A 111,335-nucleotide genomic window follows, 5' to 3' on the forward strand; every position below is an offset into this window, starting at 1 on the left:
AAGCATTGATAAGATCCCCCCTCAGTCTTCTCTTCTCCAGGCTGAACAAACCCAGGTCTCTCAGCCTTTCCTCATAAGAGGGATGCTCCAGCCCCCTGGTCATCTTCGTAGCTCTCCACTGGACTCTTTCCAGTAGTTCCCTGTCCTTCTTGAAGTGGGGAGCCCAGAACTGGATGTAGTACTCCAGATGTGGCCTCAGTAGGGTGGAGTAGAGGGGGAAGATAACCTCCCTTGGTCTGCTGGCCACATTCCTTTTAATGCAGCCCAGGACACCGTTGGCCTTCTTGGCCACAAGGACACAGGGCTGGCTCATGGTCAACCTGCTGTCTAGAAGTCTTCCTTTCTCCAGATTGTCTCTCTCTCCTCTGGGGTCTGGGATGCCTGAAGGCCAGCCTTAGCAGTAAAGACTGAAGCAAAGAAGGCATTCAGTAACTCTGCCTTCTCTGCATCCTGTGTCACCAGGGCATCCACCTCGTTCAGCAGCAGGCCCACAATTTCCCCAGTCTTTCTTTTACTATTGATGCATTTGAAGAATCCCCTCTTGTTACCCTTGACATCCCTTGCCAGAATTAGTTGCAAGTGGGCCTTGGCCTTACTCGTTGCATCTCTGCATGCCCTGACAGTGTTCCTGTATTCCTGCCAAGCGGCCAGTCCCTTTTCCACATACTGTAAACCTCCTTCTTCCATTTGATTTTTTCTAGAAGCTCTTTGCTCATCTCTGCAGGTGTCCTGGCTCCTTTGCTTGACTTCTTCCTCACAGGGATGCACCCATCTTCAGCTTGGAGGAAGTGTTACTTGAATATTGACCGGCTCTCTTGGACCGCCCCACCTTCTAGAGCCCAAACCAATGGGATTCCTCCAAGCAGGTGTTTGAAGAGGCCAAAGTTAGCTCTCCTGAAGTCCAGGGTTGTAATCCTACTCGTTGCCTTGCTTCTACCATGCAGGATCCTGAACTCCACCATCCCACGGTCACTGCAGCCAAGGCTACCCCCAGCCCTCACATGCTCATAAACACCTTCCTCATCTAATGAACTGGATGTTTCTACTACAAGAAACCTAGCTACAGCAGACACCTGAGTCCCTGGTAATGGCCTCCATCTCCCCTGCTCCCATTCCCATGAGAGCTATAGGCACTGACTTTGGTGCTAAGAACCAATCTTCTTGTAGCAGGGAGGATTCAATGGTGTGCAGAGCAGATGAGATGTGGACCATCTAGACTGGAAGTTGTCTGGATTTGCTGGCCCCAGGCATCCTTCTAGTCCTGCATGTACCTGAGTGACAAAGACAGCATATTCTGTGTGTTTGCATACGGCTTTGCAGATGTGAAGGTCAGAGGGGACTGCAAGCAGTAACCCTTCAGCGTGCTGTGCCACTGCTCTAGAAACACATCCCAGCTGTGCTTTTCCTCAGTTCAGGGGTTTTGTTGGCTTACCATCAGTTAGTCTTAAAAATACAAGGGGCATGCTAAGCTACATGGAGCTGATGTAATGGGAATCTTGGAGCCGTGTCTAGTAAAGAAAAGACCCAGTACCTTGGGGATAGTGAGTTGTAGGAGCAGGATTGTTAAAGCAGAAGAGTTTTCCCCATGGTAAGAAAGCACAGGGACCAAGGATAAACCCATCTGGAGCATTGCAGTCCTGCCATCCCCTTTTCTTCTTCCAGGCTCCTCATCCTTCTTTCCCCCCTGGCTTGCTCTGGGTAGTTTTGAATGCCACATGAATCGATACTTTTAATTAGCTGCCATTCCTCATTTCTGCTTTATTGCTTGGGTAAGCAAATTAAAAGTGAGCATGTTGTGGTGAACTGTTACGCTGGGTGGACTGTAAGCACAGGCTGTTTCTTGCCCTTGGAAGGACTGAGAGGCTGCCAGGCACTGGGACAGGGGCTGAGAGAAGGGGTGCTGGGGGTATGCAAAGGAGCTGGAGAAATGCCTGGCTTGTTTGGGGTGCTGGGGGGAGCTGGGCGAAGTGCCCCTGCTTGAGATGAGGGACCTGGGGCCAGCCAGCTCTCTGCCAGGTGACCAAGCTCCTCTGTAGCCCTCCACCTGGTTTTCATGGTGGGGAAAGCCTCCAGACTGAGAAAGTGCAGCTGGTGTAGGCATACAGAGGGGTTTTGCCAGGGTTAAGCAATCCCACACAATGCCAAGTTTTGGGATTGCCCAGTGGGGCAGAATCTGGGGTGCTGTTAGGCTCATGCCAGCCTTCGGGACGGTACCTGTCACACCTGTCCCCATCCTGGGGGAGGCTGCAGGAGATGGAGCAAACAGGGATATGGACCCTGATTTGGGTTGGTATGGGGCCGAGCTCTTGCTTGCTGGTAGATACCTTGAACTCAGCCCTTTCTCAGCCCTGCAGCATCCTTCTATCCTTGCTCAGAGCCAGGTTAATGCTATGGTCAGACTCATGGTGTCTGCAGGCAGGAAGCCCCAGCAGCCACAGGGGCATGTCCTCTGTCCTGAAAAGGGATGCTGCTGATTCCACATGTAGGAGCAAAGGGCTCCGTGCTGCTGCTACAGGCACTCAGCATGGTGTAATACTCTCAGGAGCTTATACGAACCAGTAACATGCTGCCATCTGCACGGGTATACAGATACTTTTCCATGGGCAGACTTGTCCTTTGCAGAGGTTTAAGGCCTCCCTTTGCTGCTTCTGACCTGGGCTGCTTCTGGGGATATGGCTCAGCTACCTGGAGCATGGCTGATGTAAGCCAGTCGCTGCTATCCCTTAACCTGCCTTTGCAGCAGTATCAGCAACAGATTGAGGTTAGAGCTCTGTGCTTTTCCGCGGTGCCTTCATGTGCCAAGGCCTTTGATGCAAGGTGGGGACTGGTTCCTGAAGGGGCTTTCAGAAGTCACAACAGCTGTGGTCTGCAGCCGTGCAAGGTGGAGGTGGTGAGTTAGTCTGTGCCCTGACCCACAAACATCACTTTGCAGGGGGGAGACCTGCAAGGCATTAGGTCTGATTTTGCCCCAAGAAGGGTCTCTGTGAAGGGGTGGTGTTGAGCCATCGGGAGGATGGCAGCTCCCTGCATCCCATCCACCCTGGGAGGCAGGGCAGGACACAGATGTGTTCGTTAGATGGGGGATGTTATTCACCAAAGGCCAAACACACCTTCTTATGCCAAACCATCAATTTATTGTTAGTGTAATTAAAACTTTTAAAAATATAACAAAAAATGCAACGAACAGTTGCTATTATTAGTACAGTTAAAATGATACTAACACTGACAGCCTATTGATTCTGCAGTCAAGACTTAACAAATGCCATCAGCAGCACTGCAGTTATAAGCTGCTGTGCAAGTAAAAGCTGATATTTCCCCTGTGCCCCTGGTGCTGGGCTCCCCCTGGGTGTCGTGGGTGCAGGCAGTGGGGGCAATGAGCCATCACCTTCTTCAGCTCTTTTCTAGGAGCAATGTGCCATTCACTGTGGGGGTTTATTCCTCCTCTCACTTGAGTCCACTTGAGATTGGTTTTATGTGTTTTCCAACAGACCTTATGCTCCGCTCTTTCTTCACTGGTCTGCAAGTTCACGTTGCATCTGACTTGACTAAATCTGGTGCCTTGAACGTACACAGGACATCTGATCTCTGATGTTTCTGTTATCCAGGGACGGATTTTGCTCAGCTCCCAAGGTTGCATTGTTGTCCATGAGATGTGGGTAGCCCTGGCGTCTTTTACATCATGTACACCCACATCTTCAAGGCTCAGGCTCATAATGCTGCCACTGCAGTTTATTCTGGGGCCTTACTTAGGTAGTTCATCCTACCTCAACTAAGGACTTTTTAAATGTTTATCTATATCACAGTTATGAACAACAGGTGCTATACTCCACAGTGAGCCTTCTCTGCTCCCCTCCTGTCCTGGTGGTTCCTTCTCGCTCCTACCTGGTCTCCTGTCCCTGGCTGATGGTTGTCTTGAGCAGGTGTCCCTGGGCCACCCCTCACACCCTCAGTGGACTCAGGAGGGTGTTAGTTGTGGAGCCCAGGCATGGTTCATGCCTGCCTCCCAGCCCCCTCAATAAAATAGAAGTGTAAATGATTATTCTTAATGTGTGCTGATACAAACTCTTCTTGGACCTAGCCCCCCATGATGCTGGCTTACGCACAGTTTGGTCTGGGTCGTGTCAGCTGTGGTCCCTACTTGGGTACCACAGCCAGCAGGACTGCGAGGAGAGGAACAAGTTCCTTGTGGAGTTTCTTTGCCATGCTCGGGGCTGGAGGAGGAGCCTGTACCCAGTGACCAGACTCTCCTGTCTGCTCTGCAGTCTGCGGGTGACACGGAGACAAGGCTTCCAGAGCCTTGCTGTTTCCTGATGCTCTCCCTTGCCTGCTCACCTGGGACACAGTGAGTCTTACTCAGATTCAACCCCCTGTGATCCCTGAAAATCTCACCATTATCTGGATGCTCCTAAGTTTGGGACTGTTCTATATCCTGCTGCCTGGATAATGTCCACTTTGATATCTTGTACTGTGGCCACCTACTGCGACATTTCCCAGGCAGTAAATTGAATTGTAAGACTTCTCCTGTGTGAAGTCCTGCCTTGTGCTGGTGCTGTCTGGTTTCTAATAGTGCACTGGCCTTGAAGGAAAAAATCCATTAGGAAAATAAAAACATTGAATGCAAAACCTTGAATGTAGCCAGGAGGCAAAATATGGCCTGACAGTTCGTTTGGCTTGTCAGAGCCTCTGAGTGATGGGCACCAGTGGGCTGCTGTCTTTAAAAATGACCTTTTGTGAAAGACAAATTGAAGGGAAATGTCTCATGAAAAAAAACCCACAAAAACCTAGCAGTTTATGGAAACCTTTCTACTGCAAAGCAAGGGCAAAGGTTCCCTGTAAGTTGGCCTTGGCTTGATTGCTTTCTGTCAGTCACGAAGGGCATAGCTTGTGCTTTCTGTGAGAACTCAGACTTATGGACCTGTTTGCATGGAGTAGTTGCTGTTATTCCTTTTCCCTTCTCCAACCTTGGTCTCAGACGAGGAGGATGGAGAGATTCTGCTGTAGATAGACCTCACTGGAGATGTTTCCTAGCTGCTCATCAGCACAGGTCATGTTATCTCAGGAGCCAACCAACAGCCCAGAAAATTTCTCAGCTGCCACCTCAAGACCCAGGTCTGGCCGGGACCAGCGAGTGCTCCAGTGACCTACCCAAGCTGACTAATGTGCTGCTGTGAATCGATCAACCAAACTGCCTTGCTCCAGCACAGGATATTCTGCATTGGTTTCTGGTATGGCAGCTCGTGACTTTGCCATGCAGCATTACACTGGGTGCCACCATGCTCCTGAGATGCTGGCTGGTCCTGCGCCCTCATGGCTCCATGTCCCTGTGTGCCAGCCTCAGCTGGGATGCAGGGAAGGGGGATCCTGCCGGCTGGAGGGCCTCAGAGTAAGCTCAGCATCTCCAGAGGCCCTGCCAAAGAAAATCCCAGTGCCTGGGGCCTCCCATCCCCATGGCACTTCACTGCCTGCTTAAATGCATTTCCTTCCTTCTCAGTCGCTTCTCTTTTTGGAGTGGGTTGGCTTTACACTGCGGGATCTTCAAAGAGTCAATGAATCGTATTGATGTTGTTAATGTTCCCTGTAAATTCAGAGAAATTACCAGATGAATATTTGATGAGGCTAATTAAGGCTGAATTACTGCCACAGTCCTCCTTCCCTTTCCTCTGTTCTCTCTGGAGTGTGGGTCAGCATTCGGTTCCCTAATGTGTCCTGTCCCCAAAGCCTGCGTCTTCTGGTGGTCACAAACCAGCCATGGCCCAATTTGGAGCACAGCAGCTTTTCAACCAAACAAGTCAGCTTGAGAAGTCCCTGGAACCACAACTTGCTGGAGGCTGGGAGCATAGGGCAAGTGTCCATGCCTTCTTGCTCTGTTCCTAGTCTCATCCTGTTTTTCTCCTGGGGCCTGTTATGAAGCTGCAGCTTTTTGGGTGTGGTGGGTTGACCCTGGCTGGATGCCAGGTGCCCACCAAAGCCACTCTATCACTCCCCTCCTCAACTGGAAAGGGGAGAGGAAATGTAACAAGAGGCTCCTGGTCCAGGTAAGGGCGGGGAGTGATCATTCACCAATTACTGTCACAGGCAAAACAGACTCGAATTGGGGAAATCAGTTTATTTCCAATCAAATCAGAGTCAGGTAATGAGAAATAAAACCAAGTCTTAAAATACCTTCCCACCACCTCTCCCTTCTTCCTGGGCTTAGCTTCACTCCTAATTTCTCTACCTCCTCCCCCCTGAGCAGCACAGGGGGACGAATGGCAGTTGTGGTCAGTTCATCACACGTTGCCTCTGCTGCTCCTTCCTCCTTAGGGGGGGACTCCTCAGGCTCTTCCTCTCCTCCAGCATGGGGTCCCTCCCACGGGAGACAGTCCTCCACAAACTTTCCAGTGTGGGTCCTTCCCATTGGCTGCAGTCCTTCACAAACTGCTCCACCATGGGTTCTTTCAGAGGGGTATAGTCCTTCAGGAACAGACTGCTCCAGCGTGGGTCCCCCATGGGGTCACAAGCCCTGCCAGCAAACCTGCTCCAGTGTGGGCTTCCCTCTCCATGGGTCCACAGGTCCTGCCAGCAGCCTGCTCCAGTGCAGGCTTCCCATGGGGTCACAGCCTCATTCGGGCATCCACCTGCTCCAGTGTGGGATCCTCCACAGGTGGAGGATGGATATAACAGGTGGATATCTGCTCCCCTGTTAACTGCCATGGGCTGCAGGAGACAGCCTGCCTCACCATGGTCTTCCCCACAGGCTGCAGGGGAATCTCTGCTCTGCTGCCTGGAGCACCTGCTCCCCTCCTTCTTCACTGACCTTGGTGTCTGCAGGGCTGTTCCTCTCACATATTCTCACTCTTCTCTCCAGCTGCAATTGTACAGGTTTGTTTTTGGGCTTTTTTGGGTTTTTTGTTTGTTTTTGTTCCCCCTTCTTAACTCTGTTATCCCAGAGGCACTACCACTGTTGCTGATGGGCTCGGCCTTGGCCAGTGGTGGGTCTGTCTTGGAGCCAGGTGGCATTGGCTGTATTGGACATGGGGGGGAGGCTTCAAGCAGCTTTTCACAGAAGCCACCCCTGTAGCCCCACCGCCAACAAAACCTTGCCATGCAAACCCAAAACATCGGGGTCCTGGTTCTGCACTGGTCAGACTTATGGTTGTTTTGGCCTTCAGCTGCTGCAGTGGTTAGTTCAGACAAGAGCTGGCACATCTGGGGAATCCTGGAAGTATTTTCCTACTGCAGTAAAGCTGGAGGTTACTTAGGACAACTGTGGCATTTAACAAGGTGTGAACGTGGTAGGCAGGAGAGGGGAGAGCTACTGGGACCATTTCACTGAAGGTGAGATATGTCTGAGAAAGTGAAATGCATGCCCTGAGGCTGTACAGTGTTTTCACTCCAGCACACAGCAGCGTTGGAGGTGCCAACAAGCTTACAGTGGAAAAGTGCGATAATGAGCTGCCTGACACCAGATAAGGGAGGAGGAGAGCCTGCACCTGTGTGTGGCAGGATCTGTCTCCTCTCGCCACTCTCTGCCACTGGAGCTGGGGGAAGGACATATGAGAAGAGGGATCTGGTGAATGCCTGGCTCCTGCTGGAGGTAATGCAAGTACCCATTGCTGTGTAGCCTGCTGCAGCCTTGATGGAGCATCCCTCTGGGGCAGCGATTGAGTCCAGTCACTATTAACCACCCAGGCCTCAGGTTCTCTGCCTGGGAGCATGTCAGAGAGCACCAGTCAGGGCTGTGGTGAGATTCTTGCATGGGAAGAACAAATCTCAACTTTCAAAGCCCACCAGCTTGCAAAGAACATGGGAGGAATTTGAACCACTGATTTTGAAGCCCTAGACTGCAATCTTACACTAGAATAACCAAAGCCAGAATATAAACCTGCTTTTCATCCTATCCCTTTTTCCTGACTTCACCAAGAATCCAGCAGGACTTTTTAAATAATGACGTACCCTCACAGCCCTGCTGTTATTGATTTTTTTCTTTTCCTGTGAAAACAATTTCCAGTTGAAGTGCTGGGACAACAACACTGGGACAGTTTCTGTTGGAGGCATGAATCTTTTCCAATCTCTGCCTGCCACTGGTGGTTGTTTCCCCATCTCTCATTTGTGGCTGTGGCAGGAGGGCAAAAACCGGTCTTTGCATCAGTGTTTTGGTTGTTCCTGGCCCAAGTAGGGGCAATCTGCTGGTTCAGACAGCAAAATGGAGATTACATCTTTTCTGTCCCTAGGCTGCTATGGGCCGTGAAGTAAACCAAGGTTTAGCCCCAGGATTTCTACTGCACAAGGCCATTGTGACTCAGGACATATCCGCAGTGCTTTGTCCTCCTGGATGCCATCTTGCAGGAAAACCCTCAGTGAAAAACCCATAAGTTTTTCTCTTGGCCATATTTCATGGAGCTGCATGTTTCTACTTTTCTTCAGCCTTTATCAGTGCTCCTGGGAACGATTATGTCACAGTGCTTGATAGTGTCAGGATTTGGGAATTTTCTGAGGCCTCAGTCTCACTCAGTAAGGGCATTAGTCTTTCTGCTGGCTTTCCAGGTGAGTCCACACTCTACATGCATAAGCATTAGATTTGCCTGGAGAACAACAGGATGCTTTACAGTTAGGAGCCATCCTTGGGAAAGCTGCAATAGACACTGAGGACACAGTTGCTGAGGATCCGGATGTACTTTCTGGCCAGTGACTGGGTTTCAAACCCCACCTCATCTACCACAATTAGTTGTGGTGGCTTTTGACAAGTTTGACCCTCTGTTAGTGCTCCAAGCCCAGTTCCTCAGTAGGGGGTAAGCCAATCCCTGATTGCCTTCATGACAGATGGATGTCCCAGTGGTTTTGGTGTCACTCTTGATACCTACATGCACACTAAATATGTGCTTTGGTAGTGTCTAGATATGGGGCCTCCATGGTGCTCAGTCCCATAGAAAAACACGAAAATATGGACCAAACTCTTTGTGAGGTTTTCAGCCCCACTAAGCTCTGGGGAGGGATGGCCGGGCAATCTAGGCATCCATCAGCTCAAGCCCTCTGAAAAGTGGCTGCCTGCTGAGTAAGGAGGGACTTTATTCACGGGCTTTAAGACAGAAAATCCTTCTCCTTCCCCTTGTTCTGCTTGCCACAGCATGGCCCACATTAACGATAATGAGTTAATGAGCCAGGGTAAGTGCTAGGGCTTTGTTCTTGGCCTCTCTCTTTCCCAGTTCACCTTTAAAGACATGAAAGGCAAAAATAAAACAAGAGCAGCTCTGTGGGCACACCTCCATCCTCCCCCTTTTCTCAGTCTTTCTTTTCTCCTTTCATCTGCCTTTCCCTGCTCCCTGCTTTGCCCTGCTATGCCCTGACCCAGCCAGTGTGGAGAGCTGATGCTGCTGTCAAAGATGCCCTTATCTTCAAGGGTATGGCTGGTGTTTCGGATTCACAGGCAGCATTAGGATCCTTGCTTTGTGTCCCCCCTCACCAGGGAAGGGGAAATGTGAAAAAGGAGGCTGACATGAGCTACACATTGTAAAACAGGACAGGTGTGCTGCATAAATTGAGTGACAGGCAGAAGTAAGCACAAAAGAATCAGATGGATAGATAGGAATGAGGGATCAATAAACTGAGACTAAAGATAGCAAGAGAGATGCAGTGAGGGCTGTTGACAGAGAAATAGATGTTGCAGCCAGAAAGATCCTCAAATCAGAGAAGAATCGAAGGAGAGAGATGAAGCTTAGAGAAGGGTCATTTTAAGTGCACTTCACTGCTGGGCCAGGATTAGCCCAGACAATACATGTCTAATATTTCCTTCTTCTCTTCTTGTTTTAACCCCGCTGAGTGGCAGGATGGGAGCAGCTCCACTGGCCCCACTTTTGCCTACTGGATTCAGACCTCTGTGTTGGAGTCAGCCCATTGCATGTTTTGAAATAATCCTGTCTCATGCACCAGCTTAGCCTGGCTTTACCCCATCTTCCCGGCTCAAACCAGGGATGCTGGTTTGGTTCTACATGCTGGTGAAAGGCTGCTTGGAGTGACCTCATGGAGCCAAGCTGCATAACTGCTGTGCTTATGGTCTCTTGATTAAATCTATGTGCTGTATAGCTAGATTCCAGATTTAAATCAAACTTAGCAATAACTGAAACCTGTCTTTCTCTAAAGCCTGCCACTGCTGACTAGAAGGAGTGGCAGTTCTGGAAAATGAAAAAAAGTGCATAACAAGCAGCACTGGGGTGCTCATGTACAGGATGTCCTGGAGGGCACACTTTGATGGGGTGGGGAGTAAGGGTTTTCCAGGCGTTGAACCCTGGCACATTGATTTGTTGCACTAAGCCTGGATTTTGCAAACTTTGGTTGTTTTTCACCAATCAATGAAAGACCAGTGAGCTTGTTAGGGAATTCCTGAGGCACCCTATAATACCTGCCCTTAGGGGATCCTGTTCCCTGGGTGTTCCCAGCGTGGCGCTCTGCCTAAAAGCCAACTGAGTTTGAGAAAGCCTCATACTCTGGAATTGCTTTATTTCTTAAGGGCTGGTCTGAGAAAGGAGCAAAAGTGTTCAGCAGCTTCAAAGCAGCTGTTAGTTTGCTCTTGTTTTTGTTAATTAGGTGAGCTACTCCGAATCCACCTCCTTCTCCCTGGGCGTTTGCTTAAACCGTGTGAAACCACAGAAGGCAACTGAAGTCCATCCTTCTCTTCATGCATCCTGGGAGGCCCAGCCAGAGCAGACATCCCCCTCTGGGTGATGTGATGAAGGCATCTTCTCTGGATCTGCAGGCTACTTTTTCAATCATGTCCTCCTCAGCAGAAGACCCAGTGCCTCCAGCTCTGCTGGCCTGCAATGTGCCTGCTAGACAGAATTGAATGGCCATGGATGGGGACAAATGACAGTGCACCACAGACTGCAGAGATGGGCTTGTCTACACCGCCTTGTGGCTGGCTGAGAGGGTGAGAAGCAATGAAGTGACTGGCAAAAGTGCTGGTCCAGGAGCACCCAAGTCCACTGTGACATGGGATGGGGACCAAAATCCTCTCTCATGCTAAAGAAGTGTTTGCAGAGGTGCCTGGGAGAGATGATAGAGGTAGCTTCATGTCCTTCTCTGCCAAGGTTTAGGAAGTTTGGGAAGCCCCAGCTTCACCCGTCTGTTGGAGGCTTGGGCAGCCTCCCAGAACGTGTCGGTGCCTCACGGTCACTGGTCCGGTCACAGTCACGCTATGCCCCGGCTGGTGTTTCTGCAAACCTAGCAGGGCTGAAAAACAAGGTGGAGTTGGAGGGGTTCATCTGCTCCAAACCTGACTTGAAAAGGGAGAGGCATGACATGAAGCAAGAGCCCAAGGGTACTGATTTATCTGAGCATGGCTGAGATAGCACCTTTGGGAAGGTGTCTCCGTTCGGTGGTAAAAGCAGGGGATGGGGTGAGCTGTGCTATGGGAGCAAGCCTGTCCTGTCTGGGAGATGCCTCCCTCCCTGGATGCCTCAGGTTTACCCCAGCATGGCCCTTCCCAAGGGAGGTATCCATGCTCAGAGTGCTTTGTTGAACAGGCTCACGGTGATCAGTGCGCTGGAGACATTTATCAGTCCTGATGCATATTTAATGCTGAAATGGTGAGCAGAAGTGGAGCAGTGTTTGCAGATGGGTGAGCTGGGGAGCTTTGCCACGGTCGTTAATGGTCCTGCATTAATTATGATAGAATAAATAATTCACAGGGCTAATAACAAAGACTTGTTTTTAACGGGTATGGAAATCCCAGCTTGCTTCTGGAAGGGGGAGTGAGAAATTAATATCTGGCTCTGTTTCTGAACCAAGTGGACAGCAGAGCACATGGGATCTGCTGGGGATGCTGCACTGACTGCTGACATTTTGGGGGACCTCCACCCCTTGCTGGCCCACGCATAACCCAAGGGCATTGTGGCTGTCCCCAGCACCTTCCAGTGCATGCAGGAAGTTTGGGGGGATGAGGGCAGGAGGCATCAGGTTGTCCTGTGGTTCAGGCACTTGTTTTCCTGCTGCTCATGTTGGGGAGCAGGGCAGCAGCCAGCTGGTTCCCCAGTGTGCCCTGTGCACCCTGCTCAGGTCCTCTGCCACGATGCCTCTGTAACCCTCCCCCCTGCTCCTTTCTCCCACCTGGTGCCAAAGATTAGCTAGTTGCGCCTCTCCGTTTAACCTCATCACATGGGAACTGTGTGGACCACATGATCTGCAAGGGCATCAATCCCACAGGAATCCCTCCCCTGGGAGAGGCAGCTCCCGCTCTGCCCCTGCCTGGCAGCTCTGTAGTTTGTCCCACCTGTATCTCCTCTGTCTTTCCTTCAAGCCATTCATTCCTCCCTTCCTTCTCCCTATAACCAACTCTTTTACTTCCTCAAACATTAATATGGATGTTTTCTTGTGCCACTATTGTCCTTCAGATTAAATAGGTTTTTCCCCCTCCCTGGTGTTTACTCTCCAGATGTATTTATAGAGAAAAAAAAATCACATCACTGCCAGTTTGCTTTACCAAGGCTGAGCAAGCTAGGTTCTTCTATACTGCTTTTATAGCATGTGCCTTGTGTTCACCAGCTCACTCAGGAGCCCTTCTCTGCTCCTTTTTTAACCTTCTTTAATGTGGATAGCCTTCTAGCTTAGCCACAATGTGGTGAGTGGTCCTGGGCAAATAATTTCACTTTTCCTGCCTCAGCTTCCCCCTATATAGAGAGAAGACAGTGACCCCATCCTACGGCATGGGGCAGGTGAGATGCTAGAAGGTATGGGAGCTTTCTCCTTCCCAGCCCTGGTCCTTTATGGTGGCTCATTTCAATACTCTGTGAATTTACATCTCAACAGAAACATAAACTGAAGTTCTAGGGGACATGAGTCCTGTCCCAGACCATTGCAGGGAGCCTCAGAACAGCTGAGTAGTCCAAACAAGCATCCAGAGTAGGCTGAATGCTGGTGACACCCACACATCACCAAACACATCCTAGGTCCTGCCATGAACCTAAAACTGTGTGGAAAAATCATGGTAAGAGTTTTCTAGGGAAAACAACAACAGCAGCTGGGAATTTGTGTGATGCCACCTCTCTGATCTATTGATGTTGACGGGTTTTCCTAAGGGTCTAACCAGTGCCCCATAGACTGCTGTGAGTGGGCTTGTAACACCTCCCCTAGACTTGCTTTTCTGTCTTTTGTGGTCCCATCACACTCATAGTTTATCAAGGCTTTCCGGCACTCATAGACTTAGAGAATTTCTTCCTTCACCCTTCCCAACTGATGAGTCCTTGATGGGTGATGGAAACAGCTGTTCCTAGCCCCATGCTCATGAGCCTGAGCCCTGCATGCTGCACTCATTCCTCCTCCTGATGGGCTCCAAGCTGTCTTCTGCTGGGTGATGGGCTGTGCACCCTCCATCTGCTTCTGCAGCCTCCTGGCTTTGTACCAGTGTCAAATGTCATCAGCATGATGTCACGAATGAAGAAATTGCATGGGTCACAAACCTGCTCTGCTGGTACCTTCCCTCCAGCATCATTCTTCCCCTTCCAGGACTCACTTTTGGCTCTTTTGGGGTTGTCCCACTCTCCGCATGTTCCTGCTTTGGTCACTATCTCCCATGGAGCACTAAGACCACAGAGGTGAGACTGCTCTGTTCCCTTTGCCTTATCTCTTTCAAGACAGTTATCACATTATCCTGGGAGGATAAAGCCACTATTTGCTTTAACCTCTTTTTCTTTTGTGTCTCTGCTGTTCATCATCATTTTCCTCCTACTCCTGCTTTGCAACCCCATCTGCTGAAGTGGCACAAGAAACAGAGCGCACCTAAAAACTGCCCGTACAGGGACTGCATTTGTATGGGTAAATAGTCACCCTTGGACTGTTGCCATCCAAGATGAGATGTTTCAGAGGAGACGAGGACAGCCCCAAGCACCAACTCTGTTGACACAGGAGAATGCAGCAGATTTCACCTAGAAAGTGGCTGTTTGAACAGGGGAGTGCAGCACAGCTCAGAAGTGCTTATGTCTGGAGAGTGGATGTTTACACAGGGGAATAGTGCGTTCGCCTTGCTATTAGAACACAAAACAAATGTTTGCCCAGGTAAGTGCAGATCCCAAGCTCAGGTTTTGCATTGGGTGTGTGGCTTTGGAGGGTACACACAGGAAGGCACTGCCTGAGTGAGCTTTGCAGGTTAAGTGTTCTGCTCCAGATGTCTGAAGGAAAAGCAGCGGCTTGAAGAGCTGCTCCTGGTCTCTCCCTGGGTACCTGCTGTGCAGATGGAGCAGGGTGAAGGGCTGGGCCTGGTTGGCTGCATTCACAGCCAAAGCAGGGCTGGGGGAGGCAGGACCCAATCTCTTTTCTCAAGAATTAAAAGCCATAAAGTATAAGCTGGTGAAAATTTTCTTTTAATATTATTTTTATTAGACAAATTATCTCTCCCTCTCTTTTTCTTGTTTGAAGCGGACTTGGTGACGAAAGCCCGTTATGGATTTCCTGTCCTCTTCATTTTAATGAAATTAATACATTTTCACCCTACCAAATTCCTATCATACTTGCCTGAGTCTTTGGAGAAAGTTTGGGGCTGGCACCTGGGATTAATTGCAGTGCTCCTCATGCACCTGTGGGAGGTGGCAGCTCATGCCTCTTTGCATTCAGTGGTGGTAAGATGTGTCCACAGATGCTCTGAAAGTTAAAGAAGATACACCCCTGTTCTCCCCACACTGCTCACACATTGCGCCTGTCGTGGCAGAGAGCGGCTCTGGTGGCTGAGTGCTTCTCCCATGGCACGGGAAGGAGGCAAAGAGGAAGAGTCTGGAAAGTAGGGTGGCTTGTGGCTCACGGTGGGCTGGCAGACGTGTTGTGTGGGGTAAGGGCAGGACCCGCAGCAATGGGGAATGCATCCTGGGGAGATGCTCTGCAGCTGATGGGAAGGGCTCACGTTGGGATCGCTGCAAGGTGGTGCGGCTGCTGAGGCGGACAGATTCCCCATTGCATTGCTGCCATCACTGTAATTTCAGAGCGAGCATTAATTTTTAGGCTGTTAACAGGAAAGGGAGTGGACTTGGCTTTTTTCTGTCACAGGGGCCAACGTGAACAAAATGTACCAAACAGCTCCATGAGAGCCAGGTGGTGTTGCAAGGCAGCCTGCCATCTCCTTGGCCTTAAATGTGGTAATTGCTGTGGCCTTTAGGGGGAGCAGCACCTCACAGGAGCCAAAAGCCCCCCTCCACTCTGCCAAAAGTCCCTCCACGGCAGTGCCTGAGCGGTGAGTGGGCCTTTACAGGCAGTAGAGGGGGTCACATGCAGGGTTGGGGGTTTCTGCCCCAGCCAGCCAGGTGAGTTTGTGTGGGCTTTTGTTGCAGAAAACATTGTTTATTGTGGGGATCAGAGGGAGCCAATTGCCAAAACGGCTGTGATGAGGGCTGCTGTTGTGGTTTCCATGCTGGAGCTTGTGGGCTGGAGAGGAGGAGGCAAACCAAAATATTTATACCATAAAATGTGCACTTTTTTTGAGCTGAAGCTTGGGCAGCATCCCAGCCCCTCCATATGGGCTTGTAGAGATTGCTTACCTGATTTCTTCCTCTCTCAGGGAAAGCATGTTGTGGCTGCTTGGTTGCAGAAGGGCAGGCAGGAAGTTCCCAGGGCTGGACTCTGGGGACGTGGGGGCTGCAGTGGCTGTGGCTGCTCTTCCCCTGTTCCCTTGTGGCCCCGTGTCCCTGGCTGGAGCCCAGGTCTTCCTTCCTTGCTGACGGTGCTGGCCTGCAGGAGGTGGCAGTGATCCATCTCATGTGGACCCCAGGCTTGGGTGTGGGGGGGTGGCTCCTGAGTTTGTCCTGTTGCTGCTGAGTTCATGCTCCCCGAGTCCTTGCCATGAAAGCTCTACCCACCCGGCACATCTGCCTGGCCCGTGGGCTTGCCAAGCTGCACAAGGACCTGAGGGCTGGGATGGAGGGAAGGGCACTAGTGGGGTGCAGACAGAGCGGTGTGTGTGTACCCCAGCACGGGCTCTGCTCAGCAGCACCCATGCGATGCAAAGAGAGAGAGGAGTGGGTTGGGGTGGGAGCAGAGGTTTTGTACACCTTGTGCTGGTGAGGAAAGGACCTTCTCAGGCTCTGGCCCCCTCCAGCCCTGGGAAGCCGCTGCAGGGCTGTGTCCTCTTCCCTGTGGCTGGGATGAGGGGCACTGCAGTGACTGGCTGGAAGTGCAGCATTGTTAATAAAGGCCGTGGGAGCAGAGATGTGTGGGGCTGCTGGTGCGTGCCACTGGATGAGACTGGAGTGATGTCCTCAGCAGCTGAGTCTTTTGAGCCTTGTGGTGCATCCTGCATTCAGGCTGCAGCAGCCTGGTGACCTTCTTGGTCTTTGGGAGAGATGCTGAGCCTCTCCACAGTGACTCCTGTGTTACTTAACCTCCCTCCCTTTGTAGCTGGCCAAGAGCTGGCCTATCTGACTGTGGTGGCCAGCACTCAGCCCTAACCAGCTCTGAAAGCACAAGCAGGAGCGTGAGCCCCTTCCCATGGAGAGGCAGCCCGTGCAGGGTGGGCTTATTTTGCGATTACACTGCAGAATGGTGGCATTAAATCTTCCAACCTGTCCACTGGAGATGTCCCCTCTCATCCTCCCTCTGACAAGATTTAAGATGGTCATGGATAACTGGCTTTCATTATCGCTGTGCTCGTAAATCCTTCCATTACCCTCTTTCAGGCAGGCTCCTGCAGTCACCCACACAGTGGCTGCTCTCTGTCTCCAGCAGCAGGTAACCTCCCCCTGCTCCCCTTGTCCTGTGGTCTCTGCCCACCCCTGCAACCCCCACTTCCTTGTGCTATTATTGCGTGTTGTGCACTTGGTATCTTGTCTTTCCCACCCATTTCTCCTGTGACAGGGCCAAACTCTCTGCAGGTGCAAGAGCGCTGGCTGGGCAGTTTTCCCTGTTGTTGCTTGTATGGTTCCCATTGCTCCTCCACCCTTGCATCTAATGTCTGATGTCAATGAATTCCCCTCTCCCAGGCACCGACCTCACGGCTCCCATCCTGCCAGGGCTGTTCAGCCAGCCAGGGCATGATTCGGCCCTTTAACATGCCTTGAGAATTTGAATGACATCGGTTACTTTCTTCCAATTTTAACTCATTTTAGACATGTTTTTGGCTCTGGCTGCCCAGTAGTATTGATTAGATGTTTTATGGAGTGAGTGCTCTTCCTGTATTTTGTTATGATGCAAAACGCATTTCTGTGCTACAAGAGCTATATGATTAAAACAAAGGGAAAAAGAAAGAAAGAGAAAAAGCCTCTACATAAAACCAGACCTTATGTCCTACTCTTCTAATTGCCTATGAGTGCAGATGGCAAATAAAAATTCTTCAAGGCTTCTTATTTCATTTTTAAGGGCACTGCTTTTTGCAGACCTCTGTTCCTAAACACAAGGTTTCTTTGGGTGCATAGAGAAGACAATAATGGTTTCCTCATCCCTTGAGAGCATGGTAACCCTGTTCCTTTCTTTTCCCTAGGAAGGGGAGCAGTATGGACTAGTGATGGGAGTTTTACTGCCACAGGGACTGGCTGTATGCAAAGCATATTACAGGTTTCTGTAGGGAAGACTCTGATTTCGCTTTCTGGACATTGGGATTTAAAGGTGGCAGCAGAACTCCTGCAGCCCCTCCAAAAGCCAGCTTTGGACAAGCAGTGCTGATTATAGGGCTGATGCATCTCAGCTGCCGCTTGACCTTGAAGCAGGATGGGACGGTGTGCTTGTTCCCCAGGAGAGCACCTGGGTCACTACTTTGCAGTCAGTTTTAATGGTTAGCTCTGGTGATGGGATGGGAATGTGCAGGACTGCCTGGCCATGGGCTTGCAGCTGACCCTGCGGGTGCTTGTCCATCCAAGGAGCTGCCAGATTTAAAAGAGGAGGTGCGGGAGGCACTGAAGGGGTAAAAAGAAAGACAGCACAGCAGAAAAAGCCAGAAAATATCCACAGCTTTATGAACGGCAGCCAGGAGTCAATTAGCACTGACTGCTAGCTACAGACCATAGTGGGAACCCAGTGCTCAGGGGTCACGGGGGGAGGAGATGAGGTGAAACAGCCATGAATCTGGGAGAATAGTTTCAAAGAGGGACTGGTGGGGGAAATGCAGAGAGCCACAGCACTGCTTTGGGATGCTGCCCTGGGAGCAGGGCCAGCCCTGGCAGGAAGTGTGGGGCCACTGATGCCCAAAATGCAACTGAGGATGGGAGCCAATGGAAGGAAAAGCTACTGAGCATCAGATTTGGTGCATCCAGGTGAGGAAATCCCAGGAGCTGTGGTGGGTCAGGCCCCCCTCCCTGGCTTTGATCGGAATGTAGAGTCTCATCCACTCGGCTCACAGACCTCCTGCCAAAGTATTTGCATGTGGGGTACGGACACCTGCCAGCCAAATCTGGGTTGGCCTGAACAGATCTCCGTAGTGGCCAAACAGCCACAGGAGCTGGAGCTGGGCTTGCTCACCATTTGTCTGAAACAGTGGCAGGGCTGTGACGCTGGCTTCAAGGGGGACTGAGCCTCATGCGTGTGCTGGGGCAGCTGGGGCAGAGCCCCTAGTTGTGGGTGTCCCCCCGGTCAGCCTTGCCAGACCACGAGGCAGCAGGGAGACCCTGTCCTACCACCGGCGGCACAGGTAGAGGCAACCGCGTCTGGCACTGCTGCTCTCCCCGGCCATCGCCAGCTGAGCAGGGGGCTGGTTGGGATGCCAGGCTGAAAATGGAGAGGAGTCTTGCATTCTGTGGGTGCCAGTTTGGAAGGAAAGCACTGATTGTGGGCCAGTTTTCCAGTCCATTTGGTTTCTCTGTGGCTTGATGGGGACATTAAATGGCAGGCATTATGTGCCAAGCTTGGGCATCATATCCCTGTGTAGAGAGGCCAATGATAAGCAGTTCTCGGCATGGACACAGCAATAATCGTTAGCAGAACTGACTGTAGTTGTAGTGAGGAGTCTGTCTGCAGTGAGAAACAGAGCCAGTGTTCACCGCAGAACCTAGTGGTCCAGTCCTTCCCCAGCCCTGGCCTGGGTTGTCTGGGCTCAAGACAGAAGATTTGATTTGGGGACTGCAGCAGTCAGGGGAGAAAATGCTTCTGCAAATGGACTCTGCCTTGCTGAGCTCCAGGTGGGCTGTTGCCTTCAGCTGCACATCCCTGGGATGATGGTGAGCAACCCAGGGACACAAAAGCAAAGACTGCACATCTCTGGTCTACATCAATCTAGCCCAGGATCTCTCTGCTCCTAACAAATGAACTTTAAACAAAGTATGTTTTTCTCCTGTACTTGCCTGCTCTTTGACTAGATTTCCAATAAGATCACTGCAGGTCCTAAGAAAAGTTTCCTAAGTTAATCCCCTGAAACATAATGATCAGAGAAAGCCTTGTTTTTGAAAGGCTGTGCCCTACACTTGTTAGGAGGTGAACAGCAGCAGCTGTCACTGAATAATCATTCTCATCAGCTCGTCATTGTACCTTTCTTTTGCCTGATGGAATCCTCGCTCTAAAACACAACCTTGAGGGCTGCTCGAAACCAAAGCAGACAAAATGAGCTAACAAAGCAGACAAGGAGAGACAGGACCAGGGAGGCTAGAAACTCTTCCACCTCCTTGTCCCATACAGAAAATTTAGAGGGAGAACATGCCCCAATTCCAGGTCCCTGCTGGGCCTGAGAGGACAGGTGGAGGCAGCTGCACAAGCTCGGGCATTGCCAAGGTCACCATCTCTCCCATCCCTTCATCCCTCTGCCTGCTGCCAGTGACTCCAGCAGAGACCTTGTTACCACTGCCTCTACACTGGCCTGCTTCCAGCCCCTGATGAAAAACTGCCTGCATCACCTGGAGCAGGTTTTTTAAGAAACTCTTGTAAATCGAATGTGAGCTTAATTTTCAGGATATGCTGTTTTGTGATACTTTTTGCAATCCCAGAACCCAAAGCCACTGGAATGGCACTCAGACTCTGGTCCCAGCTGTGGGTCAGCAGGTTGGGTTGTAGTCCTGGCTCTGCTGCTGGTTTCAGTGGCATAAATGATGTGGGATCCCAAGTCCCACTGACTCCTGCAAACTACAGAGACCAGTTGCTTGGCCATACTTAGAGATGCCACCATTAAAAAATAACTTTAGGTCAAGGTTTTCAAGATCAGACCTCAAAGTTAGTTCCTGAATCCAGGTTTTAGTATATTCTGTGTGGCACTGGGGTCTGTCAGGCATCTGGAGCTCCCACAAACCTGCTGGGACCTCTCTACCTCCGTGTCTCCACTTCCTAACAGCCCTTCTTTGCTTCCTGCTGTCCCCAAGACCCAGCCTCCTCCCAGCCTGCCCTGGGTTCCTCCAGCTCCAACATTCAAAGGAAGGAGTTGCATGTGGTCTGCTGCCATCTCTGCTTGCAAATACTGAAATACTTAAAAAAGCAGGTGCAGAGGGAGACTTGGGGCAGGAAGGGGTAGTCCTTCCTCTGAGGACGGCTTCAGGGCCAGGAGCAGAGAAGATAACAGAGAGGCTCCAGGGCTCTAGGCAGGACAGGGAAGGTGGGGTGGTGGGCAGTATTTCTGACTGTGAGCCAGTGAAGCAGTGCTCCAGGTTGAAGGAGATGCGGTCACATGAGAGTGATGGAGAGAGCAAAGGGGATTGGGTGCTAGAGGTATCCCCATGAGATCTGTGGGAACAGCACAGTGACAGAAGTTGTGAGGTGTCAGGATTGTTTTGTAGCACAGCCAGAAGGACCATCTCCTGTCCCCATACTGCAAACTGGTCCTAGGTGTTATGGGGGCTTTCCCCATAACCAGTCCTCAGCCTTTCAGAGAAGCAGGGTCCCTGGGAGCCCATCATGAGATGAAGAGCTATCTGCCTCCTTCTGCTCTTCTCACTGCATATCTCTGGGACACTGAACAGTTCTGACTTTTATTTGACCAATGGTCTCCTGCTGACAAGGAGCATACGGCTGGGGAGGGTGAAGAGGGAGAAGTGATAGATTATTCTTAATTGACTAGAACAGACAAAGCTGACCTTCAGAGAACAAAGCCATGAATCTTTAGACAAAGGAGTAAGTGCCATGTGGATTTACTGTCCTCTGGCTTTAAAGGCCTGACCTCCATCACCCCTCTCCTGCTCTTGCAAGAGAAGAGGACTAGGAGGACCTGTTGGGCAAAACCCTGATTTACAGGTGTCTCTCAGCTACAAGTCATGAGCATACGTGAGCTTTCAGGCACGTTTTCCCTGCAAGCTGCTCACAGCTAATGGACAATAGGGAGAGCAGACAGACAGACAGACATGGAAATAGCACAGCAATAGATGGAGGGACACAGTCTTCACCAAGGTTTTCTCTAGCCTTCTCTGGAGAAATAAAATCTAAGACCAGGAACCTCATTAAAGAGCTCTAGAGGAACCTGTAATTTTTCTGTTGGTGATGGTGCCTTGATAGTTCAACTTGGGGGAAGGCAACACAGCTTCCAAAAAGGAGTGAGAAGTTGAACAGGAAGATTTGTTAAGCCTTGGGTTGTTGAGGGGAAACCACCCTACAGACCTTGCAGTGCTCTGTCACTGAGGCAGCAGGGACCAGCTGAGCTGCGGGTAAGTGCCATGTCCAGAGTGAACTGAAGGATCTCTTGCTGTATTTGAAACAAGGTACTGTGCTCCTGACAGGCCAGAGGAAAGATGCTACAGCATCTGCCTTCCCCTCTGCTCAATCAAACCTCATCCTCAACGTGGCTGGGAGTGGTGGGCATAGCTGCCTGTCACTGCAGCTCCAGGGCTCAAGCTGTATGGAAAGGGATAAGAAGCTGAATGTGATGGTACGGTCTTTCTGTGTGTTTTCCACTTCTGCAGTGCCAGTAGTCACCAAGTGTATGTTGTTGATGTGGGAGGATTCCTATCAGATGCTTGGTCACTTTGAATCAGCAAGGCTGTGTTGACATGTACCAGCTGCAGCCTGGCCCCTCCTGCAGACTCTTGGTTGTGCTTAGTACTGGCTAAGAACCAAGAGAAGATGATACAAGTAGAAAAGAAGAAAAAAACCCTTTGCTGCCTGGGAGAATCTATGTGAATAACAGACATTTTCTTTGTGGGCAGAGCCAGAAACATAGTCAGGGATTGTTTGACTACCTCAGCTTTCCCAGGGAAGAGCCAGGGTGTTTGTATCTCTTAGGACCTGGGAAACATATGTCCAGAATCCGAGCATCTCACAGGGGCTGCCAGGGCCAGGAAAGCAAGTGGCAAGAGAGGACAGTGTGTCAACAAGGGGCAAACAGTATCTTAGCTGCAGTCTGAGCATGATAGTCTCTCTGGGAGCTCTGTGTGTGTGGTTTCCTCACTCCTGTACTGCTGTGTCTTGGCATTAATCGCTCCTCTCTGGTCTTCCTTGGGGCAGGAACGGATCCCATGGAATAAGGGAGAGAAACTCTTGCCATGCTGCTTGGTGTCAGTGCTCTGACAAAATACATTTGCAGAAGGAAGGCAAGGTTTCCAGGGGGAGGCACTGCTGGCTTTGCTAGTAGGTAAGACAAGCTTCTGTCTGGCAGCTCCATTATTTGCCATCTGTAGAGTGTTAGGGGGGAAGAGGAGATGGGGAGTGACAGATCAGCCCTCTGGGTGGTGAGTATCTCTGCACAGAGAAGGCACCAGGAGAGACCCAAGGAAACCCTGGGTGATCTGCAGTGCTGGAGGGTCATCTTATGGCAGGAGGTCCCCTCCCAACTCTCTCTTGCCTTGGGCTGCTCCATGAGATGCCTCAAGACACATGTGGAAATGTTAGGGGGTGATTTTAATGGCCACTGAAGCTGTGCTTCAACTGATGTGCCCAGATGTCCCCTGTGGACTGCCTGCTCAATCCCGTATTTCCAGTGAGCCCATGACACCTGCAGCTCAGCGGTGCTCAAAGCAACTCCCATTTGCAAACTGCACAGCCCCTTTTGCATCATCTTTGCAACAGCAGGCTTGTTGCTAGGCTGCCCTCCTGCCCTTACAACTCACTTCCTCAGCAGGTCCTCCTCCCTCACTCAGCATCCATCATGGCCCTTCCCATCCTGAGCCGTGATGATGTGATTCTGCACATGCGGGACTGGCTTCAGCTGCCAGTACTCACCCTTGGGGAGCAGCACCTCTCTTACCGAGCAAAGGGGTTCATCTGAATGATGGTTCTTCTGTAGCATTTGATCATGTGAACACAGGGATGTCTCTGAGTGTCATTTTGCTCAGTGGAGCGAGGTGGGCTTTGATCATAACTAATTTGGCTATGCGATCATACCAAGTGTGTACAGGCTCAGACTGTGCATCAAAGAGGCTAATTAAAAGCCAGAGCTTTTGATGGAGGGTGGTGGGACACAGCATGGTGGGACAGAGCATGACTCCTGCTGGCACTGGGGATCAGCATGCTCTGAGGGGCTGCTCCCTGCCTGCAGTCCTGGCTGGGTCGGAGTTGTGCCGGAGGGGTGCTTAGCAGAAGCAACACTGGCAAGGGCTGGGCCCGGAAAAGCAAAGCAGCACAGTGCCTTGGAGTAGCACATAATCTGTGCACTTCCTAGCTGATGTGATGCAAAGGTGCTTCTGGGTACTGTCATGCTGATTCCTTTCTGCTCTTCATCCTCTCCAGAAAAAAAACCCAAAACTGCTGTGGACCTGGAGCATCTGGGCTGAATGGATCCATCTAAAAGCAGCTTCTGTCTTGTGGCTTCTTCACAGAGATCAGGTTGATGCTATCAAGGGATGAGGGCAGGAAACATCCTCTCCTAAAGTAGGAGGATCTACACACAGTGGATCTGGAAGATTATTCCCCTGCAATGACTGTTGTATGGCAGTCAGTATGGATCACCTTTAGCTGCAAAGGGAGCCATGGCTTGTCTAGAGTCACCTGTGTGTAGGCACCTGATGTTAGGGGAGATGAGTGCCACCTCCTGCGTTTGCTCTGCAGTGGAAAAGCAGCCTCTGGGGCAGATGTGGGTGCAGAGGCCATATCCACAGCTGCCACTTCTGTGGTTGTGTGCTGTAAAAACCAGTTCTGTGGTCACAGACATTCTGACCAGACCTCAGGGTGCAAAACAGGTGAGAGAGGTCTTGAGGAGACAACGAGACACCCTGAACTGGTAAAGCAGACAGAATAACAGGAGCTTTGGAGTAAGACATGAGCCCTTCACTGCTGCAGCCTTAGCTGGGTCACCAGTGTGGTAGGCTGGGTCTGGGGTTTCTGGGGAAGCTGCCCTGGGACAGGGCTCTCCCTCTCTAGCCGTGTTTTGATGTAAGTAGCTCCTGCTGCTGGGACACTGCATGTTCATTCCCAAGAAAGAGCACTAAGGACTTTTTCTTTGGTCCTAGATAGAAATAGAGGCAAAACCTACAGGGTTCAAACTCTTGTACTACTTTACAGTGGCATAAAAGGGAAGGAGAGAAGTGTAGCTGTTATAGTATGACACAGCCTTTCCCTGGCTGGATGACACACTCCCAGTGTTATCAAACATCTGGTGTCACAACTGGCAGAGGACAGTGTCCATAGAAGGCATGTTGTCTGGCAGTGCAGAGATCAGGGAAAGCAATTTTGCAGAAAGGTGAGTGAAGGGATCAGCCCTTCCAGTTCCATCCAGATACATGCAACAGAGTTGCTGGGACTGGCTGTATGGGTACCTTTCTATCACACTTTTGTAATCTTTATATTCTGATCTTGCGACACCTAGTGCTCAGAGGGACTGCTCTCCCCAGGCAGGCAGAGCTGCAGGTCAGCAGGGTGCTGCAGAGGCTTCTGGCATCTGGACACAAGGTCCAGGCTCAGGCACTAACTGGCTCTTTTCTCCTGCTGTCACATCGCAGATCCTGCTTATGCTGCCAGGCACACCTCTGCCTTTGCAAATGGATTTAATGGTGCTGTACCTGGTGCTCATGCAAAGCATGGCTCTGTGGGGAAAAAGCATCTGTAAATCACCTCAGTGGTGTTGGATTCCCAGGGTGGGCAGCTCCAAGGACTGAGGTGGTGGTGGGCAGGCTCGGACCCAGCGGATGGAGCTGCCCTGCAGCAGACAGGTAGACAGCAGCTCTGCGCTCTTTGCTCTGTATGTGTGTCTTGGGGATCTGACACAGCCACCTATATAAGCTCAGCTACAATCTGCAAGTGGGACTAGCAACGGTTGTCTTCTACAAAGGTAGTGGAGCATCATGAGGAGAGCACTGTGAGGGTGGTAGGGAACCAAGAGTGGCAGGCGCTGAGAGCTCTCCCCAGGAATGGAGTGATGAGACCCATCTGAGAAACTTGAACCCTGTTGCTCTGTTTGGAGATCATTCCAGATCTTGCTGATCTCAAATGCCAGGCTGCATCTTCCTTGGCAGCATGCTTTTGAAATGCAACTTTGTGACACAGGGACCCCTTTCCCACCATCCCCACTGTGTTGCACATTGAATTATGCACAGAGGATGATCACAAGGGCAAGCCCCTTTGTAAGAAGGAAAAGTGTCATCTTCAAAATGGGTGTCCAAGAGAAACAAGTCTTGGATCCTTCTGCAAGTAGTTCCAGCAGTGGCTGCTGCTCATGTATTTTTCCCAGGCTTTCCACAGGTTTATACAAACTTCATATTATAAATACGAATTAAACCGGGGACTTCTGGGTTAAATCCTCCAGGTGTTATTTTACTTCTTCCACTTGGGATTTCTGGAAGAATGCAGTCCCTAGCACACATTTAAATGACTGAAGGACTGGCAGCCTCATAAGAGAGCAGATTTTCACAGTACAGGTTACTGTTGTCGTGCCTGCCAGGAAGTCCCACCAGAATTCAGAGACCGACTGCTTCTACTTTTCAAGTCCTAAACCTTTTTTTTTTTTAATATTGGTGGGCTTGGCCACCTTTTCCTTAATTTCTTCCACTTTCAATTGATGCTTCCCATTGAAGAAATATCCACAAGAGTATATGTCTCCCTCTCAGTTTCTCACCCCCCAACAGAGCCTGTAGCACATCCACTAACCTCTGAAGAGTCCCTTGGAGTTTTTGCTCAGTGGTTTCCTTCACCTAGTCAGTAGTGGACATATTTCTGCCTTATTTGTATCCCATTCTTCCTTGCACAGCCCAATCAGTGTTGCCACACCTGAGGTTTACTCTCATTGTTAGCGCTATTATGGTTATGGTTATACCTGTTCATGTTGTGATGGTGTTGGGTGTTTTTTCCTCCCAGATCTTCCTAAGGAGTAGGTCTCACATGATCTCATGTAAGTGCAATCATCTTGCAAGCAAATAAGGTGGTGTTATTCTCATTCCTGCTATGCTTTTTGCCTGTTATCTTGGTGCTGTACAAACCTGTAAGTCAGGCTTCTCTGAAGAGTTTCCCTACTAAGCAAGCACAGCAAAGGAAGGTTAGGAAGGAGGGTGCAGCATGCCTAAGTGAGGATTTTATATTTTGGTGGGGGTGGAAGTTCACTCAAGTTGATGAATGATTGGGAGTAACACTGCATTTTCAATTATCTGCCATCTTCTTCAAAACATACACATAAAATAAACTCACAGCAGTCTTGGCTGAAGTGATTGGTCTCAGAAGCAGTTATTAATTCTTAATCACCTGCATGATGTAATATGTCTCACAACTGCTTGCATTATTCGAGGTGGGTGAGATAGCAGGTAGCGAGACAGCATGAGAACATGCCCCCAACAACAGATACTGAGAGCTGCTGCGCTCTGCTGAATTTGGGAGGATGAAGCCTCACAGTAGAGTTAAAAGGGAAATACTGATATAGAAACACTGATAAACCAAGGTATTCTGGGAGCAGCAGAATGTGTGCAGGCCGGTGACTCCAGGGCTCCTTGTGCCATAGGGCTTCTCCAGGGTCTGCAAGGGGGGTTATGCCCAGGATCTGAAATTTCTCTGGGGTGGGAAAGTGCAAAGCTGTGTCTCTTCTCCCTCTGCCCAGCTGCTCTTTGTCATCACACATCTGGGATGGGTCTCTGCTGTTGCCTCTCGAAGGGGTTGACCCCCACACCACTTGGCACATGCTTCCTGAGACGGAGGAGAGGATGGAGGAGCAGAGAGAGGTAACAGGAGGGAAGTTGGAGAATTTTTCCAGTTTGGAAAATTGTTTTAAAGCTGAAAAATAGAAAACTAAAATCCCCCACTGGGAAACCCCTTAGAGGATATCAGAAAATGAGGCCAAGTAGTTTCTTTGGATGCTGTGGATGACAAACACAGATTTGTCATCTAGCTGTCAAACCTACTAGAAATGTCTCACTCTCTATTAATAGTTTCACAGATCTTAGAGATTTTCCAGCTCAAAAGACCATTCTGTTCATCTCTTCTTGCATAAAATGGGCTATTCCTGTATCAAGCCCATCCACCCTGGCCAGACAGAAGCTTATCTTTCCAAAGGATCTCTGCTGAAATTTAAACACTTCCAGGCACAGAGAATCCATCATGTACTTGGTGAATTCTTGCAGGGGCTAATTGCTCTCACAATTAACCATGTCTTTCTGAACATAGCAAACCTTCCAGCTGCCGCCTTTGATCCTGCAGGCAGGGATTCAGTTAGGTTAAAGAGCTCTTAAACATGAGGTTCCCCGTCTAGGGACTTGTTCACTTAAACAGCTTTTAGTCTGTGGTCTGCTGATGTGTGGGACCTTTCTCAAAGGGTCATGACAAGGAACCTGGGAGCAGCTGACATGTCAGGAGGCTTCAATTAATTGTACACTGGTCACCACCAGAAAAATATCAGAGGCCTGTTAAAGAGAAAGAGCTGAAAGTGTTGGTTTGCGGTATATCTCTTTGGAGAAATACAAACAGGATGCAGTTGCTGCAGTGTCTGCACCCATGTGTGGGAGCAGTGGGGATCTGCTGCTGGAGCTGGTGGAGGAGGCACAGTGCTGGAGGAGGCACAGTGCTGGAGTGCTCCTCCTTGCTGTTTTCTGGAGAGTCAGCTGCAGAGAGTTGTGCCAAACCTCATAATTAAGAGCCAGTAAAGCCCTGCCCTTGCTGCCGTGGCTTCTCCATGTGGCTTGTTATGACTGCAAGCTGAGAACCTGATTTAGGTGTTATTGGGACTGGGACATTTTTATGAGGTACTGCTTTCACACCCCACTGCTTGGGAAGCCCAAGCTGCCATAATTGAAGACCTAGAGGGACACAGCTACAGCAGTGGTGTTAACAAGGCATGCCTCTGCAGTGTCTGCGACCTGGATCCCAAAGTGGAATGAATGCTGGTCTAGGACCCCTGAGTGCCCAGCTCTGCCCTGAGGGGTCCAAGGGCAGGGCTGGTGCCTGCAGAGCAGAAGGACACATTTGTAGTGCAGGATTATTTTTCAGGGCTTGTCCTCTCAAAGCCCCTGGAGTGTCGCACTGGTTCTGCCTGGGGATAATCCGTCATGAGAAAAGTCTCTTCTGCACTGGGCTGTATTGTACAGTGATTGTCCTTGGAACTGAGGTAGTTTGGATGTATGACTCCAGGAAAAGTGAGACCCAACAGTAAATGAATGCAGCTATGGGCTGGAAAAGCAAAAGGCTGCTCAGCCTTTTGGTTTGATGTAGCAGCTATATTTTCTCCAAATTAAAACATATTCCACTATCTGCCATACCTCTATCTGTTCTGCCCATTGAATGCTCTGATTCATAAAAATCTGCACATGGCCTGGACTTAATAAATGATTACAAAATCATGTGTTAATTTAGTTAAATTTCTTGAGACAAGCAGCCCAGATAGACGTGTTCAATGCACAGATGATGACAGAAATTTGTATTTTTCAAAAAGAGCAGCAAATCTAATCCGTCCTTTCTGATGGAGAACTTCATGAATTGCACAATCTCCAAATGGTCTTTCGTCACTAACCCTAATTACTGGAGCTAGTTACACACAAATTTACATTTGCAACTGAGAAAGCAGGAAATCTAGGTGTTTAAATATGTATGCAGATCTGTCAATTTTATTAACTCTTCTTCTCCCCACAGAAAGCGGTGTGATCTGAAAGGAAAAAAGTCCAAGAGTCCTCGCATGTGTGATGTACCCTGGTTTCTAACTGCCAAGAAGGTGTGAGCTGTGAAGCTTGGTTTCAGTAATGAAGCATCTTCTTTTAGTTTATTAAGAGTGGGTTAAAGGTGATGTGATAATGGTTTGGAAATGTCTCCACCCAGGGGGAGCTTCTGGGAGGCTCTTTAATCTCTTAGACAAGAGCATCATGAGGCTGGAGAGTTAGCTAGAAGAAAGGTTAAAGGTATGACATGGAATGTGAGTTTAATTATCCAGAGAAACAGCTCCCCAAGGTTGATGTGTGCTGCTTTCAACCAGACTTACTTTGGAAAAGTGATGCAGAACTGATGGCGGGATCCTGTGGGGAGCCCCAGGAAGCAGCTCCCACCGCCTGCCCCCAGTGGGCCATCCAGGCAGAGCGAGCGTATTTATCTGGGAGCTTGTCTCAATTCCCAGGCTTCCAGGTGGGACTGGCATGTTTTCTTTTTAGAACGAGAGGAAACAGCTTCAAGCTGCGTCAGGGGAGGTTTAGATTGGATATTAGGAAAGATTTCTTCACTGACAGAGTGGTCAGGCATTGGAGCAGGCTGCCCAGAGAGGTAGTGGAGTCACCATCCCTGGAGGTGTTAAAAAAATATGCAGACATGGCACTTGGGGACATAGTTTAGGAGGCACAGGGGTGTTGGGTTGATGGTTGGACTTGATGATCCTAGAGGTCTTTTCCAGCCTTCATGATTCTATGATTCTATATTTGTCTCAGGGTTTTGGGCAATTGCTTTCTTTTCAGCTTACTGGTTGATGCGTGGTTCACAACAGTTTCTGGGAATTTATGATAGCCTGGGAAGAGCTGGTGAGTCAGGAGGTAGGCAGTCATTAATTCCCAGTAATGCCTGGGACTGAGTTCATTACTGTTATCAGAAGATGAAACGATGTGAAAAGTAGATTTATTTCTTTTTCTGAGGCTGGTGCAGTTTGCTTTTGGAAGACACTGTGCTCTGGGGAAAGGCAATGCCAGTGCATTGGCAAGCAAGCAGCCTGAATCCTCTTGCAGCAGTTTGTTCAACGTAAAACTGTTTGCTGTGTGTTTGAAGCAAAAGGTTGTATCAAGGTCACTCCACTGAGATTCAGCTTTGCAGTCTCTGTGAAAGGACAGCTCTCACTGTGCTCGTAGATCTTTTTTTACTCCCCTCCACACGTAAAAGGCAGGTCTCTCAAGCTCTTGCAGAAAGGATAAAAGGTTTGCAGAATGGGACTCTTGCAGTGTCCTGCTATAAAGGACTGCTCTGAATCAGAAACCGCATCTGTTCCAGAAATCGCCTCTGTCTTTCTCCCACCCTCCCTCTGGGTTCAATCCTTGCCTCTGCTTCATTGCCAGGAGGACAGTTTGGTCGTTGCAGAGATGACTCAGGGATGTTCTTCCCATACCAGATCCTGCAGGGTACCAAGGAGGAAATGGAGAGGTCCCCATTTGACAAGTGTTTAACAGATTACAATAAAATTAATCTGGCAGTTGCCATAAAACCTTCAGGAGTCATCCTCACAGTGTTTCCCTTCTCTTTTTTAATGTTGCATGGAGGATGTACAGACGGTGAGACCAGCAGTGTTTCCCACTGCCCTCCCAACCCACGCAGGAGCAGCAACATCATTTAATTCCTCTGCTCCGTGTGCTGGGCTCGGGAAGTCAGTCTGGGTTTGAATGTCATTCCTTTCCAGCAACGTAATGTAGGCGGAGTCATGGTCACCCTTCTGTTCCCGGTTAGTGCTCTGTTGATGCCACAGGGAGGGAAGCAGCCCTGGACTGACTGAGCCCAGGAGTGCAGCCCTCCTTGCGCCAGGGAGGGCAGTGGGGTCAGTCTTATGCTGGTGGGGGGATGTGGATTAATTCAATCACTGCCAGAACTGAAGGCGAGACAAAAGCACCCATTCAGGCTGGAGGCTAAGCAAATAGAGACACTGATCACTGGAAAGTTTTACGAGGATAATAAAAAACATAATAATAAATGGCCATGAATATTTCATGGCGGGTGTAGCACTGACATGATGTATCATAGCGGAGTGATGGGGTTTTTCAACATTTGGATGCAAATGGAGAATGTGTTCTATATTTTGCACATTTTTCCCCAGACACGCTATGTTTTCTAAAAATCAAATTGACTGGGAGCTTTTGATATGAGAAACAACTTCAGGGCTCTGGTTGGAGTTAAAAAAAAAAAAAAAAGCACTGGCACTATCAGAGGACTGTCGGTGCTAAAAATGAAAAAATCCTATGCAGATCAGGTAGCCCATCTCCCTAAATGTCAGGGGAAGCTAGGTAGGAGTTACCAAAGGGAAATCATGTGCTGTGCTGTCCTTGGAGCTGGAAGTCAAGTTCTCTACCTGATAATAGCAGCCCCTCTGTGCTGGGGACTCTGAAATGTGGGGTGGCTGTGGCACAACACACAACACAGCCACTCCTACCCGAGAGAGGAGATGAAAGCAGGGGGCCAAGTCCTCTCCTCCTTCGTCACTCACTGCTCAGTGGCAGATGTTTGAGCTTGCTTGGGATGAGCCTGGGGCAGACAGCAAAAGAATACCCATTCTGGAGGGGACCAGAGTTTTTGGGTTTTTTGAGTTTCACCCAAACTTGTATACTAGGTTTGCTTTGGTGGAGCCCTTTGTTCAAAGGCATCAGCTGGCAAGATGCCTGGCCTGATGCCTTCATCTGAACAGGTTCCTCTGCAGGGACACTCGGTCCCCTGCCACTCCTTGCTGTGCCAAGGCCACTGGGCAGCTGCACAGCACAGACCCGCCCTGCCCCAGGAGCAGCACCCTGTCGTGGTTTAGCCCCAGTCAGCAACCACGCCCCACGCAGCCGCTCGCTCACTCCCCCCCCGGTGGGACGGGGGAGAGAATCGGAAGAGTAAAAGTGAGGTAACTCATGGTTTGAGATAAAGACAGTTTAATAGGGAAAGCAGAAACTGCGCGCGGAAGCAAATCAAAACAAGGAATTCATTCACTCCTTCCCCTGGGCAGGCAGGTGTTCAGCTGCCTCCAGAAAAGCAGGGCTCCATCACAAGTAACAGTGACTTGGGAAGACAACCACCATCACTCCCAATGTCCCCCCTTCCTCCTTCTTCCCCCAGCTCTATATCCTGAGCATGATGGCACATGGCATGGAATATCCCGTTGGTCAGTTGGGGTCAGCTGTCCCGGCTGTGTCCCCTCCCAGCTCCTTGTGCACCCGGCAGAGCATGGGGAGCTGAAAAAGTCCTTGACCAGTGTAAGTGCTACTTAGCAACAACTAAAACATCTCCACGTTATCACCGCTGTTTCCAGCAAAAATCCAAAACACAGCCCCGTACTAGCTACTACGAAGAAATTTAACTCTATCCCAGCTGAAACCAGGACACACCCTTACCTACCATGGCCCCCACAGGAGTCGGCCCTGTGCTTCGTCACACATCCAGAGGAAACCGGATTTCTTGGGTGTTTGTTTCCTGCTCTCTACTGACATACGCTTCTGCATGAGCACGAGCATGTTTCAGGGCACAAACTTGCTAATATGTAGTCCCTTGATAGCCTAATGTCTATATGCCATCACACACAGGAACACATGTGCAGATGAGCACAGGCAAGTGCTTACAGCTGTCAAGGCCAAGCACCAGCCTGTGCCTGGATAAAACAGCAATGGGAGGACTGCTAGCCCCCCCGTTTCCTTCCCACAGCTCTCTCTAGCCTTTGCAGATACATACTGCTCCAACACTGGCCCACTCCTCTTCACAAGCACCTTTAACATACTTATTCTGTCTCCCTCCCTTTTAATTAATTCTATCAGGTCTCCAGACATCTATCAAAATGTAATGCACATTGTGTATTCACAAGCTTGGGTGTTGCAGGAACAGTATCTAACAAGCCACCTGCCTGCTATCCCTCCCCTCCCTACACAGTCTTGTTTGGCACAGGTGGCAAAGCCAGGGTTTGAAATGAGGGATGGGGCAAGAGAAAAGCCGCCTTTGCAGGTGCCTGACTGTGCAGAAGAACTGATATGAAGTGGAATAAGCTGAAGGAGGCACCCTGCAGGAGTGTGCTCTGCTTCATCAGCTGCAGGATAAACTTGGCTGTTTTCACCCATTGCTTCTCTCTCTCCTTCTGTTTTCCCATTTCTAAGGCAGGGTGAGGAGCACTCTGATCCCCGAGTGAAGCACTGGTGAGCAGGACCTGCATATATGCACCTCATAACAGCAAGATCCAACAAATTACCAGGTACTGCCACTTCCAAAGCCTGCTTTGCCACTCAGCGTGGGCTGGGGAGCATCCCTCCTGCCTCCTCTGTCTGTGGGGAGCCCCTCCATCCTTCTGGGGCCATCAGCACAGGTACCCCACCAGAGGCCATTTCTCCTCTCTGTTTTGCAAGTTGCCAGTGAACTCACAGTGATTCCTTTGGATTCTGACTTAGTTCCTCCTTGTGGTGCTGCTGAACTGGTGGCACCAGTGATGTTTACCCTTGGTGATTTTTCCTAAAATAGTCAGTTCTATGTGTTTGCCCTCTGTGCTGTATCGGTGGGCTTGGGTGGCCCAGGGCCTTGCTACTTATTGCCTTTTCATGGGCTTCTTCCAGCTTCCCAACCACTGTGACCAAGGTCTCCTCCTCCCCACTTTAATTTCATTCCTGACTACCCTGGTCAGCACGCAGCACCCACACACAGGTGTGGATGCTGCTCACAGGAGCACTTCTGCAGAGCACAGTTTTCACCAACATGTCAATGCATAAATGGGTCACAGCCATTTGCAGAGCAAACCTTTGCTGATGTGTTCAGCCAGTTGGCATCTCAGTGGAGCTGGGCTCATCAAACTGCAAGTACCTTTCTAGAAAGGGAAAAAAAAAAAAAAGGAAAAAAGGGGAGGAAAAAATAGAAAAAATGCACTTGTTTTTTAAAGTCTGTGCCTGAAAGGTGCTGTAAGCTAATTTTTCCCAAACTGGGTGTTGTCAGCTGATGAAAACTCTTCCACAAAGGTGTTAAGCTCACTTGCTGGATCATAAGTATTTCTTCTTGGAGAGTGCTGATGAGATCATGCCTTGATCAGCCAAGATGGGGCTGATTTGAATGTGCTTTACTACAAGGCAGTCATTACATTTCTCTTTAGGATTCAAACAAGCATTTTCTCCATATTTCAGCTGTGCTGAACTGGCTTTGCGAAGACCCCTCCAGGCATTTGCTTAGGAACTGGTGAAATTAGCCTGCTTAATGGCCCCCAGAAGTTAAGTTACCCAAGCAGAAACTGTGCCACGGAGGTCCCAGGAGCTGCGTGAAGCACACAGCATGTTGGTTTCTATGCCAGTCTCAAGGTAGAAGCTGAAGCATAAACTGGGGATGGAAAAGGACTTAATACGCTCACACTTTGTTGTGTTGTTTTGGGCTCTTTTTGTCCATTAATTTGTCACTGCTTCTCCTGAAAAATGTGTGGATGGGAGAAGCAGCATTTGTTCATTTGTCCCATCTGCTCTGCTAACACCTTGGGTCAGGAGGGCTGGGGCTGTCATCAGCAAGTCCCATGCTGAGTGACCAAGGGCAGTGCTGGGGACTGGGTTAGCTGTGCAAGCGTGGGAGACCTTCCTGCCGCCTCTCTGACTGCAGGACCCTGTAGCAGAAGAGCCTCAGGCTTCTTGGTTGCTACAGAGAGGAGCTACTCGGCAGTGCAGCCAGGTAGGATGAATACCATTTCGCTATTCTCTGCAGTGTTTCCTTCATGTGGAAACTGGTGGGATTAAATCCACAGATATTGATGTCTGTCACATACAAGTGCCTGTCAGCTGGACTGACAGTTTTTGGTTGTGGCTGTCCTCCCAGCCCGCTGCAGGAGGACGAGCTCTCTCTGGGGTCAGCATGTTCTCAGGTTTCCTTTATCCAGGATGCGTTTAACTGCCATAAAGTGTAACAATGAAGACAGCCTGTATCAGCTTCAAAATAGCTAGCAGGGCTCCAGATAGCATTTTCTACAAAATTTTAATCAAATCAGGCAAAAGATTTCTCAATTAAATTCCCCAAAGTGCAGAGTTACAGTCTCAAGGGAGTACTTACATGTTCTGGTTTGCCACTTGGAAAGATATTGGGGAAGAGAAACACTGGTAAACAACATTTTGTAACCAGCTGCAAAGCAGCTACAGAGATACCACCACTGTACATACCAGGGTCCAGCATCAGTGTCACCCCCTTCACCTTCGTGGGGCTTCTCCTCTTTCCTCCAAAGCAGAAGCCCAGCTCTGCACCCAGGCTAGGGCCTCTTGGCTCTGCAGAGGCTTTTTGGAGATGTTGAGAGCTCCAGGAGGTTAACTGTGAATTAAGGATATTATGAATATACGTAGCTTCAAATCTGGGGGCTTCTTGGTTTAAAGTGCCTGCCCTGGAAGGTCTGAGGTCCTGTGTTGTTTAATGGAGTGCTCCAACTGGGGCGCAGAGGGGAGTGTCTGGGAGCTTGCAGTGATTTACTCCCTCCCCGCGGTGACGTAGCTGTGGGCTCAGAGGGTGACATCTCTCCCACACAGGTTAGGGAGGAGGTGCAGAACAGGCAGATTATGGGTGGAGGAAGAGGGGCAGTTTGCAGGGAGTGCTTTGCCTCTCCCCAGGGCGATGTGTGTGCCACCATTTTCCTTGGCTGGGGGCTCTGCAGCCCCTTGTCTGGCAGGGGGAGGTTGATGGTGGGCAATGCCAGTGCCCCTGGGAAGGTGTGTAGCCTCACTGCTGAGGGTTTTTTATTTTTCAAGCCATCAGTTACGTGGGTAGATTTGGCAAGTGCTGTCACACATGTGAAAGGAGAGAGCATGACAAAGCATCATTAGAACAAGGTCTGGCTGATTGGGAACTCTATCAGCAAACATATGTACCTTCTCCCTGCATTGGTGTACTCCAGTTATTGCAGACCTCTGAGATTTGTTCTTATGTTTAAAGTGACTAGTTGTAAAAGGAGGCATCTTTCTTACTTGTCCTGTGTTAAGCACAAATGAAGCACTTCCTTCCTAAAAGCATTTTAAGATGAAATAATCAACAAGCAGGAAAACAACAACCAGTTTGAAGCCTTGTGAAGCTGTTTACACTTCCCCCAGGACCTTTCCTCTCTCTCATTCCATTTCTCCTTGTTCCCTTGCAGTTTATGGCCCTGAGCTGGTAAATCACATTCAGGCCTATGCCTCGCTCCGCACGTAAGTAGTGGTGCGATCCTATGGAATAAATGTGTGTGATGAGAGTGCCTTTAGCGAAGCGCACTCCCACTCCCCCCGCCAGTGCATCGCCTCCAGGCTTGTGAGCACTCGGCTTGCAGGTTTATTCTTTATCTTGGTGAGCTGTGTTCAAACCCAGGAACCTGACTTCATGTCCCTGAATTACTGCACCAAATCCGTGCGTAAGGACCTGAGTTTCAGCAGTGACTGATATGAATAGGTCTGCCTGCAGCTAAAAATAGAAAGCACAGGGCAGGCTTCCTGGCAGAGCTGTAGTAACTTCTAATATAAGGTGGCTCGGCAGCAGTTCCCATGGTGAAGCTTCCTCCGATGCAGTGGGGAAAGCTGTAGCGTGTGCTCAAGCCAGTATTAGACAACTGAGACTCCTTGTGGGACCTGACTTGTGAAGCGCAAAGGCCAGTATTGAGTTTTGAAGTTTCCTTCTCCCTGATACGGGGGTGCCCTGCCCTGGAAAAATGAATCCTTGGTTTTGTATTTCTCTGTGCCTTGTTTTCACCTCTGCAAGGGGGTCTGGGTGCTGCGGGGAGTGCGTTTTAGCTGCACTATTTTTTTTGCTCTCTCTGCAACAGGGGAGGCTGCAGCACCTGGGCAGATCTGCAGACCCCAACCCACTCCCCAGAAAGCCTGTTCTGCTCCACAGCACCACCCCATGCTTTTATTCCTCCTTCTCCACATAAGGGTTTGCTCATTCCCCCACTCCCAAACAGCAGGAAGATGCACTTTCTCAGCACCCCTGGCTATTCTGCCCCAGGTATTGCTTTGTGGCCTTGCTTGCAATGAAGTGTTTCCTTCCTCGCAAGGCCAGAAGTGTCTGTTGTTGATCTGCAAATCTCCCGCATCCCGGGAAGGGAAGTTATTTCTCTGTTCATTAATCTGCTGTGAAAATCTGCTTCCCCACTCCATCCCAAACCCACCCCACCCCACCAACTCCCCCAGAGTACTTGTGCCATCAGTCAGGACAATGGTTCATCACAGTGATCCTACTTGCAGCGAGTGGCTCATTGTCCCCCGTGCTGCAGTGTATGGTCTCCTGCCTTGACACTACTACCCCTTGCAAAGGCTTCTGCATGAGAAGCAGCTGTGAAAAGGCTTATTGGATCTTCCCAAGGTCAGCCAAGTGTAATATCGATAAGGAAGAGTACTAGACAACTGTGTGGCAAGGTGATGCAGCAGGAGAGTAGGGACAGCTCTCGGGAGCATCGCTGTGGCTGCAGTGCAGCTCCCCTCCTTGCCCAGGAGCAATGGTGCTGAAATGCAGCTGCCTCTGGGGTGGAGGGTAGCAGCAGGTCAGCATGAGGACAGGGCTGAGGGAAGCAGGGTGAGGAGGAGGAGGTCTTGGCCACCACTGCTGGACCTAGCTTCGTGTTTGTACAAAATAAATGTGCTGTGATCTTTTCTTCCTAGGCAGAACACTCTGTTCCTACATCAATATGAGCAACCCCTTGGTGTAGGACTTGGCTCCTCTGGAGCTGAAGAGAGCTGTCGAGTGGAGGATTTCTTGGGGCCATTGCACAGACCACAGAATAACCCATGCGGCCGAGACCTTCACCTGCTAAGGTGCTTAGTCCCTGTATCAGTGTGAGAATAAGTGTAAATGAGGGCTGTGGATGAAGAAGAGAGCAGATCCTGCTCCCCGGGTTTGTGACTTGGGAGGGGAGGGAGAGCAGGCAAGCACATGCCCCTGGCTGGTTCATACTGACTCTTCCCCAGCTAGGGAGCGGGCCGCTGGAGCAGCTGGCACACTGACCACAGTGATCACAGCAGCGTGCACACTGACCATGATGATCACAGATCACTGATGTCTCCCTGGGCACCCTCCTGGCATGCTGTTGGGGTCCCCTCAGCTTGCTGGTGCTGCAAGAGGGTAGCACAAGTCTGAGGCTGCCCTGGTCTCTCTGAGCCTCCTCTTGCCACCTCCCTAGGGAGAAGGCAGGAAAATGGGGAGGGGAGGTAATCTTTATTTCAGGGCAGAGCCCAGCAGGGACAAACAACTCAGCTTTTGGGCACATCAGTTGCATAGGACAGGCTGCCATCACGTTCTTGTTCTGCCCTCTCCCCTGCCAAGTAATGTTTGGCTGGCTGTAGCAAGGAAGTTGTCCCTGGGACTTTTTAGGTGGTGATATTGCTGGATCAGGTCTTGCATTGTAGGTCTTGCTTCAGCATGTCTGTGGTGTGGAAGTGAGCAGCCCCAGAGCGTTGTGGGTACCAGGGGCATGCAGGGGGAGGAAAGGGCTGCCATGGAGGGGGTACAGCGATTAGAAATTAGGGGTGTGCTGTGGGTAAACACAGCCCTTTGGTTTTTGTCATGCCCCCAAAAGAGCTTCTGGGGAGCCCCAGGACTGTTGCTTTCCCAACGCAAAGAGAGGCCTTACTGGATAAGCACAAAATCCTCCTGTAGAAAGGCTGTCACTTGGTGCTGTGTTCATGGTCCATCATTTGATGCTGTCTCTGCTATGTACAGATGAAAGGCAGGATGGAGATATGTTTGTGGCTGCCCATGAGCCCTGGTCACTCACAGATCCATCCCCAGGGCAGCTGCGCTCCCCAGAGCCCCTGCCGTGGGGGGTGGCTGCTGGGTAAGAGCAGAGCCCAGCCCTGGCAGAGTGGGCCTCCCCTGATCACTGCCTAGAAGGTCTGTCAGTGTCCATAGAGCATGGTTTGATGCTGCCAGGGATCAGGCATGTTACTGAATGAGTCTTCCTCGATTTGCTGTGATAATGTCTTTAGGCGTGGCGTGATGGATGCACTCTTTCTGTTTGAACTAACTGAACGTTGGTTGTGGCAGATGCTCAGCAAGTAGGCCTAACCAATGTTAATCCTACTGCGTAAGGCTATCAGTAAGAAGTCAACACCAACACCCCCCCCAAAAAAAAAACGGTTTAACTGGAGCTGATATCAGCTTTGGCTGATAAGCAGCCAAAACTGCATTAACACAGCAGAAAATCTGACTACAAATCAACCATTTTGTGCTATAAATATCTGCGGCCATCCGGGTCCATTGAACTCTCCCTGCATAGCAGCTGGCTGCACAGCCGTAGTTTCCCCTTGAGCAGGGATGCCTCTTGAGGTTACCTCTCGAGGCTGAGAGATCCCTTACCTGACATCAGACATTGACGGATTGGTAAATGACTTTTATTTAAATGCATGTAACATTTAAGATATGTATAGTAAGCTTAAGTGATGATCTTTGTATCCCATACTAACTTTAGGTGTAGTAAATAGTAGAGTATTGACCACCAATCCATCTGTACTTATTAAATATTTTACATACCTGAATTTAATGAACTCAGTAAACCAACTACTAGCCAGATCTGTCCAAGTGATCTCTGACTCTTCTTCTCCAACAAAATTGGCATAGTTGGCAGGATAGCAGATTCAGTTAGTGACTATGGAGGCACAGAATAGCCCTCTGCAAGATTTTCCAAGGATTGGGTGTGTGAAAATTGGGATAATTGAAGTAAGATAGTGGAATAGTTAAACCTTGCAAGAGGGGACCTGAAAAATGGTAAAGAAAAAGGAATAATATGCAAGATGTGGGGAACATGACTGGAAGCATCATGTCAGTATAAGAAATACAAAGAAAATGAAATGAGAATGTTACAAGATGAGGTTGAACAAAGAAAGCAACAAGAAATGCTATTATCCCTGTGAACAGAACAAGTGCAGAAACAACTGGGGCAGGAAAAGGGAAAGCAGAAAAGAATAGAGGACGAACTAGAACCCATGATAACTTGGGCCCCCAAACCCTCAGATGCTGTAAAGATCCATAAGTTAACTGTGTCCCCAGAAGATTGGGATGGAGATATATGGGGGGATCCTGACCAGGAATTTAGCAATGAGAGTAGTGAGTAGAGTGAATTAGATTACTTGGAGTTTAAGGTGGCCCCTATTATTAAAACAAAAGTGTCTGTAGGGCCCCAGGGAAGTAATCAAAGAAATACCACAAGAACCGTTCCATGGGACCCTCTTCAACTGGCTAATTTGCAAGAAAAACATGGGCAGAAGCTGGTAAGAACGAAACTGAATATTTGTGGTGTCTCCTTAACTGGAAGAGATCATATTATGTTAAACCAGGATGACATGGATGGCTTTTGGGGACCAGGGTTATTTTTAAGAGGGGGACAGACCCTAACAATGAACTGCATTCTATCATGCGCCGAATAGATTATTGGGCAGGGGACATAGACCCTCGGGAACAAGGAGAACCCACTGCTATCCCTATATGATCACTAAGCGAAATTCCTACTGCTGTTACAAAGGCAGCCTGCATTCAAGCTATGAACAATAGGGGTGAGTATGGCAACTACCCTGTCTCAGCTCCCATAGACCCCCAGGTCATGAAGCCACTAATATGGGGAGTCCCTGCTGTTTTAAAACCGTACCTCATTACAAAAAGAGACAAAACAAAGATAACAGTGGAGCTAAACAGTGTATTAATGCTAGGTGGATATGCCCTAGACACTCACTCACTAGAAGGGGCAACCAGTCTGGAGTATCTCTGATGAGACTTTTGCTATTTCTCTTTTGAGGAACAGTTCTGGGGACAATGCCAAAACACACACACACACACACACACACCCCTGGAGACTAAGTCAACCACTGGAAGAATGCCTATCCTTCTTGCAGGAGTAATCATCTCCAATGTGAAACAGAGCTGGTTTATACATCAACAAGCCCGATGCATGGGGTGGACACCCTCACTTCTTTTATTTGTACAAATCAGTATGGTAATGGTCGTAATCACGCTTAAGCCTGAGTGCGTTACAATGACAATTGCTAACAAAGCGAGCTATAACTGTACAAATTCAGGAATCCCACCCACTAACATGAATTTGGCAGAGGGAAATATAAGCATAATATGTGAAACACAACCTCCAAACACTGAAGGGGAAATTTACTTACTCAGTTTTCAATATAGTTCCTTTAAAAAGTGGAATAGATGTAACAAGGCTAGTAGCTGTTCAGTGAGTGTTACATTAGAAGAAAATGTGGAAAGAGAATCAGTATGCACATGGAGATATAATTTATCCACAGCTGGAATGGGGATGATTTATATTGGCACAGCAAAAATTACCTTAATCCCCACAATGCATCCTACTACCTCCAAGACCCCAGTAAGACTGTTGAAACCTTATCCTCATAGATTTCTGAAATTGGACTCTATGCTGTAAATACATGGGCCAGCAACAAGTGCTATTTAATCCATTGTGGTCCCTCAAGAGAGTGGAACCATCAATGCAGGTTAATATCTCTGCAATTAAACCTACCTTCTCACCATTCCTAAATGCATCCTACACAGGGTGGTTAGTATGGTTGCAGGGGTGAACCTCACCTCTCCATAATGAGCAAGGAGAGATGTGACTGAAGGAGTCCTGGAAATAGGATTAGGAGTATTAAACAGCATAGGTGCTGAAGTTTTGGCAAACAAATTAAACTCAGCAACAAGTGATTTGTATAAACTAGAACACCCACTATGATCTTCTTTGCTGGTGCTAGGAGCTAGTCAATGGCTCTTAGCTGATATATTGCCTAAATAGGAATGAATGAATAAAAAGGACCACCGACTAATTGTAGATGCACTTCGCATCGTCCAGAATAATGTTTCTCTAGGTCTTAGCTGTATCCAGGCTCAGTTATGGGTGCAATCCACTACAGCAGCAATTATAGGGAAGGCAATGAGGGCACCTTACCCACTGAGATTTAAAAGATAATTTGGGAAAATGCAACTTAATTTGAAAAGGATTTCCAGTCTTGGTGGTATCTAGTCAACTTCACTTATGACCCCACCAGCAGTAAAGCCACAGCTTTTGTTTTAACCATATGAAATATACCATATACCAAATCATTGTACTGGCATTAAATCACCATGGAACTGTACTCTATCCCATGCTAACTTTAAGTGTAGTAAATAGTAGAATATTGACCGCCAATCTATCTGTATTTATTAAATATCTTACATACCTAAATTTACTGATTAGAACTCAATAATCTAATTACTATCTCAGATCTGTTCAAGTGATCTCTGACTCTTCTCCTGTGACACTGTGGTTGGCATTCATTGAGTTGAAGGTGCACTGTGGGATTTTAAGTCATCTTTTCTCCTGTTCTCTGTTTTTTTCCCTTGCTGAGATCCTGCATCCTCTGTTGGTTGAGCTCACAGGGAGCTTTTCAGCTTGCCGTGAGTGGGATGGGGTGGATTTGTGTTCTGGGGTCAGTGTTAACTCCCCAGTACCATCCCAGCTGAGAGGGAACACTAAAAGGTTTCCAACACTAAGCTAGTGCAGAAGCTGGCATAACACTGACTCTACCTGGTGACTTCAAGGGCTGGAATAATAATAGGAGGGATGGGCGGTGAGATGAAGAGCCACTTACAGACGCAAGGTGATGGAGGTAGAGATGCTGCAGTTACCGTGGCTTGCAGCTGATTTAGGATACGTGCTGGCAGTGCAGAGCACAAAAAAGAGCCCAGATCCACCTGGCTAACCCATCCCTACCCAGAGATAGCCCAGGCAGACTGGGCCTGCTGTTAGCAGTGCTTTAGTACTGCTGGCTGCATCTATAATGTGCCTGTAACCAAACTTCTAGGAACCCTTCACAGAACAGCAAACCTGATTCCATTAAAATGAATAGACTTTGAGTCCCTCAGTTCTTTTGGTGGCTTTGAAGACTTCTGTCTGTATGGTCAGTTCACAGAATCACAGAATCACAGGTTGGAAGGGACCTCAGGGACCATCTAGTCCAACCTTTCTAGGCAAAGCACAGTCTAGACAAGATGGCCCAGGACCCTGTCCAGATGACTCTTGGAGGTGTCCAACATGGCCGAGTCAACCCCTTCCCTGGGGAGATTATTCCAGTGGTGACTGTCCTCAACGTGAAAAATTTCCCTCTCGTGTCCAATCTGAATCTCCCCAAGAGCAACTTGTGTCCATTCGCCCTTGCCCTCTCCATGGGACTCCTTGTAAAAAGGGAGTCTCCATCTTCTTTGTAGATACCCCTTAAGTACTGGTACATGGTGATGAGTTCTCCTCTGAGCCTCCTTTTCTGAAGGCTGAACAAACCCAGCTCTCCCAGCCTATCCTCGTACGGCAGCTTCCCAGTCCTCTGATCATCTTGGTGGCCCTTCTCTGGACCCCTTCCAGCCTGTCCACATCCTTTTTGTATAGCGGGGACCAGAACCGTACACAGTACTCCAGGTGTGGCCTGACAAGCGCTGAGTAGAGCGGGATAGCAACTTCTTTATCTCTATGTTTTCCTTCTGTTTCTGCTTGTGGTTGACATACCTGAAGAAACCTTTCTTGTTTTTGATGTCTTCAGCCAGTTTCAATTTGAGCTGGGCTTTTGCTTTTCTAACTGCATCTCTGCACCCTCTGGCAATGCCCTTGTAGCTCTCAAAGGATAATCTTCCACTTCTCCATCTCTGGCATGCTTCTCTCTTGGATTTGACTAGACCCAGGAGGTTATGGTTGAACCAAGGGGGCCTCTTGCTCCACTTACTTCCCTTTACTTTATAGGGGATAAACTGGTCTTGTGCTTCCAAGAGATAATTCTTGAAGAACTCCCAGCACTCACTAGCTCCTTTATCTTCCATGGAAGCTTCCCATGGAATCCCTCCCAGCTGAGCCCTGAGTGAACTGAAGTTTGCTCTTCTAAAATCTGGAACCCTTGCCTTAGAGCTGACCTTCAGCATGCTCAGCAGGATCCCAAGCTCCACAATATTGTGATCACTGCAGCCAAGGCTATCACTAACCGAGATATTACAAAGCAGGTTTTCTCGGTTTGTGAATAGCGAGTCCAGCAGTGCTGCATTCCTGGTTGGCACGTCTAACATTTGTATGAGGAAAGTCCTCTATGCATTCCAGGAACTTAGTGGATGACATGCGAGCTGCCCTATTGTTCTTCCAACTTTCAGAGAAGTGTTGCTATTATGGGACTTAAAAGTGGCATCTAAGTGATGGTCATGAAGTGTCTAGGGAGGAAATCAGACTTCAGATAGCTGCAAAGATAACAAAGGTCTGGGGGCTAAGCCTTGTTTCCTGCAAGCGCAGATCAGCATTGCATTATACAGAGGCCTGGCTATTTGCAGAGAGCTGATCATACTAGCTCAATACTTGGCCCTCTGCATCATCTCTTCCAGAGCGGAGAAAAACAGCTGAACAAATGGAGATGTTCAGGTGATCTGCAGTTCAGGGGCTTGCTTTCTGTCTTGTGGTTTTGGCATTTTGTTGTTTTATTTTTTACTGCTGAGCTCTGAAGGGATTTGGACGGTTGACTCTTCCCAGCCTGCTGGCCTTGGCAAGAAGGCTTTAGCTTCTCAGCGCTGAATAAGATAACTGTGCAAGCATGAGTGTTTCAGCCAGCTTGGACGTAGAGCTGATTTATTACTCAATAGAGCCATTGAGGAGCTGGAAATTGGATGTGATTTGTACTCAGGGCCAGCGCTGGCTTGCTGGGATGAATTCTGTTCAAGGTGGCACCTATGACTGCAGCCTTCCCTCCCCTTTGCTTCCAGAGCAATAATACTGAAGGGTTTTACAGTGACCTCCTCCTCCCCACAGCGGGCGCAGCTGACATTGGGATCTCCACTGCTACCCCCCCATTTTCTTCTCCCTGCCCACACAGGATTAGCCAGCTCAGATATAATCTCTTCATTCCTACTGAACTGTTGAGAGATCCTGCGCTGGCTGCTTTTGGGCAAAAAAAGCTCTTTGATAATTCACAAAACTGGTGGTGGTAGGGTTGAGGGGTGGGAAAGAGAAAGAAGCTAGGGAGAATAATTGGCTGATTCCCGGCATTGTTGATGGCTGCTCTTAAGCAATTACAGGGACTCAGCAACACCTGTATCACAGCACGTTCTTGGAGATTAACCGTCTGCTCAGCTGGCAATTAGAGCTGGTTAAATGGGAAGGTGCCACTTAGCTGTGACTTTGTAGCAGCTGTTTTCACTTCTCCAAGTCAGGGTCCAGGCACTGAAGGGAGGGGTGTGAATATCTGCGGGGAGGATTAAGTGTAGACTGCCTTTCATATGCTGGGAGAGAGGCTCATGGACAGGGTGGCTGGAAGGGAATTAAAGCTATGCTCTGTTTTCTCTGTTAGTTCACACACCCAACCTCCACCTCCCCTGGCTTTTTCTGTCAACCTGGAAAACACAGGCTGCTCTCTGGTCCCATGTTTCCTTCTGCTCTAACTTTCCCTTCATCTTTGCAACCTTGGAAAACAACCTAGCTTGCTGATGCCATCTGTGAAAACACCAGTGCTGTGTGTTTATGTGCCGGCCTCATTTGCACAGGAAAAATGCTGAGCTGAGAGACACAGGTTCATCTCTCTGCCCGGGCCACAGACCTGCGAGAATCTGCTCAGGTCTGTAGGGTGCACTTCATGGTTTCTTTGCTACTGAAGAGGCGTATGACATTCCTGCCTCATGTGCTGTGGTGCATCAGAGGACCTGAATGATAAAAAAAGTCCTTTCGCCTCAGTTGCTTCTGTGACTGCTGGTGTACTGCTTCAGTGCTTCATGTAGACCTGCTGGCCCAGCTGGGAGAGTGGCAAGCCCTCACCTCTGGCCTCTCCAGAGCTCCATGGGGCTTAGTACTGCACTAAGGCAGTAGTAAGACTCTTGCCTAGCTCCTTTGGTGGAGTTAGGGTCTCAGATAATGACAATGTAAAAAAAGGACTGGAGAACAGAGGTCAAGACAAATCTCTGTTGGTCCACTTCAGCCCTCTTCAACATCCTCCAGGCATCCAGAAGGTTGGGATGGCCCAGGTTGGTGCATCTGTGCTGCAAGCATGGTACATTGCAGATTGAACAGCCACCCCCATCCTGCAGAGCAGGTCCCCCTTTTTCATGGGAAAAGCCATGCAGCCACCTGCTTTTCCTTGGTGATAAATCACACTAACAAGGAGGGCTCTGGCAGCTGCCAACTGTGGTTGGGTACTGGCCTCTGGTACTCTTGGTAGCAAGAAGTCACAGCAAGAGCTGGTGCTATGCGGTGCCTCTCTCCTGTGCACTTAGCAGGAACCTCACACTTTGGAATTAGCTTCAGGTTTTTTTCTTGCCAATTTATCTTTTGAGTTTTCTAGGCCAGCTGTCCTCCTTTATTATCCTCACACTACCTATTTATCTTGTCTGCCCCCTCTTCTTCCTGCTCTCCTCCCTCTGGTTGCCTGTCCATTGCTGAGCTCTTGCCCGCCAGCAAAAACAAGCTACAGCCGCGGAGCGTGACAGACCCCACTAAAGACACATCGAGCGTGACAGTTGACACTGAGTCAGCAAAGTTGCTTCCTGCTCCCTGTCCCCTGGCATCCAGCCCACACGTGGGAGGAAACTCCCAAGGCGCCCTGCCACTGAGCACCTCAAATGCAGCTGCCAACCTGCCTGCGTTCTTTCTGCTCTGTGAGGACAACCAAGGTGCCTGAAAGCTGCAGGTAGGAAGGTGGGTGCCATCTCCTCTACCTATGTGGCATGCTCAGGCCAGCTCCTTCTCTACCCCCTCATCTCACCCATGCTCCCCTGACAACCCCAACTGAGGGGCAGGTCCAGGGTGGTGCTATTTTGCTGCAGATCATCCTTCCTGGAAGTCCTTGATTATGGTCTCTGAGCCTTTAGACATGGGCTTAAAGGTGACAGTACAACCTGTTTGCACACAAAAAACAACAATAATAATAATATTCTGCAGTTTTATTTTCTGTTCTGGGCATCATGTTTTCAGAGAGACCAGCTGGAGGCATGAGATGGGAGAGTCCGGAGCCATGTTCAGATGCAGTAATCTCAGTTGTCTGACCCAGAGCTGCTGTGCATACAAGGCAGAGTCCAGGGGCCCATCATCTGGCCAACTAAAAAAAAGGAAAAAAGTTACCTGTAGGTGCTATAAATACAACCTTTGCAGCACTGTGCTTTAATTTACCCCTTGCTTCTACTTCTATTGAGCTCCAGCTGCCATGCACAGCCATGAACTAAACTGCAGGGACCCTTCAGTCAAAGAAGGACCATGGAAATATATGGAGCAAACCCTGACCTGAAATATCCTGCGTTTAATTTTGTTCCCTCTTATCCCACAAGCCAGCTCTATCCCACAGCAGAGCTCTCATCTGAAATCAGAGACGCTGATCAGTAGTCTGGTGCTTCAGAGATGTGCTTTCAGAGCCTGCACAGATGTGCTGACGCCTAGCCCTTTCCAGAGACGTGTTGTGCCTGTGCTAGAGCCATGCTTTTGGGAAGTTTCGGGATTGCATGTGTACTGACTGCCAAGAGAAACCTCAGCACATGCAGGATCCCAGGGGAGGGCCAGAGGGCTGACTCAAGTGAGGTCTTGTAGTACAGCTGACTTACAGGCTCCAATCCTCTGGGACAAGGCTGTGCAAACCCGTAACTATGCCTCCAGATGTGCAGAGCATCATCAACCCCTCTGACAAGGGGAACAGAAATGAAATTGAGATTGAATTGAACTTTCCCGGTCACAGTCCCTCCTTCTTCATCTTTCTGGCACTGTCAAATTTTGTCAGGAACCTCCTGACAAGATTTTGGGGTAAAGGCAAGAAAAAGCAACTTGTCAGATTCCTTTTAAATTCTGGAAGAAACAGGAAGGTGGCAGAGCCTTCAATGTCTTGTTCAGCTCAGCAGCCAGAGCTGTTCCACATGGCTCTGTCTCAGCACAGCTGGAGCAGCATATGAGCCACATCTGTGGCGCTCAGTGTGCCCCTTGATGGAGAGCACAAACAGCTGTGTGCACTGTCCCACCTGCCTGGAGTTTTGGAGTTGTAGATGAGGCTTAATCAGCCTGACTCCCATTGCAAAAAAAAAAAAAAAACCAAAACCCCAATCCAAAAAAAAACACCCCACAACAAAACCCCAACAAAAGCTGTGTGGAAAAGACCCTGCCTTATTTGTGAAAATGTGGGTGCCTGCCTTGGATGAGCTGGGAGGGTGGGGAGAACTCTTGAAGCATTTGGAGATATTAACTGCACATCACAAAAAGGACAGACCAAGCCAAAAACATCTGGAGGAGGAGCAGACCTCATTCTGGTGCACTTAAATTTGCAGGGCTGCTAGATGTACAGGACATGGTAACTGTCTTCCTACCCCTCAAACTAGAATTAAATTTGGGGTCTGGAGATTCCCCTGGGGAAGGTTAGGGCTTGGGAAGGAGGATTTCCTGGCCCATGTAGACTGAGATCTGCACCCCAAATCCAGGAGCCCTTGCTATCCCTCTTATCAGGGGTTTAGACTTCTTAACATAAGGCTGGAGACTGCTTTGGATGCTAGTCCCCCAGAACTTGCCTTGGCCTGAGGCCCACAAAGCCTCCCCAGACCTGACAAGGCATGGCGGTCCAGGTAGGGTGGATGTAGGTGGGTTGCCACCTGCTGCATAGCTGTTCCCGCCAGGCTGCACTACTCTCTTCTACCTTCTTCACAGAATGCACAGAAAATTAACACACCCGAACCGCAGATGAGGCTACAGGTATAGCAGGGAATGTCTTTGCAGTGACAGTGGTCAAACATAGTTTTGTGGAAGTCGTTCTCAGCATGTCCTTAAGTAAAACTGCAACTGCAGTGTACCGTTCCACTGGGCAAACTGTCCGGCGCTCCCGTGGGATATGCTCTTACCTAGGACGCTACACAGGAAAGGCAAAAGCTCAGAGGAAGAAAGTCAATAAAAGCTGTCTCATGCAATACAGAAGGCAGGAGCTGGATCTTTTTATTGATGGAGGTAGTGCCTCTACCTCTGTCGTCAGTGCCTGGTCCCTTCAGCAGAAAGTAGGCTGAGTGTGCCAATGCAGACATAATTTTGCAGGCCCCTTGGACATGATGGGCTGGGGTATTTCAGTGTTATTTTTGACAGCCAAACTTTTGCAGAGAGAGGGCAGATTTTATTTTAGCAAGGGTCTGCAGAGGCTGTGGGTAACTGCAATGGTTGATGCTATTCTGCTGGGCTCGGGGTTAAAAGGCACTAGTAACCTCTAGCAGGGTTAAGGAGAACATAGGAAGAAGAACCCTGAGTTTGGATTAAAGGTATTTAAAAGTCTTTTGTAACAGCAATCTCTTTTCTCTGGGAGAGATGAGGAGTGCAGCTTCTCTCAGCCACTCTGTTAATCTGGTCTCCATGGAAACAGGATGATGTTAGTGGTGATGCACGCCCCTAAATGGCTGCTCAGCAGCCATGTACAGGGGGAGACTGGCTTTAGTTTGTTACCCAAATCCAGTTAGCTTGTCCCCTGTCGGTCTGTGACAGCTGCTGCTCGGGGAATTTTTGTTACTTGTTTTGTGCTGGTGGAACCTGCACCAGTGCCCCCATGCTGCGGATATTTTGCTGAAGAGGTCACAGACTCAGGTCTTCACACCTCACTCAGCCAACCCCAAAAGAGCCACAGATGTTTACACAATCACAATTTTACTGGTGCTCCTGAATGGGGCAGGCTATGGCTTTCTTGCAAATGAGGCAGAGCTGTATGTCTCCCATCCTCCTACACTGCCCAGCGTGACTGAGGTACCTTCTTATCATGGGAGCATATTCAGGAGGTCTCCTGGGCCTGCTGCAGTGACCACTCTTGGACAGATATTGTCATGCAGCCTATGGACAAGGCATCAGTCAAGAAGTCAGGAAACTCGCCTTGTCTTAAAGCAAATCCAGCCAACAGTAATCACTAAGGCAGACTTTGTACAGCTTTGCTCTGTGCCTGTCTGTGCTGGGGACAGAAGAAATGCCTGTCCCAGAGATTCATCCCAAGTGCTGGTCAGACTGGCCTCTAAATGCAAACTGGAGGTGCTAATGTGGCCATACAGGCTGAGGGTGAAATGGTGGGTGGCTTGTAAACGTTCTCTGCATCTTTCTAAATCCCTTTTCATCCTGAGTCACACGCGGAAGGAGTGTGGGTGAGTGCGAGTAGGCAGAGAGAGAGGGATGGTAGGGCTGCATGAATTTGGATATGCACATCAGCTATCAAATATAGTGCAAAATTGCTGTGAAAGCAGGGAAAAAAAAGATCAATTTCATGTCACAATCTTCAGATGATGAGCTACTGCTCTTACTGTTTTCTGTGTTAGCGGAGTTAAAGAGGGACTTGTTTGTTGAGATGAGGAAGGGGTCTTCTGAACCTCATGTCTCCTCTTCCCTCTTTGTTTCTCCCCACTGCTCCACAGTTGCCTTCCCCAGCAGATCTCAGCCAGGTGCATGGGACTGCTGCGACCTCTAGTCCTTTCAGATCAGCCTTGTGTTTAGCTAAAGAAATTTGAAATCAAGCAAATAAAATGTAGATGACCTTTCTGCCTATCTGACTCCAGCTGCTGCTTCAATGACATTTTATGCCATTAGCTAATTCCACCTAAATCTGGAACTGTATACTTATAAACATCATGAAACTGAAGAGTCGGGGGAGAGACTTTATCAGCAGTCTTTCTGGCCTCACTGTGAGCTCAACCCTAAATCAGACGTCAAAGATGTTCGTCCTGGAGACAACTCTACAGGGATCCAAGCTTCCTTCACAGAGCAGCACCCTGGCTTCCTGGGTCCATCTGGAATTGCCTGGAACAAGTCCATGGGTGTTCCCTGTAAAACCCACTGCCTTTTCAGCCCATGTGAAAGTTCTCACAGAAAACATGTCTAGTCCAAACAGCCACTTCAGATTTAATATATGAGTGATGACTTGAATAAAAAAGCAGCACAGTGTCAGCCAACACCAGGAAGCCTATTAAAGAGATGCTCAGTCCTGGTCTGGCTGCGAGTGAGACATGGGGTTCTGCACACCCTGCACGGGTGGCCCGTTCCCAGCTAGTGAGGCCTGTGGAGGGGTCCTGCAGCCTCATGTATCATTTAAAGAGTCATTCTGCTCCACAAAGCAAGCAGCAGCTCCCATGTAGACTATACCTCAGCAATTGTAATTTGTCCCAGTTTATAAATAAGATGTTTTTCCTTTTCTGCCAGGTCCCAGTGACATCTACAAGGCAAGCTGTGATATCTATGGCCTGTGAATCATCGCTGATAATGGCAATCCTGCCGGCTGACTCCTACTTTTGCCAGCTGTACAGCACCAGAGTTTGTGGATGCAACCAGAGAGAGCTCCCAGGCACTATGGCGAGGGAAATGACCTCTTCCTTCAGGATCACAGCCCAGACGGAGATCACCCCTGAGGGATGATGCTTTTATGGACAGAAGGGTGGGACAACTCACCTTCGCTGTCCCTGGAAGGTATTCACAAAATCACAGGATGGCAGGGGTTGAAAGGGACCTCTGGAGATCATCTTGTCCAACCCCCTGCTTGAGCAGGCACACCCAGAGCAGGGGGCACAGGACCGTGTCCAGGTGGGCTTTGAATGTCTCCAGGGAAGGGGCTCCACAGCCTCTCTGGGCAGCCTGTGCCCCTGCTCTGGCAACCTCACAGGAAAGGAGTCTTTTCTCATCTTTAAGTGGAACTTCCTGGGTTCCAACTTGTGCCCATTGCCCCTTGTCGTCTTGTTGGGCACCACTGAAAGAAGTCTAGCCCCATCCTCTTGACACCCATCCTTCAGATATTTATAAGCATTGGTAAGATCGCCCCCTCAGTCTTCTCTTCTCCAGGCTGAACAAACCCAGGTCTCTCAGCCTTTCCTCATAAGAGGGATGCTCCAGCCCCTTGATCATCTTCGTAGCTCTCCACTGGACTCTTTCCAGTAGTTCGCTGTCCTTCTTGAAGTGGGGAGTCCAGAACTGGATGTAGTACTCCAGATGTGGCCTCAGTAGGGTAGAGTAGAGGGGGAGGATAACCTCCCTTGGTCTGCTGGCCACATTCCTTTTAATGCAGCCCAGGACACCGTTGGCCTTCTTGGCCACAAGGACACAGGGCTGGCTCATGGCCAACCCGCTCTCCACCAGCACTGCAAGATCCTTCTCAGCAGAGCAGCTTTCCAGCAGGTCAGCTCCCAACCTGTACTGGTAGATTCCTACCTCCGTGACCTAGCCTGGGGAAGCCTCTCCCTTCCCCTCCCTTCATGTTCATGCTTTCTCCGATTACAAAGGCCAGATTAATTCTGAATTTTCTCCTCTCTTGCCCTCAGAACTGTTCACTGCCTGGCTCTGTCAGGTTGACCCTGGCTGGATGCCATGTACCCACCAAAGCCACTCTATCACTTCCCCTCCTCACCTGAACAGGGGAGACAAAGTATAACACGAGGCTCCTGGTCAAGGCAAGGGCGGAAGAGATCATTCACCAATTACTGTCACAGGCAAAACAGACTCGACTTGGGAAATCAGTTTATTTCCAATCAAATCAGAGTAAGGTAATGAGAAAATAAAAACTAAATCTTAAAATACCTTCCCACCACCTCTCCCTTCTTCCTGGGCTTAGCTTCACTCCTGATTTCTCTACCTCCTCCCCCTGAGCAGCACAGGGGGACGAATGGCAGTTGTGGTCAGTTCATCACATGTTGCCTCTGCTGCTCCTTCCTCCTTAGGGGGGGCTCCTCAGGCTCTTCCCCTCCTCTAGCATGGGGTCCCTCCCACGGGAGACAGTCCTCCAGGAACTTCTCCGACGTGGTTCCTTCTCACTGGCTGCAGTTCTTCATGAACTGCTCCAGCATGGGTCCTTCATGGGGGTCACAATCCTTGCCAGCAAACCTGCTCTTCTCTCCACTGATCCACAGGTCCTGCCAAGAGTCTGCTCCAGTGCAGGCTTCCCATGGGGTCACAGCCTCCTTTGGGCATCCACATGCTCCAGCGTGGGATCCTTCATGGGCTGCAGGTGGATATCTGCTCAACTGTTAATCTCCATGGGCTGCAGGGGGACAGGGGGAAAGGCAGGATCATTCCCTGCTCAGTTCAGAACTCAAGTAAGTCTTCTGTTCACTTTGTGGGTCAGTGTCCCCTTTTCTGTGGTCATAGGAGCACTGCCCTTTGTCAGAGTGACAACAGCATCAAAAACTGTGGGGTTTAGTAATGGACACCAGCTACATCTTGTAGAGTGAGAGACTGGAACCCATGCGGTTGCTGGGAACAAAGCTTAGATGATGCTGGAAGCACTGGTTGGTCAGTGAAGTGTCTTGGGTCTTCTGCCTGCCTCTGCTACATCCATCTGGTGCAGCTGATGGTGTGTAGCAACACCTTGTAGGAGTGAGAGTAGATGTTCATTGTTATTTGCTATTCGCTCAGCTGCAAGCACCCTGGGGAGGCCTACAAATAAGTGAGGGGCTGTGATTCAGTAGCCACTGGAGGAGCAGTAGCTGCCACTGTGTCCATTTCATAATTGCTTCAAAAGCCTAAACTCTCTTTTTTATTTCGGTTTTTGCATTGAATTTGCAAAAGGCCCCCTCCACAAGTAGGGCAGGGGAAGGTGATCTGCTGTGCCTCCTGGGAGGGCGCTGTGGAAGTAACCATTGCGGTAACGATGCAGCCCCTGAGCCTGATTGCAGGATCCACCACAGCACCCTCATTCCTTATCGATGTGCACCTGCGTTCATGTTTCTTTTTTCTTCTGTTTGCTCGGGTGGGTTTTCCTGATGTCTGTTATTGCTGGGCAGAGAGAGGCACTAAAACAAATTGTTTAGGTCAGGCTCGTGGAGAAGCAACCAGGTATCTGGATGTGTTATCAAGGTAGCAGCGCAGCATCTGCAAAGTCAGTGATGGGACTAATATGAGACTGAATAATCTGAGCAAAAAGCACAACTGTGTACACCTCGAGGCTCTGAGCAGCAAAATTGCAGCTTGGATTTAGGTTCAGATCGCTGAGTTCAGCTTTGCTCATCTAATTCACTCAATGCTTTGGGACATTATTGATAGTCATGCTTTTGTAAGAATGTGTGGGCCTGTGTCTGCTGGGACATGCTGAAGTAAAGGTCCTTTTCTGCGTGCATGTTGTGGGGAAAAAGTATCTTTGTGTGTATGAACTTCTGTCAGCATTGAAACAGCTCTGCTTTCTGTGCCATTTTTATGGTCTGTCCTCTGCTAAAATAATCTTAACTAAGGCTTTGGCTTTGTTTCTGCTTGGGAGAGAGTATGTATGTCTGTCCCTTGTGTCAGGGTGTAAACACTCCCATGGTTTGATGGAGTAAAGGTTGCTGAGCAGAGTTACCCATTTCCCTCCTGAGGAAAGCAGGAAGATGTTTTGTGGGCAGTGGGAAGGGGAATCAGCTGGCCAGAGGGAGGTGAACTGTAACCATGAGAGCATGTGTGAGATCTGTGATGCCCTAGGAGATCCTAGTGACTCCATGTGGACCCAACAGCAGCAGCACTGAGCTCCACTGCTGGCTCAAAAGCACCTGGACGTCAGTCCCATGATGTGTTTGCAGCTTGGTGAATGAAGACATGCTTTATGCCCTAGATGAGAACATATGGAAACATCCACAGTGGCATTGCACAGGCTTCTTGCTGAACCACAGCCAGTGGAGAGGGAAGATCTCTTGGCCAGGCCATCCTGTGGCTCTCACCCTTTCTAATGAAACCAGTTTCTGGTGGCTACTCAGCCCTTCTGCTTTCAAGTCAACAAATTAAAAAATGGTAAAAAGGAAAGAGGAGGAGAAAAAAGACAGAATGATATATTTTTGTGCACAGTCTCCCTCTCTCTATTCATTCCTTTGAGCCATTTTTAACCCAAGCTAATTCAGCTGGAAATATTAATAACCCTATAAGAACGCCACCTCCTTGTAATGAAGTGTAAAGGTCACTTCTGCTCAAATCACACAACTCTTTCATTTTGTTCTCTGCGAGGAGCAGCTCCTCTCTTTAATTATTCAGTTTGCTTTTATATTGCAGTCGCTGCTGTCTTGTCTCTAATCTCTGACACTTCCCCATTACGCAAGCCCCCCGGAGGCTGGGCGATGCGGCCTGCTGGGTTGCATCGAGGACCGCAGATGCTGTGAGCAGCAGTCGGGACTAGCCTGGGGGGGGAGGAGAGGCTGGAAGTGGAGAAGGAGAGCTGATTCTTGGTTTTCAGAGTTATTTCTTTGATAATGTGGGTCTGCTGGTATTTCTTCAGGGTGTGGGCATTGTAAAATATGTTAATTTTTGGTTGAGTTAAATCTTTGTGCATGAGGTGCCACTTAATGTGATGGGAAGGAGAGGCCCTGGAGGGAATCTGGGGCATTTCCATCTTCTGGGCTCACCTGATGGGTGGATGGAGGTGGGAGGCTGTGGGATGGGAAGTGAACTCTGGCTGTTGGCTTCTCACTGAGGAACATAGCTGTTTACAAGGCCCTGAGATGAAGCAAAACCTCTGGCATCTGTGCAGTGTTCTCAGGTGTCTCTTGGCCCATGATGCCCACGGCCAGGGTTAGCAGAGGGAGAAATCACAGTAGCATGCTGCAAACGTGAGCACTCCTATGACAAGCCATGGGAGTCAGCAGCACAAAAATGGGTGATGGATTTGGGGAAAGCCGTTCTTTGAAGATGAATCTGGCTCATGTGTAAGTTGTTCTTGGACAGGTGCCCAAGAGAGGGCTGCAGAAAAGGGCCAGTAGGACCATGCCATAGATCCTCATTGCCCCAGAGAGGCTTTGGTTTAGCAGGCCCGCAGGGTCCTTCCCCACTCCATGCTGGCACCCAGTGAGTCTTCCCGGGAAAGCCGCAGCAGCCAAACCATGTGCTCCCTGTTACCTTCCCAAGTAGGAGTAGCTCCCGTCACCCTCCACCCCAGGCTCTTGTTTATGTATCCAGAGAGTGGTGGGGCCCTGGCTGGGGTGGTCCTTTCTCCCTGCTGGCACCACCAGCCTTTGCTTTTCCAAGGGTAGAGTAGGGACTCTAAGACCACAGGCAGCAAGGCAAGAGACTGCATGGGAATCCATGAGGTCCTGTAAGATCTTCAGGGGATGGAAGGGGCTATTTCAGTGGATGAGATTATTATTGCACTAATTATTACCATAGCATCCTAAATAATTGATACCCATAATTAATTGTATGGACCCGAGAGAGGCAGAAGCAAGTTTTGTGGTGTCTGTAACGCCTCCCTCCCCCGAGCAATGCTCCCTCCAGAACTTCTCTGCAGTAATTTATCTCCCTGAATGTTTAAATTACTTGAGCAATGTGGGGTTTCCTCCTATTCCCCATGGAACTCCTCATTCTCTGCTCTAATTATAACACCACAGCAGCTATTAATGCCCACAAACAAACACAGGTCCTCAATAGCTGGGATGAGTTAAGGTTTATATAATAATGTGAAGATTTGAGAGCTGAAAAGCCGTTCACTGTGCACTGCATTATTCATTTAAAAGGAGCCTGACTGATGGTTTTTGCATGTGTGTGTGGTTGTTTTCTTTTTTCCCCACTCCCCATGGAGTCCAGTTGTTGTTGGCTATACTTGGTGTGCTCAGCACCAGAAAAGCCATTGCTAAAGCCAAATGATTTCTGAAGACTCACATTCACCTTAATCTGGTGATGCACTCATGCAAGTCATGCATTCTGCTGGTAGTAAAGAAGCATACAAGGACATCTGATGAGAATGTGTAAAAGTTTTGCTTGTTAATGGTAAGACATATTTCACAGTATAAGAAGTCTCACACTGAAAGGGTAGAACTGACATGGTCATTTCCAAATTATAGCTGGCAGCTGAGGCACAGAGACTTGGGAAGTCTAATGAAGAGTGTAGTACTGACCAGCTCTTTGAGGATGGAGATGTCCTCTTCCAAGCTATGCTAGTGCCAGGGGTTTGCCCTCTGAATTGCCCCTTTAGACATGCTGTGGGATCAGTAGCATCATGGTTAAGTCAATCGGCCATTTTAAGCCTTGAAGCTATTTTCTCTGATGTCACCCGAACACTAAGCTTCAACAGCAGCCATTCCTGACACAACTAGCTGCAGAAGATAACTGTTGTCCGTAGCATAAGTTGTGTACCAGCATCACCCCTCACTCCCTTCCCTTCTGTGATTGCTCCAGCAGACTATTAACAGCAGTGCAATATGCAGTAGCACAGACCAGATTGAGGCACAGTGTGCTCTGTGTGGAGTTACAAATGTAGCTTGGTTCCAGCTGACAGGCTTATATGACCCAATCTTAAACATGCACTGCTCATTCATTCTAAACCTCACAGGGACATAAAATCCAGAGTTCAAAAGCTTTGACTTGCCAGAGACAGGGAGGGAAAAAATAGCTGTGAGTTTTTAGGTGAAAATCCAGAAACATTGGACTGTGGTTTTGCAGATGCAATTTCTATGCTGCATCCAGGATGAGCTTTGGAGTGTACAAGTGTGAGGATTGACACCTCTGCTGCCACCAACCTCCTTCCAAACCCCTAAGCATGGCTCATGGTAATGAGACTTAAAGATATCAAAGAGTCCTAGAAGAGCTAAAGAAAGATAATCAGGGTTAGTGTCCTGACAATGGGGGAAGAGGCAGAAAGAGTGGGAGGGGCTATGGCCATGGTGGCCAAAATGCCAATTTCCAGAGTTGTCATTAAGGCAAATCCAGTCTTCTGGCTGAAGATGTGGACTGTTTTAGTAATGAATACTTTGGGATTAGAAACAGAAGCTGAGAAAACAAGGGGACTTGCTCAGGCCTATATGTAGTAATGCTCTGGGTAAATCATGTCCTAAACCTGTTTGTTTGACAGCATCTCTGCTGAAATTGGCAGGGCAGGTATTCCTATGGTAACCGTATGTTAAGATGCCTTCTGGCCCCAGCCAGACATTGCAATTAAGGAAACAAATGTCAGCTTTTCCTCCTGGTCTTGTTTAATACCCCAGACGTCTGGTGTGGTACTATCTTGCTCTTTGGTGGATGGTCTGTGCTGCACAGCGACAGCCCTCACCTGGGTGGAAACGCGCTCTGGCATGCAGGGGCTGGTGTAGCTGTCTGTAACCTGGGGGAACAGATGGCACCGCCTGACAAATGCAGACTGTCCCCCCTTCCCTGCTCCTTTTTGCTGCAAATTGAGTCCTTAAAAAGGATTGATGGGGCTAAAAACAACCTCATCTGGATGACTCTTTGGGGGATTAATGACTAGTCACTGGGAAAGGTTTAATGGTCCAAAGAGATCAGCAGTCTTAAGCCAGTTTATTGATCAGCTGGGGCTAAGGCCATTATAGCTTAACGGCTCAGCTTGCATGGGGGCAGAAGAGGCAAGGGGCAGCAGTGATCCATCTTGGTGCAAAAAAAACCCAGACAAAGCAAGGAGATCCCTGGAATCCAGTATAGAAACTCACTGATTGTCAGGGACTAAGATTTAGCAAGGAAATGCAAAAAGAAAAGGGAGTGATGGGCTTGTTTCATTGACACCTGATATACTGTAACACACCTTACTCCCTCCCTGTTGCAGCAGCTCCTGAACAAGCCCATGGGCTTCCAGTCAGTTTTGTCTCTAGCGATGGCCACTAGATAAACCCTATGCTGTGGCCTGGACAGTTGGGGACTACTATTGGGAGGGGAAATTTCCTTCTAACACCTTGTTCAGAGATCAGGTTTCTGCCCTGGAGCGTGAAAAGTGAAGTTCTTATTATTTTTATCACAGCAAGTCAAAGCGCAGAAGTTATTCTTATTCATATGAATGTCTAATCCTACTCTGATTCCTCCTGAGCTGTTGCATTTGCTTTGATTACTTTTTCTAGTTATAGCTAAAATGAATTTTGCAGTATAATAATCTGCCTTTACAATGCAGCAGACCCTGAGATGGGGAGAGGAGGCACTGAGCAGATCCTGCTACAGACCCTGCCCATCTCGGGGCTCAGGGAAGGCCTGGCTATGTCCTGGCTGCCCCAGAGAAGTTAGATGCCTTTTGTATGGAGGAGGGGGCTGGTGCTATTCCTGGGCTACCTAATGTGGGGTCTTAATGCCTGAGAGCATTTATTTGCTCTCCAATTTAGACCCTTCGGGGGTAGTCTGTAGCAGGTTGTCTGAATAGAGCAGAGGGACAAAGTTATTTCCCCTGGGGTACGGTGTGGGTGAGCAGTAGGATCACTGGGGAAGGAGACCTATTCCCAGGTACCGGAGGTCTCTGGAGCAATTTTCAACTGCCTCCATGCAGTGGGACTGGGTAGAAGCCACTGACTTATTCTGGCCAGGCTGTGGTCTGGGAAATAGTACAGCAAGCTGGTATGGGCAGCTTGGGGTCAGTAGGCTCTTTACTTGCTTGAAAGTGAGGTCCCTGTGCTTCATCCTCACAGAGTCTGTTTTAAGCAAGCTACAAAGAGCCTGATATTCTCAGGAGAGATCTGGCTTTGCTCTAAAATCTGATGACAGTGAGAAACTGTTTCTGTTCTGATACATTTTTTAGTGACCAAAAATTTTTTTCTGTCTTTTTTTTTTTTCTTGCTGGGCTTTCTCCGTCCAAAGTCATGAACCACACGTGAATGCCTTATCTGCATTCACCAGCTTCCTTTTTGGGTAAAACTTCTTCTAAAATCATATTCTGCTCTTCCTTTTTCTTCCTCTAAGTGAATGTATCAGCCATATGCATTTCTGCTCCCTTGAGGCCCTTCCTGGTTCACTCTTGCTTCCCTCTGTAGAACTCCTGGAGAGCCTGGACCTCTGGCTGGCCTAAGTGAAAACTCCCGTGCCCCAGCCTGAACAAACATCATGTACAGCACTACAGGTCTCTCCTAACTTGGTGTTTTCAAGAGTCACCAGACAAACTCTTTCCTGGAGAGGAGCCTGTACAATCAGCAGGTGAAACCTGTTTCTGCAAGAGATAGTTGGTGGCAAAAAGTGTGTGTTTTCGTGTGTGTGCATTTGGCTTATGGAACAAACATGGCAAGCAACCTCCTGTGCCTTTGGATCGTTTCTGCACATCACTTAATAAAGACTTCCAGTTTGCAAGTGCAGCAGCCTAAATTTAATGAATCACAGAGCAGAAAGAAGATGGCAGGCACCAGGGACAAGACGAATTAATGGAGTTCCCTTTCTGGAGTGCTATGCCTGGGCCTCGCTGCTTTTTATCCACCTTTTCACCAGTGGGAAGGCATACGTGGACTCAGTTTTCTGTACTTTTGTTTCCCAAGAGTTCCAAACTAGATGATTCTATTGCTTTAGCTAATGAAAGATGGGGTTTAATGTGTAGCATGCTGTGAACTATGATTCTGTAAGCACAGTCAAAACTTGGTTATGAGACTTTGTATCATGCGGCAGAACTTTATGTCACTAGTTCAGCTTCAGAGGTGACAGTTCTTGGTGGGCTTGCTTTTTATGGCTATAGAGACTCATGCTATTGAGTCTGATAATGATGTTGGCAAGCCAACACATGGACCTATCACTGAAATTAATCCACTATAAAATCTGCTGGATTCCGATTCTTGAAGACCAAGGGCTATAAAAACTGGGGGAGCTGTAGGAGCCAACAAGTAACTCCTTTACATGAGCCTGAAGTCTCTGTGCACCAAGCGGAAGAGCCAAGCTTCCTCAGATGAGGTATGCTGGCCCTGCTTGGACCTCCCCTTAGACCAAGTTTGGAGGTTCCCTGGGAGATGAAGAATGCATTGAAGAAACCACATTAGAAATATGCTGAACTATGTTTCAACCTGCCAAGTTTTCCAGTAATATAAACATATGTACTGGTGCTGAACTTAAATTCAGGTCCTAAACACTGCAGAAATGTTGGCTACCTATAGTCCACATGGAATGGTGACCCTATAACCCCTAAACCCAGCAACATGTATTAATGGCTTATCTGAAGTCTCTGTAGCAAACATTTCAGTCTTTTCAGCCAGGGAGAAGCGGGTTACTTTGTGAATATCAATGCAGATCAAATAAAACTTATCTCAAGGACAAATGTATTTGTTCTGAAAATTTGTCCAAAGAAATCAGAAATGGTTCTTTAAATTGTATCAGCCTAGAGCAAGTTTTTATCTTCCTTTCTGAGCAGTGAAAGTTGGTGATCAAGACTTAATTTTAAATATGTGGTAGGATACAGCAAAATCAGTGCCATTGAAAATGCCTTGCAGTTTGGATATATGGATCTGAAGATTTGACAAAAACATGTTCTCTGTTTTACAGACATTAGGCTGTTTTCCTTTTAGTTGACTTCATATGTATAGATATCTCCACCCTGACTTGTTTTGCACTGGTCACAACTACTCTTGTGTTCAATTTGATGCATCCACTTGTTTGGTTTATTTTGCTTGGTTGCTTTGGGTTTAGGTTTTGGTTTTTGTTGGTGGTGGTTTTGTTTTTGTTTTTTTTTTTCTTGGGGGGGGTTCATATTGGGCATGATGGCGAGTGTTTTGACATAACTGGGCCATCAATCTTTAAAAGAGCATGTACAAGGTGCTTAAGTAGAGAGGTACGAAGATGCAATTGCTGTTTTCTTCCTTTACTTGTGTGAAATGAAAGTAAAAGTCTTGCCATGTTTAAAAATCCTCTTTTCTCCTCCGGAGTGAAGAGGTTTATGCCTGCAGCAGGAATAGGTACCTTCTGGTTCCAGGCTGCGTGGAACAGACCGGGGGCTATCAGCAATGTTGGAAAGGAAGAGGGAAAGGAGGGAAGATGATGACTCACATGAAGTTTCCCTGTCTGATTTTGCTTTGTTGCTTTGTGTTCTCTGGATGGCTTAGGGGAGAGATGCTTTTCCTTCATCTATAATTTGCTGCCAGATGAATATATTGAGAAGCAGGATATTGAGAAATCTTGGGGAAAAAAAAGAGAAATACCTGAATGAGCTCAGCATGTTTCTCCACCTGGCTGTTAGGCTTTCATATTCCAGTGGTGTTGAGCAGAGGGGACATGCAGGGACTTTGAGACGGTTCCACAAAAGCTGTGCAGTTTTTGGTTTAGTATCAAAATGGGACAATGGTTTCAGACTAAAAAAGGGTAGATTCAGATTAGATGTAAGGAAGAAATTTGTTATAATGAGGGTGGTGAAACACTAGAACAGGTTGCCCAGAGAGGCTGTAGATGCCCCATCCCTGGAAACATTCAAGGCCAGTCTGGACAGGACTCTGAGCAACCTGATCTCATTCAATGTGTCCCTGCTTATCGCAGGGGGGTTGGTTTAGATTACCTTTAAAGGTTCTTTCCAACCCGAACTATTCCATGATTCTATGATTTTTATGGCTAAAATGGGAGAAGAGTGTAGGCCCAGTTCTGCCTTAAAAGTGATTTCAGATCTGCCTGAACATGGTCCAGCTCTCAATATGGCAAAAGACTTTGTCTTTATGATGGACACAGCTGAAAGCATGGCTGCCAGCTGCCCTGAACTGTGTGATGTTGAAAAACAGATTGCAGTGTGAATGCCTGAATTGCTGCCCCAGGTATTCTTTGACCAGACCTAATGTACTTCTCCAGGAAGAGTGCCGTATGCAAGGAAGATAGTACTCTACTCCCAGCTGGGAAGTTTTGCCTTCAGCTCAGCTCTGATTCAGGTAATGTTTTACCCTGAGGAAAAGAAAACACTAAAAGAAGCAGAATAATGTGAGGGAGACATCTGTGTTTCACCTTGTGTTTGGAAAGGGGAGGTGTCAGAAAAGATTGCCTTAGGAGCTTTGTCAGGGTCAGTAACACGAGAGAGGTGAATAAGCGCAACGGCAGCCTGGCAATGGCTCAACCTTTCCCTACAGCCTGTTTTGCTCATGTGTGTGACAGACGTTATTGCAAAGCTGGCTTTCTGTGTTACTGCTACAGATGAGGGACTTATCACCTTCCTTGGGCCTTCCATGTTGCAGACTGATGAAGGGCAGGAAGCTTATGGCGATAGAATAAAAGTCATATCCTGGCAGCTATGAAATGTAAGTCACTACCTTGTTTTTCCATGGAGTATGTGACTAGTCTTGAAAGAGCATGCTGACATCCCTGGATGCCATCTCTTGTCTACAGTGGTTGCTTTCTCTTGGAGACCTATAGACATGTTATAGCCAGAGACCTCACCCAGGGGCACCTACCATATACCCTGTGGATTTCACACCACATGCAACTTGCATTAATAAGCTGGATCCGTACCTTCTCCCCTGCTCCTGTACAGCTGGCTGGTGCACCTTGGACCTGCCAACCTTTTGAGTGCAGCAAAGGGTGATCTGATGGCAGTAGGGGTGCTGCAGTGTGATTCAGCAGCCAGGGCAGGAAACTTCACTCATAGATGACTGGGTGGCTCTGTCATTTGATTTCAAAGTTGTCTGCCTTGACATGTGGTATCCTGTGCCTCTGTTCAGAAGGCAGTCAAGAGGCCTTAGTTCTCTCTGATAAATGGCTTCAGCTTGGGGCACTGTGGCTTCATGTTCCTGAAGATGCTAATCCTAATTAACAGCTTTTTTGAGTCCATTTTATACCACTCTAGCAGCCCAAGTGGGCTTTAAAGTGAATGGAAATGACCCCATGGAGAGCTCTCTCTGGAGATGTTGCTATGCCGACCTGCTTACAGCAACCATTAAGGCTTCAGTTGCTCTCTTCCATCCTGCAGTGTTGTTATTGTCATATGGGCTCAGATGGTGCCAGAAGTGTGGCTGGGATGGATGAGACCTGGAATCTATTATTTACTTTTCTGGAAGATGTGGGGAGAAGGGGAAAAAACAAGGAGAGAGGGGTAAAATCATGCAGGCAGCAATATAAAGCATAAGCAACAGCAACAACAAAAAAAACCAGCCTGAAAGACCTGAGATTCCTCTGACAGAAATTTGACTCAATTTTCTCTCATACCATCCTTAAAAAAAAAACCCCAAACCCAGTATTTTTTCCCAAACACTCTTTATTGCAGGTCTGGAGGCAATAGGGCATATCCTCTGGATGCCTGGGTTTCCTCACCCAGTCTGATGGGAACACTGGGAGCCTAGCCATATTATACCCCAACACTTCTCAGTGAGTTCCTCCTGCCCGTAATGGGCTGCCAGAAGATGTGCTGTGCTGTCAGGCGATTGATGCCATTTCTCCAAAAGGAGACACAGATAACAAATCAGTGCAGTGTAGCGGTCACCCTGGCATGGGCCTGGGGTCGCAGCTCCCATCCCAACCACGCTGGGGCTGCGCAGGCAGAGGCATTAATGTCCCCGCTCTTGTCCTGCGGCACACAGCTTGAACCATTTCTGACCATGATCATTCTCCTTCAATTCAATCTTCCCAAAGCCTATAAATCTGAGGTATTAAAAGGAAGACAAATTATAATGAATGTATTTTAGGAATATAAAAAGTAATGTCTTAATATAACTTTCTCTTCTCTCCCCACCCTCCCCCTTTACCACCTCATGTTTTTAACATTTTGGGAACCGTCAAAGCTTGAAGGAATATAATGTGTGCCAGAGAGAGAAGGGAGGCTTTTTCTTTCTGGGCTGGTGTGAAGGGTGCCTGCGTGGAGCTGCTCCCCTGTGCCCCCCAGCCCTCTGCCCCAGGGCCTCCTTCAGAAACCTGTGTCCTCCCTCACTGCACTTCAAATAAAAATAACCACGTCTCCTGTTGGCACTCAAAAGAGGGGAAAGAAAGGGGGGGAATCACCTTAGAAATTCTACAATTGTAATAGTTTAAGCACTGGCAGCTGCACTGCGGCCTCATGGTTTCCACAGCCAGGGCGGGGGGGAGCTGCCATGGCCCAGCTCTGAGTGTGTGGGAGAAGCTGCCCTTGGGTGGGTGCTGGCCAGCGAGGTGAGCTTTGATGTGCTGGGAAACCTGGGGTGGCCCAGGATGGAACCCAGAAAACAAGCCCCCAAAGGAAGATTAAGGAGAGGAAATAACATAAGGGGGAGGGAGGCTCAGCCCGCCTCCATGTAGTGGGTGAGGTGAGGCGATGGCGGGGCCATGGTCCCCTGCAAGTTCATGAAGCACATATGGGTTGTGGAGGAGTCTTTTGGGGCAGCAGGCCATTCTTAAGAAGGCCTCATGCAATGCTTTGCGTGTTAGAATGTTCTTGTTGTGTTTTTAAGGTGTGTGTGTGGCTTTTTCATTAGCATCAATGCTCCCTTCTCCGCTCGGTAAGTTGGGTGTTTAGGGGAGATTATGGGGAGCTTCAGGGCCAAGGGAGTGGCAGCTGCATGGCTGGCCTGAGCAGGATGCAAGGTGGGAGGCAGTGGGGGTGGGGCGCAATACCGAGAGGCCAGTTAACTTCTCCAGCACATCAGGCATGACTAATGAATGCGTCTTCAGAGGAGCAAATGGTAAGGTTTCACGTACGTGGCTGGATTTGACAGCTGCTCAGGCACTGCTGGCTTTTGCTCCACCATGAGGTTCTAGGACAGGAGGCTGGGTAGCTCTTGGGGGAGATGTTCTTCAGAGCCTGCAGATCACCCCAAAAGTAATCAGCATTACTATGGGGAGCAGAAAGGCCAAAATAAAGTGCACCAGATATTAATGTCAAAACCCTTCTCAAAACACTTGGGGAAATATGGCAGCAGACTGAGGGGACCAAGCAAAGGTTTTCCTTGCTTTAGAAGTAATGATTTTAAATGGTAGAGACTGCTTCTGAACAGTGTTGATTTGAAGCAACTTTGTTCTTAAAAAAAATAATCAGAAAAATACACCCCAAAATATCAGACCAACATTTCCCCAGTTTCCAGCAAGATATTTTTCTCTGGAGAAACAAAAATATTAACCAGCTTCAGTAACCCCATCAGGATGGGGGACAATTTTTAGCCTTCTTTCAAGGTGTGGATAGACAGTGGTGTTGAAGACAGGTAGTCCATACTGTTGTTTATTATCTATAATAAGTAGCATCCAGAAATCTCAGTTAAGGATCAAGCCCTAGTGTGCTAGTCTTTGTACAAACACAAATTAAGATAGTCCCTGCCCTGAAGAGCGTACAGTCTAAAAATGGTCCCTTACACAGCATAATTTAGAGAGGAAGGATAGGAATTTGAGACAGGGAAATGAGGAATCAACCTTTTTCCTGACTTCCTTTGATCTTCCAAACAAAAGCCATAAAACATAAATGCTGAGATCATTGTTTCCAGTCCCCGTCATTAGCCAGCTGTTAGAATCATAGACCCATTCATGTTGGAAAAGACCCGTATGATCATAGACTCCAACCGTAAAGGTAACACTGCTAAGTCCACCACCAAACCATGTCCCTAGGCTTCACATCTACATATCTTTTAAATACCTCCAGGGATGGTGACACAACCACTTTCCTGGGTAGCCTGTTCCAATGCTTGATAACCCTTTTGGTGAAGAAATTTTTTCTAATATCCAATCTGAACATCCCCTGGTGTAGCTCGAGGCCATTCCTTCTTGTCCTATCACTCATTACTTGGGAGAAGAGACCAACCCCCACCTCACTACAACCTCCTTTCAGGTAGTTGTAGAGAGTGATAAGGTCTCCCTTCAGCCTCTTCTTCTCCAGACTAAACAACCCCAGTTTCCCAGCCACTCCTCATAAGACCCGCTCTCCAGACCCTTCACCAGCTTTGTTGCCCTTCTCTGGACACGCTCAAGCAAATCAATGTCTTTCTTCTCCTGAGGGGCCCAAAACTGAACACAGTATTCAAGGTGGGGCCTCACCAGTGCCGAGCACAGTGGTACCATCACTGCCCTGCTCCCGCTGGCCACACTATTCCTGATACAAGCCAGGATGCTGTTGGCCTCCTTGGCCACCTGGGCACGCTGCTGCCTCATGTTCAGCTGGCTGTCAGCCAGCACCCCCAGGTCCTTCTCCTCCGGGCAGCTTTCCAGCCACTCCTCCCCAAACCTGTAGCGTTGCCTGGGGTTGTTGTGACCCAAGTGCAGGACCTGATGCTTAGCCTTGTTGAACCACATACAGTTGACCTTGGCCCATCGATTCAGCCTGTCCAGACCCCTCTGCAGAGCCTTCCTACCCTCAAACAGATCAACACTCCCTCCCACCTTGGTGTCATCTGCAAACTTATTGAGGGTGCACTCAATCCCCTCATCCAGATCATTGATAAAGATACTAAACAGAACTGTCCCCAGTACGGAGCCCGGGGTAGCACAGGAGAGACAGCTTGGCAGTGAGTCACACTGATGATCTTGACACCATTCGTCTCAAGAATATGGTCCCCAGGTGCTATATTTCCATCTGTAGCAAAGACAGAATCCCACAAAACTTCCTGCACAACGGTGTTTCCTAGTGGGGTGTCTTTACCCCAAGCTATCCTTAGCCTCAACCCTTCCTCTGGGTCTTCTTGGTGACTTTCAATTGTGTTCATTTCAGCCATAAGACTAACTCTCTGAGGAAGGTCCTCTTCAGTGTCCTCAAAAGCTAGATTAACCAGCCCAGGCTTTGCAGTCCCTAGCAATACCACAGCAGCTGCAGGGTTTTCTGCCATAAGTGATGCTCCTTCACTTGGTACCTCTTGGGTGTGTTTATCTTCATCTTGGTAGGGGACTCTTCCTTCCCTTTGGAATTGGGATTCTTTTTCTACTGTAGTTCAGATTTGTATATCTTGAAACCAGGATGCCTGTTCTGCAGATGATCTTCTGGTTCATACCACTGCATTGTCTGCTGGCACTGTGCCTTGCAAGGACAGAAGACAGTCAGCTTGTTCAACCGGTTTCAAACTAAAAGGCTGGTCTTCTGGCAGTGCTGGAAAGAGAGCTTTTTCTGCTCCACTGGGCGAGTTTATACTGCATGAAGTTCTCAGGGCATCTGAAACAGTAAATATGTCCACAGGGGCTGTCCATAGGCTGGAGCAGAGCCTAAAGGCAGATATGGCAGATGAATTCATCACCCATTTCCTCCTGGAAGTTGTAGAGCTGATTGTCCAGCGAGTGGTGGAACTGACCATGTTCACTAACATGGAATGTGTGCTCTTCTGCTATGGGATCAGCCATGATAGCCAGCATCGGGCACTCTTGGGCCACCAGCAAGGAAACTTGTTATGTAGTAGCTGTCTGACAGAGGTCCTCTGTAGGCACTGCGGGGTGGGCGGATGACTCACTTGTCCCTGGGAGGGGGAGGGAGGAGGTGAGGGAAGCCCAGTGCCAATTTGGCTGTGACAGTGGCAATATGCAGCTCCTCCAGGGTGGGGAAGACAGTTAAAACCTACGTGAGAGGAGCAGGCAGTGCAGCCACCCAGGTGTCTCCATCCCTTCTGCCTGCTGCGGCATGGCTGCTCAGCCCCATGTTCTCGGGCTGTGTCCTCTGGACTGAGCTAGGGAGACACTGGTGAAAAGGCAACAGCTGTCCTGGGCTGAAAGATGCTGCGGTACCATAACCCACTCCAGCATGATGGCAGAAACCACAGCACGCAGGGAAGGGCAGGCTGTTTCTGCCAGTCTAGGAGGGGACCAGTAGGCTTAGCTCCTACTAACTTGCTGAGCAGGGCCACACATGGCTACTGGATATCTCTGTGCCCTGGCTTCCCTGCTGATAGCAGGGAAACCTTTTTTTCAGGAAACTGGAACTTTGAAAAGTAACTAAAAGAAATGGCATATTTTTCTTTCTGCCTTTTCTTAGCTTTCCTTTTTTGAGATACTGTAGAAACTTAAAAACATGATTGAATTTGTGCATGCCTTTATTTATTGAGCTATTTATGATGGGGACAGATTTCCCTAAGCCAAAAAGCCCCCTCCCTCCTCCTTCCCCAGCCTTAGTAATCAGCTTCCTTGTGCTCCAGCCCACGCTAGGCTATTTTCCTCTGTCAAATCCTCCATCATTGGTTAAATAACCTAGGTGTGTGTTGGCTTTATCTTTTTTTGGTGAAATCTTATAATCTTTCAAGTCTGCTTTGCCCAAGTCCCTGTCATCCTCTTAGGTCTCTTGTACACCCTGCTTGTCTCTGGGCTGATTCTGTAAAAAGTCTAATTTCAACAAGCTGCTACTCTCAGGGCTGAAGTCTGTACTCTGGTGCCCATGATGATCATCTGAGTCCATCAAGGCTCCCACGTGCTTTGAAGCTACAGTCAGTTGCAGATGTTTGGCCTCCTTTGCACATGGATGTTAAATTTTCCCTTCCACCATGGCTTTCTCAGCTGCTCCCCTTCCACATTTTGCTGCCTGTGTTCACCACAGCCTACAATGCCTGCACACCTTTTATGGCACCATACTGTTAATGAGCGTATTTGGCACGGGCCCTGGTTTGCCACCAGGGTGCCCCCTCCCACGCACAGGCTAGCAGCTGCCTTCTGATATGTAAAGACATGCTTCACTCGGAGTCTGTCGCATGAGCCAGTTTTAATATAGGATGCTCTTTCCTTTTGGCTCCCCACAGAGATCACAGGACCCTGTTTAATCCAGCTCCCTGTCAGTGTATGGTTGAGTCATAGGAGGTTTTTCTGTTGCTACATTGAATAGCGCTTTGCTATCAGGAGCAGAACATCAACCCGCTTGGCTGGGAGTCGGTGCTGTCACCCAGCAGCTCTCCTTGTCTGGAAGTTGTTTTGATTCTTTTCTTAGACTTCTCCCTCTCTGTGACTTTCTCTCTAAAACATTAATTTCCTCTAATTAGAGCCTCCTTAACAATTCTTTTTTCCCGTCTCCTCAGTTAATTTCCTCTAATTAGAACCTCCTTAATAATTCTTTTGCCAAATCAATTTCCTCAGTTAGAACCACCCGCCATAATTTCTTTCCATCCTTTCAAAAGCTGTTGGAGTAGCTAAGCAAAATATGCTTCTAGGTAACCTTTATCTCTTACTTGATGTTTTAAAAGAAGAACTGTAACAGGTTAGACAGGCACAATTTCCCCTTCCAGAGCTATGCTGGTCTGACCCCATTAGGTTATACTTAGCTGAGTGGTGTACTATTGTATACTTAATTAGGCGCTCTAACTGTTCCTCTGGAACCAAGGTAAGGCTGTATTTATGAATGAATTAAACATGACACTTCATTATTCAGATCAGATTTAACAGTCTTGAACTCCATCTTTAAACCAGATCAAATTGCTCTCTAAGAATATGTAAAACCTCCTGCCGCTGAAGCTGTCCTGTGAGCCAGCTGTTCCTAACTTTTTCTCTGCAGCCATGCCAGATTTAGTCTTGTGACAAGCCTTTTAAGTACTGATTATTTCTAAAACATGCTGTTTCTAAAATTTTTTTTTTTCTTGCAATTTACACAGTAAGTAACTATTAATGGCACCTTGCTTTTCACAATCATGCTGTGGACCACATCAACAGTTGATATAAATGGGGAGGCAGCTGATTTACACATTATGGACCTTGGGCCTGAGTTTCCTCTTCTACATTATGCAGTTTCTTTCCAGCTGAAACCATATTATGCACTTCTCTAGCCCTTTAAGATGGACCATTAGGAACCATCTCACTATGTCTGACCTTCCTGAAATCTACCAAGGATGACTCACTCCACTTCCTGATTTTGGGAAGAAAGCGGGCAAGTATTGGTGGCAACTGGGAGGAGTCATACAGTTTTAGGAAGTCTGCTTTTTTATGTAATTCCTACAAAAGATAATTAAGGAAATGCATCTGAGCTGCAGGAATGCTCTGTCCCCGCCACTCCTAGGTGCAGTACTGGTAGATGATTGTGTTCCCTTTTCTAGCACCCCTTTCTCAGGTTAGCACCTACTACCAAGCACAGATCTGATGGTTCCAGCAAGTGTCATTGTGAAGGAGAGCAGTGCCCTGCTGAGATGCATGGTACAATAGGGCCCAGCTCACATGAGACAGGCCAAAGAAAACTGCCTCACAACTGGCTCATGAGACTGCTTCTAGTCTTGTAGCATAAGGACTTTCTCCCTGTTTTGGCTGTGCCCAACATAAGCTGCACAGCCTGCTCAAAGTCCTGATCACAAAGCAGAATGTCATCGTGGGCCCTGAAGAGTCTGCTCAGTAAGGGAGATGGGCCCTTCAAATTTGTGAAGTGCTTTTTACTACCGTCTGATGAAAATCAGCAACGCCTCAGTGGGTGTATGCCTTGGGTGCCACTTGGTACAACACGTGGAGTGCTCCATGAGGAATGCTCCACAGATATTCTGTGGGGAGCTGGTGGAGGCTTGCAGCTACTCCCTCCTTGTCAGTGCCACTGTCAGCTTTCTGGCCAGGTTAAAAACATTTTAGCCAAGCCCAGCTGCTGTGGGAAAGCTATACTGCTATCATCTTTCACACTTCTTTCCTTCTGACCTTTCCAAGCCTCTAGCACTCCACAAAGTCTTTTCTGGTGGAAGTGGTGCAGAAGTTGTAAGATCTACTTTATTTCCTTTTCAGTCTGAATAACTATGCAGAAAACTCCATTTGCCATCAATTCCGATGGAATTTTGGAGTAGGATTGGATAGAAAAATGAAATGCATTAAGGTTTTTGTTTTTGACAAAATCCCTAATGTTCGAGATGGGAAAAGGATGTTTTTGGAAAAATCTTACAAGGAGTAAAATGCTGGTGGTGCTGGAGAGGTGGTTGTTTGGGAAGGGTAGATTCTCTAAAAAGGTATGTTAGAAGGATAAAAAAAGCTGTCTGGTTCTTCTCAGAAGAGATGAGAGAGCAGGAAAAGGGAATCGCCAGGTTGGAGTGCTCAGACCGACAATCGACTACAATGGAAGAGATGCTGTTCTCTATGCTCCTTGAGAAGCCCATCTTGCTGATTTCCAGTCCATTCCAGCTGAGGACAAAGAATGGCTAGAGATAGAGATAGGCAATCCAGTAGACAATGTTGAAGAGCAGGAAGGCAGTGGGGAAGAAGACACGAGAGTAAGAGTCCAGGCGGGAGATGTGAATGCGGACCCGCCCCTCCCGCCACATTCCTGTCTGACAGTCCTCAAAGCAGCAGAAGAACCTCTCGCATTCCTTTCCTTCCAGGCATGGGGATCCAGGGTCTTCATCCTCATCCTCCTCTATCTCTGGGGGCCAGTGCATGATGTTGTTGATATTGATGGTGGTAAAGGATGGCATCACCTGTGCACCGGCAGGCGGCTGTAATGAGGAGGGGCAGGTGAATTAAAGGGAAGGAAAAGGCAAGAAAACATGTTCTAGACATCAGAACTCATCCAACTGGGAATAGATCAGTTCATAGCATAGGTGCAGTTCAGTGGGCAGGGATGACTGACCATCCCTTGGTTGTAAATCACCACCTTGACATACTGTGGGGACTGGCAGCCCCCTGCATGACTATGAGTTTCCTCCGTGGCACTCTAGGGCATAGCTTGAGTCAGCAAAGATTTAATTGCTCTGTTTCCCCATTTCTGCCAGTAATGGTTGGTACAGAAACAGGACCTGTTTGATTTCAGCTGTGCTAGCCTCTTTCCTCATTCCCCTGAGCTCAGCTGTCTCTGAAGACACAGCACAGTCCAGATGCATCTTCTGGTTGCTACCAGTTGCTGGAGAAAAGCTGAGGAAAAGCTGTGTGTGACTCTCAACCTCTTGGCCCAGGAGAAGAGGCATATAATCAGGCTCATGGAAGAGCTCCCTCCACCCATGCTAGGAAATGAGGCTGGCACAGCAGAGATCTGTCTGGTTTGGTTTCAGTTCTGTCCCAGTTCAGAGGCCTGTTTCAGCTGATGTGTCAGAATTACCTGCCATGATCTTGGACAGATCTCAAGAGGATGGTGACCACCCTGGGTTCACTGTCCCCACACTCAGGAGGTCTTCTGATGGACACACCACAAAAGAAAGTAGGTTTCTGCATCTCTGTGACCTAAGATACCTCTGTAATCCACAGACATCAAACAGGTACAGGTGGAAGAACCGGTGTGTGGATCGCCCTGTCTTAAAGTGGACATTTACATTTGGTCATGTGAGTCATCCTAAACTGTACTGATAAGCTCTCCAGCAATTTTTAAGAAAGCACAGGTTGCCTGGCTCTGACAAGGACCTCCTTGTTTTAGGGGAGCCTCAGCTGCTTTTTCTGGTTGTGTCTCACCTTTCAGGTGCTCATTCCCAGCACATAGAGTGGTCTGAGGACTTTGTGAACACAGTATAGATCAGGCACTAAACCACACCAGCAGGTTCCAGTACAGGTTCAGGAGGGATATTTCTAAATATCGTGGGGTTCTAACAGCATCCACTTCTGCTGGCCCCTTTGACCTACCAGCCTGGCTTTCCTATTGTTGTGCTCAAGTGGTTTCTTGTTCCCCACCAGGTAGTTGAGTGTAGCATACTCCATGAGAGCTGCAAAGACGAAGATGAAGCACACAGAGACAAAGAGGTCCATGGCTGTGATATAGGAAACACGAGGAAGGTGCTTGCGGGAAATGGTACTCAGGGTGGTCATCGTTAACACAGTTGTGATACCTAAGAGAGAAAAGAGCTTGTTTAAGTAATGGAGAGAACACTTTCTGTTTTCTGCATGCATTTGGCTCCTAAACCAACCCCATTTCCCTCTCTTGTGGAAGAGAAATGCCTCTGGTTGTCTGGTCCCATTTTCGCTCTGCTCAGCAAGGCTCTGCAGTTGAAGATCCCTCTCACAATGCTGTATGGAAAAAGTGCTGTTCAAAACCCAGGTGTCACGCAGGCCATGGATGTAGGCTGGTAAAGGAGTGGGGATCTCAGACTCTGCTTAAGGCTGTACACAGGAACAACTGCTTGGATGATGGTAGGACAGTCCAAAGGAAGGACACGCTAAGAGGCAATAACACTGGATGGGTAGTTTCGTGCAGGCAATGGGTGAGTTGGGATTCAGTCAGTGACGTCTGGCTGAGTCAGTAATAAGCATGGCAATGTCTCAGATAACACGGGCTTGCTATTTCTGACTGATGTGAACCAGAGCTGGAATGCAAAGGCCTCTATTCTTGTTCTTCCTTTGCCTTTGAGTATTCGCTCCCAGGATTAATTCAGCCCAATGCAAAGCTCATCATAGTGTATAGAATCATAGAACAGTTTGGGCTGGAAGGGACCTTTAGAGGTCATCTAATCCAACTCCCCTGCAATAAGCAGGGACACATTGAATGAGATCAGGTTGCTCAGAGCCCTGTCCAACCTGACCTTGAACGTTCCCAGGGGTGGGGCATCTACAGCCTCTCTGGGCAACCTGTTCTAGTGTTTCACCACCCTCATTATAACAAATTTCTTCCTTACATCTAATCTGAATCTACCTTCTTTTAGTTTAAAAACCATTATTCCTTGTAATATCACAACAGGCCCTACTAAAAATTTGTCCCCATCTTTCTAAGTCCTCTTTAAGTACTAAAAGGCCTCAATAAGGTCTCCCCACCGCCTTCTCTTTTCCAAGCCAAAAACCCCAACTCTCTCAGCCTTTCCTCACAGGAAGGTGAGGAGAGGTGATCCAGCCCTTGGATCATTGTTGTGGTCCTCCTCTGGACCTACTCCAAGAGGTACATGTCTCTCCTGTACTGAGGACTCCAAAGCTGGACACAGTACTCTAGGTGGGTTCTCACCAGAGCAGAGTAGAGAGGCAGAATCACCTCCCTTGACCTGCTGGCTGCTCTTCTTTTGATGCAGCCCAGGATACTGTTGGCTTTCTGGGCTGCAAGCACACATTGCTGGCTCATGTCCAGCTTTTCTTCCACCAGTCCCTCTCCGCAGGGCTGCTCTCAATCCCTTCATCCCCCAGCCTGTATTGATACTGGGGTTGCCCCGACCCAGGTGCAGGACTTTACACTTGGCCTTGTTGAACCTCATGAGGTTCACAAGGGCCCACCTCTCTAGTTTGCCCAGGTCCCTCTGGATGGCATCCCATCCCTCAGGCATGTCAACTGCATGACTCAGCTGGGTGTCATCTGCAAACTAGCTGAGGGTGCACTCGATCCCACTATGTCATTGATGAAGATATTAAACAGTACTGGTCCCAGTACGGACCCCTGAGGGACACCACTCATCACTGATCTCCATCTGGACATTGAGCCATTGACCACTACCATCTGGATGCAACCATCCAGCCAATTCCTTATCCACCAAACAGTCCACCCATCAAATCCACATCTCTCCAATTTAGAGAGAAGGATGTTGTGGGGGGCTGTGTTAAAGGCCTTACAGAAGTTCAGATAGATGACATCCATAGCTCTTCCCTTGTCCACTGATGTAGTCACTCCATCACAGAAGGGCACTAGGTTGGTCAGGCAGGACTTGCCCTTGGTGAAGCCATGCTGGCTGTCTTGAATCTTGTCCCTGTCCTCCATGTGCCTTAACATAGCTTCCAGGAGGATCTGTTCCATGGTCTTCCCAGGCACAGATGTGAGACTGAGAGGTCAGTAGTTCCCAGGATCCTCCTTTCTACTGTTTTTAAAAATGTTTCCTATTTTCCAGTCACCAGGACTTCACCTGACTGCCATGACTTTTCCAATATCATGGAGAGTGGCTTGGCAACTATATCAGCCAATTCCCTCAGGACTCTGGGATGCATCTCATCAGGTCCCATAGACCTGTGTATATCTAGGTTCCTCATGTGGTCACAAACCTGATCTTCTCTTACAGTGAGAGGGACTTTGCTCCTCTAGTCCCTGTCTTGCAGCCCATCCACTCAAGAGGTGTGGGAAGAGAGGTTGCCAGTGAAAACTGAGGCAAAAAAGTTGTTAAGTACCTCAGCCTTCTCCTCGTCCGTTGTTACCAGGTTGCCAGTTGTGTTCATCAGGGGAAGTACACTTTCTGTGACCTTCCTTTTCCGGCTGACATACCTATGTCAGCCTCTTATTATTATTACCTATACCTATTATTACCTATGAACCTCTTATTATTCTTGGCATCCCTTGCCAAGTTCAGTTCCATCTCTGCCTTGGCCTTCCTACATCAGTGGACAAGGAAAGAGCTATGGATATCATCTGTCTGGACTTCTGTAAGGCCTTTGACACAGTCCCCTGCTTCCACTGCCTGTGCATTTCCTTCTTGCCCTTTAGTTTGACCAGCAGGTCTTGACAAAACCATGCTGGTCTCTTGCCTTCCTTTCCTGATTTCTTACACCTGGGGATCTAGAGCTCTTGCACTCTATGGAAACCATCCTTAAAGATCTGCCAGCTCTGTTCTACTGGCTTGTCCCTGAGGGCAGCTTCCCACTGAATCCTATTGACTAACTCCTTGAACAGTTTGCTTTCCTAAAATTCGGGGTCCTAACCTTCTTCACTTCTTTGCCTGACCCATATCACCCAGGACTGCGAACTCCACCAGTAGTGCATCATCACTGCATCCCAGGCTGCCTCCAATCTTGACATCACCAATGAGCTCACTTGCATTGGTGACTATCAGGTCTAGTATTACATCCCCTCAGGTAGGACTGTCTATTACCTGGCTTAAGAAGTTATCCTCAATGCATTCCAGGAGTCTCCTGAACTGCCTACAGCTCACTGTGCTACCTTTCCAGCAGTTGTTGGGGTCATTGAAGTCCCCCAGCAGGGTGAGAGCCTGCGAGTACCGTGCCCCCTGTAGCTGGATTAAGAAGGCCTTGTCAACATGCTGCCCTTGATTGGGCAGCCAAACACCAACCACAGGGTTCCCTTTGTTGCCTCAGTCTTACCCATAAGCTTTTAACCTGCTCATGGCTATCCTTCAGAGACAGCTCTTCACAATCTATCCATTTCTTGATGTAGAAGGCAAGTGGGTAGAAGATGATAAGGAATCTCTTTTACCTTGAATGAGGCTTGGAATTGTTTTTGCAGCAGCAGTAATTCTCACAGACCTGTTTCTGGACATAAAGTATCAGGAGCCAACAAAGGATCAGATGCAAGATTTGGTATTGTGATCTCATCCACTGCATTTTAGGATGTGGAGAAGAAGCAGGAACTCCACCTGTTCCTCCGGTTCTAGCATTCATCTAAATCCACCTGCCACCCTTTCCTGGGGTCACCCCAATGGCTCTGTGTGGGAGCATGGCAAGAGATATTAATTTTTTTCCTGCTGTATTTGCATTAGCAGATGTGATGTGACTTCCATATATTTGAAATGCCAATGGAACTGGTCTGGTTTACATCTCCCTAATGTAGGCTGATGGGCTTGAAATGTACCAGGGATCATTTGTATTAAGTACAACAGGGGCCGTGGAGAGAATATATTACTCTTGATGTGCTGAGGTCCCTTCCCACAGAGAGGGCCCCCCCTCCTGGGGAAACTTGCCTTTGTTTTTTGAGGCAACCACCATAGCGTTGTCAGCCATGCAGAACATTTTGCCTCTTGCTGTTCATTCCTTTCCCAGCCACAGACTATATACCTCCATTGGAAATGACACCCCAGTTCTCCTCCTGCTCTCTCCATGGGCACCAAAGAAATTGATTTTGATAAGGAGGTGGGGAGAGTTGGTCAGAATGGATGGGCTCTGAATAGCCCTGTCTGATGCTGACGGCCCCTCACCCCTCCTCTCCCTCCCTGCAGAGGACTGCAGGCAGGGCTGGGAATGCTACCTCCAATTAAAGGGAAGGTCAGTGGAGCTGATGGGAAGGACAGCCCTGGGAAGCAGAGCTTGCTGCAAAATGCAGATACATCCAAAGTGCATTAAAGATTCGTAAAGACCTCTATAGTGCCTATCAGAGCAGGATTCAATCAACATAAGCATTTTCCTGCCTCAAAGAGCCACTGCAGGTTGCTGAGGAAATCTAAACAACAGGCATAGCTGTTGTCACATCCTGGACTCCAACTGCAGTGTGGCTGACAGAGAAAGGCTGTACCTACAGGGCTTCCTCATCCTGCCAGATCCTGGGACTCTATGGATACAGCCAAGCAACTTTTCTCATTTCCCTACAACCTTCATGTCACTGGTCCGACACTGAGCCCTTGAAAGTCATAAGGAAGTGCAGAATACAGGCATGTGACAGGACCCCTTTGGCCAGAATTGCAATGCCACAGCTCACCCTTCCCTCTCCCTTTCGGCACGTGAGAATACCACACTGTCAACTTGGAAGACTGTGTTCAGGACTCAGATCAAGATATGAGAGTGTTGTGCTATCCTGAAATAATCCAGTAATCCAAGCCAGCATAGCTGGAGATTCAGCTGAGCTTGAGGATAGTGTTACAAACAGAAGGATAGCTGAACAGTGCCAGAAAACAGAAAAATGCTTTAGAAGATTTTGTGCTCCAACACTGGCAGTTTGCTAGCCTTGCAGAGTTCAACAAGCACCAGACATGCAACAACCTGTCTCTTACCCAGAGATGTCCTGGCTGGCGTAGAATCTCTCTTGATCCAGAAGGAAACCCAGGAAAGAACAACAGTCAGGATGCAGGGAATGTAGGTCTGAATGGCAAAATAACCCATACGTCTACTCAGATCAAAAGAAACTGTCATCACCATGTACTCCCCTAGGAAAAAGCAACAGAGACATTGGAATCATAACGTGTGGCTTCCTAAAACATAAAAATCAGCAAAATTTCAGAATCTTCAGTGTTTCTGATGAAGTTTTCTTATTATTTTAAGTGCCTGGCTGGCTGGTTTTGTGTCTGGCTTTGTGGCTGCCCAGTTTGTTAGCTTCATGGACAGCTGTGTGGCTGGCTGAGTAGGTTTGGTGACTCGCTGGCATTGTGGCTGGCTTGCTGGTTTTGTGGCTAGTGGACTCTCTGGCTACATGGCTGGCTCTGTAGGTGTCCGACTTAATGTCTTTGTGACTAATTTAAGAGCTGGCTTTGTGGTTGCCCAACTGGCTATCTGCCTGGCTGGCAATGTGGTCACCAGGCTGCATTTGTAGTCACCTGGTTATGTGTCCAAGCACACTGAAAATCACATTGTCTGGGAAAGTTTCAGGTAAGAAACTATAGAGAGTATTCATCTTCAGCTGATTGCTGCAAGGGTTTCTTTGCTATAGAAGCTATTTAGCTGTAACAGGCTACACGGCCTGGCTTGCCGACTAACTACCTGAACCGTGACAAAGGAGGTGTCCTTCAGTCACTTTCATCAAGACTCTCGTTCTGTCCCTGGAAATGACATGTGGTGCTGCAACTCCTAATTGCTCATTTAGCAACTTAGAGCTCAGGTTCTTCCTCTTTTTCAGAGGCTCCTAGTGAGTATTGGAAGAAAGCCACCCAACAGCTCTAGGTTAAGAAGGAGCTTGCAAGCAATTACTAAAAAAAAGAATTAAAAATGTCCGACAGCCACTGGCACATTCAAGATGCTTGCACTGCACCACTTACTGTCCCTGTTTGTGCTGCCTTTCTGCCCTCGTTAGAGGCCTGACTGCCGGCGTTGGCAACAGCAGCTTTCTGCAGAGTTAGGAGAAACAATACCTGAACTTGCTGCTTCAGGGGGCTTAAAAATATGAGCTCACCCCATCTGCAGGAATCCAAGGGGGCTTTCCTCAGTTGTCTGTGGGAAGGAAAGGGGATGTGCGCTATTATGAGGAGGAGGAGCTGAAGGGCTTCCATTCCCTGGTTTCTTCACACATGCAGCATTGTTCCTGTCTCTTAAAGGTGTTCACTGGCCCCACACAACTTTACAGAAGGAAGGATTGAAACTTGCAAGTTCTGACTTCCCCGACCCTGTTCCAATTATAAGCATCACCCAGGGATCACATAGTATGCACATAATACAGCAAGAGGGGATCTGAGCTCCATTTCCTCCAGCAACTGACCCTTCAATTAGGGACAGCTTCATTCACATCAGCATTTCACCCCACAGTTCACAAATGTCATTGGTTCTAGCCTGCCCCTGCTTCATCTTCCCCTCACCCTTCATCTCCATCACTTCTGGTCCCGTTAGCAAAGGTCCACCCCTTCATTCTTATGTTTCTCTAACTGTGCTGTTGTGACTTTCCTTCCCCACCATTGTGGAGCAGTCTGATGACTCCTTTGCCTCACACAAGGTCTCCAACGCACTGGCATTTCTGTGGGCTGTCTCCCTTTTCCTCACCTGCCCCTGTCCTGAGAACTTCTGAGGTGTTCCTGAGCCCTGTGAAGTCAAACTGGTAGAGCCTCCAGGTGCGCTGGTCGGAGACCTCAATGGAGTAGCGCCTCCAGCGATAGACAATCTCCTCACGTGGGTAACCATCTGGGAAAAGAGGCAAGGACATCAATAAAAGAGTACCTCATGTGCCTCTTCCTCATTCACCATCCTGACTACAAAAGCACTGGCATCTCACTCTAGCTGTTCTGTATACATGAAGCTTTCAGGCAGGTATTTCTGATGCCTTCTGTTCAGATTTCCTTAGGCATCCCCACATGCAATGGGATTAGGGACAGCATCTCCCCTTGTGGGCTGCTTCAAATGGGAAAAGCAATGCTAGAAACGGAGCCTTTCTAAGGATTGCACTGGTGGGAATGAGACTTGGGTTGTTGCAAGGGAACTCACCCAGCTGGAAATCTTTAAGGATTTTAGCTCCCTGGGCCAGCATGGGGCCGTCACCACTTGTCATGACTTCCTTCCCATCTAAGGCATGAGTACACCAGGAATACAAAGCTGCTAACATGGAAGGTATCATGTCTGTGGCTGCTCTGACTATCTTTGTACTTCTCACCCTGGGAGGTGATTTATGTATGGAAAAGAAGTGGTGCATTCTCCATGGAGAGAGAGACTTGGCTCCTGCAGGCTGGAGCACGGCTTCTCCTGGCTCTGGCTTTATTGCCAAACAAGCCTACTGTGAAGCAGGGACCTCAACACCTACAAGAGGGTTCCTCAGAAGAGGGAAGGAACAAGAGCTTGGCAGCTAACTAAAAGTGTGTTTCTAATTATCAAGCATGCAGGGCACGTACTGTTAATTAGCAAAGAATGAGGGATGGTAGCAGATGAGGGGATGGTATCTCCTCAGCATGCTACCTCCTTCTGAAGCACCTCAGAGCCATGTGAGCTGCATCTTTTCAGTGGCAGGGAAGCAGAAGAGGCAAACCCGAGCTAAGATGACTAAATCAGATTTCCAACCAACGCATGAGGACAGGAAGCTCTTGATGCAGAAAGCCTCGCTGCAAAATTTTCAGTGGAGGTATGCCAACATCAGCAGCCCTGTCTGCTGATGAGAATGGACAAGTGGGGACTGAGAGGTGAGGTCTGAATACTCCTCCTTCTCAATGGCCTTGGTTGCAGAAAGTGGGCCTCTCTCTGGGCTAAGGTCTGGAAAGCCAAGCTGTCCCCTCAAGAAGTTGGAGAAGGGGGAAAATGCAAGGCAGGACAGGTGCCATTTGCCTGCCAGCTGAAGAGATATATTCTGTCTAGCAGGTCAGAGTGACCAAAAGGTCAGTGAAATAATCACCTCCAACCATCCATCCAAATAAAGGAGAAACTCAAAGGTGAGGTCCCTGAAGAATCTGTCCCTGAAGACCTCTGCTAGCCCAGGAGTGGGAGGATGCTTCAGAGCATGACAGGCAATGGCCCAGGAAGAGTCATAGACATTAGGTAAAAAATGTAGCTAAAAGGGAGGATGGTCTACCCCAGAAGAGTTTTATTCTACTGTGATTTCTGTACTGGCCTTCTAAAAATATTCAAAAAATACATATACTCACAACTGGAAAAAACCAAAGGGCAGGAGTGAGTATCCATTGGGAAATTCTGCAGCTGGAGCAGACATTCAGCCTCAATTGTCAGCCTGGAAGAAGGAGAGAGAGAGGGAGGCTGAGATTTTGTGTTGATGAAGGTGGTTAGATTCCAACACCGCAATGTGACAGAGGGATTCTTGCGAAACACTTGCGAGAGAAACACTAATTTGTTGAAGATCAGTCTGTTTGCAGGAACATTTCAAAACAGCAGCAAAACAAAACATATGTTTGCATATTTTCAAAGTGAGAAAAAAAAAATCTAATTTTTACATTCAAAAAGCCTTTTTTTTAAATTGAGCTTTTTAGATTCATCTATGGGAGTGAAAATTTATGGTAACAAAAGCCAAATGTTTATTAAAGGAATGACTGACCAACATACACTTTTAAAGGATTTTGGTTTAGAAGGCCGCTTGTAGTTTTGACTTTTTTCTACATATGATATGGAAAAACAGTTTGATTTTTTTGGAAGCTTTTATCCTGGGAAGAGGAAGCCATTTCTGCAACAAATACTGCATGTGTACTCCCATCAATGCTGGGAGACATCTCCATTGCTCTGTCCCAGGGCACCTGGAAACCTCCTCTACTTTGACCAGCTCCTTGTTCCCTCACCTCAGCAGCTAGCTACAGCACCTGCTGGATGTACCTGAGTGTGTAGAGCACTTTTCCGTCATTCCAAATGCGGAGGAGCTGATTAGGAGTGGTTATCCAGTGGGAATCGGCCCGCTTGGAGTTCCTAAAAAAGGTATCTGGGATCCAGATGCGGCTCACCATGTTGGTGTTCAGTGTGAGGGCCTTCAAGGTGCTGTTGAAACGAAGACGCCGGTCATACCACGTCTGAGCAAAGAAGATATCAATGGTGTATTCCTGTGAAAGAGAAGGAAGAATATGTCTTTCTGAGAGGGATTCAGGCAAAGCAGAGCCTATGCTCAGGTCTGCAGGCCACTGTTTTGGAGTCACAGCCATAACATGTTTTTTAAGTCTGGGAGCAGGTGTTGGTGACCACTGATACCTTTCCAGGCTCATCTTTAGCTCAGGGTCAAGGCATCCATGGCACACTTAGGAAGAGCCAAAGACTGTGTGTTGACTGGTGGTCTGAGCTGTAGCATGTCTGGCCTGACCCATGCCTGGAAAGCCAAGACCATATGAACAAGGGCTTGAGCTTCCTCTTGATGGACAACTCAAGCCAAACATTCCTTTTAAGCACAGGTGTGAAGGGGCAATGTGGACATTGGCTGAATCCAGTCCTAAGCTCAGCTACCCCTTTCAAACACAGGCAAGGAAAGCTGCTCACCAGCTTACCAGAGAAAGTAAGCAGACAGCTCTTTCTGTTATTTCTTAGATACAGCCCAGCAGTGTTCCATATGCCTAATTTGTACATATAGCAATAGTAGTGTTTTGTGTAAGCTTATTGAGAAGCCATCTCTTGCTGCAGGTTATACTGTAAATGGTTTATATAAAAAACAGGGCACTAGGGTTACTGGACAGATACCCCTTGCTGACCATTAGAAAAGGAAGCTGGGGCAGGGGCTGCTATGGACCCAGCTCTTGGTGCAGCCAAATCAAAATCTTGAGTCCTTTGCAGACAGAAAACAGAGTTTCCACCTTTGGTTTTGGTGAGAGACAAGTTGTCCTAGCTCACCCATAATTAACATTTCTGGGAGGCAGCACCTGTCTGGATTGGACTGGCAGTAGTCCACATCATTAGCCCACTGTTCTGCTGCTTGTTGCTGCAAGCCAATTTGTTCCTTAACCTCTTTTTTAGCCTGCCTGAGAAGGTGCTAATTAGCACCATGCAGGAGCATGTCTGACACTCAGTGGCTGTCTGAACCAGACCACCAAATCCAGTTCCACTAGCCCACACTAAAAGCTCCTGACATCTCCTCTCTGACTTGGACTTCACTCCCTTTCACTCCTGTTAAAACCCCATGACCACAGAGGCATCATCTCCCTCTCCTGTGGGCCGAGGTGAACAATGTCTGACTTTGCCATAAATCCCTCCCATTCTCCTCCTCCATCTATTGATTTATCTCAGTGGAATTTTTATGACTGCAGCACATCCTCCCTCCGCTGCCCTCACTGCTGGATCAGAGCTGACTTCCTCAAACCATGCCATTAAAATAGATGCAGCAGTCTTAGCGCACTCCCTTGGACAGCATGTCCTGCCTGGGGAGGCAAAGCAGGGCAGCGCACAACTCGCCGCTTCATTTTCCTCGCCCTTGCTCCACTGTCAGCCAACCGGTGATGAGTGATTGGTATTGAAAACGTCCCTTGCATAGGAATGAGATGATGAGAAAAGAGCATTTGCCATCAGGCGGTCGAGTCACTCTCTGGAATGATCCTTCACCCTGGTTAGACACAGGGATAAGCAAAGGTGTTGGGGATGAGGTCCTAACATACCTCTAAATGACAACTGATGCAGCATGTTCTAAGTGATGACGTTGCCTCTACAGTTCATTCAAAACCGACATGAGGAGACACAGAGCTAGGATAGCAACAGGCCTCAAATCCAAGTGCACAAGCATGGCCACTGCCTGAAACCAGGAGGTGGGGAGGGCCCACTGCAGCATCTGAATGCTCTAGTTTGCACTGGGTGCTGCTTGGACATAGGGTATGTGGTAATGAAGGCATGGATCAGGTTGTGAAGCAGTGAAATAGAGCCCAAAGGTGGGCAAAGAAACATTAGCACAGCAGGGACAAGATGGGTTAATGGCAGACCAAGAAAATTACATGTACGGGGAGGGCTGACTTTATTCTGCTTGGGGTCATTTTCTTTTCCTTGCCAGCTGTTGGGCCCAAAATAACATATTTGACATATTCTCCCCACCCCTGCAAACCCTGCTAGAGCCATTATGAGCTTACATTGTTCCTCCTCAGCAATATCTGTGGTGCAGGAGAAAGCAACCAAAAATGCAACGATAAATCCATGTTAGATGCCATGATCAGTTTCTAACTCCTATCTGGAGTCATTTGTGAGATCTCACTTCTGGGCTGGCAGCTCAGGCCAGATGTCCTGCTGTAAAGTTCAGCATTTAGGTCTGGGATAACCAATGCTAACGTTTCAGGAGAGTGGAGGGTCAACTACCCCAGGGGTTTAGTATTTGTTGTCAATCCCAGATTTCCAGAAGGGATCAGCATTAAAGAGCTGCCCTTGTGCCATTCATAGCCAGCCTTTGCAAAAGGTGTAGTGGCACAAGTCATTCAGCTCTTCTGAAAATTCTAAGCTGTTATTGTCACTGTCCTGCGGTTTGATCTAATTTCAGTGGCTATTATAAGCACAGCTATTCATGAGGAAGAACTACTAGCTGAGCTGGCTCCCTTGCCTCTAGGTTGGGAACCCATTGGGAAATGTTGGCATTTACAAATGTATTTTCATTCAGAATTATCTGAGGCAAGACTTATACAAAAATGATCCGGCCTTTGGGAGCACTTTTACCCTTCTGATTTTCTCCCCCATCCCATTGCGGGGGAGTGAGCAAGTGGCCGTGTGGTGCTTAGTTGCTGACTAGGGTTAAACCACAACAATTCCTGAAGACTTTAGCACCTGTTCCCATCAGGTACGGTTTGAATTGATGCTGAGGAACCCTGCACGACTGCAGCGCTGCACTGATCAGCTGTGGGATAGTGCTCAGACCTTTCTCTGAGCATTAGTCAGGTCCCACTTAGCTGCAGGCATCTGACCAAGGTAATTAAAATAGGAGGTGTTTGACCATGGATTCCCTGCAGTCATTGGAGAGTGGTAGGCACTTCTGGAGGGAGATCCCAATATGAAGCAGTCCAAGTTGTCTTCTGGAAATGCCTCACGCTCTTACTGACCGTAGAAGGGTCCAGGGTGATCAAGCCTGAATAGCTGAAGTTTCGGAGGATGAGCTCAGCTCCTAAAACTTAGGGCAGTGCTGTTTCTTGAACTCCTGCACCCCTGTAGTTTCTCTCTGCCCCTGATTCATTCTCAAGCATCAGAAAAAGACTTCTCAACACCTCATTTTCCCCATGTGGAAAAAGGTTATTGTAAAATACGCCTCCAACATTACTGTACCATCTGCTATGCAACACATGGAGGTTGTTAACTTCTCTGTAAAAGCATGGGCTTTTTTAGTGTTTTCAACAGAAGGAGCTAGTGGAATATGAAGAATGGCTCTAAGAGTTAGGTCGCGCCATTTGGATCACCTGTCGGGTAGCACACACATGTTGGCATGCATGCAGTATTACATCAAATACTTCAGTTGTAAAATAATAAATCAAACCAGCCGTAAGGCGAACGCTGAAGACTGCCTACCCTAAATACTATCACGTGAGTTTATCTGATGCTGAGGAGTGCCCTGCAGCACTGCTGCTGCTAGATGTGTGGGCTGGTATTCAACTCAGCCTTTCGGCCTGTCCCTGCTGGCCCTTGGTTACTGCGGTCACCTGGCACTGCTGCACATTGCTGATCAGTCCTCATTTTTCTCATGAGGGCAGCGGAGATGCTGGTGCAAACCCAGTTCCAGAAAATGGTAACGTCTGAAAAGGTTTAATGGAAAAAAACCTGTCCTGTAAAAGAGATTCTGTAGGAAATAAGGGGATGTGGAGTTGACAAGAATATTTCATCTTGGAAGAAAAAATAAAACAGCAACAAAAAGATTTTGCTGCACTCTCAAACCCTTTAATTTTTAAAAACACAGTTTAAGTGAAAAGCTATGGAATTTCCAATCCCAAATTTTTCAATCCAAAAGAAAATAAACAGGTTCAGAATCCAGCCTGTCCCTATGACAAGAGAGTTGGGAGCTGGCTGCTCTCTGTGTTACCCTAAGCCTTGTTCCTTGGGTCATCCCATCCCCAGCCAGTCTGCCCTAGTTTTCATGGCCCTGGAGCACCTCCCTGCTCCCCATCCTGATCTCCTGATACAGCAAGGACATCCACCCTGGCCCAGGTTAGCTCCTCCCTGTGCCTCCTCCCTCACCTCTGTGCACATGTGCACACACATGGGGAATCAGTCCATATTTCCAGTTGGATTTGGCCCCAGAAACTCTACTCTAGACTAAGCTCCACCCTGGGTTCAGGGCAAATATGAATTAGGGCCACCCAATTTCAGTCTAACAGCTTAAACGCACAGGGTTAGCATGACACAACTTGAAACGAGAGTGTGTATTTTCAGGTTAGCTTATACACCAAATAAACACAGCTGTGCACTGCCAGATGATCCTTTTCAAATGGCTCAAAGCGAGTTTGTGTGTGCAGTTCAGCTGACCCCTCTCAAGGGTGCAGTTAGTGGGATACAGAGGAGTTGGTACCCATGGTTCCTCTAGATCCATCTACGAGCTTCTTTCTTTCTCAATGTTCTTTAAAAGCTTAGCTTTCTGACAAATGCCAAAGAGAGCATCAAACCCATGAGATGAAGATGTCTTAGATGTCTTCCTAAATTAGGATAAAATTAAGGATTTAAGGGTGGTTTTTGCAACTTCACTTGTATTCAACAGCAACAAGAAAACCTCCAAATAGAGGAGACAGAGACCTCAAAACAGGATCCTCCATTTTTCTCTGCTGGAGAGAGAGCTTGGAAAAATCTTAAATAAGAGATTAATATCCTAGCCTGTCTCATTCTAGCTTTTATTGTTCTGATATTTGCCTTTACTCATAGAGACCCCTTCCCTCTGCACCTCCAAGCAAATCCCTTGCTGTGGTACAATAAAGCAGGCTGCTTTCCTGGGAAACGTGGCCAGCATTTCAGGTGGGCTGATGTGAACCCGGTGGGTCCATGCCATCCATCACAGAGCTAAGCAAAGCAAATATTACAGGCAAACTCTCTGGGGTGCTGCAATTCAGGAAAGTCTCAGGAGTTATTGGAGGAGACCCAGGAATAGGGTGTATTTCTTTCAAGGGCTGGTAGGTCACTCTGTGAGCTCAAGGTGAGCCAGGAAGCCTGTCCTCCAGTCTCCCTCTTCTGCAAAACAGGGGTCAGCCCAAGCATCCCCCCTTCAGACAGAACTGCGTTCAGCAACTCCACACCCCCACAGCCCTGCACAGGCGAACATTTTCCTCTCCACGACAGCCTACGCATCCCTCCCAGTCTGCAAATATCTCTGACAAACCCTGGGCTGCTCCCAGCATCCAACTGCAAGTCCCAGGGAACACACTCAGTAACAGCAAGAAGTCTGCAGACACTCTCCACACTTGGATAATTAAATAAAATAACCTTACTTTAGAATAATGTTCAAATCTGATGCACAACTTCTTGTCCCCACAGCCTGTGGGCAGGAATGTGCTTCTAGCATGACATGTGCAAGCACTCTCCAAAGGCTGCGAGCAGAGAGGACATGCACTAACAGCATGTGTTAATGCCTGACACTGACCACTTCAGTGAGCGGTTGAGCAGTATCAGGCTTCTCTCAGTTCTCCCATTAGTAGTGTGACTCCTCGCTTGTGGATGCCTCTGTGTCTCTGCTCTGGGTGAGTTTTGTCTCCCCAGCACAAAGAACAGAAGAATGAGAATATAATTTTCATTATATTTCCAAGGTCCTCCTCTCTCCAAATCAGACCCCAGAGAGCTTTCTGGACATGATGCTGGAGTGACTAGAGGAGGTCACAAGGACAAAAGGAGCAGAGCTCTGATGATCTGCATTTTCAAGGTGACACACTGAACTTCCCATCTGTTTCACTGCCGCAGCAACACCAGCAGCACTGTCCTTGTCTGAATGTCTTTCACCTCTGCCCAGAGAATCTCAGTTGAGACAGCATTCTTTTTAGAATACAAACTCACTGTTATAAACCACCACCATGTGCTGTGCTCATGCCAGGAGCCTTCAAACAAGACATGCTGCTCTGTCGATTACAAACTCCCCAGTCATGGCTTGCTCACCCTTGGAATCTCTGCAGATGGGAACTGGACAGGGCTTTCAAAACCAAATGCTGGCTTCTGAGATCTCTACCTGCTTGTTCCCACACACCTCTGCTCATCCCTGCTTCCATGCACGTGCAAGCAAGGACACCTAAAATATATACTCACGACAGCCAACCACACCAGGCTGTTTCCTCTTCCCCTCAAACCATTTCTTCTGAGCTGTTCCCTTGTACACCACTTCCTATGCTTCAGTCATGTTATCTGCTCATATGCAACCCCAAGATGGCTGCTGATTGCAGTGGTCCCTGTTATCTTTTCATGGGGATGTAGCCTGGCACATGGAGTCTCTCACTGTGAGCCCCAGGGTCATGTGACCTAGACGTGTCTTTTAGCATCTGATTAAAACTCATTACCCAAAGGATCAAGGAAAATCCTTTAGTTAAGACATGATATCAGCCAGACTCTGGTTTATAGAAGCACAGTCTGTCTGCACTGTCCCTAACATTACTGAAAAGGCAGAGGCACGGACACAGGATGCTAAATGCAGATGAAGCAGAATTAATTAAAGGGGAAGATACTGAAGATTTCAATGAAGTGTTATGCAAAGCACCACAGGGAAGGAGCTGTCTCCTTTTAGTTTGTTTTTTTCACCACTCTTGGGACAGGATGTGGCCTGGGTGGAAAGTCATACGCAAGCACCTTCTGATGCAAACAAGGATGCAGCCCAGTTACCATGATCTCTGGAAAATGCCTGGGCTACTTACAGAGCAAAGCTAAAATCTTGTTTGCATGTCAGACCTTACTACTTAATGCTTAAATGCTCCCCACCATGTTGGGCTTGAAGCAACTTTGTGCCGGAAGAAGAAAGCAGGTGGGGGAAGGGAAAAGGTGAGGACAGAAGCACATAGGGTAACTGGAAGACAATACTTAGCACTTCAGGCAGGTGCTCTTGTTTATTTGTCCTTTAAGCTCATGGGGTGTCTGATGAGACAAAAAGAAATTTCCTTTGAAAGGGCTAGAAGACAAACCTTCTCACTGCATACAGTTAACTCCTCAAGACTGCTCCTCCAAGACAGCTTGGCAAGATTCAGATGAGAAGCTGGAATTTCTTTAATTGCACTTCCCATTCCCATGCCGCCCACTGCAATTAAAATGAAACACTGGGATGGGCAGTCTAATACTGCCCAGGGCTGGGAGAGCAGCTGCTGCAGCCTCCCTGTACCAGGCAAAGGAAGGTAGGAGGTCCCACAAATCCTCCAAGATGTACAGTCCTAAACACTCCTGGGGAGGGCTGTCTGGGATGGTCAGCTTGTCCCCACAGAGACATCTGCAAGTCTATCATTGCCTGGGAACATGATCTGTTCCTCCAGTTCCTTGCCCCATCTCTCTGTCCTTACAAAACACACTGTCCTGTGCTGCTGCCTGCAGGCTCCTGCTCAGTTCAGGAGCTCGACACTGTGGCCTCACTGCCTCCTCCCTAGGATGGAGAGGCAGAAACAAGAGCTGTATCCTGTTGTGGCAGCAGGGAAATGGCCCTCAAGTGGAGTGAAGGAAGGTAGGAAAGTCCTCCAAGCATTAAATGACATGAGTGTCTTCAACTGTCAGAGGCATGTGGCTGTGTGGTTTTGAAGTGTTAGAACAAGCATCCTCCTAGGCTTAGGGGTCCCCAGCTGGGCCTGTCTCCCTGCCTCCAGTCCGGTAGCTCATACAGAAATGACCACCACTGGCATCACTGCTGGCTTTGCCAGACCCCAGTACAGCCTAGTGCTGCTGCTGACTCACCAGATGGACTAGGGGGTGGCAAAGTCAATGCTGCCTCTGAGATTTAGGATCTGATGCTCATTTACATCCAGTTCCTCTTTGATGGGACTGAGGGTTTTGGAGAGGTAGTCCCCAGTAGTCTGTAGACCTTTATAAAGGTCTCAGCATCTTTCCCCATCTGATCAGGGACTGAGCAGTCCACATGTGCTGCCAAATTCCCTTTGCTGTTTTTTCATCTTTCCAGGCTTTCTTGGGTTTTCCCTTTTCCTTTGCTCCCTGCTCTAGTCTTCTTTCCTCCTCCTCCTCTCCACACTCTCTTTGGTCTGTAGTTCACCACTCTACCACAGCAAGAAAGGCATTACCACCCTGCCCGTACCCTTCTTCAAACAGAAACAGCTTCAATTGTAATGGCCCTATTCAAGCATCACGTAAGTTCCCATCCCCTTCCCACCTTCTCATGGGACTTTGCATTGTCTTGCAAGGCCCTACGCTCTCCAGGGCAGGAACTGCCTCTCTATGGACTGAAAGATGTTTAGTGATCGCAGCTGGATGCCAATTGTCTTGTAAAAAGTACAGACAAAGTCTCTCCCACTACAGTCTTAGTGATGAAGAAATTGCTACAGAAGCTGTGCTTTGGGGTCAAGACAGGAAGGAAAAGGTGGCAGAGGCAGGGAGCCACAGGAGCTCTGTTTCCTGTGTGGATCAGAGCCAGAAGCATCCTTGCAGTGCAGGAATTGCACGGCACAGCAGCATGCAAAACCAGAGGGGATAAGAATGGCCCAACAATCCCAGGCAGTGTCCCTCTGTCCTAACAGCCTCCTACACTGGCCAGTCACAGGAGCTTAGGGACAGAGTATAAAGAGCAGGAAAATCACTACAGCCTTCTAAATATGCCCTCCTCCATGAGAACCACTCACTTCCAATAAGCACTGAGCTCTATCAAACCATCTTCATGGGCAGCACATTGACAGGGTGGAGAAGCCAGCAGACCCCAGAACTGGTGCTGAAGAAGTGGTGCTCATACCAGCCATGGGAGCTGCGCTGTGTCTGGGAGATGAGTCCCAGGCTGCAGTGGGCTAATGGGCTGCCTCACATGAGGAGTCATGACACAGCACAAAGCATCACGAGGAAGGTGGTCCTGGGTGGGCAGTACGGTTCAGCTCTCCAAGAACTGGGGTGGCACCTAAGAGAGGCCTACCTCCCAAACTCTAATGCTACTCTGTCCTCCTCCCACCAAAATGGGTCTGAGAAAGCACAGGGCACCCGTAGCCCTGCGATACCAGCCACTGTATGGAAAGGCCTGTGCTGGCCAGGAGGAAAGTCACTGTTTGCCTGTATAAATCCCTTTCTAGTCCTCATCCTCAAGGAAAAAAGCACAGTCAAAAAATCTGTGAAAGCAGAACTTTCTCAAAAGCAGGGGGTTTTGTGCCCTCTGCAGAAATCCTCGCTCCTGATGCTGTTCTCTCCTGGCCCCAGATGAAGGAGGAGGTGGGGACAGCGTACTCTGCTCCAGTGACTCTTTCAAGGAAACCTGTTTCATGTTGTCTCTCATGCCCCCTTGTTGCGCTTACCAGCTTTCTCTTCCTGCCCTGCCAGTTCCTTGATTTAACACTTTCTCCCTGCTTCATTTTGTTTTTCCTTTCACAGTTCTTCTTTTCAAGCCACCACAAAATCACAGCCCAGCCCTATTGAGATTTCAAGGGAGCACCAGGCTGAGGAAAACAGCTGGAAGAAATGAATCAGACTACACAGGAAGAACAAAATCTTTCTGTCTCCGCTGTTGGGTATTCGAAGGGTAAGCAAGTTGGACTGCAGTTACAAGAAGGGACACCAAGTCAACTGATTCTCCTTTCCAGGCATATATCCGCACTTCAGGTCAACTGTGGCAGTCATTTGGAAGCCAGGACACCAGCCACCAGGCAAGCAGGACCTGCAGAGCTCTGCTGCTCTCTTCTCATGGCAGCTGGCAGCTGCAAAAGACTCTCCTCAAACTGTGGGCCAGTATTCCCAGTCCTTTTTCCAGCTGTCATCTGTTTTGTAGAGACCCAGATTACTGCATATGCCTCCTTTAAACCTCAACCCCTCTACCTTCCCCAGCTCCCCTAGATGGCTTTAGGACATCTTTGGGGAGTAGTGAAAAAGATGAAGGCTCAGGTTTTCTACACAAATCTGTAAGGAATGCACTGGCAGAGCTTGTATATCCCAGAGTCATACACACAAAGAAACCAAACAATTTTGGCTCTTGAGCTTAGTCTAAAGTTCCTGGGAGGTGAACAGCCTATTCTCTGCTGCTCCTTACCAAATCCCAGCATTTGGGTCTTTGGCTTTTTGTGATAGCAACAACACTGCTGTTTTCATCTCCCTTCGTGCTGATCCAGTGAGAGAGGACCAGCATCCACTTAAATACGAGAAAAAACTCCTTTCCTGTGAGGGTGCCAGAGCAGTGGCACAGGCTGCCCAGAGGGGTTGTGGAGTCTCCTTCCCTGGAGACATTCAAAACCTGCTTCAGTGTGGTCCTGTGCTCCCTGCTGTAGGTGTACCTGCTCAAGCAGGCAGGTTGGACGAGATGATCTCCAGAGGTCCCTTCCAGCCCCTACCACTCTGTGATTCCGTGATCTGAGCAGCCCCTGACCTCCCTGCTGCAGAACTGGACTGAAGCTTGCCGCCAGCCCCCCAGGAAGCTACATGCAGAGCTCACATTCAAACAGCAGCCATGATCGGCAGGAACAGAGCTTGGCTTTACACAATGGATCACTCCTCCCTTGCAGTGCCTTCCATCTCCTACTTTCTTTGCAGGGACCCTTCCTCCCCAAGCCTCCTGGAGAGATTTACTCTGCAAATCTGCCTGGCACACTGCTCCAAGCCATGTCACCACTGTGGCTGCTTGTTGTGTCAGGGGAAACTAGGGTCCATCGTGCCTTTTCACAAGGTGCAGATTCATGTGACAAGCTAAGGCTGCAAGCTCTGGGCAGGTCTGTCAGTCCACCACTGCTAGGTCATGAAAGGAATGGTTTTCTTCAATTTTACAGTTCTCTCTGCCTTCAACTTTTCTTTTAAAGGAGCAAATGAAGAGACAATCAGCCAGTTATCATCTTAACTTCACCCTCCTATCTCCCTGTGGCTGTAGGAACAACCAACCCAACTCCCACAGATTTCTCCCACTTCTCTACCCCACTGCTCTGCTTCCCCTCCTTATCTTCAGTACAGTACTAAGGTGGCATTCGGTGTCTGTGGAGAATGACAGACCAAGGAGGACAGGTCTGGTGGGGAGGTGTAACAGGTACACTGGAAAAGCTGGGGGGAAAGAAAAGTAGACTGGGGGGAAGTGTCAGAAACAAGGCTTACAACATTTGTAAAGTTCCTGCTTTGACCTTCCCTGTTTCCCATGGAGACAAGGTGTTCCCCCACCCACACTCCGAAGTGTTTTGGTTCACACATCCCTCGTGCATCTGCCTGTGGGTGAGCCATTATCACCACCTGCAATTCTCCTGTTAAGCAAAGCTGATCAGATGGTTAGAGGCAACCCCAGCTAACTGGAGGTCAGAGAACAACCACAGAAATCCTCACAGCAAATACCTCTGGACACAAAGATGGACAAAGCAAGGCTTATACCAGGGTCCCCAGCTACCAGCACACACTAAGCCCAGCACACAGCAAGCCCAAGACCCCATACCAGACTAATTCCCCACCCACAGTGCCCCATGCAGCCATTATGATTTCCCTGAGGCTTTGAGAAGTTGTTGCATTGGGAATTGGTGGGTCCAGTCTCAGCAGCGCTGGTGTGAAACACCTGCAGAGTCAGCAAACCCTCAGCAGGGAACCATGGACTGCTGCCAGCCAGTGTGAGGCATAGTGGCTCTGTCTATGCCTGTGAAGACCTACCTGCCCACCCACTTGCTGACCCTAACACATATCTCCTACCAGCACAAAAGACACCAAGCTGAAGACACAGAGGCACTAAGGAAGCACCTGGAGGCACAGAGGAGATGCAAGGGGTTGCAGGGAGGAGAAGCACTGCCTCAGCCTGGCCAGCCCCTGTGCCATGGGGAGGCTCAGGCTGGCAGTATCACCATTCCACTGTTGCTTGCTTGCAGTTTGTATCATGGGCAATTAAACCCTTCCTGTGCACAGAGATAGGAGGTAATAGTCTGAATATTCAGCCTTTAACATTGAGGCACAAAGAGGTCCTTGAAGTATATTGCCTCTGGTCACCCACAGCCACTGAATTCTGAGAAATGGTCTCCATTTCGTAACACATTTATAGAAAGCAGATTTCACATCAGCCTTTATGGGGAGATGGTAGGTCTGCTTCATCTGGGGATGCAGGAAATAAATAGAACTGACTTCTACTGAAAAAATTGAAGTTTTGTTGAAAATAAATTAAGATTGTCAAATTCTAAAATGAGCTACCTAAACCTCATCATTTCATTCAGAAACTTGTTTGCTTACTGAAGAAAAAAAATATTTTGCTTTACCCATATCTATTTGATTAATTTCATTCTGACTTTTATTTTCAAATACTCATTTTCATGCTTTACTTATAGGACAGAACTTATCACCATCTAAAAAGCAAATCAAAACAGTCTGATGATACTAAACATAAATATTTTGAACGTCCCTAAACCCGTTTTCCCTCAGAAATGCTTAAGAGTTTTGGCTGTTTGTCCCAAGTGGGAGGGGAGAGTGAGACCCCCTCCCCTATGATGCTGGTGGTTCGCCCTAGACCAGAAACCCTGGCCTCTGACCAGCTCTTCAACTTGACTCTCACACACCTGAAATTTCAAGACCCCTCCTGTGGAGAGAACTAAAGCTTTCAGTTCAGATAAATCAACTCTGCCTTAAAAATAATTCAGCCCATCAAGTGACAGCTATTGGTACAGCTCAGAGCCTATTTCTTTCAAATTGACCCAATAGTGCTTTCCCTTTGACTTGGAAGAATCAATTTAATGAGGACCAGAGCACAGATCAGCACCCAAATCAAAGGCACGTTTCCTGGCCTGTCCATGCACACACATCTCATGTGGAGAAGTAGGGCCGTTGGGGAACCGCAGAGCAAATCCATTAGCTAAAGCACTTGTGATGGAGGCAGCCGCATCCACGCTTTTCTTCACAAGATGCAGCTGCACGCAGCAGCTCTGAGCCTGAGCCCACACCTCCCAGGCGCATCCCTACCAGTGTGTGATGGGCGAGGTTGCATTCCTACGGCCCAGCGGCTGCAGCCATGTCCTTGCCCGCGCATCATGGCAAAGCCTCTTTTAATGCCCTGCCAGAGGGGAAAGCTCCTACCAAACCGAGAGAGCGCTGCTAGTTGCCAGGGCAAGGGACATCCCTCCAGCCTGGTCCAGGCCCCAGTAAGGAGAGTCTCCTGGTCACTGGAAAACTGTCGTCATGGTTTATTAACAAGCAGAAATCCAGTTGCTAGCAGAAAACTTTCGAAAGGGAGACCAGGAGCAGCTGCTGTCGTCACGAGCTGGATTAGAAAGGTTTTCTCTGAGTAAGAGTGAGGAATTACAAGTTACAATGCTCTTAGATTGGGCATGGCGAGCACACCAGCTACTCAAAAAGCTCCTAAAGTAAGCATCCTCCTGACTGCCTGCAAGGGTTCAGGGCAAAAAACCCCTTTGCATTCAGCCTGGCTGAGGAAACGTAAGTTTCCTCCAAAGGCTGGCATGAGATGAATGTGGGATTGAGCCACTCCTGCCAGCAGAAGGACGGAAATTGGATTCGTGAAGGAATTTACAAGAGCTGCTTACTTAATTATGAATGTTGATTTATCCCATGTTGCCTGAGGGCAAGAAGCCATCTAAGCTGTGGGGCATCTGTGTGCCAGGGCTGATGCTGCAGTTTGAGAAACCTGACTGAGTAAAGCTACATTCCCCATTTAGTGTTGGACTGGGGAGCACAGATGTTAATTAACTTTAGGGCTTTGCTCTCCAGAAATGCCTCTGAAGAAGAACATTTCTCCCCCCAGGAAGCCATTGTCCAGATTTTCGTATTTTATTTAGCTCCAAATTTTAGAGGCAAAACCCCTGCTTTTTGTTAATTTTCCCTGATAACAGACTCCTTGTGTTTTCTGCACAATAAACAGCCTATAAATAAAATACCGACATGGATGTCACACAGAAAATAACTAGAGGGGATTAGTGTATGTTCTGGATAATAAAAGGAGCAGGTTGAATTATTCATAGTGAATAAATCAGCCCCTTTCCAGTTTGGGAACAGACCCTGAAACTTGTGGAAGCTCTTGGGACATGTTCAGGATGGAAGTAACTCATCTATTTCATTAGACCTTCTGTTGCCGTTCGTGATTTGTTCCTCAAGTCACACGTGATTGGTGCTATTCCTCAGTGGCCTCGTGATTTTTTTCTTCTAAGGCAATGACAAACGATGGCTACAGGATGGCCGCTGCCCTTCTCCATGTACCTGACCTCACCGCCACGCGAACACAAGCAACTATGTGAAGACCAGTCACTGCCCTAGCACTTGGGCACACAGGAATGGGCTCAGGTGACCGATCCTGAACATCAAGGAATCAAGAGATGCGAGCACTCTCCAAGCAAAGGAGTATTTCTGAAGACTTTATAAACGCACTGCCAGCTCCAGCGGTGCTGAGCCATCACTCAGGCATGGAAACTAATGGCGAGAAAACACACCGGGGCCCTTAGTGAGCAATACCCATTTCCCAACATTTTAAATATCTCTGATATGCATCTTTATCACAGACCAAAACCCGACCTAGCTCATTACATGAATGCATGTCCTGTGCAACTTCACTAGATTTATGCTAATGCCTGACTCTCGCTGTGCACCGAGCAGGCCTAGAAAAGCGTGTAGTCCTTGGCAGAGATTGTGCCATACTTCAGACATTGCAATCTACCCTAGAAGTGGGTGCATCTGAGATATTACCTCCTAGGCAGATGATCTGTGAAACAATTTTTAAGTCCTTTCAATTGAGAAGTGCTGTGCAACTGCTGGAGTCTATTATTATCAGGGAAAGAGGGGGGAGGTAACAAATTTCCTGTACCTATAGGCTTATCTTGTGCTCCAGAGCAACACGTTTAAGCGTCTTAAAAAGTGTGCCATTTTCAATTCATTTCCTTCCTACTTACGCCAAAGCAGCCAAAGCTAAGTATAATCAAGACTTAAGTGTTCCTCAGAGCCAGACAATTATTACCGGTCTTGCTTTCCACATCTGTTAAGAAGAAATGAAGATATTAACCCAAGCTTTGCAGCAGGACACCAGGGCTGTAACCCAAGACTTCCCACTGCGGCTCCCACACTAACTGCCTTCCAACCACGCATAGCCACTCTTTCTCCGGATGCGGATGCGGCTTTGCTTCGGTGGGGAGATGCCTCAAACTGCCTAAGGGCTCTCTGTAAGCATGGCTTAACCCCGTAACAGCTTTTGTAGAGCCTAGCTCCTCTCTTGGGGATCTTTGCCCCTGCTGCTGGGATAGCTCAGCCATTCACAAGCAGCTGCCAGCTTGCTGCACACTCTGATAACGTGGCATCGATGGGATTTTACTCAGAGCGCCGTGATTCAGCAGCTCAGCCACCCGCAGCTCTGAGCAAGGAGGGAATCAATCCTGGGAAGAGGGTTGTGTGGACAGCCACTGCCTCCCTGCCAAGCCACCCCTGTATAGAAAGCACCCATGAGCAAAGACAAAGTGCCCCAGGTCCCCACGCTGGCTTGTCACAGCAGCCCCTCCCTCACCGCTACTCCTTGTCAGCTGTAACTTTGAAAGCTGAACCTCCCCCCCCCGCCCCCCCCCCCCCCCCCCCGGCTCCTCGGGATTTACATGAAAGCAGTCAGCGGGGAGTTCTCTTCATTCATGCTGAGCTTATACTTCTAAATTATAAAGTGTGTCAAATGAGGATTTAATTTATATTTAACACGACAACGTTTGTAAATTAATTATTCATCAGCTGATAACGAATAAACATTTCCCTCTTCCCTCCCTCCCCCCCTTTTCACAGTGTTTTCAAAAATGCACCATACATGCAAATCTATTAAATCTCTTCTGCAGTACTCTAGACGTGGGAAAATATGTTCTTCATCCTCAATTTCGTTAGCGTGTTGCATGGTAACTAATGCAGCCAAGCACAGCATTATGAATTTAATAGTGCGCAGCATCTCCTTCCAAAAGGGGGAAGGGGTGAATATTCAACACGTGTATTTGGACATATCACCCTCTTCAGATTCCAGTCCCCTGCTCACAGGCAGAGCTAAGAATATAATTTGCTGTAATAATGGAGGCAGGAACTTAGCCCTGCCCTCTGGAAATCACAGGCACCTCAGAGGCAGCAGAATATGGCCCCTTCTGAATGACAGAGGCCAGATTTTGCTCTTTCCATCTTTATTATCATTAAGTAATGAGATTGAGGTGGTGCACAATCCCGGCAAAAGAGCTGTCATCAGGTTTTGCTACAGAATTTGGCACGCAAGAGCATCTCCTTGTGCACACCAGAAAGTGGAGTCTCCAGCATCTAAACTAGCCCTGTCTCTGACCCCAGACACCTGAAGTAGGTCCCAAAGCAGGTCCCTGGATGAGTGGCAGGTCTCCATTCACTTTGGCTAGGAGGTTACCACAGTGTTGGGCTATGTTCTCTATGTTCAACTCCTGGAGCCGCACACTTGGTTTTGTGCAAGAAGGGAAGGAAAGGATGTTCAGCCCTGACCTCAGGTAGGAATCTGAGAAGCTCTAGGCAGGATTTGCTCCATCCCCAAGCTCAGAACAGAAGCACTTTTTCTGCTCCCACCCATGCTGGCTGTCATGGACACTTCACAGGCATCCTCAGGACTGAAAGACACCCAGTCCCAGTAGCTGGCAACCACTTTATTTCTACAGCATCATATCCTGAGAGTTAAGCATCCCTAAAGGAAGGAGATCCAGAACTCTAGGTGCCCTTGGCACCAGTTAAAGCTATAATCTATAGCAATAAAGCAATCACAAAACAAAACCAGAAGAAAATCTCTCCAACAAACAACGAGGCAGCGAAAAATTTGAACCCAAAGTCTCCTTCATCAGTCCCTGGTGCCACAGCCCTCCCTGGCACTTCTTCCTGCAAACATGCTTGGAGAACCAAGGCAAGTCTTTGCACCAAGCTCAGCTTAGTGATAACCCAAGGACACCTAAACACTGTCTGTGTTAATGGGAATCTAACTGGGCATCCAGATCCATGACACAGCTTGGAAAACTGTGGGTGATAACTCATTTGGCTTGAGGTGCTGCTGGCTGGTACCCAGTGGCAGCAGGCGGCTCTGGAAGGGCTTGGGGCCAAACACATCCTTCCCCTGATGGTGTAAACACAGCTTCCCACCACCCTGAGAAGCGCCAAGCACCCCAATCCCACCCAAAGAGAACAGGTTCATGGGGATGGGGAGGAAACCCCAGCCCATGCAGCAACAGGAACAAATAGCTATGGGACCTGATGGTCCCACTTTTCTGCACCCCTTTCCCTCTCAGCCCATCCTCTTTCAACCAAGCCCTGTCCCACTTCATGCCATTCAACCACCTCCTTGCTTTATTACTGATTACTGCCATATTTTGGCTGGCAGAGCATAAAGGGTCCTTTCTGCAGGGAGGAGAGAATGTGAAATTTGCTCAACTACCTAACTGGGAAATGAGACTGCCATTGTGGTCTACAAAAGATACCAGGAAATCACTTTCCATTTCTTCCCCCTCCAAACATGCCCGCCGTCTGCTGACTCCTGAATGTTAATGTTATTTTTGACAAGTGATTGATGAGGGGGATGCAGAATTCACACCCAGCACAGGGCATTTTCAAATCACCTATTCATTTTTAAGGACCGGAATCAGTTTTGTATCCTGACATGATTTATCATTTGGATGTTGAGCAGCAGCTACGAAGGGCCAGCTTCCAAGCCCTGACAGAGCATCACCAGGCTGAAGGCATCAGTGAGTAGTTAACCCTTTGAGAGGTGAGCAGAAGATCACAGGACAACAGTATTCAAACTCCATCGCTTAAGTCAGAGCCTTCTATTCCACCAGCCTGTCAGGCCATCCTGTAGCCTTCAGCTTCAGATGTACAGAACGTGTTGGTCCAAGTAATAGCCACAGTAATGCAGCTATATTTCTTAAAAGTAGAACTAGTTTTTTATCAGACGCCCTGCCTATGTGAAAGAAAAATATTTACATAAGACACTGTCATCGCAATGCACCTAAGAGAGATCAATGGGACATTTCCCCTTCAGCAGACCTTCCAGCCTACATGAGCCAATGTATCTGCAGCAGAGAGAAATCTCACCATGGGCTCAGGAGAGATCTAGCTCCAAGTCAGATTCTGATTCCCTTCCCTCAGAAATGCGCATTTCCTCAGGTTGCATATGGGAGAAGGGAAGGATCAGGCACGTGGGATGGGCCTGATAGCTGGAAGAAGGCAGAGCTTCTCAGGGTGACAGAAGCTATATAAAAAGGGACAAAGTGGGAATGACATGTCCCCAGCAGAGACAATCTGTATCATACGCTTGATGCCAGCCTGCCAGTGGCTGGCACGACCCACAGAATGACTTAATTCATTGCATCAGCATGGAAGAGCAAACAAACACAAAACAAGTGGGTGAGGCAGCCAACTCCAGAGGTGACACTGGCAGCTTTGTCAAGGCCATTCTTTTTTCTTTTGCTTCAGGAGACACTATAGCAAGATGCAGCCTCTGTCATGAGGAAGGGGAGGTATTCAGAGTACAGATGGCAGAAAGGTGCCATCCAAGGCTACGAGACCTGGGTCTAGCTATCCTCAGTACCTTTAATATCACGCCAGCGTCTCAGGGTTTTAAAGCTCAAGGGCAACGCAGATTCAAGCTTATGGAGTTACCTAAGGGGATGGGGAAGGGGAGATTGTCCATGGAAAGTCTACCTGGGGAGTCATATGGAGGTGTCTTCAGATCACTGGTGACTGTTGGGACCCAGCAGGGACCCCTGGACTTGTAGCATCTGGGCACTTTGGAGAGACAGTGCAGCCAGTTGTGACTGATGCCATAAAATCCCTCAACTGACTACACCAGGTGGTTTCCTGCCCTGCCTAAGCAGCTCCTCACCATGCCGTTCCCACAAATGGCAATACCTTCCTCAGGTGGGAAGGCTGCAGATGAGTAGATTAGCCCTGTGGCAGCAGCTTCCCCAGGAGAGCCCTGCAGGTGTAGGCAATTCCAAGTGCCAGTCTTGCCTTCTTATTCCTGGCTCTTATTAAGTGCGCTGGGACGCCCTGGGATCCCGTGCAGTTGTGGAGTCCCACTTCATGAAGTGTAAAAGCTTCTGCTGACTCTTAGAAAGAACTAAACACTGAGCTGCTCTAGGAACAGTTGGGGCTATCTTCAGCAGCCCTCTCCCATATGATTCTCTGGAGTCAAGTAAGGGTTGAGTTCACACAACAGTTTTTTTCCTTGGTGGGGATGGCTGTTGTCACTGCCTTGCATCCTGTTTTCACAAAAATAAAGGAGATGCTGAATATGCCTGAAGCTCCTATACCTGCAGCCATATATGGCTGGTATTAGCCCAGTGCATCTAAAATACTGAAAGACTGGGATGGACCTATGTACGTTTTCACATACCCATCACCATGGCATAAGCTGTGTTTCTTAGGAAACCAGACTAGCAGCAGTGCCTGGTATCTTCATTTAGGAGAAGAGATACTCTAGATACAAAAGTGGATTTTATAAGCCACTCTATACTGTTACCACCTGCATGGCTATGCAGTGCTTCTGCAACAGGAAGGAAAGCAGAGCTTCCAAGAGGGGTGGAAAGGCGTAAAATAAATGGATGAGAGGAAAAGAGAGGTAATGAGGATATCATGCACTGTGGTTTTGCATGGTATTCTTGGCATACCCTTGGGCAGTGCAGAGCAGATGGGACAGCTGCCTACAGCATGACTCTTATGCTTTACCTCCAGGCACAGCCAGGGAAGTGAGTAAACCCGGCCTTTGCACCCTTCCCCTGACACTGCTGTGGCTTCATGTCCACACACCCATACGTGACAGAAGAGCTTGCAGTGTCTGCAGGCAACCAGGGATGACATCCACATGGCTTGGGCTGTGGCTCTCCTCCTGGAGGCTGGGCCCACAAAAAAAAAAAAAAAGAAAGAAAAATTTTTGCCTTGAAGCTGTCCCTGCTAGGCCTCCTGATGGTGCCCTCATCGTGCAAGTGAGCGCCCAGCCAGGTGCTCATCTGGTGGCTCACGATCAGGCATTGCTTGGAGGCACATGCTTGGCAGCGGCTGGTCAGAAGGGCTGCTTCAAAATGCTTTTTGGAGTGAAAGTGGTACTGCAACTATAATGCCATTCTTCCATCCCTAGAGGGGTTTGTTCAGTGGAAATTTTCTACTTGGGAAACTAAAAATAACATGCCCATCCTCAGAAATTTCTTTTTTCAGATTAAGGGAGCTGGGTTTGCTTCTGCTCTTTTTTGCATTGAGAGACAAAAAAAACCCACAAACTATCCTGGCTTTTTAGGAGGTACTCTCCTTTGCCCTCTCTAACCCACTGCCCAGTGGATCAAAGTCTTTTGAAACCTGGCAGCAGTCATGTTTGTTGCTAGAGAAGAGGTAAAAATGACTTCACAGGGAAAATAATAATGGAAGTTTCTTGTGAAAAATAAATAATCAAGAAAATAAATAATTTGTGAAAAATAAATAATCAAGAGTTGCTCTCCAGTGCGTGGCCTGGAGGGTCTTCAGACCAAAGAGCATCTCTGCTGAGTGTTTCTGCAGTTCCTGAGTGTTTCTGCAGTCCCTCAGCAGGGTGCTGAGCCATGAGCAGGAACTGCCGCAGTCATGGTGGCATCAATCTAAGGTGCTAAGTACTGAAGAAGAGCCGTCAGACACGAGGCACCCTGCCTGCCCCTCCCCAACACCGCAGGCCGGGCCTGGGCACCCAAGTTCCACACCATCAGACCATTGCCATGGAAACCATCTGTAGGTACCTATTTCAGCTCTCCTGGGAATCATGCTGCTCCCCCTCCCAGCCACCACCGCACTGGCTCAGCCAGAGCAGTGCAACTTGCCCTGGGCATCCTGATGCCCGCATGCTTCCCAGGCAGGAGAGGGCAAAGCCACCAAGCAGAGGTGGCTGTCCACACATGGCCAGTGGAGAGCAAACAGCATCATCACCCTTTTCCTCGGGCTCGTGGGCATGGTAGGGTTGCTGAGCTCACCAAGGGCACTTGAGAACTTTGCTCCTAACTAGGGATGGCTGCCAAGCCTTTCCAGCTCCAGCTATCAGCAGGCCAGAGCACCTCTTCCCAAGGGAAGGGAAATGCATCTACCTCTTCTCATGACAACACCACCTTCACACCATGTCTAGCCAGCATGACACAACCTGCCAGCAGCCCTGGGCAGCTACCTCCCACACCTTCAGCTGCACTGATACCATGACCCTGCAGCAACAAAACTACTCACCATCTGGATGACAGACACTGGCCCGATGCTGTTCACGTAGATATCCACATCAATATACGTGGGCTTGACTGCAAAGAAAATGAAATAAGTGTGGATGAGCTGGAGCCAGGACCATTTGTGAAGGGCTGCAGCCACAGGCAGTGTCTGAGATCAGAGTGGCTCCATCTCACCAAAAATACCAACTACAGCAGCCACAAAAGCATAGAAAACACAGGACTCAGCCAGGCCAGGTCACCACCTGCGGCCACAGGGAGCTTCAGGGGACACTTACTGCCAATGTCGGGCCTCAGCTTGTTGTCATAGTTCTTCAGCAGTGAGTTGAGGATCTGCGTAGCATCAGTCTCCTGTGCCTTCGGGGTGAGAACCCAGGTTTTATTGATGCTGAGGTAATCGTAATCATATTCCTCTGTGCTCTCACACCTGAAGCAAAAAGGCAAAAGCAGAGAGACATCACTGTGGCTTCTCTCTGGTGCTCTGTGGGAGTAGGAGAACAGCTGGGTTTCAGACATGCTAAAGGAGGAAGATGCAGCACTGTTAAAAGGCAGAACATAAGGAACTCAGGGATCTCCTCTCAGCTACGCTGCTAAGAAGACACAACTCACCTGGCACCTCTGCTCACTTCAGGATCCCCAGACAGGCAGGGGCTGTGCCACCAGCAGTCAGAACTAGCAGCAAGAGGTGCTCCACATCCTCAGCAGCTCCCTTTGAAGACACACTGCTTATCCCCAAAGTGTGGGAGCCCCTTCCCTGTTCCTGCCCATTCCACTCCTGGCCCTCCTCCACAGCTCCTCCTGTGCCTGGAGCTGCATGTTAACCCCAAATACCTCAGCTGCTCTGCCTGCCGCTTGCACCTGAAGTGAGCTTCCTCTGAGGAAGAAGACAGTGACCAAACAGCATTTTGGGGGAGCAAGGCATTTACAATAAAAGGATTTCAGGGAAAAAAGGTTCTAAAACTACCAAGGAGGCAGCATGCACATCTGGCTTGCCAGGAACCCAGCCATCTGCCTTGCACAGATCTTGGGAAATTAAAGCCTTATGCAAACGCTGCTGCCCTCAGGCCAAGACCTGCCACAACCCATTCCCTGTACTCACCAACCCTTCCCCCCCAGCCTTTGGTATGAGCTCCCATTTAAAGATGCTCTATCTTCCTGATCTTCCAGTTCCAAGCCAGGTGAGGAAAGCTTGCATCCTCCTTTGGACATAATCCACCAAGCAACAGCTTCTCCCCCTGCCTTTCAGATCTGCCCTCTGTAAATCTTTCACATCCCTCCTTTTTCCTAAAGGAGTTTTCCTAAACCCTCTAATGAAATCAGGTCCACATGGTCAGCTGGGAAATTCTAACCACCTGCTGCTGCTCTGGGCAGCTCATTCACAAGATTGGCCCCAGAATGATATAGCCATATGCAGGAGAGGATGCTGAGCAATCCCACACCTGGCACACCCCCCTTGACATCTGCCATGTCAGCATGTCACCTGCTCCAGCACCAGCAAGGGTCTTGCAGCAGGAACTGCCACTGTGTTGACACTTCCCAGCTGGAGCTTCGAAGCTCTGAGGTGCAATCAGGCACCACCAATACACATCTCCCTTCAGTGCCTGGGGAGGCAGAGCCTGACAAAGGTACTTGAAGGGGAGGAAAAAGCATTAAATTGACATGTTACAGTCAATTTATCAGATGTTCCTCTTTTGAAACCCCAGATGAAATTTGCTTTCACAATCACTTTAAAACTCTTTGCATCTCCCCAGCTTTCAGGCACTGGGATGGGTCCCCCGACCAGGGCTGGGCTGCGTGCAGCTGGCTGCCTGCCGCCACGCGTTAGGTATTGGCACATCAGCTTGTTGTTTCCTGTCTGATTGAGCTGCACTTTCTAATGATGCTTAAGGAGTCTTAAGCAACGCTGTCAGGATGCGCTTCCCTATCTGAGCAGTGGCAGTGTGGGCTTGCCTGGCTGTCGTGCCATGGTGCTCCTTCGACATACAGCCGAGCAGACAGCTCCACGGCATCCAGCACAGGGGACCACCGCTGCTCCCACCCAAAAGCTGGCCAGAGCTAAAATCTGGGGTGAGCTCTGCTCCTGCAGGGCCAAAGAGGGACATGTGTCTCTGCCCATAGCACAGCTCAGGGCAGGGGAAAGCAATCCTAACTGCTTTCCCTTGCTGCCACTCTTTTGAGTGTTGCAGGCTGCCTCTAGCAGAGTGGGAACAGAGACACCAAAACCTTACCTTAGTGTTCCCTTGACCCTACTTGAAGTCATCCCAAGACAGGTCACCTGCTGGCACTGAACTCTGCATGTCCCACTGCTCTGCCAAAATCCAGTTCCTGCAAGCTGTAAGGCCACAGTAGAGTCTGAAACATCCCTCCAGGGCTGAACAAAACCAGGCTGGCTATTCTGACCTCAGCCTTCTTGCCTTCCCCCATTCAGTGCTGCTGATTATCATCCTGAGGCTTGGAGTAGCATGTCCAGGGAGTCACATCGCTATTACAGATGCAATGACACTACCAAAAATATGGGGTTTTGCTAATGCAGCTAATCCTGGGCTACTAAACCATACTAAGCCCTCTTAGCATATAAGCAAGCCAGCTTTTAATTGAGAAAATATGCTTTTGCTGGGTGTTTGTGACATACAGGCACACACCAGCTCTTGCTGGTCAGGGGTGTGACTCTCATGCCAACCTATGGAAGCCTCCTCCCCAGTGGCCCCACTTCAAATGAAGCAGGGAAGACTCCAAGAGCTATTGCAGAGGAGAGGAATTAAGGTGACATGTGCATGTCACCCCACAGCTGCTAATGGAAATGTCACGCTGCAAAGCTGCAGTGATCCCCAATGCACTGTGAACACTTGCTGGCCCAGCGGCTCCATTTCTTTGTGCAAAGTGACAGGGGATAGCCAGTTCTCATGTGTCTCTGTGAAGCCAGGAGGAAAGGCAGAGCATTTCCTCACCTCCACTTGTCAGAAATGTCAAAACACCCACCTTACAGCACTCCTGCTCTCAGCTGTGGGGCTGGGACACAGCCGTGAGCGTGGGCAGGGGCTGGGCAGGGGGATGATGGCAGGGCAGAGCTGGGGACATTGCAAGGAAACTCTGGTCTGACAGACATGGTCAGAGCCATGGTAGCTCTTGCTGGTGCCCACAGCAGGAGGTATGCTGTCCTTTCGGATGCACTCACATACATGGATGGACTTGGACACCCCTCATTGGGCAACCCTTGGCATTACAGCAGGACAGTGCTCTGCCTTACCTTCCTAATTCTGTTTTACTCAAGCAGACACCTGTTCTGCTGAGGTTCCCAAGCACACTGATGGTCAAAGTAAAAGCCACCAGAAGACCTGGGGGCTGGCTCCCTCCCTCAGTGACCAAACTGTCTGACAAGGTTTCCCTTGGCAGGAGGACGGGAAGAGCAACGTCTGCCATGAGCACTTGAAGACACTTCTTGCCTGGTAGGACAGCTGATGGTGCTTGGCCAGGATGCATACCCACTACTATTTGCAACCTGGTGTGTTAATAAAGTCTGAGACCAGTAAAATTTTCTGCTGAGACCTGCATGCACTGGGGAGGTGGCACACACCCTCCAGCCATCCCTAGCCCTGAGGCAGGAACATCCCAGAGCAGATGCAGATACCAGGACTTTGACTGTCCAGTCCCTCCGCAAACACAGCTCAAAATTTCCCCTGCTACCCAGGAACAGAGGGCAACAAATGCAAGAACAAGATTTCCCTTTGCTGAAGAGCACCACGGTCAATCCTAATTACCACACCTTAGTGTGTTCTTCTAGCCACCTACCCCAATGCCTCCAAGGGGTGTAGGCACAGGGACGTTCAGGCAAATTACTCTAAATTAGAAGTAGGCAGAGGATTTAAGGACAGAGGGCTCAATAAACTGTTTCACATATCTTTGTACCTCTCTTTTCACAGCATGCTCTGTGAATACCCAATGGTCAAGCCTGCACAGTTTCAACCATCTGTCAAGCCCAGCTTTCCAGTGGTGTGATGGTATATGGGGATCCTGCCTTCAGGGCTCATAGTTGGGTGCTTGGTCCCAGCTGAGACAGTGCCCTGGGAAAAGCTGGTGAATTAGGCTCTGTGGTGGGGGGGACCATCTGGGGAGTGCTGAGTCACCCAGCACAAAGCATCCAGCCCGCTCCAGCACCATGAGACAGGTCTTGCAGCTTGTGCTGGGAGAAGAGCTCATACACATGCGGCACTTGAACTGGACTCCTCACCCAGCACCCACCGTCAAGTGTAGGGTAGGTGAGATTCACCCCCCACAAGCTGCAGCCAGGAAAAATGCAGTGAATGCAGAGTAAGACCCTGATGTGACTTGCTCCTTTTCTCCTTTTCCCACAGGCTTTCTCTTCCCACTCCATCACCCCCCAAACATGTACAGACACTGCTCCTGGCAAAGCAGGGCTTAGGGAAGAGGTAGACATGAGGGACTGGGCAGAAGGGAAGCTGGGCCAGCTACAGGGTAAATCTTGTAGCATATGAATACGTGACACAACTGCTCTTCCATGTGATCTTGTAGCTTACGACTCACCCTCTCAAAATGCAGTGTTTGTGGCTGGGTGCTGCAGGGATGGTGGGGCACAGGAACCAGGACCACCACTGACCTCTCTCTCTGCCCTCAAGTGCCCCCAGGCACCAGCAGGCTGGTGAGCGTCTGGGTGTCAGGGCATGAACCACGGGGCAGCTCTTGCTGCCTTGACCCTAGGAACGCCAAGCACTGGAGGACCGTGGCAGGGACGGACTTTCTACCCACACCCGAGGTCGGGAAGCCTTGGCAAAGCAGACCGCTAGTAGCAGGATTCGTGCTCCCTGTCCCTGACTGCATTTGTAATGGGATTTGATCGGCTTTAAGGTGGCTTATTCTGCCAATTAGCTTCAGCCAGTAAAATCCCTCTTCCCCCTAGCCCTGGGGACAATAATCTGCTGACAACATGTTCTTTCCCCAATCTAGCCATTAAACTCACCAGCAGGGCTAGGAATCGTAAAAAAAAATAAAAATCAAAACAAAACAAAACAAAAAACAGGAAAAAGAAACTTGAAAAACCCTTGTGAATGGGGCCTTTCATAGCCGTTTACAGGCAAGCGCTATGAACCTCTGGCCCTGCGAGGGAACCGTAATCTGCCAGCCCCACGCCTCCACTCGCCTCGTCGCCCAGCACGCCGGTGGCATTGGGCTGGCATCAGGCTCCCAGCCGGCACCCAGAGCTCGGACCTGGGGCCAACCTGTAGAGCAAGGCAGGAGCCCATGTTGCCCTCCTCCTGCCAGGATGCAAGCCCTGCAGGGGCTTTCTGGGTACCAGGGGATGAAGTGCAGGGAAGGGAATGCAAGCTCCTTCCTACCCAGCCCGACTCTGCGTGGAAATGCCCCGGTGATGGATGGAGCCCTCAGGAGGTACCAAGCTCCTTCTGGTCCTGCTCTGGGCACCCCCAGAAGGGGATCAGCCCCCGGCAGGATTCGGCCAGCAAGATGATGGCACGGTGGAAAACGCGATGTCTTCTTGATTGCCGGCGTGCGAAGGGGGGACCCGGGGTGCAAAGGACACGCAGGCACTAGGTGCTGCCGCGACCAGCCCTGATCCTGCCTCGGGCCGGCTGGAAGGAGCTGCGGGGAGCACGGAGGTGCCCAAACCCCCGCTGAAGCCGGGGAAGGGGGCCGTGGGAAGAGATGCTGAGACTCCAGCCCCCTCTCCTCCCACTTCCCGACGGGTAAACTGAGGCGGGGAGGGGGCGTCCCGGTCGGTGGGGGGGGCTCACCTGGCGCGCAGGACCGGCCCGAGGGCCAGGCAGAGCAGCAGCACCGTCCCGGGCATCTCGGCGAGGCGAGGACCGGCCCCGGGGGCGGCAGCGGCGGTGCGGCTGCCCCGGCGGGGCTCAGCGCGGGGCCGGGCCGGGGGCGGCGGCGGGTTCCCCCCGCTGCCCGCTGCGCCGCGCTCCAGCCCCGCCGCCGCCCGCCCGGCTCCGCGCTCCGCGCCCCGCGCCGCGCCGCCGGGGAGGAAGGGGAAAGTTGGGCATCTCTTCTCCGACTCCACGGCGGGGAGGGGCTCGGCGCAGGGTCCTACCTCCCCGCGCAGGGGCTGCCTCCCCCCGCACGCCCCCGAGGGCTGAGCGCCAGCGGGGGGGCGCGCACGGCAGAGCCAAACCCGCGCATCTGCCTGCGCCGCGCTGCCGGGGAGCGAGCACCGTCAGCTGGCGTAAGGATCTCTCGCTCCCCCTTTGCGTATCGAGGCGCTTGATTTCTCTTAATAGTAGCTTTTTTTTTTTTTTTTCAATGCACAACAGTTGGATTTTTTTCTAAAAAAAGAAAAAGAGTGGGTAATTATTGTTAAAATATGCAAGGCGTCAATCCCCGCTGGGCTGAGCTGCAAGGCAGATGCAGCCGGGTAAGAGTCCTTTCCCACCTGTTGGGGCTGCTGTCCTGCAAAAAAAAAAAGCCAGGAGGGTGCGTGGGTAGGAGCTGCAGGACAGCCGGGGGTCACAGGTGGACCGTGGGTTTTTGGCCCATCGCTCTCTGTGCTCATGGTTGGCCAAGCTGCACTTGGGCATTTCTTTCACTGCTGGCATCTGACTTGTAAACAGGAATAACAGATTCCATCTTGGCGAGTTTGGGGTGAGAGTTGCTCAGAACCAGCTTTGTTACAGAGTGGGACCATCCCTGGTACTGCAGTGGAACTGTGGACAACTGGCTCTCTCACTCCTGGCCTTGCCACAGCCTTCCCAGCACAAGCATGGGCAAATCACTTCTCTGCCCTCCGTCTGCAGCTTGCTGGTAACCACTGCCTCATTTGCTCAGCTCGGCAGGATAGGGAGACACCTGTTCCCTAGGCACGTTCAGTGCCTGATAGCCAGGACCAGCCTCGGTGGGGACAAGGAGAGATACAGGACTACAAGCAGTAAAAAACAGCAGCACACCTGTGTGATTTTTCAAGGCTCTTCCTACGCAGGCTCTCCTTTGCTGATTCTTGCAGTGATCACCTTAAGCCCTCAAGCACGAGATCGGAGCAGACTCAAAGCCATAGGAGCCAGCTACAGGCATCGCAGATCGGAGATGGCATTTCCCTGCAACGAAGCAGCTACAGATTACGTTTCTTTTACTGCATGCAAAGAAGCCAGCTCCGGAATGGCAGAGCTTACAGGATGCACATGTCAAAAGAGTAAATAATGAATATCAAAGCAGTACTGAAGGAGAAAAAAGCCCTTTAAGCTTCAAAGCAAGCCACTGGATTGCCCCAGAAGTTCTTCAGGGATGCAGATGAAGCCAAAGTTGGGAAAGGTGCAAAAGCAGCCACAGGGAGGTTGTGGCTGTCAAGGATTCTGGTCATGAACTGATCACATACAATCCAGAGGTTCATATATGTGCTCTCAGCTCCCCTTCAAGACACAGGATTTAAGTGGTATGTGGGGAAATTCACAGGACTGATTTCTTTTGACCACTCTTTCTGCCACCTGAGAACTGAGAGATCTGAGGAGGACTTGGAGGGCCGGAGATGGTCCCAGCAGGGAATCACAACATCCATTTATGGTGCTGTTTTGGGGACACCTTCCAGGCAGTTGTATGCACCAGAAGCACGCAAGCAGCTGTGCTCCCTGGTCTTCTTCGTTTACAGTGGTTTCTTGTTGTAGCTGGTACTGAGTCTTTTACTTGGACCAAGGATAAGAATGAAGTGTGTTGATGGTGCAAGGGGAGAGGGTTGCTTTTCAAACACCTTATTTATCAACAGCACAGGCTCAGCCTGGGAGAAACCCATTTCAAATTCACTGTGAATGATTTTGACCAGGAAAAAACACCCTCAATCCAAATGCTGAGAAGGACAAAATGTCCTGCACCAGTGTTTTGGGAGGAAACAGCCCCTATTTTCCACTTTGAAGAGGCATTTGTTTTGAGGTCTATTGTCATGGGATTCTCCAAACTTAAACAGGAGATGAAATGTTTTATTCAAGATGCTTTTTGTCCCTTCTGGTACTTCAGTTTAACCAGCAAACTAATAAAACCTATTATTTACAGTCCTCATGAGCACAGAGCCTAGGGGGCCATGCTGCCACAGTAAATGAGGGTTTGCTCGTGCAGTCCTCACTGCTGGATTTAGCCCTAGGAGACAAGGAGACAATTCCAGCCCTGGTCCAGGATCCCAAACCTTGCAAGGTTGGCAGTGCTTTCAGAGAAAGCCACCCTGTAGCCAGAGAGTCCTGTATGAGTCTGGGCACATCTGCAACCCCTTCTGAACCCTGCTGTGCTCTCTCAAAAGCTCCTTTGGAGAGTCAGTC

General features: G+C 48.8%; 1 protein-coding gene across 1 annotated transcript; it reads right to left on the minus strand.

Moving 5' to 3' along the window:
* Window positions 1-65,028: 65,028 nt before the first annotated feature.
* LOC104049048 (gamma-aminobutyric acid receptor subunit gamma-4) lies at window positions 65,029-109,230 on the minus strand. Its single transcript, XM_064463165.1, has 9 exons — window positions 108,828-109,230; window positions 103,341-103,489; window positions 103,070-103,137; window positions 81,725-81,945; window positions 81,049-81,131; window positions 79,466-79,603; window positions 77,773-77,925; window positions 72,779-72,981; window positions 65,029-71,664 (listed from the first exon to the last, which is right to left on the minus strand). The coding sequence occupies exons 1-9, from the start codon at window positions 108,881-108,883 to the stop codon at window positions 71,371-71,373; spliced, it is 1,365 nt and encodes a 454-aa protein (XP_064319235.1). The 5' UTR covers window positions 108,884-109,230; the 3' UTR covers window positions 65,029-71,370.
* Between the last annotated feature and the right edge of the window lie 2,105 nt (window positions 109,231-111,335).

The sequence above is a fragment of the Phalacrocorax carbo genome, chromosome 11 (genome assembly GCF_963921805.1).
Source record: "Phalacrocorax carbo chromosome 11, bPhaCar2.1, whole genome shotgun sequence".
Classification (NCBI taxonomy): domain Eukaryota; kingdom Metazoa; phylum Chordata; class Aves; order Suliformes; family Phalacrocoracidae; genus Phalacrocorax; species Phalacrocorax carbo.

Excerpts from the sequence above, each read along its gene's own strand:
- LOC104049048 (XM_064463165.1), bottom strand. The coding sequence starts at position 108,883 with ATGCCCGGGACGGTGCTGCTGCTCTGCCTGGCCCTCGGGCCGGTCCTG. Across the intron at positions 79,604-81,048 it reads CCCTTTGGTTTTTTCCAGTT|ATGGTTACCCACGTGAGGAG; the intron begins GTGAGTATATGT and ends CTCTTTTCCCAG. Across the intron at positions 72,982-77,772 it reads GCCAGCCAGGACATCTCTGG|GTATCACAACTGTGTTAACG; the intron begins GTAAGAGACAGG and ends TTTCTCTCTTAG.